The sequence below is a fragment of the Ostrea edulis genome, chromosome 7, assembly GCF_947568905.1.
Source record: "Ostrea edulis chromosome 7, xbOstEdul1.1, whole genome shotgun sequence".
NCBI classification, from domain to species: Eukaryota; Metazoa; Mollusca; class Bivalvia; order Ostreida; family Ostreidae; genus Ostrea; species Ostrea edulis.
In genome coordinates, this window is record NC_079170.1 from 40,271,061 (window position 1) to 40,415,239 (window position 144,179).

General features: G+C 36.3%; 7 protein-coding genes and 2 long non-coding RNA genes across 13 annotated transcripts; 4 read left to right on the forward strand and 5 right to left on the reverse strand.

Moving 5' to 3' along the window:
* Positions 1-13,121: 13,121 nt before the first annotated feature.
* Positions 13,122-17,647, reverse strand: LOC130048140 (uncharacterized). Its single transcript, XR_008796990.1, has 3 exons — positions 17,567-17,647; positions 15,593-15,657; positions 13,122-13,934 (listed from the first exon to the last, which is right to left on the reverse strand). It is a non-coding gene; the product is annotated as an uncharacterized LOC130048140 (long non-coding RNA).
* A 12,950-nt stretch (positions 17,648-30,597) lies between these two features.
* Positions 30,598-31,773, forward strand: LOC130048132 (solute carrier family 22 member 1-like). Its single transcript, XM_056144423.1, has 2 exons — positions 30,598-30,751; positions 31,017-31,773. Exons 1-2 carry the CDS (start codon positions 30,609-30,611, stop codon positions 31,276-31,278), a joined length of 405 nt encoding a protein of 134 aa, XP_056000398.1. The 5' UTR covers positions 30,598-30,608; the 3' UTR covers positions 31,279-31,773.
* A 3,236-nt stretch (positions 31,774-35,009) lies between these two features.
* Positions 35,010-41,158, reverse strand: LOC130048139 (uncharacterized). Its single transcript, XR_008796989.1, has 4 exons — positions 41,037-41,158; positions 40,613-40,753; positions 40,193-40,333; positions 35,010-35,076 (listed from the first exon to the last, which is right to left on the reverse strand). It is a non-coding gene; the product is annotated as an uncharacterized LOC130048139 (long non-coding RNA).
* Positions 41,159-49,809: 8,651 nt separating this feature from the next.
* LOC125654546 (solute carrier family 22 member 15-like) lies at positions 49,810-52,849 on the forward strand. The gene is made up of 5 exons (XM_056145686.1): positions 49,810-50,416; positions 50,553-50,724; positions 51,188-51,337; positions 51,567-51,644; positions 52,734-52,849. Exons 1-5 carry the CDS (start codon positions 50,203-50,205, stop codon positions 52,747-52,749), a joined length of 630 nt encoding a protein of 209 aa, XP_056001661.1. The 5' UTR covers positions 49,810-50,202; the 3' UTR covers positions 52,750-52,849.
* Positions 52,850-54,044: 1,195 nt separating this feature from the next.
* Positions 54,045-61,633, reverse strand: LOC125656531 (multiple epidermal growth factor-like domains protein 10). 5 transcript variants are annotated; one of them, XM_056144411.1, is made up of 7 exons: positions 61,444-61,633; positions 57,804-57,868; positions 57,523-57,663; positions 57,103-57,243; positions 56,686-56,826; positions 55,026-55,127; positions 54,045-54,406 (listed from the first exon to the last, which is right to left on the reverse strand). In XM_056144411.1, exons 1-7 carry the CDS (start codon positions 61,536-61,538, stop codon positions 54,387-54,389), a joined length of 705 nt encoding a protein of 234 aa, XP_056000386.1. In that variant the 5' UTR covers positions 61,539-61,633; the 3' UTR covers positions 54,045-54,386. The 5 variants fall into 5 exon arrangements, with proteins under 5 accessions (XP_056000386.1, XP_056000387.1, XP_056000388.1 ...); XM_056144412.1 differs by having other exon boundaries at positions 56,686-56,814; positions 61,444-61,627; XM_056144413.1 differs by having other exon boundaries at positions 55,044-55,127; positions 61,444-61,627.
* Positions 61,634-69,339: 7,706 nt separating this feature from the next.
* Positions 69,340-70,063, forward strand: LOC130048673 (E3 ubiquitin-protein ligase XIAP-like). The gene is made up of 2 exons (XM_056145687.1): positions 69,340-69,849; positions 69,944-70,063. The coding sequence occupies exons 1-2, from the start codon at positions 69,340-69,342 to the stop codon at positions 70,061-70,063; spliced, it is 630 nt and encodes a 209-aa protein (XP_056001662.1).
* A 6,359-nt stretch (positions 70,064-76,422) lies between these two features.
* On the forward strand, positions 76,423-77,826 carry LOC130048674 (uncharacterized protein F54H12.2-like). Its single transcript, XM_056145688.1, has 2 exons — positions 76,423-77,457; positions 77,587-77,826. Exons 1-2 carry the CDS (start codon positions 76,423-76,425, stop codon positions 77,824-77,826), a joined length of 1,275 nt encoding a protein of 424 aa, XP_056001663.1.
* A 2,218-nt stretch (positions 77,827-80,044) lies between these two features.
* Positions 80,045-80,830, reverse strand: LOC125656816 (uncharacterized). Its single transcript, XM_048887397.2, has one exon. It carries the CDS (start codon positions 80,828-80,830, stop codon positions 80,045-80,047), a length of 786 nt encoding a protein of 261 aa, XP_048743354.2.
* A 14,583-nt stretch (positions 80,831-95,413) lies between these two features.
* LOC125654529 (uncharacterized) lies at positions 95,414-102,382 on the reverse strand. The gene is made up of 5 exons (XM_048884511.2): positions 102,124-102,382; positions 101,236-101,355; positions 98,217-98,346; positions 97,306-97,451; positions 95,414-95,825 (listed from the first exon to the last, which is right to left on the reverse strand). The coding sequence occupies exons 1-5, from the start codon at positions 102,368-102,370 to the stop codon at positions 95,728-95,730; spliced, it is 741 nt and encodes a 246-aa protein (XP_048740468.2). The 5' UTR covers positions 102,371-102,382; the 3' UTR covers positions 95,414-95,727.
* Between the last annotated feature and the right edge of the window lie 41,797 nt (positions 102,383-144,179).

Genomic DNA, 144,179 nt, shown 5'->3' on the forward strand with positions numbered 1-144,179 from the left:
TCATACTCGGAATCGTAGGTCTTTTTTCTTTAAAAAGCAACAAATTAACTGTTTACCGAGGTAAAGCAAATTATCAAACTTTCATATTGGTGATATATTTCGTTTTTTAAGATTTCAAATGTTTGTTTTGTCAAAGATCTTTCAACGGCTTTTTGATTACAGATGTCCTCATAGAGAATTATGAATTTCAGAGATTAATATAACACTTTCTGTTAAGAATATAAAATCAATCGCAGTCATATTAATGAATGGAATGAACTGTCTTCGAGAATACAATATAGATTAGGGCTATTTCTTACTTGACTTGCATGTACTTGTTGTCAATAATCTTATCTTTATGCAAACATATACCGACGACGCTGGATTTAGGCACTGTAATCTATCGACGGCTACTTGTAGTTGTTGTTAAGAGAAATACCAAATACAGCACATACACTGCACTGCTTGTTTTCACATGCAAAACCGATAAATCCAACAATGTAAGAGTTTGCACAATGTACCTTGACGTTACACCGATACATCTGTTAGTATTTGTATGATATACCATAATTTCTAATCGATATATCTTCTTGGATTAATTCTTATATGATATTACCTAGCTTTTCAATCAGATATTCCGTAGTACAACACCCTGTATACGATATTATGAATTAGAGTTCACAGAGGTATCATGTAATATAAGAGCATCTATTTTTCATACAAAATAGATGCCTTTATTTTACGAGAAATACTTGCATTTAATTAGGGTGCAGGATATTGGGGCCCCAGTAAATAAGTATAAATATGCATCACATCGGGATCAGCCTCCTTTCTGATGCTGCCTTCAATCAGAACAGTTGAAGAAATAATTTTGTGATAGCTATTGTATTATGGCATCTGTTAAAAAAAATTAGTTCGATCGATATTATTTAAATAATTATCTATTAATCACATTCAGATTTGGGGTGATGTGCAAGTTTTATTTTGAAAATCTCCTTAAAGGCTATGAAGCCCATATTTTACGGATACACATAATGTGTCCACGTGTCCTAACAGCAGTGTGCTTCAATGCCTATGAAACCTCATGGTGAAACAGGGTGATGGAAGCATAGAATCATGCATTGTATGGAGTAAATTGTAAAGTCCATTAACTGTCCAAGTATACAGGGACAACTAGGGAAGGATTGTATTTTTGTGTGGTTTAGTCTTGTCTTTAATAGTGACCCAATTTTGGGGTATTGAAGTTTATCAATTATCAAATAAGAAAATATAAGGTTCCCATCAGCCACATACCTCAACAATCGCTCGACTATACGCTGATTAAATGTTCCGGCGGTGCGATATAAAGATGGAATGTTGATATAATTGATCAATAGATAGAATGGTAGCTGCATTCAAATCCACCTCATCAGGGGTCTATTTGAACTTTAAAATCATCACCAATTTCATTATTCAATGCTATTGAATTTAAGTGTATCCCCTACCTTTTCATTCCGCTTATATCAAACACTAGAGAGATCAGAGAAAAATGTATTTGTCTCTCTAGAAAATGTGTCAGCATGTCACACCCCGAAATTCCAGAGTTGTGTTTATTGACGAAAACAGGGAGGCATTCCATATTTTGTTATTAATAGCATCTGATTAAAGCGTGGCTTGGTTGTAGTTGTCAAGTTTGATTGATTTCATTATATCTATCATATTAACTCTCTTTAGAAGGTTTGTTTTGAATCTTTAAGTTAGAACATATTCAGCACTTGTATTCCTCATATTGCGTATGATTTCACCATTAATAAATCCCTTAAATCTGAAGGATTATATGTACGTTTGCGTTTCAAATATCATAATGTACACATTCGATGAATAGAGAAAACATGTACATCCCTAGATATGGCAGGGAATCTACTATTACTATTACATTACAAGATCACCGGAAGCTAGAACGACTTGTAGAAAACCACAAAAGAGCGCTGATGGGGTATAATGGAGATATTTAATGAAAATAGAGGGCACCCGATATCCAAACGAACTCTACAACTGCGCCTACAAAACACATATATTATAGGAGTTATGAGATTGATCATTATTCGTTATATTTATCTTTTCATTCGTGAAACGGGTTGCAAAGAAAATACACAAATGCTTAGAGAAGTGAACACGAAAATGCGGAAATGAATAAACCTAATTTTACATTATCTTGTGAATTGCATAGGTAAAGCCTCGTTTACATTTAGTCTATAGTGCTTCAACGGAGCATGTGGTCTTGTACCTACCTTTCGTACGATGACGGACGTTGGCTGTGAATTGTTCTTACGGAATTATGAGTTCCGTATCCTCTATGATTTTGTCCACTGGAAAGTTAAGCACATTTTCAACATAGAAAGTCGGCAACCCTTAGCTATGTCGCAGAATGCATTACACGATCTCCATCTGGTCATTTTGTGGAAGGTGTGCGCTGGATGTTTCCGCAGGGGAGGGGGGATTGGGGGTTAAAAGAATGTACAGCCTTTACACGGGAAAGTTGCCGGCTCCGCACGATGTCCGTGGGGGATTTGCGGAAATCCCACGGAGAATGATGAATACATGTAACTACAATTCATTCAACCATCTTCGCACAGCCACCCTTCGGATACGTCCGGACCTCTCACTGAGAGATTATGAGAAAAAAAAGCACCATGACCTTATTAATAGAAACATGAAATCAAACAGCACCTATGGATCTTGATGTCGCACGGAAAATTGCAAACAAGTTTATGCAAGGAAACATAAGTAGAATAAATAAATAAGGAACAAAATGAGGTATAGGTGGGACCAGAACTGTTAGTTCCTTAGACTTAAATTCATTAACAAAAGGATAGAAAGTGTCAACATAAGGGGACGTTCTTCGTCATAATAAGTTCCTTTTTCTGTAATTCATCATATTTTAAGTTCAAATCTGCAACTTGCATTGCCTACAAACATTTTTTTCTACTATTTTTCTACTATTGCATCCAAATATCTTAATTACAAACCAACATTACACATCTTTGATATAGACCATGTTATAAAAATGGACCCACGTGTTCTTGTTCTTTGTCTTTGAACTATAGTCCAGCTGGACATGTCATTACTGAATGAAGTCTTTTCTCTTCCGTGAGGGAATGTATTAGCTGCAAAATAAAAAAGGACCAATGATGAAATAGCAATACCAGATCCCAAACAAATAATGACATTAACAATAAATGAAAATAATGTTGGGTTTTTTTCTTTTTCGAATTATGACTCGTAATTGACGAATATTTGGTAGAAGTGTCCATCCAATAATTGTCACCTATCAGATGAAGGACTGGTAACATTGGAATACTTACAAGTGCTTTCATCTCCTAGCATCGATCTTGAAGGCTTTTCTGAAATAGATATACATACAATGTAACTGTAGTCTCCATACGATTATACACTTGGCGTTTAATACATAACATTTGCAATTGGAATTCTCCTCTATGTAATTTTAGTCGCCATTCACATACCAAATGCTATCAAACACGTGTATTCGTGCATTGAGAGAGGGTGTAGAATAGGATGACGCTATTCTGATATCTGTCCGTCTGCCTTTTTGCTTCTTGACTGTTATTTCAGAAAATTGTCCATTTACACTTTGAAATTTAGCAAAATATGACGAAATATATGGCACATATTATGTTTTTTTTTGTGTAGAAAATTTGTTTACAGCATGTTCAAACTCATGGTATTTTAGAAAATAGTTTTTAGCAGAATCCTTTGTTCGGACATTTCCATCATTCTTTAAGGTTAAGTCTTGGGGGGGGGGGGGGGGGGGGGGGTGCGGGATAGAATAGGCCCTCAGTATCCTTTGATTGTACTAAGAGGCGACTAAATTGAGTGGTCTTTTGGATGACACCGCATAATCCGAAACTCCGAATCACAGTAGGTGTGGCACATTAAAGATCCCAACCTGCTTAAAGGATGTAAGCGCTGAACATAGGCCTAAATTTTGCAGATCTATACCGCAAAGGTTACGTCTCCATATCTCGAGAAGGGCGTTAAACAATATACAATCAATCAATAAAAAATCTTTAAGGTTAAGTTTGCGTCTGATCAGTTACAGCACAATGTTACATGTACATGTGCTTTTTAGGAATTTATTATTATATTATCTGTGGTATGGCCTTCTGAATCACTATGTTACCGCTTATTTTCTGCAATAACATATTATGTAAGAAAGATACATGTACATGTATAACTCATGAAACATCAACAAATTGTCTAACTGAGTTATACGTACCCATCAAACATACCCACATGATGCATACCGAGTTTTTAGCCAGCGGAACTAAACAATTTTTGGATAGGATAATTCAATATTTGTACTATATCTATTTCATGTCATACTCCATGTAAGTTAACATATGAGAATTTCTAATATAGTTTAGAAATTGAAGTATACTCAAGGAAATTGATCTTCTGCTTTTTATTTTGAATATGATTACCTTTGCTGTCACGATTTGCTATTGATGATATGAATCAATTTTATCTGATATATTGCTGTCAAGCTTACAATGTAATGGAAACAACATCTTACTAGTAATTGAAGAAACAAAAGTTCAGGATATTTATTATATATTATTCTCGTCACTTGGTACTTTTACATGTACATAATGTCAGAAGTACTTAACATAAATTCGAAATGACATGATCAGCCATACCTGTATGAGCGCATTCCCTTGTCGAGCTGTCACAATTAGACCAACATTCTAATGGATATTTCGTTTGGCATTCCACTCCATACAGCCCAGGTAGACAGGTGTCACTGCAGTTTAGGCCAGTGCACCCTGCTGGACACACTGCATCAATAACAAGGATACCATTTATATTAACGCCAAGAAAAGTTATAAGAATTATAACAAAAAGTACATCAAATTCATTTTCACAGATAACAAGGGTTTGTAAAATAAATGCCATGAAACTATTTTTTCTTACTTTGACACTCCTGCACAGTCTGGTTAATGAATGATCCAGGGCAGCACTGATGACCTTGTCTCTCTGTGTGAATATAGAGTATGAAACGAGAGTCAACGTTTGAATGATAACCTTTTGATGTATTATTAATTATGAAATATGTGAGAATTTGATTTACCTTAATAACTGATATATCCACTATAACATTGAACATATATTCCAGTCTCCTGTACCATGGTTTTGGGACATTATTGGTGATGCTGAGCTATAAACAAAGCATACATATGTATACTCACCTATGATTACACGGTGTCTCTATCTCGGCTATAGCACACAAAGTACAAACTCCACATGTACTGTATACACATATTCAACGTTTGAATTTAAACTGGGTTCATAATTATTAAATACATTGAATGTACTTCCTGTAAAGTCCTTGAATTTAATAATCATAGTTTTACATACATGTAACAAGTGGAAGGGAATACCAATATGCTAATTAACAACTACGTATGATTTGATTTATTGGTTTAAATATAACGATAAACCTATAGGAAATAATTGTAAAAGTGCTATTAAATTTTGTCCTATCTATACCGTTAAAGGTAGCCAGATGTATTCACGAAATGTTTGTAGATAAAGAAGACATTTATCATATGTATCAAATCATAAGCCTAACATATACTTTTATAGTGAGATGAACGGCTTCCCAAAATACTTAATTTCTGTTCAATTTGCAATGTGAAAATCAGATATTTTACCAAACAGGTACGCAATGGTATCGAAAAGAATTGTTTGCAAAAAAAAACCCAAAACCAATCAAGGCTCGAATGATGGTCATTTAATGCATTCATAGGTAATAAAATATGTAAGAATTCCATTTACTTTAATAATTTATATACCGTGTTCGATATTGAAGATGTGTATCGGTATTCTGTGTCATCATGTTGGGATATCAATAGTATATTATTGAAAACTTTGCACAATGGAATCTCTTACAACTGTCCTTTATTGCGGTGTTTCCTGCTTATCGTGTTCGATATTGAAGATGTGTATCGGTATTCTGTGTCATGATATTGTGATGTCAATAGTATATTATTATGTAGAAAATTCGTAAATAGTTATACTTACCTAGGATCACATGGTAATTCCATTTCAACTATAACATACACAAAGCAAAAACTACATATGTATTGTATACACATGCTGTACGTTTGAATCTAAACTATGATTATGATTATAAAATATACTAGCGGAAAAAAGAAACTGTGCATTTTAAAATTTAGTATAATATTTCTATATTTATTGTTTATATTTATCAAATCTAAACAATCGATAAAGGATATATTTTTGAACAATATCGGATAGTACCCGACTGAGATGCACGGACTTTTTCATGATTAGTGAATACATGTTGTTTATTGAAGTGTTCGTGTGCACGAATTTTACTGGTCAATACTGTTTGTAGTAAGAAGTGTAAAAGGTTTGTTTGGATAATATTCGTTAAGGAAAACATTTTAGTTTTGACAAAATCTACCCTTTTGTCATAACACGACTAAACGAAAACCAACGTAAACGTGCTGTTGGGATGTTTCAAGCTGGAATATCACAACATATTGTAGCAAGACACTTTGGAGTTCATCGAAATACCACCAGTCATTATTGAGACTTTTCCAACAATCTGGTAACACTCGGGATAGACCACGTTCTGGACTTCCCCATGTGACGCCGCGTCGACAGGACAACAGCATTATACTTGTGCACCTGATAAATCGTTTCCAGACAGCAAGTTTGACTGCTCGTAGCATTCCTGGACTTTGACCAATCAGTCCAATAACTGTGCGTAATCGTCTGCGCGAGCACAACATCAGACCAAGACGTCCAGCGGTGCGCGAAATACTGCTTCACCGTCATCGTATCCCTAGACTAGCGTGGTGCAGAGGATATCTGCGATTCAAAATACGGGACTGGGCCAATATTCTGTTAATTGATAAATCCAGATTTTATTTGGATAGCAAAATGACTTTTCTTTCATGAGGCCATTGTAAAGTGTATTTTTGCGTTGGGGAGCGGTGCCAGGACGCCTGTGTTGTGCAACGTCGACAACTAGGTGGAAGAAGCGTTATGGTGTGGGGTGGAATAACAACACGTTTTAATTCGAGGTCGGTTACTTAAAAACAATTTGATGTTTCAGCAGTTTCAGCTATCTAGTTTAAACCCCGAACGGACGGACGGGCGTCCGTCCGTTCAGGGTTTCTCTAAAGACGGGCGTATAATAAATGAAAAATGAAAAACAAACATTTAACATATTTGTGATTAAATACATACAACTTAATGGAATCAGAGTGAATGTGAAGCAATAAACCCATCAAATCAGCATAAAATGTCGATTCAAGAATCACTGTCATCCTGTCAGTGATTCCTGGTCGTTATTTCCGATGTGCATTGACATCGAAGGTCACCAGTTCGGAAAAAAGTGAATGAGAGACACTGAGCACGTGTCAGATTTGTCAACATTTTAACGTGCCAATTCCAGAGAAATTTCACTATCAAGATTTCATTTGAGTTGCACATTTGCGAATTTATTATTGTTTTTACACTTATAATACTTCTGGTCGTTCATGAAACGATGTAATATTTTTAAAACTGAAACGTGTTGTTATTCAAGTCAGTTACATATACCACCTTTGAATATGACATCGGTCTCAGGAACCCGATTAAGTTCGACAATCATCGTTCCCATGTCCGTGTATACGACACAATGGCGATTTATACGAAACGCTCAATGTAGGTATGCTTTCATACAATATTCCCTTGTTTATTGTGCTGAATTTTTCTTCAGATCTTGGAGATTATATCAGTTATACCGATAGGAATTAAGTCATGCATAATTAGATAGTTGAAAAACTGCCGTCATTTACAGCTTGTATTGCTTTATTGATGGAGAAGCTGAAATCATCCAGTTTGTCATAATGTTGAGTTTTTAGTTTGCAGTTAACACAATTGTATCTACTTTCAATCAAAATATCTAAGTATGTCTTTTATTTTGATTTCACAGGGATATATCGAATTGACATATGAATGAAAATTATTATTATCAATAGATGAAACGTCGTTGATACGTCTAAATGTCGAAAACAGCAAGATGTTTTTTCGTCTCGGGTAGAAGTGTTTGACTAAATTCTAGTTGATAAGAAAATAAAAACAGGTCAGCTAACAAAGGAACATAATTCGTGCTCATGGGAACTTCAAAAGGTTGCTGGAAGTCCTGATCACCGAATACCACGAATATATTGTCAACGAGGAACTCCAGCATATTGTTTATTTCAACTTAGAATACTTGTGCGTAGAATCAGAGTGATGTTTAACACAGATATTTTTCGGATGGCTGATCACTAGATATGAATATTTGCGTAATCCATTTTTATTGAAGAAAAACTGTCTATGGTGTCTAAAATCTTGTTCTTAATTTATCGTGAGGAATGGTCGTGTATAGTGTTGAACAGTCATCTGCGTACTAAAGGTTCCTTGGATTTTTTTTTAAAATTCACATTATATTTATATGACTTCTGGGATATGTAGTCGCACGGTACATTTAAAGTTTCTCCGTCACAGCTGTTAATATGTTTGTGAGGAGAAAAAATAAGGGATTGGTAGGAAGACATAAACACCATATGTAGGTGATAATAGGATATTGCTATACGAATATGAGAAGTTGACTACGGAGAAGCTGAAAATATCACGTTTGTCACGAAGTTGAGTTGTTTGTATACCTTTTTCATCTGTGTTCAATAAAAATTCTCAGTACGAAGCAGATGTGGGAGAATATGTTGTCTCTTTTTAGTTCACTGGGATAGATGGAATCCCGTTTGCCATGAAGTTGAGTTTTTTGTTAGCCTTTGTAATTCTGATGATAATTATTCCTCTAGGAAGGTGTTATAATTAGATAATCAATAAACCTGTATTAGGGGGCGTAGAGAAGCAGGGAAACAGGGCATCATCAAACAGACTGTATACTCGTAGTCCACTTATTATATGGTGATATCAGGTCAATTCATCCTCCTTTCATTTGAATTGCACGATTGAGGAAAAACAAATATCATATTGATTTCTTTTATCTAATCCTAATTCAATGTTGTATTTTGTTCTTAAAATGCCTATTTGCCTATTTTCTGTATTATCATAATCCACTATTCTATTTTTTCTTAAGATATCCATATTTTCCCATTTTTAGGAGTTTGAGTTAGGGAATAAGTTTGGGGTGGGCGAGTATGTTGGGGGTTGGGTATGGAGGTTAAGGTAATCTTCGTCCATGGTGACAGGGAAATATATTTCTGTAAAATAATAGCGCCAAAATCAGCTTCAAATTAAAATCCGGTTCCAATAAAAGATTTTTTTTTTCAAAATCTGTAAATACATGTACATTAACGCTTTTTCAGAAAGATGTGTATTTCCACTGTTACCCACCCCGATCCTTGGAAAAAATATCAAAGAAAAACTACCTGATTCGGGCGTAATTCTTATTTTAGAATATCAAATTTACATCATTTAGTAAATGGTATATACAAAACTGTCTGGCAGTGTGATTTTGTACGTGTAACATTGTTGGTATTTTATAGGGTCGTTGGTGAAAACGCCACGAGAACGTATTTCTGAATGCAAACAAATACGTTGACTAGTATCCCAGTCTTATCATTCGCCCTAATATATTCCTCGGTGTGCTTATTTTGATCGTTGAATTATGAAGCTACAGAATCTTCACAAAATAGCATATTGTATATGTTATGATGCATGTAGGAGTTATGAGATTGATCACTGTTCGTTATCTTCACCTTGCGTTTTATTGCAGACAATATTCGCGTCCCTAACACTATTAAAAGTGAACAACAATAACTATATGCAATTGGAAAGAATCAATTGAAAAAATAAAAATACTGATGGTCTTAGCTTTGGAAATCTTATGAACTTTGATTGACACCGTTGCATATATACTAAACAAAGAATGATTCACGTGTTACCTGTACATACCTAAATAATGTCAACATATGTAAGGGATTTTTTAATACCGCAACACAACACACATTGTATTCGACTGCATCATGTGCAACACCGGCCATGATTCGCCCTACATGTCGATCTACGTTTTCAAGAACAAATGAAATACCCGTGACTTTCATTTGTAAGCATAATCGCTCGGTAGAGAAATGAAGTCCCTGTGTATCTTAACGAGGAAGGAAACATTAGATGAATATTGTATGAGTAATAAGTGCAGGATGTGTACAATGCTATATTGAAATTGAACACTTTCAAATGTATCGCACTAAGAAAAAAATGCAGCTTTAGTATAGAGTAATTAAGAAAAGCTACACTCGAACACACGAACTATATATCAGCAGTTGACACATGATCATACTGCGCTACACAGGTAGATGTATAAGGAATATGAATGTATTGCTGATATCTGTTTCTATTGAAGGTTCAAAAGAAAGTCGATTATCATAATGATGTATTATTCCCCTTTAAACTTCTCAGATTTGACGCGGCGCCTATTCAATTCAATTAATTTCGCATATAAGTACACAATATGATATAAACAAATAAATAATATACATAGTGTATGTAACTATTCATCAGAGAAATGTGACTTAGTTGAAAGAGCTATAAAGGACAGACATATTTACATATTCTGTATGAAGTCACATATTTTTGTTTATTCAATTTAGTTTACAGTTGACAACAATACGGACAATTTGTAAACATTACGATTGTCACATTTTTTTTGCAGATAGTTCTTTCTACAATGGACAAAAATGACACTTCACAACACTGTGATATTTATTAGCTAGTTGGCCTTTTACACAGATATGACAAGGCCTCTCATTTTTGTGATCGCGACTGGGATACGATGATTTGCAGTTTTCTATTTAAGAAATAATGGTTTAGTTTTGTGAGGAAGAGTTTCATACAAACGATTAGACCAATGCGAAAAACGTATATTTCAAGATGATGCTTTACCCACCAATCCTTTCCTCTACATTAAGCAGCTGTTAGACAGTAATTATGCATTTTAAATCAATGCGTTCCACCTGTCATGCTTAGGGGTTTCCATATCGAGGGTGCATTTGAAAATAAACCACAGGTGCAAATCATACTTAAATTGTCTTTTTGTGATGTGTTCAAACGTGACATTACACGTTATCCCACCTCTGGTATATCCAGGGGTCCGTGTTTACTCACTATTTTGTATTGCTTATAGGTGTTACGAGCTTGATTACTGTTCGTTATCTTTCATTTACATAAAATTACGAACAGTGTGGTTTTTCAGCAATATGAATAAGTGGTCAATGCAATGTAATGATTGACTACAAAGGGTATATCATAAATTTAACCTCACTATTTCATTTTGCTAGAAACAATCAAAGTTAATTCGAAAAAAAAACACGACTGTTTTAAATATACATATAAAGTGAGGAGGAAAACGTTCAAACTTGCCTAATATGAGCCTATGTAACACTGGAGAATTATACTTATCCATGCGGATACTGTAGAATAAAACAGGAAAACGGTATACTATCATACAATCCCTGTAAGGAAAATTTAGCAATATACATGCGGAAATATCAGTGGGTGGGTTTATTGAAAACTTAAAACTAGTAAGAAAATCTTAATACATAAATGTGATAAAAATCCCAATAATTTGTATTATTCATAGGAATTGTGAAATTAATAATTTTCGTTATATTAACTTGTTCATTGAAATAAACGTAAAAAAGTAATAACCAGACATACTGTTCAATACCAAACCCATTTTTAAAATCGAAAGTTTTTTAACATGGAGAGTATCAACAGATCTAAGATTTTATTCAAAATGAATTAAACTTTACGTTAAGCTCAATACGATTTGAAAACAAAATGCTTATATCAAGTACTTCAATGCATTTTCAAATCACACATTTATTTATTATGACAGTAATATTCTTTTCTCGGGTGATACTGGCTAAAAATGTCAATAGATGTGTTAATTCTAGATAAATACATCAAATCTAAAGTGATGGATTCCGTCCTTCCATCCATTTATTGTCATGGGAAATCATGTTATTTGATGGACAATTGTCTGAGTGTGAATTGACTTGTCCATGTTCTACTTCTGATGTACCTCAAAATTTGTATCAATTTTCTGTTGAACGGTTCACTCCGAAAACCAATTGTCATAGTTTATATTTATTATAGATGTTCTCACATGAACTGGAATTGACAATTAAATATTTCCGTAAAGTTTTATTTTCCTGTAAAGATAATCGATGTTACCCCCCCCCCCCCCCTCATTTACAGACACTAAATAGTTTAGCACATACCACATAGAGTTCTTTTGATTTTTATCAAGAGACAAAGCAGCTACAATATGTTGATTTTCAATTTAATATATTACGTTTCTTGCTGTAGTCTCCTTCTCGACATTCAGATATATATATATATATGTATATGAACGATAATTTATCTATTTACAATAATCATTATAATCCATTTGTTGATTCGATATATCCTCACTAACTCGAAATAAAAGGTATCACATATTCTTCCATATATCCCTTCTACATAGATATTATGTTGAACATTGGTGTTAACAACAAACTTACGACTCAATGAAAGGTGAAGAGAAAGACCAGTGATCAATCTGGTGAAAAACAGGATGACTTCAGCTTTTCCATTATCAACTTCCCATATTTGTTGAGTAATATCCCATTGTCACATGGATATTGTGTTGGTGTATCTTAATTGATTCGATATGCAAGCGTTTTTTTCTGGGGGGTATTAAACGTTTTTAAATCGATACAGGCTATATAGCTACTGACCAAAAAGTTTATGTTACAGGGTTTCAACAGTCTTGTTTAAAGTAAGGGATTCACAAACTATATACAATGAAATAGTTTATGAATGCAACCTGTCATTTGGTCAGATGGTGTCTGTCGTAGATCGGTTTTATATTCTTTGAAACAGTCCGCAATGAGCCTACTGCCCCACGGATATGTTTCAAAGTATCAACGGCTTGTATTTTAAACATGGAAAAAATAAATTAAAGGCTATACTCTACAAAGTTTAAAACCATTCTTTATTGATAATCTCATCTGACATTGGAATAAATTAACTTCATAAGAAAACATTTCATCGAAAAAAGGTAAAATAAAAACTAACCTGCCAAAAATGATACTCAAGTTAATCCAATATATTTACGTGCAGTCTTCCGAAGGTAACAATCATCAAATGTCAGAAACATGAAACATCATTAAACATCATTGAATTCGTACATTTCAGATGCATGAGAAGAGAAGATAACGAATAGCGATCAATCTCATAACGCCTTTAAGAAATGCAAAACACAAGAGGAAAGACGGACACCTAGATATACTAGGGGTTACAAGCATGTTAAATAACGCTTTTGTCTAAAATTCTTATAGGAAGATAGTTTGTATGTATCTTTGACAGTTAAAAAAGAGTAGGGATTGTAACGCTTCTTGCATAATGTCATTATATTCCATCAAGGGTAAAATCACTTTCATATAATGATATTTGAAGTTTGAGGGCATGAGTGTCAAGAACTACAGATATTTTTGATACGATAAGGCGGACAGATAGTATTCCATTAAAATAGCCTTTCAAATTTTTCCAGAAGGAGGACCAACATATGTACATGTCTATAGAATAAAGATATCCATACACTGTTAAAAACACATTTATTTTTATCAACCGCATTACTTATTCAGTCAGCATTGGTCTGATTCAACTGATCGCACTGAATGGAAGGTGCGATAAAATCTTCATTGATGGATTCATACAATGGATGCACGGAAGAAGGTAGGGTTTCCTCAGCTGAATCAGTCGAGGTGTTCTTCTAGTCATGCTCACCATTTACTTTACTTTTCGACAAAGATTCAAATAAAGTACTGGTGGACTTTGTATAACTAGAAGTATCTTCCTCTCCTAGCATTGATCTTAAAGGTTCTTTTCTGAAATAATAAACATTTAATTCGATTGTAGCTTCCATACTTCTATAAACTTGGCGTTTGATTCACAATATTTTAATGATTCCTCAATAACACTTCAATTATCACTCACATACTAAATACTATTCAACAATTAAACACGCGCGTATATACAATGTACTGTGCATATAAATACAGTGTATAGGATGTTATTTTCCTTTCCATCCTTCAGTCTGTTCACATGTAGATGATCATTTCGGTATAGTTTCCTTTAAGACTTTGATGTTTAGCTACATTGTGCTGATTATAGGAGACAGAAAATGTTGTGCAATATGATCAGATTTATTGGCGTTTGGGAATTGAATGTTTCACAAAGATTTGATCGGACATTTTCATTTTGACGTTTATCTTTCTTACTTCGTAAATTCCTTTATTATGATCAGATATCTCAGTCTTACATTAAAATGTACTTTGTAGGAGGTCATCCATATATTTTCTAAGTTATGGTCTCTTGAATAACTATAGTAGCGTTTATTTCCCCACAATGACACATCCTTTAAACAAGATTAAAAAGTAATTGATTTATAAGTACTCATCAATCATAACTACATGACACATAACATTACAGCCTGCACAACCAATCCATTTTATGATTTGGTATCTTATTTTCTGTATTGCATGAAAGGTAAAATAACGAACAGTGATTAAAACAATTAGTTGGACAAACACGGACCTCTGGACACACCAGAGGTAGGATCAGGTGCCTAAGAGGAGAAACATGAAAGGATTATTAAATTGATGTATACGTAATTATCAAACATAGCCACATGACACAAAAGTTTATAACCATCGGAAGCAATCCATCTGGTGATCAGGTATTTCACTTTTTACTGCCTGTCTTATAACTTATACTATGCTTTGGTATGAATGCTAATCTTTCATGTTTTACTGCCGTGAAATGACTGAAATATTCCCAAACCGACGTAGAACGATCAACAATAAATCATATATCATGATTCATTGAAATCAATATTTGATGAGTTACAAATTAGAATATACTCAAAGAAAACAAAGTTTAGATTGGGACGTATTTTGTATTGATTGAGTTACTCGCGTTTGACATGATTTGCTATTCATGTTTACGAATCATATCGGACATATTACTGTTTAGGTTACAACGTATTGAAAACGATATTTTAATAGTAATTCACGAAATGAAAGTCCAAGATATTCTAGTCTATACATTAACATAATTTTAGCGTTACATTATAACTATACATAATAATACGGTATATTGTTAATTATATGCACATATTTCCAATCAGAATGGTCATTTAGTCAGTCGGTGCCTTCAAAGAACATTATGGTTATTTCGGAACGTTTATGTTATTTTAAAGTAATCCATGCCTGTGGGATCAGAGCATTTCCCAATGGAAGGATCACAACTAAAGTTACACTCTAATGGACATCTTGTTTGACATTCCATTCCGTCCAACCCAGGGGAACAAGTTTCACTGTTGTTTACGACAATGTACCCCACTGGACAAACTGCTTCATTAAGATAATACAATTCATGATAACGATAATAAGGACAATGTAAATTGTGAAAATAACATCGAATTCAGCTTTAGAGATGAAAAACTCAAAATGTTAAATTAATGGTATTAAACTATTTCTCTTACTTTTACACTTCTGTGAAGTTCGGTTAAAGATGTACCCAGAACAGCACTGATGACCATGTCTCTCTCTGTTAATATACAAGTACTGTGTGAAAATCAGGCATTTCTCTGAACAAAGGTGTAAGGGGTATCAATACGGCAATTGTTGGCGATTGAAATATCAAAGCTCTAGCTCTTACTGTCCAAAGGTATTGACAAGGTTAAAGTTTATAAAAAGCAAGTTAAAATCCAAGGTCAAGGTCACAGTGTAAAAAATGTTGGTATCCACAAAAAAGTATTGTTACAAGAAATAGTCAAATGAGATATCAAAGCTCTAGCTCTTACTTTGCAAAAGGAATTGACAAGGTTAAAGTTTTTAAAAAGTAGGTCAAACTCCAAGAAAAGGTCTTGTCATAAGGAATACTCATGTGAAATATCACAGCTCTATCTCTTACTGTGCAAAAGGTATTAGCAAGGTTAAAGTTTTAGACAAAATTACAGAATAGCAGACAGAACAAAAACAATATGACCAATGATCTTCGATCTCGGGGTGATAGAAATTGTTTCTAATCTACTAGAACTGTAAATACATGTATGTACATGGAAATTGTAAACATGTTAACAAATTATTTACATAATTTCAATTTTTTGACACACATTAGGACCAGAAGTTTCCTATGCAATCAAAGATATATACATGTGATAGTCAATCATAAATATACAAGTTCAGAAGCCAGACATCTTTTTTTTTAAAATAATATAATGAGCTGTAAATTATGTAATTTCAAAATCTTTAGCATCAAAGATGTGTATGACCGGGTTGTAGTTTGGGAAATTATGCACGCTTGCATTCACGAAGAAAAACATGCACGTATTGTATATAGGTTATAAGTATGAAGCTCTGAATGGCCGCAATAAGTATTTAGTGTGATAATGACCTTGACCTTTAGATTTCAAAAGCAACATGAATCTTGAATGTCATCAGGATTTGAAGTCTGATAAACATGCACCAGCAAGTGCATGTATAAAAGTTAGAGACAAGCTCAAATCTATAGTATATAGTGAAAAAGAGACTTTAACCTTTTGACCTCAAATTAAATAAGAAAAACGTCCAAAAAATCTCGCCTGTACAGTTGGTAATATTGTTGGCTTGCATTAAAACTATTTTTTGCGTGCATAGAATGAATAACACGACAAACTCCGGATACATTCGCATAATCTCGGTTTCTTCCGTAAAAAAGACCGGATGTAAACAAAGTAAGAATATTAACTCATGGAAACAACAATAGTTTCTGTTTAAAAGATAATTCAAATTCATCTAGTAAATCAATGAAAAATTAAAAGATTGATATTTTTCAAAATATTGATGTTATATTTTTCAAATCTATGTACAAAATGATCAGCGCGATTTATGCACTCTTTTCTTCAGTTATCATGAGATGATTAAAGTCAATAAAGTTGGAAGAGGGCGGTAAAATCACCCCAAGTATATCGATTTTTCTGATCTCCTTGTACAAGTTGACATAATTTTGACGTTATAAACATTTCATTAGAAGATGACACTAATTTTAATTTGCCATTTTGAGGTATAACAAAACAACACGAGGCGGTTATACATTTCCGTATTTTAATGCAGTCAAACATTATTGTTTACTTTTAGTTGATTTCACATTTTTCCTCACGAATATATAACAACACAGCTATTTCTACTTAACATTGTTTATGGTATCTATCTCCCATCAACAAGTAAAATTAACAACTTTGCTTGATATATCGATCTCTGTAAAAAAAAGAAAAAAAAAGAATCACAATTAAAAAAAAAAATGGGGAAAAAAACCCACTGTACAATACACATGCAGATCCGAAAGTCAATATTTTAATATCGATTGACCGTGTCAGTCTTAACTTTTACGCGTTGTTTGTGTAAGGCGTGTAATGTATTTATTTCGATTGCCAACATTGCAGGGAAACAAAGCTTATAAATAGAAATATGCTTACTGGTATTTTTCATTTCCAGAGTAGTCCCATCAGCTGAAATCGTCCACGAACTGGTTACCACCTAATATTTTCGTATTGTATTTTTAATTCATGACTAACCGTTTAGTTATGTGCTTACCAAAAACGGATAGGCTCATCTTTGAACATTAAAAAAAGCTAACTCGTTATAACGAGTTAGTATATCGTTATAACGAGTTACTTAGCTCATTATAACGATTAGTTATCTCGTTATAACGACTTACTTATCTCGTTATAACGAGTTAGCATTTCGCCATAACGAGTTAATATCTCGTTAGCTGTTAGCTTGGTCAGTCCGTGTTTACATTTATTATATAAAAGAAATGAAGTATATTTAGTGATATTTTTCAGTGATTGTATACTTTATTGGTGGATTGACATTACAGGCTTGTAACCCTGTTTTTCAAAGTAAGGGAGAGGACAGTGGTATGAGAAGTTGACTTCACAATTGTTTATAATTCTTTACAAGCAAATAAAAATGAATAAATAAAAATCCATAAAAATGAAAAAAAAAAAATCTAAATAAACCCAACCTTCAAAATCCTGGAAGAGGGGGCGGGGGAGTCCACACGCACACACAAAGTAAACAACGATTTTTACTCAAAATTAAAACTTCACAATCTTAAATCGTAATGGGTCGGGGAAGAGGGGGGGGGGGGGGGCGCTAGCAAGTGTTCGTCCTCCTCTACCCGGGTTCAATTCATAGAGCCAGATGCTGTCTGACGAGTTACAGTGCATGCCAATTGTGAGGACGTTCTTTATATACTTTTCATTATACCTCTACTGATTTTTCACCATATAAACTTAGATGGTTAGATGTGGCTAATTCCATGAATATCGCCGTTGCGGGACTACTTCCCGTTTTGCCGTGCATTAGTCAATATTGATCTAATCCCTGCTTTCAAAGCTATTTCCTGGTTATCCAACATCCTCTAGAATTTACTTTGGAATATAGAAAAAGGTCCCAAATGTTCTCCATAGTTTTTCAGCCAATGAAATCACGTTGTTCTGCACGTGATTTCTAATTTTACAGATCATGGCGACGTCAACAAGGTTTTATGATTTAGACGAGAATGAATTGGAGAATCTACTTGGTTCTAGAGATAGTGAAAGCACAAAGAAACTCATTAGGGCACCATTGTCTGTATAAGAAAACTATGCAATCGAGAAAGGCGTGAATTTATCGGAAACGGAGCGACAACCAGCGTATCAAATGAACTTTTTTTTTGCGAAACTTCTATGCGGAGATGAAAAAAAGTTGATGGAGAGCGATGTGCGAAGAAATCTATGATTAGTCTGCGATATGGTTTACAGAAACATTTTTTGAAGGTGAGAAAAGAAGACATTATTAACGATGATATATTCAAAACTGCATGAATGTTTAAAGCCGTGCTTGTGAAACTGAAGAAGTCTAGTACTGGGAAACCTAAATCGAGGAACCTCTCACACAAGAAGACATGAATACACTCTACGAGACCGTTTTCAGCTTGGAAAGTCCAGAAAATCTTCAGAAAAAAGACAATGTTTGCATATATCTATTAATTCTGCAATCGCGGACGGGATACTCTGCGTGAACTTCAAAAGGACGATTTTACTATAGTCATGGATTCTACAGGAAGGGAAGTCAGAGAACGTCAAACGAAAAACCATAGGGGAGACGACCTAGAGGATATGACAAGTAAACAGGGCAGAATGTATGACAAACCCGGTAAGTGTAACATATGTCAAACTAGTATTTTCCAGTTCAATTTCAATAGATTTTAAAATTATTGAAAATGAAAAACATTTTTGTTTCATGATTAACTCTTTGTTTTGTTTATTCTAAAGGTGATCCTGGTTGTCCAGTAAATTCCTTTAAGAAGTATGTTGGAAAGCTTCATCCAGAAAACCCCAATTTCTGGCAACGTCCCAAGAAAAGGAAATACAACGAAAGTGAAACATGGTATGAAAATTCAGCTGTCGGAAAAACACACTATATTCTTTCATCGCAAATTTAAGTAAAGAGGCCAATTTAAGCAAAACATACACCAATCATTGCATCTGAGCCGCGAGTATAACAACCCTGGACCACAAGGGGGTGGAGGCAAGACACATAATGGGAATCAGTGGACATCGTAGTGAAACGTCTATCAAATATTACAGCTCAAAACTTAGTGAGGCGAAAAAGAGGAAAATGTCTGACATTTTGTGTAGAAATACATGTATATCTGCAACATTCGACATGTCTGAAACTGTGTCAAAATCGGATAGTGCAGCTCCACCTGAAAATACGTGTCCTGAAACCAATCTAATCAATGAACTGTTGAACAACAGAAAATGTCTAGAAAATGTCGAAAGTATTCCTTTTGGAAATGTGATGCAATCTCCTAACTTGTCATCTACAAGCAACAATTTATTTAGATTTGCAAACTGTCAAGTCACTTTTAATTTTTGCTAAATAGACATACTTGTATACAGTGAAAGTTGTCTCTGGAATTTATTTTTTGTGTTCAAGTTAAGGACATTTGAACTTGCTGATTTTCTCAAAATATTTGTTTTATGTTAATAAAATTCAACAAGAATATAAACATTTGTTATTTATATTTTCAATTTATATCGGAATAATAACACAGTTAAATTATGATCATTGAGGGAGTTAGCAAGATTTCAGTTCCCCTCAGCCAGGACTATTTCCCTCAACTAACGCATCGGGAAATAGTCCTGGCTTCAGGGAAATGGAATCTTGCTAACTCCCTCAATGATATACTTTAACTGTATAATATACCCCGATTGCCTGATCAAGTCAAGATATGGGCTTACCTCGGGGTGCGAATGTCAACGCACGTCACCTTCACTTGTTCAAGTTTACATCCTTAACAGTCGATACTACTTTGAAAAGAGGGGGTATAACCCAATATATTTTACTTTGAATTATAAAGATAGATTTTGAATGTAAAATTAACGGGAAATGTACGCTGTCAAACACGAGGTCAATGGGCCACATCGCTCACCTAGAAGCCATATTAACCCTGCCGTTGTTCAAGGTAATTAAGTCAAACAACAAAGTATAACAAGGCATACATACAAAATATGAAAGCCCTATCTAAAGTAGTTCAGGAGATATTAAATAGGTGAGAGTTTTTTTTTCAAACAAAGGTCAAACTCCAAGGTCAAAAGATCAAACACCGTTGTGTCACAAGGTCTTGCCAAAATATGAAAGCCCTACCTATATAGGTCTGGATTTACTTAATAGGTTATGATTTCTAAAAAGGTGGTCAAACTAAGAGTTCAATGTCACAAGATCATGCAAAGGACATGCTATGCAATGAAAGGTCTTGCCATAAGAAATGTATATAAGATATGAAAGATCAATCTTGAATAGTTCAGGACACATTGTAGAGGTCAGAATTTTATTAAAAGTAAGTCAGACTTCCATGTCAATGTCATAAGATCACACAACATGGAATCACATGAAAGGTCTTTCTTTTAAGAATGTATACACAAAGTGTAAAAAACCTAGCTTAAATACATCTAGTTCAGGAGAGTTGTAACGATTTTTCCTAAATATATCAGCTTACAAAACTTTGATCCCCCTATTGTGACCCCTATCCTAAACCCCGGGGACCATGGTTTGAGCAATCTTGATTCTATTGTGGCAAGGGAGTTTTCATGTAAATTACCACTTGTTTGAACCAGTGGTTGTTGAGAAGATTATTCAAAATTTTCTCTATACATCTAAATGTAACCTTTGATCCCCTACAGTGGCTCCACCCTAACCCCGGGGACCATGATTTGAACAAATTAGAATCTACTTTATATCAGGGAACGTTTTCAATTTTTCTGACGTAGTGGTTCTTGAAAAGAATATTTTAAAAGATTATCCCTATATATTCGCATGTAAAACCTTGATTCCATATTGTGACCCCCAACTTACCTCTGGGGGCCATGATTTTAGTAAACGTTAATATGTACTATGTTAAAAAGCTTTCATTTAGATTTGAATGTTCAGGCCAACTGGTTCTTGAGAGATTTTTAGATTCATTCAATTTTTATTATCGTGATTACGTCCCCTTTAAGGCACCTGTCCCTTCATCAAAACAAACTTGAAATCTCATTACCCAAGGATGTTTTGTGCCACGTTTGATTGAAATTGGCCTCGCAGTTCTGGAGAAGAAGTTGAAAATGTAAAAAAAAAGTTTACTGAAAGACAGACGGAAAGACGGACACCAGACAAAAAGTGATCAGAAAAACTCGCGTGAGCTTTCAGCTCAGCTGAGCTAAAAAGGGAGAAGCTCTCTTGTTCTACGTGTTTGCGTTAGTAGTATAAATATATCTATATTTTCAATAAAAATAATCTACATCTAGGCTGGCTGATTTGTTGCTCAAATATCGAGTTAGCTCGAACATGTTGTCAAACCATTGTAGTATATCAAAGCAATAAAATCTAAATTTATTCATGGCAATGACAAATAAATATTTTTGTTGAATAGAAGAAAATATATCGTCACCTATTCATTTGTTTGCAGTGGAAATAAACATTGTATTGTCATCTTCACGACGAATAAAATTGCTATATTGTACATGTAGTTATAAAATAATAAATTCAATTTTGCAGATTTTGTTCATTCATAATCGTTATGATTAAATTTTGGAAGGAACAGGCCCATGACATTTTCATAGGTACTAACTCGTTATAACGAAATAATCAACTTGTTATAACGAGTTAAAATATAAAAATGAGCCTAGCCGGTTTTCGTAGGTAGGAAATGCGACATGCTATGAATCAATCATTTGTCAGGCGCGTAACCAGAACGAAGATACAGTGTATGTAAAGTAAGGCCTGGTGGCCGCCTTGAGGTCCCAAAAGCTCCTAGGTTTTATGAATGAAATCACTTTTTGTCTCCGTTTTTTAAGTGCAGCTTGATAATTTGAAATTCAAAAAGGACAAATATTGATTGAATGGACATTATAATTTTTTTTTTTTTAATTAATTTATTTTTTTGGTCTCATACAATACATCAGACACTTGTACAAACATACCTTTTATACATGCATACATGCTTCAAACTTCCTGTGGTTTAGGTCACTTGCTGTACAATAGTGAAAGCAATAATAATAACAATAATACATGTACTGAAAATAATGACAAGTACATGTAGTAATACTTAATCAAGTCCAAAAATATTTTCCCACTTCATCTATATTTTATCAAAGTTATGTATTTTAAATGTTTAAATTGCAGCATATTTCTCTACATGATATTTAAACTTTTAGTGACATAGTAATCCAACAATATTTGGTTCTTTATTCTGTATTCAACAGATAAATATGTATTGTTTAGCATATAGAATTATAAAATTTATAATGTTGATTAAATTATAAATCGGAACTACAAAACGCATAGTTATTTTTAAAGCACATCTACTTTAACGACAAAGCTCTCTCTCTCTCTCTCTCTCTCTCTCTCTCTCTCTCTCTCTCGCCGACCAAACCTACTAAATGAGGACGTCTTCTCAATGTGTAGAAGAGAATACACACCTATATTATTCTAAAGGCAAAACAGTACTATGTTAGGTATAGCTATAGGGCTATCTATAAAAGTTTATCTAATATTCTCTTTTGAATTATGAAAAAAAGGTTTTTGAGAGAAAATATTAGTAAGGGCATGTCCTCACACCACTTGTCCTCACTAAGCTAATATTTTGTATCTACATCTTTCACATTCTGTAGGTCACATTTATGGGGACGTAATTGTGAGGACATTTATTTGTCCTCATAGTGCAATTCTTATCTTCACAACGTCTGTCCATTGGTTGAAATTTACTCGTTTTACTGCCCCCCACCCCCTGTCTTTGACTGAAAATGATGTAAATGTAACAGACATTTTTATGCCTCTGATGGGATTTGAACCCGGGTCTCTGACACTGAAGTCCAGCACTCTACGAATCGAGCTAAATGGTTAACCTACTAGCCAGAGGCAGTAGGAATGTCATATCACTCACACTACCACATGTACGCAATTGCGTACTTGCGTATATCGGCAGCTATGCGGCTGTTTGTCAACAATATCATTTATCAACTAGTTCTAATTGTAACGGGGACCGTTACAGATGTTCCCCAAACCTCCCCCAATTAAAAAGTGATGTCCTTGTGAATCTATAGCAAAAAATCATTTTATTTTAGCCTTTAATTACGTGTAGTACGTTCAATATGGTCATTTCAGTACAAAGAAATGAAAGAAAGCGTTGCACGTGCATACACGCGCACGCGTGTATGATTCCGATTTTTTGTTGATGTCGTTCAACAGGCATTTGTATCATATACCCACAGTATGAATTTCATAACGTTTCCACCAAATATAAGGAAGTTATAGCGATTTTAAAATCGTCCAATCAGAATTCAGCACACGTGCATGCACGTGCTGAGCAGCAATTCTAACCACAGCAATTTGTAAGGAGTACCAAGATACATCTAAACCCCTAATATGAATAGAATTTGATGAAAAACAAAAACGTTATCGTCCTTTAAAAATTGAACATTTAAAAAACGTTGCACGCGCATGCGCGTGTGCGTTGGCATTTTTTGTTACACCAACATATAGATACACATATTGTCTACATATGCTGTGAATATCATCTCATTCGCTTCATAAATAAGATAGTTACAAACGTTTTAGCATTATCCAATCAAAATGAAGCGCACGTGCATGCGCGTGCAAATTGGTAATTTTGACTATGTAAATCAGTTAAGGGTCTCAATATCTACCTATGATATGAATTTCAAGCCATTTCAATGAACAACAAAAAAGTTAGACTGATTCCAAAGTTAGCGTACAAATTTTGTAATGCGCGTGCACGCGCATGCGTGCGCGTGCTGGCAAAATAAATATTATTTTTCATATGTACAAATGATATACTATCATCCTATTTAGGTTTTATATCGCTTCCTTCAATATTCTGATTTTCCATTTTTTGTACCAAAATTGCAATGCACGTGCGCGCGCGTGCATGCACGTGCAAACAAAATGACTATCACTATGCACATCTACAAACGCTATACTATCATCCTGGAAAGTTTCACATCGATCCCTTTTGTAGTTTCTGAGAACACTACCGGACAAAAAAGTACCGGAGAAAAAGAATAATAATAATAATAATAATAATAACTAGTTCTAATTGTAACGGGGACCGTTACAGATGTTCCCCAAACCTCCCCCAATTAAAAAGTGATGTCCTTGTGAATCTATAGCAAAAAATCATTTTATTTTAGCCTTTAATTACATGTAGTACGTTCAATATGGTCATTTCAGTACCAAGAAATGAAAGAAAGCGTTGCACGTGCATACACGCGCACGCGTGTATGATTCCGAATTTTTGTTGATGTCGTTCAACAGGAATTTGTATCATATACCCACAGTATGAATTCCATAACGTTTCCACCAAATATAAGGAAGTTATAGCGATTTTAAAATCGTCCAATCAGAAATCAGCACACGTGCATGCACGTGCTGAGCAGCAATTCTAACCACAGCAATTTGTAAGGAGTACCAAGATACATCTAAACCCCTAATATGAATAGAATTTGATGAAAAACAAAAACGTTATCGTCCTTTAAAAATTGAACATTTAAAAAACGTTGCACGCGCATGCGCGTGTGCGTTGGCATTTTTTGTTACACCAACATATAGATACACATATTGTCTACATATGCTGTGAATGTCATCTCATTCGCTTCATAAATAAGATAGTTACAAACGTTTTAGCATTATCCAATCAAAATGAAGTGCACGTGCATGCGCGTGCAAATTGGTAATTTTGACCATGTAAATCAGTTAAGGGTCTCAATATCTACCTATGATATGAATTTCAAGCCATTTCAATGAACAACAAAAAAGTTAGACTGATTCCAAAGTTAGCGTACACATTTTGTAATGCGCGTGCACGCGCATGCGTGCGCATGCTGGCAAAATAACTATTATTTTTCATATGTACAAATGATATACTATCATCCTATTTTGGTTTTATATCGCTTCCTTCAATATTCTGATTTTCCATTTTTTGTACCAAAATTGCAATGTACGTGTGCGCGCGTGCATGCACGTGCAAACAAAATGACTATCACTATGCACATCTACAAACGCTATACTATCATCCTGGAAAGTTTCATATCGATCCCTTTTGTAGTTTCTGAGAACACTACCGGACAAAAAAGTACCGGAGAAAAAGAATAATAATAATAATAACAATAATAATAATAATAAGAAACAGAGTAAAAACAATATGTTCCCAAACTTTGTTTGGGGAACATAATAAGAAGAAGAAACAGAGTAAAAACAATATGTTCCCAAACTTTGTTTGGGGAACATAATTATACAGTCTCTTGATTGTAAATGTATTCATGAACGTATTGAATAACATATATGATTTACTGCAATACCACTTCCGTCTTCCCACAAAAATGGGATATAAATTAAAATTAGAGTAAATTTTATCTCTATCCCCACCCATGAAGCTATTCATTCCTAAATTCTCTGTGGGTGATATGACAAATATTCATTATATGTGTTTAGTTTTGAATAGAATCATTGATCAGTGAAGTGCTCTTTTTAGAAAATTCATTCTGCATTAGAGATAAATTTGATACAAACACCTCAGACCGTCTCCAAACACATATAAAATCCAAGTAAATCACGGTTTTCGTTTCCGGGATACGAAACTGTTGCTTTACGTCGCATCAAAACATATTTCACTCATTTAGAGCGGAAGTGACAGAAATGTTGATCCAATGGCTACTGTGACAAGGGTCATATATAATGAGTTAAACATTAAAGGCATAGGGTCTATCTTTTATCTAAAAAATGACATCACAATATTTTGCAAGAAGAGCTTCAAAAAAGAAATTTGTAGTATTAATCATGAGTTATCCGTTTACCTGATCAGGATATAGGGCTCACGGCGGGTGTGTCCGGTCAACCGGGGATGCTTACTCCTCCTAGGCACCTGATCCCACCTCTGGTATGTCCGGGGGTCCGTATTTGCCCAACCATCTATTTGCATTGCTTATAGGAGTTATGAGATTGATCACTGTTCGTTTTCTTCACCTTGCATCTATACCTGCAGCGTTTTGAAATTGAAGTAATTTTGACGTTTTAGCCCTTGATAAAAATTTTGTCTGGAGGAAACTTCTACGTGAGAAGAAAAAATATCTCGCTGCGACCTTCAATTCGACTTTTAGATATATCGATGACGTTTTGTCTATTAACAATGATAGCTTTCATTCATATGTAGATTTGATATATCCCTGGGAGCTCGAAATAAAGGACACCACAGAGTCGTCCACTTCTGCTTCATACCTAGATATTTTATTGAAAGTAGACATTAATGGCAAACTGACAACTCAACTGTATGACAAACGGGATGATTTCAGCTTCTCCATCGTCAACTTCCCACATTTATGTAGCAATATTCCATTATCACCTGCATATGGTGTTTATATTTCTCAACTGATTCGATATGCAAGAGCTTGTTCTGGGAATAGTCAGTTTTTAAATCGAGGTAAGCTACTGACAAACAAGTTGATGGTACAGGGATTTCAACAGTCTCGATTGAAGTCAGCATTTCGCAAATTCTATGGTCGTTATAACGATCTAGTTCGTCAATACAACCTCGCATTGGGTCAAATGTTGTCTGACGTGTTTCATACCGATTGTTAAGCCGTTCTTGGCACACTGATTTGTCTGCGGATAACTCCGTTTACCTGATCAGGATATGGGGCTCACGGCGGGTGTGACCGGTCAACAGGGGATGCTTACTCCTCCTAGGCACCTGATCCCACCTCTGGTGTGTCCAGGGGTCCGTGTTTGCCCAACTATCTATTTTGTATTGCTTGTAGGAGTTATGAGATTGATCACTGTTAGTTATATTCACCTTGCATTAAACTGGTACCCCGCTGATTGGTGGCTACAGATGCGAAGTCAACCGGTTACCAGTTTAGGCAAATGAGAACAGGGAATTATTTTGTAATTACTATCGTATCCAATTGTTTGTAACCATTCTGAGGAACATTTTGTGATTTTCTAATTATGATCTTAAATTTTGCCACCTTTTTGGAACATGCAAAATTTCACCAATACCTTAGACCCTATGCCTTTAAACGGCTTAGGTTTAACTCGGCACCGGAATCGAGAACCGAGTCCGGACCTTTCGGTTGGGAAATGAGCGGCTTTACCATTAGACCTTCAGTAAAACGCGTACGCATTGACACATTAACGTACACTCAGTACGGGGTGATTACAATTCAACACTTGTACATTATGACATGCTACCTCCCCTTAACTATCATGCGAATTTTCGTTAAAATTAAAAATTCCTTTCTATGTGAAATTTATACGTATATAGACATACATATGTACAGATCTATACCTTAACAAAGAAAATTTAACCCTAATTGTGTATTTCACCTTCGACGGTCGGGATTTATTTCCAGTCTACTTGATGCATGTATAAATCATAGATGAAAACGTCACCGCTTGAGATCGAGCTAATTTGGGGAGATAAATCGAATCCATGGCTTCGGAATTCATCTCACTCAAGATCAGAGCTATTTTTGAAAACACCCCGGTCTTCTTATCAGTACATCGCCTTTAATTCATAGTCGAAACGAAATCAAGTTCTTTAAGTCAAACGTCGTTGATAAATTGATTTTGAAAATAAGCTGAATATGTTAAGGTCATAGGATACGCAAGGTTTTGGATACAACACATAACTATCATCCAACGAAACAATAATCTAAATCAGTCATTGACACATGAAATTCACCCATAAAACCACGTTTTTGAAAGATTAAAATTTTGGGGAAATGTTTTTTAATTGAATTTTGAAGTAAAGAATAAGTGAATAATGCAAAATTAAATCTGATTTCATAGGTAAATTTTGTGTTAAATATGGGCTTTAGCAAAGTTAAAACACTTACAAAAGTTCAAAACAGATATATGTGTGGTTATCACTCGTATGTCCTTCACTCTACGTCATTTAATAAATCTAGTATATTCTTTAGATGTTGAAGACATTACTATTGTGTCACATTTCCTCTGTCCTTGATATGCTTACTCATAATGGAAAGAAATGGAATCAATAAAAGTTTACAAATATCTTAATTTTCAAAGAACAATAGCATATTTCGTAACATTAATTAAGATGCTCATCCTCAAGTTTTTTCTCAGACTCGACAATTGTATTCTATAACGGATCCAACTTATCTTCGTCCATTTAGACATTCAAAATAAATATAATAGAAACACGTTGACAACTAGCATAGTTTATTAGACTAGTAACTTAAAAAGTCTATTTGAGTGTTACTTGCCTCAGTACATGAATTTTGGATTTCTGGTAGCATACATTTGTTGACGGAGATCAAGTACAGAGGACTTTGAATGGTCCTATCGTTCCAAACTTGAAATTTGCGTACATCGTCTACATTTACTTTAACCAATCTCTTAAATTCAATTCTCCTTTAACATTCAAATCAGATTGGGAACGAACTCAAGAGACCCATGAATCATTCCACTCACCTCAGCACTACCAATTTCCAAATGAAAAATCCAGACCCTTATTTTGAACTGCGGGTAATATAATTTATGCTTTCTGTAAACAAAGTTAATGCGTTTCGTACATATCAAAATGCAACATTGGGGTTTTATCCAGCATTTAGATGTTACTACCCTCTGGTGTGTCCAGGGGTCCGTGTTTGCCCAACTATCTATTTTGTATTACTTGTAGGAGTTATGAGATTGATCACTGTTCGTTATCTTCACCTTATATTGAAGGGAATTTTTGAGAATGCATTTATGAGCTTGCAGGGGATGGGGGTGGGGGACAACCACGGAATATAATATCCACATAATTTATATTACAGCCATATAAATTAAAAATGACTTAGAATATATAAAAAAATGATTTTTGTTGAAAATTTTCATACAATTTTGTAAATTGTTCAACTAAAGGGGATTGTTTATCTGTGGAAGGGAAAATATCCATTTGTTGCCTAAGGGGAAAGGTACCTTTTACCTGTAGTAAAAAACAACCTCGATAAATCGCTGATAAAAATGCAACATACACATCCTTTCAAACACATGGTCATCGAAATTAAACCCACTATTTATATCTAAGCACTTAAATTCAATTTCTTCAATGACCAGAGATGCTGTTACATATATCTCCAACACGTGTTCACCTGACTGCCTTTTTTTTTGTATAGGTCAGCCTCCTGTATCAAATGTCGCACAACAATAGGATGATAGATAAAGCCAAATTGATGTTTATCTACAGCAGGATTAGGAATAAGTTCACTTGTACTAATACTGCTGGGCTATATTCATGCACAGTGTATATTCAATCAATGCATATAAAACATCAAACATAAAGGGAACTGTTTGTGATATAAGTATCTAAAGTAAATTGAAATAAGGAAAAAAAATACTGCAGAGTAACAAATTTAACAACATTTAAACTTTTTTATGTTGATGTCAGTTGAGAACTAAATAGGTAAAAATTTTCCAAAGTGTATGAAACGAAATAATAAAACAAATTAACTATGAAATGTTCTGCAATATTTCCCGTCGATGGTGCAGAGTTCTAAGGGTATATTCCAAATTACCGGTTTTGATTTTAATGGAGATTGTTTAATCCCCTATAACTTCGCATGACACGGATAGAATTACACATAATACAACGTAGACCATTTTATAACAGGTTATGTAAACTTGTCTTTTATAACAAATGACGCCTTATCAACCCTTGAGCATGTTTGTCCTCCGACATATCCTTCTAGAGACTGTTTTAGTTTCATCAACGAGGAAGACAACGGAAACACGAAGTCGTTATGGAACGAAATGAGTTTCACGGCTTTTCGTTTGGAAAATATTTTATTTGTAACGTTCAGAAACCAGGTTTCTTAAATGCACTCACAATATATTGATGTAAACCATTCTATTCAGCTTTCCGGAAGAAGATATCTGTGAAAGAGAAGGAGTGGAATCCTGGTAACCATGAAGTTTGACGATATCCTGGAGAGGGTGGGGGAGTTTGGGTTCTACCAGAAGCGGCTTTATAAAATAATGTGCATCTCGTCTACCACTGTGGGCTGTCTGATGATGATGTTTGTTTTCACCACGCACACACCGTCGCACAGGTATCCGGTTTTGAATTTTATATACTATACGTACTTATGACTGTCTTTTAAATCTCTCTCTCGCTCTCTCTCTCTCTCTCTCTCTCTCTCTCTCTCTCTCTCTCTCTCTCTCTTTTCATTCATCCACCACCTAACTACTTACCTATCTATCTATATTGTGAGACATTACAGAATCATAAATTGGTAATGTTTATTTCTTTACATTTTGAACTTTAACAATTTGATATATCATGATGGTTACAGACCTCGTTGCTTTTATTTTCAGATGTAAAATTCCTGGCTACGACAATGATACACATCTTGAGCAAAATGAGAACCACAGACAGTTGATAAACTGGTCTATTCCACTTCCTGAGGATACACACTCGGTTCTGAAATATGACAGGTGTCACGTGATACAACGCGATGAATCCAATGTAACTCGACTTTTCAAATGCAGCGAATGGGTGTACGATAGGTCTGTGTTCGAAGAAACATTTACGTCTAAGGTTAGCACTGATGATAATCGTGTAATCCTGACGTTTTAATTCACTATAAGTATTCTAGGTACATGCTTTTTTTTTACCTTCATAATGAATGATATGTTTGGTAGCGGGTGTGTTATAATTAAAATGGATGTAAGAGACAACTTTAATATTTCATTTACAATTCACCTTACGTTTCTGAACCTTCATATTATGGACACAGGCTTATCATGAAGAGTCTTATGGTATGCATATAAACCACGAGAATTGTCTTGTCACAAACTGGAAAATAGGCATAAACACTATTTGGTATATGACTTAATACATGATCTAAGGAATTGTGCTAATTTTCATTAACTTTCTTTGAAACAATATCTTGTAAACTTGGGTAATTTTTTTTCCGGAGGAAATCCAAAGGCAATAGAGTCATGATTTGAGTCGAGGCTTGTAGATTTCCTTTTCTGAACGTTTATTATGTATTTTCAACTGAAAAGGAACATGCTAAATGCAAACTCTCTTGTAAGATACTTACACATCCTGATGGATAACCGATAGCGTGCTCTTGTAAAATATGTGTGTTGTAGCCCGATCGGCTTGAAATTCAATCTTGACACACTGTTCATATCTGAAGCTTTTTTGGCATAAACATACTTATCGTATGGCATCTAAATTTTGTGTGGTGTACGTAGATCAATGAAGGCCAAAACTAATACACGGAAAGTGAAAATAACGAACAGTGATCAATTTCATAAATCCAATAAATAATAAAACATTAAAATTAGGGCAAACACGGAGCCCTTGACGCATTCCTTGTTCAACGGTACACTTGCCATGTGCCCTATATCTTGATCAGGTAAACGGAGTAATCCTTAATCAAAATCAGTTTGCAAAGAACGGTGTAATAATTGATATGAAACATGTCAGGCATCACTCATCCTCATGAGAGGTTGTATTTACAAATATAATCATTAGAACGACTATAAAAGTTTAAAATTGCTGATAAGAAGTTAAACTTAACTGTTGAAATTCCTGTGAAATTAATCATTTGTCAGTAGCCTGCCTAGATTTATAAATTAATCATACTCAGCACATGCTTTTCCATATTGAATGGGTAGGGAAACAAAACACCATATGCAGGTTATAATAGAACAATGTATCATAGATATGGACAGTTGATGGTGGAGATTATGAAGTCATCCCGTTTGCCATAAAGTTGAGTTATTGGTGTGTCGTTAACATCAATGGTCAATACAACATAAAAATATGAAACAAATATGGAAAAAAAGTTTTGGTATCTTTCCTTTCATTATTACAAGTTCACTGGGATATACAGGATAAACATATATGCATGAAAGAAAATGGACATTATCAGTAGATAAAACGTCATCGATAAATTTTGCTGTTGAGTTGAAGGCCACAGCAAGATGTTCTTCCTTTGCATGTAGAAGTTTTTGATTAAATTCTACCTTATCAGAATTGCTAATAAAGGAGCACAATTCGTGCCCATGAAGGTTCCAACATATTGTTGGAAGACTTGATCACCAAAGACAGCATATATTAGATATTGTCAACTTCAACATCTTTCTAATATCAACTTCATAGTACTTGTGCATGGAATCAGAGTGATGGTCAACCCATTAATTTTTTGAATTACCCAGCACAATATGAGTATTTCCGTGCCCCATGGATTTTATCAAACTGTCCAGTTGTCTTCAAAATCTAAAATGTTGTACACCTATGTTCTTAACAAGTTAATTTAGTTTGTGACGACGCTATGAAAACATCGCATGCACTGATGGTTTTCTATTTTGGAGTGTTGTCAGGAAATGTAGTGCTAGGATACCTGTCCGATATGTGCGTACCAATATCGCACTGATATTTTTGAATTAAATCTTTGAATCTGCGTTTTGTATTCCGGATATACTTAATTTGTGTATGCGTGTGTTTTCAGGGTCGGTAGCAAGAAGGTCCTAGTGATGTCGCCTTTTCTACAGGTTGTCTCAGCAACCAGCGTCGCCTTTGTGTCTGACTTTTACCTCTTTGTTGTCCTGAATTTCATCGTAGGAGTTGTGTGTCATGGAGTGTTCATGCCAGCCAGTGTATTAAGTAAGGGATAGTACATTAACTTGTGCAATATAATACAAGCATGTTACCAAATTATTCGCAACAGTAGCAATTTTGAAATCTAGTTTTAGCTATCAAAGGCTATTGTTTATACTATCCGGAATTGGTAACTGATTGTCCTTGAATGGGAAAGTTCATATGTTATGCCAATTGATTCGAGGAGTTAATGTCGAAATAAATGATCTTTTTTGGGATAGCAATTGTCGTTTTTTCCTTTGATGCTTTCCTGGTTTGCTATCAAAAGTTTTCAGAAGTACAGCTCAATGAGATGGTGAAACAATTTGATTGCTTTTGAGAGACGTTGAATTCACCGGACCATCTAAGAGGGTGATGACCGGTATTCCAATCCACATTTTTTTACTGTGGAATTGTTGTACCTGGTGGGAGTAGGTGCCTTGGTCCGTAATTGGCAGTATCTACAACTGGCCGTGGCTGTACCATGTGTAGTTTATGTCCTGTACTGGTGGTTAGTACAATGAATATATGGACATAGCTGTATAGGGGCTTAAAATTGCAAGAACATTTATAAGTGAATAGTAATCACTTGGATATATTTCATTAAGATTGTTTTAGGGTGATTCCAGAATCCCCCGCTGCCTGTTGACGCAGGGGCGATTAGAGGAGGCGGAAGAAATTGTACAAGGTATCGCCAAAGTAAACACAGTCAAAGTGAAAAGAAATCCCATTGTAGGAGAAAAAAATTGATATCCCTAAAGGGGAAAAAAATTGGCATGTGTTTGGATACCGTGTGTTGTTCATAAGTGCCCTGATTTTATTCTTCAATTGGTAAGATATATTCTACTTAATATACATGTAATTGAATTCAAACTGAATGTGAAAAGGTAAAGAAAACAAACAGTGATCAATCTCATAACTTGTATAAGGGATACAAAATAGAGTTTGGCAAACATGGACCCTTGGATGTACCAGAGTAGGGATCAGGTACCTAGGGGGAGTAAGCATCCCCTGTGTGATCCGATTGAATAATTTTGTGATGGTGTTAATGGTGTATTGTTCATATTTATATCTCACAACTGTAAACATGTCATATTGTTATCTCCAAAATCCAACTTCTGTTTGTGCCACACAACTTTGAAATTCATGTATATACCAATAAAGAAACGTTATTACATAAAAAGTAAACATTACTTGTCTGTAGATATTTATTTTTGTTAGGATTGTAATAGCCATGGATTACTACGGAGTGACTATGCATATTGGAAATCTAGGAGGAGACTTTTACCTGAATCAATTCATTCTAGCAATTGTAGAGTTTCCTGCCAAAATTTCTACCATGGTTTTACTAAACAGAATAGGACGTCAGAAGTTACACTTCTTGATTATGATCATAGGTGGCGCTGCATTATTGTGTACCATTATTCCTGTCCTTTATGGCAAAGAAGGCAATGCGTAGTAAAATAATTTGTCTTGCATAAATTCTGTTACTTCTATTCACTATCAATGTAATATTTCTGCTTTCGACGAGTTTTCATCTGTTCCGAATTTCCACAATTAATTATATTTATATCCTTGCTACAGAATTAAGCAGTCTGACATTAGTCCTGTCCATCATTGGTAAGATGGGGTCTGCAACGGCTTTTGGTGTCATCTACATATACACGGCAGAGTTATATCCTAGTGTGGTCCGGAACGGCGCCATGGAACTAGTTCCTGTGTCGCTCGCTTTGGCGGTATGGCTGCTCCATATATAGCATCAACGGTGTGTATACAGTGTACCTGAAGTAATATCTGCTTGCATAAAAATATGAATATAAAAGACGGTACATCGTATGGTAATAAATAAAATGTCGATTGCTTTCGTGAGTGTGCAGTGTGTACTACGTTTCAATAAACTGCAGAAATATCTCAGTGTACCTAAATGTTGATATTGGCATTGTAGATACATTGGACATATAATACATCACACCTAATATGGTATAAACATATTTTGAATTTTGGTATAAAAAATATTTAAGTTAAGGTGTAGGTACGTGGCCTCTTGTGTTAATATGCAGGCTTGCAAAAATATTACACCATTTTTTTGGTCGAAATAGATAAATGCTAGGAATTCGATATATTTAGATATAATGTTTATATTTAGATGACTGTTAATATACTGAACATAAGATAATGTTTTGTTGGTGAAATGTATTTATAGAGTGACTATGTCAGCGGAAAGTTTGGCCAGGCGTTGCCGTTAGTGATTTTTGGCGGTTCTTCGGTCATGGCTGGGATTCTAAATTTATTCCTACTGGAAACTCTACACCGGAAGCTACCAGAAACAATCCAAGATGGAATCGAATTCGGAAACTTAGTAAAACGTGTTTCGCTCAGTACAGTGAAATTAATCAGAATTCAAAATTTTGTAATTTTAATCAATTTATAACACTTTGTTAAACTGATGTGTCCTCTCAATCTTTGTTACAAGAACATGATTGTGTGGGAAAGCTTAGACCTGTTTTGTTCATTGTATTGTTCATTATTTTCAATGTGGATGGTTTGATTGTGATATAACTCCATATAAATTTTTGTTGGATAGAAAGAAGCATGACATATCCACATTTGACGTCACACTGGAAACATCTAAACCGTCCGGGGTTGATCACTCGTCTTATCAGTAAGTTCCACTGTTTTTCATTTCAAGACATATATGAAAGGGTGTTTAGTTACTGAAACTGAAGTAGTTCACATTACTGGTCTTAAAGACGTTTAAAGGAAATGATGTTGATTATAAACATGTATGTAGTGAAGTAATTGAGGAAATAGGTAAAGGTAATAAGATAGGGACTAACACATTCAAGTGGATAGAATTAATCTATCATGTACTTCCGCATTCTTTTAAACTTGTGATTTTTAATTGGTGCTGCATTTATAGTATGCTATACACTATCTAGGATATGCTTATGATGAGAATATCTCACATATTGAATTATCCACTGACTCTTCTAGTCAAGCACCTGTTATTACTGACGGCGTACAGTAATGTGCTTTAATTTGTAGTACATTGAGTTTTTGTGATACATTTATTACAAACACGTATTCTCATATTGATATCTAAGTAGTGTATATGTTCATAGTCTATGAAAGATATGATTGATTGTGTATTGTTTAACGTCCCTCTCGAAAATATTCCACTCGTATGGGGACGTCATCATTACCGACGAAGGGCTGCAACATTTAAGCCTATGCTCGGCGCTGACTTGCTTTGAACAGGGAGGGATCGTTATTGTGCCTCACCTGCTGTAACACGGACCTCGATTTTCGTGGTCTCATCAAAAGGACCGTCTTAGTTACTCTCCTTTTACGACAAGCAAGGGGGTATTGAAGACCAATATAACCCGGGTTTGCATGGGATTTTCAAACGATATGTAGATACCTCAATAAATATATGGATTTTACAACTTTTCAGAGGGTTTCTTTGGACAAGGTGGATATAATGACACTAAATTGCGCAAACAAGTGTTGGGGTGTACCAGCTCGTGGGTAAGCATTGTTACATGTAGGTAAGGGTAAAGGCGCATATACATGTTTTCAAAGAAATTATGATTTATTGTCATTCGAAGCAAGTCCATGGGTATATGTTTTGTTTTTGTGGTGATTGTCCAAAAGTACACATGTAAAACTAATCTTTGTCATTTTAGAAATCAATACGATAGTTTACCTTTTGTGATCAATGGATGGTTTTGTTTTTCTTTCAGAGTGGCTGAATTATGACGAGGTAGACAATAGTTATTGTGCATCATATGTGTCCACAGATTAGTACAGTTTATTGATGTCATCAGGGTACACATAAATTAAACTAATAGTATAACAATAATCACTTTGAGTTTATGTTCTTAAAATCGAAATATGACACAACGAACATAAAACATAGCCAGCACAAATTCTCAACTTTTTCGAAGCATTTTGAAGTGTAACGATATAAAATTTATCATGTGTCCCTTAATGACCAAGTACAAATCAAGTCCGGCTTTTGTCATGATGCATTAAATAATTACAGTGAATGAATGGTTAAAGCTTCGTGACCGAAAGATCTTTTGTTCGAGCCTTGTTCATGCCTTAGGTGTGCCAAAGATAAGGAGTAAAATTAGATTTTTCTGCTCCTTCGATAAACAATTATCATTAAAAAATGAGAAGTGAAAGGTGTTTTACATTGGCAAAAAGGAACCTTTAGTGCTACGACCCTGGGTGTCTTTGATATGTCATTGTGATATATGATTCAAGTGCCTGTTACGTGTTAGGTACTGACGATAAAATGTCAAATGACCAGCACTGCCAAGTAAACTCAACCAATTAAATATAATTTATAGACTGGCATGCTAGAGATGGGGAAATCTGAATCTTATATAAATGATCTTTTTCTTTCCGAATATGATGGCCCTTAACCTTTGATAGAGTGTGCGCGAGTAGAAAATGATCGATATGAGAGGACCAGGAAGGGAAGAAGCCACAAATTGAATTGCGTCAGTGTACTTTGCACATTAATCTACTTGATGATGAGCACTATCGGATATATTTCCCTGTTAATTATTGTTATTGTGCTAGATACATACAGCTGACATAATAATATGTGCGTATTACATACATTTGAATTTTCCAGTACGTGTTTCTCTTGCTTTATGTAAAACAAATCGCATTGATTGTAATATGTTTTATACATATACCAATTTATTCAAGAATTCTGTATTCTGATTCTCCTTAAATATTTGAACATGTTAGCGTTTTCAATAAATATCACTGTGGAATCGAGAACACTACACTGTATAAATATCACTGTATAATATACAATTCATCGACGTTTTCTGATTGATTCACAATAGTTAGTGAAACAAGCAATCTCTCAAAACATTCGCTTTTCATGGTGACTTCATTAACCACCAAGTTCTAGACACCAAGCTACGTGTCTTATTTGTCACAAAGAGTTTCTCATTTTCGGAAGAGTAGTTTCTCGCAAGGTTTGGTTTTCGTTGATTTGTTCATAAACAGGTAATTCTTTCTGAAAAGAACATTATCCATCATGACATCGCTTGTATTGCATGTATAGTTATCACAATGATGTACTGAGCAACTACAAAAATGTTTGCTACGACGAACAGGAAACCTCCGATTTCAACAATTACGACTATTAACGTGTTTTTGACAGATTTCTCGTTGTTTTGATGACGCCGACTTTCACCATGCCAAGTGTTTTACGAACAATTAAAACGAAGGAAGAGATGGGTGCCTATAAAATGAAAAGCGATATAAAACTTAAAGGTATCTATTAATAGCAAACCCCTAAAGCCAACCATTGAATTGTCCTCATCTTTATGATTATTTATTTCAATATTTGTACTGTATCAATCCTAAAATGAAAAAGTGAAGATCACGGACAGTGATCAAGCTCATAACTCCTAAATTATTGATATTGTAGAATTACATATTGCAATATTAGAGAACAACGATCGTTATCATTTACTTAATCCGCCAGCTTATTCTACAAAATGAACGCAACTCTAGACTCAATAGATCTGTTATCTTTACCAAGTGCGAGTCAAGAAGAAAGCACCCCAAAAAAAACAATCAAACAACAATACTCAACATCCAAAGTGAAAAATATATAATGGTAGATACGAAGTCAAATGAATAAGGTTATACAAAACACTAAAGTGACCAAGGACAAACAGAGTGAATTTGTCAAATTGTTGGAACGACCTGTCCCTTTCTCAGGACGACAGAATATTTACATAGAAAGGAAAACTAAATAGAAAAGTTAACTAACACTAAAATTAACCTACAAAAACTTATAACAAATAAAACGTCTACATAGTGAAACTATCGAATTTAATGTGAGAAAGGCCTGTTCTGATCGAACCTTACGACAGATCGTCCCGAGAATCTTACTTATATTTAAATGAGGGGGCAGATGCGGGCCTGTGATTTTGCATTATTTACAAAAACGTTTCGTAGACATGCATGTTTGTGTAAAACATGAAACTCCAGGTTTGATATATCAATGAAATTTCAAGATTTACAAGTAATTGTATGTACATGTATACATATTTGTAGTTCAAACTATGATATTTTTACATAAATGGGGATAAACGTGCAAGATTACGTGTTTACAAATGTGGTATACATATGTATTTACAATTACATGCACATGTAGGGGCTGCGCTTTGGGACCTATGAAATGCATACATGCACACAATATAATAATCTACTATATCGTGTGCTTAAAGTTATAGATGCTGTTAAAATAGCATTGTGAAATAATATGAAATATGAACTGGATAAAATTTTAATCCATGACATTTTCCACTTACCGAAGGAAAATAATCAAGTTGAATGCATCCACCAAGTTCCTCTTCTAAGACAAAAATATGTTTAGAGTCCCAGTGCCCACATAAACAGTATCTAAACTCGCAACACTAGGACATTATGATGCATGAACGACTTTGTTTACGCGAGGTGTTAGCGCAATTATGCATGGTGGTTTAATACATGAAGTTTGGTAAAAGGTACCACACGGACGAAACATTTGATCTTCCATTATCAAATATCGACGTATTATATTGTTATTTAACACTATGGCTATTTTTTCTCTATCTTCCCGTGATGCCACCCTTCTCAGTCGTGAAGTCAGTCACAGCCACATCAAAACAGTTCTGAAATTCTTTTTGATTTTCAACTACTCTACGGCGGTGTAAGGAATTCCAGAAAAAATAAATACACAATTTTACTAATCACGTGGCTGCTATCCGTCAATACCTTAAAGTACTAAGAAACACATTTCTTATTCATTAACGACAATGGCCATGCATCTTATTCATGTTGTATATGTAATTGAGAATGTCAAGGTTTAAAACTCTACCATTTTGGTCTGCTAGACATTGTCCAGTGATATAGTGACAATCCCGGCAGTCCTGTGGACATACTGATTGACATCGTCTTCCAAACACGCCGCGAGGACAGTGTTCAGAACAGTTGAGTCCTGAGAATCCTGGATCACACTCTAAAAGACGATGATTCAGAAAAGGAATTTTTTTAAAAAAAATACTTCAACGATTTCGAAATACCCAAAATAAGACAAGAAAGTTTTCATAATATATACGCGATCCACTTTACACACGATACATGTGTTATAAATATAACCTGCGAACACATTCCTTTTCCTAATCAACCCAAGCTTTAAATCAATTAGAAACAAATTTCATACTCACTAGCTACAATGATATTCTGTCTTGTTTATATTGTATATGTAATTGAGAATGTTAAAGTTTAGAACTCTCACCATTTTGATCTGTTAGGCATTGCCCAGTAATATGATGACAATCGTGACACTCCTGTGGACATGCTGATTGACATCGTATTCCAAAAATACCACGAGGACAGCGATCAGAACAGTTAGGTCCTGTGAATCCTGGATCACAGTCTAAAAGACGATGATTCAGAAAAGGATCTTTTTTTTAAAAAGACTTCAAATATTTCGAAATAACCAACATAAGGCATAACAGTTTTCATAGTATATACGCGATCCACTTTACACACGGTACATGTGTCATAGATACATGCATAACCTACGAACACATTCCTTTTTCTAATCATCCCAACATTTAAATCAACAAAAAACAAATTTCATACTCACTAACGACATTGATCACCTATCTTATTCATGTTGTATATGTAATGCAGGTTGTCAAAGTTTACAAACCTACCATTTTGTTCTGTTAGACATTCTCCAGTAATATGGTGACAATCCTCGCACTCCTGTGGACATGCTGATTGACATTCGCTCCCGAAGACGGCGTGAGGACAGTGTTCAGAACAGTTGAGTCCTCTAAATCCTGGATTACACACTAAAATATCAAAACTGGTACCGTATAAGTTTTACATTCGGACCGCTGGGTCGAGGCTTCTGCTGGTGGACTGTTCGTCCCCAATGGTCTCTACAGCCCAGTAGCTAAGTACTTCGTTACTAGTTTGAAAATACGGATGTATATTTAATTGCTGTGATAAAATGTAGAAATTCATTTCAAAATTAAGGATTATCTCCTTCATGCATAGCTCTTATCCTTAGACGAATTTGACTCCACTTTTTGGCATTCTGTTTTCTCTAAAATAGCTCTTAGGGCCTACAAGTTTACTGTTATTTGGGATTTTAAACATTTCGGTTGAGCATCACTGAAGAGACATTATTTGTCGAAATGTGCATCTGGTGCATCAAAATTGGTACCGTATAAGTTATACATTTTAAACAAATACTTCAACTATTCAACTAAATACCCAGAATAAGGCATCATTTTTTTATGTTATATTCGCACTTAACTTTATACACAAATAGACGTGTTGTATATATCACATACCAACACAATATTTTTCCTGATCATCCCAGGTCGTACCAGCACAACAGTTACTTAAACCAATAATCCTGAAAAAATGTATTTTCCTTTCAATTAAACTATTATATTGGTTTGATTTAAATATATAAAAGTATTAGTAAACACAGTTCAATCTATAAAAGACTTCTGTCTTGTACAACAAACCATTGAACCAATGAGTTGTCCTAAAGGAGATATAAGTAAAACTATTGTTGATAGGGGAAGGGGTACTCGTTTTAACATGACATTTGGAAGTAACTCCACTCTGACTTAAACAGAGTTCTGGTCCATGCAAGGTGAAGATAACGAACAGTGAACAATCTCATACCTCCTACAAGCAATACAAAATAAATAGTTGGGCAAACACGGACCCCTGGACACACCAGAGGTGGGATCAGGTACCTAAGAGGAATAAGCATCCCCTGTTGACCGGTTACACCCGCCGTGAGCCCTACATCCTGATCAGGTAAACAGAGTTATCCACAGTCAAAATCAGTGTGCCAAGAACGGCTTAACAGTCGGTATGGAACACGTCAGACAGCATTTTACCCAATGATAGGTTGTATTTACGAACTAGATCGTTATAACGACCATAGAATTTGCGAAATGCTGACTTCAATCGAGACTGTTGAAACCCATGTACCATCAACTTGTTTGTCAGTAGCTTACCTCGATTTAGAAACTGACAATGCACTTTGATTGGTCTACATGTATCTTTATAGTATAAAATTGACTTGATGAATTATTTTGTTCATGGAAGTAAACAATTTATAGAGCCAATGCTTACGAGCGTATGTAGTGACATTTAAAATTGAATTTCATTTTTTAGAATATAGGAGGGTAAGTGTATGGAATGCGATACTGCTATGTGCTGGTATACTTCATGTATCGCATTAGATATGTCTGCGTGAAGGGTTGTTTATATTTTCAAAAAGATGCAGATACCAAGTCCAGTTTTTAAATCTACATTTTCTTTTAATTTCTAACGGAAGGGCCTCCGTCGCCGAGTGGTTAGAGCATTGTGCTCAAAATCACACGGCTTCTCACCTCTGTCGGCGCGGGTTCGAATCCCGCTCGCGCCGGTAAGTGAGAAAGTTTCCCAGTTTACTTTCGGAAGGTCGGTGGTCTCTTCCCAGGTACATTGTATCTGGGTTCTCTCTTTCACCAATAAAAACTGGGCGCCACCATATAACTGAAAAATTCTTGAGTGTGGCAGAAAACATAAAAAAAATTCTAACGGAATCCTCAGCCATTGAAATAGACGTATTGTTTTTCTGTATTCATTTGCGCATTGTTTACAACATGAGGAAATGGATATCAGTACAATTTCTAGAGATACAAAAGGCAAAACACTGGAAACGTGGATATTTATTGTTGAATCCCCATAAGTGTAGATATGTGGGGACTTAATCCCTATTGCCTGAGATTGAAGTTACTTGTAACAGACAGGTGTTATTGAAACTACGGATATATAGAAATGTTCTTAACTGCATTTTAAAACATTCAGTCAATAGCACAATGTTTTTTTTCAGGGATGCTGGACTAATGCTTTTGTTTTTTTTTATTGATACACGTAACAAGAATGCAAACTGCGTTAATAATCAGGGCAATTTGATTTTTGTAAATACCTTTTTCGATTTTTGACACATACATGTACTTATATAAATACCTATACTACCCTCTCACACTGATTCATTCATTCTTTATTAGAATCGTTAAATCTGTGGTTACTCGTTGTACACCCCCACCCCCAAATGAAAAGTAGCTGGTAAAGAACAAATTTAAACTCGTAACACTCGTATATTACGATGAATGAACAACTTTCTATCTGCAACGCTTTAGCGCAGTTGTGAATGGTTGTTAAGTTTGGTAAAAAGAATCACACGGGTGAAACATTTGATCTACCTAATTTACAAATCTAATATTTTAACATTTGACATATATTGAACTTATTCTTGCAATGTATTGAAAATCTACTTGAAGATCAAAATGATCGAAAAAGAAAAACTGGCACTGGGGAATGCGAAAAACGATTTATCTAGAAATCCTGATACAGAAATGCACTTCGTATGCGGAAATGTACAATGGTACTTACACTGCTTTGCAGATGCTTGGTGTTGTAGTGATTTCTGAGGAAACTGATTCCTGTGACAATAATATAAGAATTATCACAAGTTGAAAAGTTGTCATTTCGTATCAACAAATAATAATTACCGAGTTTGATATTTGTTGCACATAACACACTTTCCTTCCGCTATATATTTTGAAAATCAGTCTAGACAGAGTTATTTCCGGTTTCAATATGTATCAATTTAAATACTGACTTTTAATTGTCGCATATGTAGTATCATGCTTGATGTCCGTGACGTTTAGAGACAATAACACTTCAGCGTTTAAGCACAAGTTTGCAGGATGCTACAGCGGTGTAAGAAGTGATCCTATACATATTTCATTGGTCCAAAATTCATTTATTACTGATAATCATTGAGTTGAATTTTCCATGACGTGATTCTGTATTTATTCTACATGACCAATGAAAGTATCACCATTTTTAATCTAGAAGTGGAATCTGAAATTATTGGAATGGAGAAAGATAAATTATATATGATATTTGAAATTCAAACATGTTTTGTTTGGCATTAAAGCTTATATCATTGACCAAACTAAAATGTATTCCAATACGCTCTCTTAAAGTGCACCCCTCATTCAGTTCGTTTCACTTCAACACACCCGATATCCTATCCTTTTCAGTCTAAATCCTATTTAGAGCGAATCCCGGGACATCTTTGACGGTCAGCGTTGTCCATCAATGCGGGAAGCCTTCGGGATATCCATTGGTTTATCGGTGGTTGCGTTCCTTTTTGTCGTAGTAAATCACTTCACGAAAACATTCCAATGGACGTGTAACAAAAATGATTTTTATTACATTTACCCGTTACTTATGATTGTGATTAACAATGTGCAAATATCTTTTGTTTTATGATTGATTGATGATACCACCGATTTTTGTTTGGTGCTATGCAAAAATAAGCAACCTACCTTCCTACCCGGACAGTGATTTGAATTTTCACTTATATAATCATACTTGGGAAACTTAAATACTTTACAACTTAACTTCTATTTTTCAAGATATATGGCAAAAGTTCGGATTTATTGCTCTGGTATTCTTGATATTTTGAAATAATTTTATTTAATATGAACTAAAATGTGTGACTGGTAGAAAGGAAGAGAGAATACTTAGTAGTTTTATATTTTGGTTCATCCTTCAGAACGAGGATTGGACTAGATAAACAGTATAAAACCTACACAAGCATCTGGTTTTTTTTTTATAATAGTAGACGGTTACACGTCTATACCTTGTAAAGTGAGAAGATTTAATCCATATAAGGATCAGTGGCGGATTTAAAAATTTTCAAATTTAAGGTAAATCGTAGCCTCTTATTTGGAAAAATATGACGATAAAAGAAACAATAATTTCTTCCACTTTCGGAGAAATGAAATCAATATTCCATCTTTTTGCTCTGGGTTTGTTTTGATGATTTTTTATTTGTTATCTTATAGCGTAGCATTATTTAAGTTATTTTGTCTTCTTTGGGGGAAATCAGACTTTGAGTAATTTAGCTTTGCAGGTACCTTAATGTAAAATGTATTAGCTGATTTCCCCCAGAATATTCTGTTGAAATGTTTTTTCGTCATTTGGTATTGTAATAAATGACAATTTTTCAATCTCAGTCACAGCAAAAATGAGCTACGATGAACAGAGAGTTTGGGTCATAGAGCCTAATAAACATAAATGACAAAATGTTTTGATTTATTGAATTAGTTTTATTGGTAGAACGTAGATTTTTCCAAAAACCTTAAAATTTGCTGCATTCTAGTAATTTCACCTGATCAAAAATGACAGAAAATAGTAAATATGGCTACGTAGTAGACATCTATTTCAAACCCTATAAAAGTTGTAAAATCTAGGAACTTCCGTGGCCTTCTCCTTCTGGCCCCCACCAGGACTTCACCCTGGACCCACTGGGAACCTAAAGGTGACCCCCAGACCCCCTGCCAGAAAAAGTTGCTCCCCCTAGCCGCGATTCCTGGATCTGCCTCTGAGTATGAAGTCAATTCGGAATTTCACTAGATTTAAGAAGAAAACTGCACGCATGCAGAAATATTCGAACAGGAAAATATTTCATATTGTTAAGGATGGATTAGCAAAGTATTTTGAACTCAGATTTAATCATGTTAGTACAAGGAAAGAATCAATATTAGTTTCCTTCAACTGTGCAGTCGTTCGGTCTTTGTAAGCCATCTGTGAATGCAAGGATATCTTCATGACGGGATTTATTTGTTTTATGGGTAATAAAAAGAAAAGGCAAAACATCGAACGTAGCTCCATTCCTGGGTCATCAAATCATGAAAATAACAAACTGATCAGTCTCACAATCCCTATAAGGAATGCATAATTAAAAGTTAATCAAACTCGAACCCCTGTGATCACATGCTTAGGAGGAGTAGGCATCTCCTGTCGACTGTTCACACTCGCCGTGATTCCTATATCTTCATAAAGTAAACAGAGTACGGATTAATCCGTAATCAAAATATATGTGTAAAGAACGGCCTAACAATTAGTATAAATCATGCCAGCAGTATTTCACCCCATGGCAGGTTGTATTGGTAAATTATCATGCTATAACGTCCATAGAATTTGCAAAATGCTTCCTATAAATAGGACTGTTGAAACTCCTGTAACTTTGACTTGTTTGTTAGTAGCCTGCCTCGATTTAAAAACTGATCATACGCGGAGCAAGCTCATGTGATTCAAATCAAGTTGTTTTACATGCTGTTCCTGGTTTAAAAAAAATGCAATATTAAGTGTTATCACTCTGTGACTCACTATAATTGGAAAATGTCAAATGAGTTATCATATATAGAATGCAACTAAGTGAACACATCAATACTTATCGGCTGTTTGTGTTAATTGTCGTGGTTACAATAATTCATACAAGTTAAAAATTGGTCAAATAGACGATACAACATTGCACATATTGTAAAGAACAATAATGAGTAACGTTATTCCGATAAATAATGTGCCTCATCATAAACATGTATGTAGCATACATAGCTAGCATATTCTTTGATAACTACTACGATGTATGTCCTAGTAGGCCGCCAATGTATTTTAGAATTGTCTATCAGGTTTCGCCTAACATTATTGTTCACCATTAAGGGTTTCTCTGGGAAAGGGTGATATTTGTTTTGGAAATCTACTCAAAATAACAAACTAGATATGGTGAAGAGGTTTAATTGCACAAGAAGAGATACCCACATTTTTGTCATTTTTTCTGATTACATTGCATAACTTTGGTATTTATCAAGGCATCTGTATATTCATTCCTCATCAATCATTTAAGATTAATGATGGAATAAACTACGACTGATGTACTAATACTCAGGTTGGCACACGATACTCCGGTGACAGTTAAGAAAGATATACATGTACCTCTTGTTCAAAGTCATTTTTGCTTTCAAATACGAACCATATTTTCATAAAAATCTTCACCTAAAAAGTCCATAGTCCACTGTAGAGTTTGAATATAAAATGTCTCTATCCAATATTCATCGTTACGAAAAAGAGTGCGCTACTGACGACTTCTGTCATAATCTTTCAACGTCCTAAAGATAATGTCGACCAGTAAATATAACAGATGTTCTACATTTTTTGATACATTTACGAAGATTCATAGAAAGCCATATTATTAATGTCTGTGTATTGAATCCTTTAGAAATGAAATAAATCGCGATCGTTATAGATTTATAAATATTTTAAATTGCCTGTTAAGAGTTAGAATGAGAACTAAATATAATTTAATTTATCGATTAGTTACGTGATTTATAAAGATACATCTATTCAACAACATGGTTGTACATGTATAAATAAATGTAGAGAACAAATCCAAGTAATGCTATTGAACCATAAACTAACAAATCATACAAAGACAAAACATGATGTTAATTGCGAATCAGTAAGGGGTAATACTTGCAAACTACGGAAGGTAACAGGTGTTAGTCAGAGTAAGTACATTTGAATTCATATTGCTTTCATCTGCTATATACATACATAGTAAAATACCTTGTGTTTATGTCATAACAGTAGATAAAAAGGTGAAAACATCGGACAGCGATCATTCTCATAACTTCTATACGGAATACAAAATAGAGAGTTGGACAAACACGGATCCCTGGATATACCAGAGATGGGATCAGATGCTAAGGGGATTAAATGTCAATAAAAAACGACACTAGCACAAACCATGTATTCAAATCAGGAATGTAAAGGATATCAAAATGTTTTCAGTTTTGGTACATATTTTATATGATATATCCTGTCGACATGGTAATGCAGGAAATGTCTGGTAAACTGGTAATCATAACATATTAGGATAAAAACTCACGTTGCTTTCTGGAGAAACGTTTTTGAAAATTTTCAGATGTTGTGTATTTTAACACTTTGTGCCTCATTGTTTAAAATTTTACCAAATGAAATCTACGTTTAACTTTCCTAGTTCAACGATAGTACCTAAAAATATATGCTTTGGCGTATCAGAGACACAGGGAAATTATACTTCTTCATTTCACTTGTCTAAGCCAAGTGTAAAGGTACACAATTTTACACGTATGCTGCAATCATACATGCTTTGGCGAACTTTTGGCCTATGTAAGACTTAGATATTGGAAAAACCATCGTATGTTACTAGCACTAAAAGAACAGTCGAGTTTGGAGAAAGTAAATATATTCCTATGTTTAGTACAATGATACGCCATCAATTCCGTAAGTTGATTTAAATCTCAGGGTTCTTGTACGATGATGGCATAGGTAGAATATCGTCAAATGTAAGCATAAAGCACAGAATAAACTTTATTCCAGACGTAGAGTGGTAACACGAGTGCACTGATAATTCAGAGTTGAATAGTTTATAAGATAGAGTCTGAGTAACGATGTTTTTAATTTTATTTAAGTGCCGAATCCCTAAAACTTGCAACAAGAAGTAATAGGAACATGTTTAAAACATATGCTAATCGTTTAGGTAATCTAAGGACTATGTACATAGAAAATCGCAAACTTCCCGTTCGGGTAATACCCCTTTTTCTCAAAGGCCTAGTATTTAAAAGTGAGAAATGAAAGTTGCAAGTCTTTCAGATAAGACATTGAAAACAAAACGTTGGCACGATAAAGAAGGTATATGCTATGAACTTAAAGGTGATGAATATGTCTAATGTCATTGTAATATGAAAGAAAATGGATATTATCAGTAGATGAAACGTCATCGATAAATCTTTCTGTTGAGTTGAAGGTTACAGCAAGAGATTATTTCTTCGTATGTAGAAAATTTTGATCAAATTCTGCCTCATCAGAATATATGAAAGGGTCTGCTAATAAAGGAGCACAATTCATGCCCATGGAGGTTCCAACAGACTGTTGGAAGACTTGATCACCAGAGATCACATAGATAATATAAATGAGAAACTCCAACATCTTTCTAATATCAGCTTCATAGTACTTGTGCATGGAATCAGAGTGGTGGTCAACAAATTGATTTTGTGAATTACCCATCAAACGATATGAGTATTGCCATCAAACTGCCCAGTAGTCTTCAAAATCTAAAATGTTGTACATGCAAGGTGAAGATAAGTAACAGTGATCAATCTCATAACTCCTACAAGCAATACAAAATAGATAGTTGGGCAAACACGGACCCCTGAACACACCAGAGGTGGGATCAGGTGCCTAGGAGGAGTAAGCATCCCCTGTTGACCGGTCACACCGGCCGTGAGCCCCATATCCTGATCAGGTAAACGAAGTTATCCGCAGTTAAAATCAGTGTGCCAAGAACGGCTTAACAATCGGTATGAAACACGTCAGACAGCATTTGACCCAATGTGAGATTGTATTGACGAACTCGATCGTTATAACGACTATAGAATTTGCGAAATGCTGGAGAAAAAATTGATATCTATAAAGGGGAGAAAATTTGGCATGTGTTTGGATACCGTGTGTTGTTCATACATGCGCTGATTTTATTCTTTAATTGGTAAGATATATTCTATTTATACATGCAATTGAGTTCAAACTGGATGTGAAAAGGTGAAGATAACGAACAGTGATCAATCTCATAACTTGTATAAGGGATACAAAATAGAGTTTGGCAAACATGGACCCTTGGATGTACCAGAGGTGGGATCAGGTGCCTAGGGGGAGTACGCATCCCCTGTGTGATCAGATTGAATACTTTTGTGATGGTGTTAATGGTGTATTGTTCATATTTATATCTCACAACCGTAAACATGTCATATTGCTATCTCCAAAATCCAACTTCTGTTTGTGCCACACAACTTTGAAATTCATGTATATACCAATAAAGAAACGAAATACAATATCAGTACGTTTATTACATAAAATGTAAACATTACTTGTATGTAGATATTTATTTTTGTTAGGATTGTAATAGCCATGGATTACTACGGAGTGACTATGCATATTGGAAATCTAGGAGGAGACTTTTACCTGAATCAATTCATTCTAGCAATTGTAGAGTTTCCTGCCAAAATTTCTACCATGGTTTTACTAAACAGAATAGGACGTCAGAAGTTACACTTCTTGATTATGATCATAGGTGGCGCTGCGTTATTGTGTACCATATTTCCTGTCCTTTATGGCAAAGAAGGCAAGGCTTAGTAAAATAATTTGTCTTGCATAAATTATGTTACTTCTATTCACTATCAATGTCATATTTCTGCTTTCAACGAGTTTTCATCTGTTCCGAATTTCCACAATTAATTATATTTATATCCTTGCTACAGAATTGAGCAGTCTGACATTAGTCCTGTCCATCATTGGTAAGATGGGGTCTGCAGCGGCTTTTGGTGTCATTTACATATACATGGCAGAGTTATATGCTACTGTGCTCCGGAACGACGCCATGGAACTAGTTCCTGTGTCGCTCGCTTTGGCGGTATGGCTGCTCCATATATAGCATCAACGATATGTATACATTGAACTTGAAGTGATATCTGCTTGCATAAAAATATGAGTATAAAACACGGGTGTGTTCACCGTATGGTGATAACTAAGATGTCGATTGCTTTCGTGAGTGTGCAGTATGTACTACGTTTCAATAAACTGCAGAAATATCTCAGTGTACCTAAATGTTGATATTGACATTGTAGCAGTTCGATACACTGGACATATAATACATCATACCTAATATGGTATAAACATGTTTTGAATTTTGGTGTAAATACAATATTTAAGTTAAGATGTGAGGTACGTGGTCTCTTGTGTTAATATGCAGGCTTGCAAAAATATTACACAATTTTTTTGTCAAAATAGATAAATGCTAGGAATTTGATATATTTAGAGATAATATTTAGATTTAGATGACTGTTAATATACTGAGCATAAGATAATGTTTTGTTGGTGAAATGTATTTATAGAGTGACTATGTCAGCGGAAAGTTTGGTCAGGCGTTGCCGTTAGTAATTTTTGGCGGTTCTTCGGTCATGGCTGGGATTCTAACTTTATTCCTACCGGAAACTCTACACCGGAAGCTACCAGAAACAATCCAAGATGGAATCGAATTCGGAAAGTTAGTAAAACGTGTTTCGCTCAGTACAGTGAAATTAATCAGAATTCAAAATTTTGTAATTTTAATCAATTTATAACACTTTGTTAAACTGATGTATCCTCTCAATCTTTGTTACAAGGACATGATTGTGTGGGAAAGTTTAGACCTGTTTTGTTCATTGTATTGTTCATTATTTTCAATGTGGATGGTTTGATTGTTATATAATTCCATATAAATTTTTGTTTGATAGAAAGAAGCATGACATATCCACATTTGACGTCACACTGGAAACATCTAAACCGTCCGGGGTAAATAACTCGTCTTGTGAGTAAGTTCCACTGTTTTTCATTTCAAGATATATATGAAAGGGTGTTTAGTTACTGAAACTGAAGTAGTTCACATTACTGGAACTAAAGACGTTTAAAGGAAATGATGTTGATTATAAACATGTATGTAGTGAAGTAATTGAGGAAGTAGGTAGCGGTAATAAGATAGGGAATCACAGATTCAAGTGGGTAGAATTTATCTACCATGTACATCCGCATTCTTTTAAACTTGTGACTTTTAATTGGTGCTGCATTTATAGTATGCTACACACTATCTAGGATATGCTTATGATGAGAATATCTCACATTTTGAATTATCCACTGACTCTTCTAGTCAAGCACCTGTTAGTACTGACGGCGTACAGTAATGTGCTTTAATTTGTAGTACATTGAGTTTTTGTGATACATTTATTACAAACACGTATTCTCATATTGATATCTAAGTATTGTATATGTTCATAGTCTATGAAAGATATGATTGATTGTATATTGTTTAACGTCCCTGTCGAAAAATTCACTCATATGGAGACGTCATCATTACCGACGAAGGGCTGCAAAATTTAAGCCTATGCTCTGCGCTTACGTGCTTTGAACAGGGAGGGATCGTTATTGTGCCACACCTGCTGTAACAGCGACCTCGATTTTCGTGGTCTCAACAAAAGGATCATCCTAGCTAGTCTCCTTTTACGACAAGCAAGGGGTATTGAGGACCTAATCTAACTCGGGTCCCCACGGGATTCAAAAGATATGAAGATACCCCAGTAAATATAGTAGTGTTCCAGTTAAAGTTATTTTACACAAATGCTAAATTAGTATGCAAGTATTATTGGTATGTAGTTTTATGATGAATATACTTTTTCTACAAATGGCTCGTGGGTAAGCATTGTTACATATAGGTAATGGTAAAGGTGCATATACATGTTTTCAAAAAAATTATGATTTATTGTCATTCGAAGCAAGTCCATGGGTATATGTTTTGTTTTTATGGTAATTTTCCAAAAGTACACATGTAAAACTAATCTTTGTCATTTTAGAAATCAATACGATAGTTTACCTTTTGTGATCAATAGATGGTTTTGTTTTTCTTTCAGAGCGGCTGAATTGTGACGAGGAAGACAATAGTTATTGTGCATTATATTTGTCCACAGATAAGTACAGTTTATTGATGTCACCAGGGTACACATAAATTAAACTAATAGTATAACAATAATCAGTTTGAGTTTTTTCTTAAAATCAAAATATGACACAACGAACGTAAAACATAGCCAACACAAATTCTCAACTTATTCAAAGCGTTTTGAAGTGTAAGGATATTTACCATGTGGACTCCTAATGACCAGGTACAAATCAGGTCCGGCTTTTGTCATGATGCATCAAACAATCGCGGTGAATGAATGGTTAAAGGTTCGTGACCGGAAAATCTTTGTTTCGAGCCCGGTTCATGCCTTGGGTGTGTCAAACATTAGGAGTAAAATTAGATTTGTCTGCTCCTTCGACAAACACTTATCATTCAAAAGTGAGAAGTGAGAGGTATTTCCCATTGGCAAGAATGAACCTTTAGTGCTACGACCCTGGGTGTCTTTCACATGTCATTGTGATATATGATTCAAGTGCCTATTACGTGTTAGGTACTGACGATAAAATGTCAAATGACCAGCACTGCCAAGCAGACTCAACCAATTCTAAATCAGAATCCGGGTCCGCATTTTATAGACTGCTAGAGATGGGGAAATCTGAATCCCAACACACACACACACACACACACACACACACACACACACACACACACACACACACACATATATATATATATATATATATATAAGCACTGAAAAGGCCACGACACTGTTGGTTATTTAAAACTCGAATTTTCTTTATCAAGAGACATATATTACATAAACAAATAACACGCAAAAACGACAAGTATCGATAAACTACATTGGTGACAAGAGTGATACATTGTTGTACTGAGTGATAAAAATGGTGGTGGTTTCGTTGTAAAGCGTCTTTACTGACTATGGTTTAGAGAGTTTGTACCATGGTCGGGTCGGGATATATATATATATATATATATATATATATATATATATATATATAAATGATCTTTCTCTTACCGAATATGATGGTCCTTAACCTTTGATAGAGTGTACACGTGTAGAAAATGATCGATATAAGATGACCAGGAAGGGAAGAAGCCATAAATTCAATTACGTACTTTGCACATTAATCTACTTGATGATGAGCACTATCGGATATATTTTCCTGTTAATCATTCTTATTGTGCTAGATACATGTTGTTTGCAAAATAATATGCGTGTATTACATACATTTGAATTTTCCAGTATGTGTTTCTCTTGCTTTATGTAAAAGAAAGCGCATTGGTTGTAATTGGTTGTGATACGTTTTATACATACAGCAATTTATTCAGGAATTCTGTATTCTGATTTTCCTTAAATATTTGAACATGTTAGTGTTTTCAATAAATATCACTGTGGAATCGAGAACACTATACTTGATCATAATATGTACACTGTATAAACATCACTGTATAATATACAATTCATTGAAGTTTTCTGATTGATTCACAATATTTAGTGAAACAAACAATGTCTCAAAACATTCAGTTTTTCATGGTGTCATCATTAACCACCAAGTTCTAGACACCAAGCTACGTGTCTTGTCACGAGGAGTTTCCCATTTTCGGAAGAGTAGTTTCTCGCAAGGTTTGGTTTTCGTTGATTTGTTCATAAACAGGCAATTCTTTCTGAAAAGAACATTATCCATCATGACATCGATTCTATTGCATGTTTAGTTATCATAATGATGTAATGAGCAACTACAAAAAGGTTTGCTACGACGAGCAGGAAACCTCCGCTTACAACAATTATGACTATTAATGGGTTTTGGACATATCACTCGGTTGTTTTGATGTCGCCGACTATCACCATGTCAAGAGTTTTACGAACAAATAAAACGAAGGAAGAGATGGATGCTTATAAAATGAAAAGCCATATAAAACTTAAAGGTAGCTATTAATAGCTAGCCCCTAAACCTAAGCATTGAATTGTCCTCATCTTTATGATTATTTATTTTAATATTTGTACTTTATCCTAAAATTAAAAAGTGAAGATCACGGACAGTGATCAAGCTCATAACTCCTATACGGAATTCAAAACTGATAGGTACCTACGAGGAGTAAGCATCCCCTGTCGACCGGTCACATGCGCCATGAGCTCTATATTTTCATCATGTAAACGGCGCCCCATGTTTTGATCAGGTAAACAGAGTGATATCTAGTCAAAATCAGTGTGGCAAGAACGGCCCAACAATATCAGAATTCTCTTTGAAACTGTTGTAAGGTATTAAAATGAAAACTAATTGACCTTTAAGAAATATTGAACCTTTTTGCAAATTTTCAATGCAATTGCTGTTGAACTTATTGACTCGAATCCATTTCCAACTTGCACTGGTCCTAGGAATGATGCCTAGAAAAAATCACCATAATTAATGTTTGAACCTTTGTTAACCATTGAATAATTATGCTGTTTCAGAGCATATGAATTCTAAAACTGTGTTTCAATGTATATTCATTGATATTTGAATTATTGGTATTCTAGAATTAAATATTGTATTACTAGAGGATAATAGATCCTTATCGTTTTCATAATCTGCCGTCTCATTCTACCAAATGAATGCAACTCTAGACTCAATAGATCTGTTATCTTTACCAAGTACGGGTCAAGAAGAAAGCACCAAAAACCAACAATACTCAACATCCAAAGTGTCAGATCTAATAGTAGATACGAAGTCAAATGAATAAGGATATACAAAACACTAAAGTGACCAAGGACAAAAACAGTGAATTTGTCAAATTGTTGGAACGACCTGTCCCTTCCTCAGGACAACAGAATATCTACATAGAAAAAGAAAACTAAATAGAAAAGTTAACTAACACTAAAACTAAACTACAAAAGCTTATAACAAACAAAACGTCTAAATAGTGAAACTATCGAATTTAATGTGGGACAAGTCTGTTCTGATCAAACGTTACGACAGATCGTCTCGAGAATCTTACTTATATTTAAATGAGGGGGCACATGCGGGCCTGTGATTTTGCATTATTTACAAAAACGTTTCGTAGACATGCATGTCTGTGTAAAACATGAAACTCTAGGTTTGATATATCTCTTATATTAATGAAATTTCAAGATTTACAAGCAATTGTATGTACATGTATACATATTTGTAGTTCAAACTATGATATTTTTACATAAAAGGAGATAAACTTGCAAGATTCAGTGTTTACAAATGTGGTATACATATGTATTTACAATTACATGCACATGTAGGGGCTGCGCTTTTGGACCTATGAAATACATACATGCACACAAAATAATAATCTACTATATCACGTGGTTAAAATTATGGATATTGTTAAAAGAATGTTGTGAAATAATAGGAAATGTGAACTGGATAAAATTTCAATTCATGGCATTTTCCACTTACCGAACGAAAGTGTTGAAGTTGAATGCATCCACCAAGTTCCTCCTCTCAGGAAAAAATATCTTAAGACTCCCAGTGCCCACATAAACATTATCTAAACTCGCAACACTGGGACACGGACAACTTTGTTTACGCGAGGTGTTAGCGCAGTTATGCATGGTGGTTTGCATAAAGTTTGTTAAAAAGTACCACACGGACGAAGTATTTGATCTTGCATTATTAAATATTGACGTATTATATTGTTATTTAACACTATGGCTAATTTTCTCTATCTTCCCGTGAAGGCATACTTGTCAGTCGTCAAGTCAATCACAGCCACATCATGACAGTTCCAGAATTCTTTTTTTGTTTTTTAACTACCCTACGACGGTGTAAGGAATTCCGAAAAACATTAAATACACAATTTTACTAATTACGTTGTTGCTTTCCGGCACTGCCTTAAAGTACTAAGAAACACATTTCCTACTCATTAGCGACAATGATCATGTGCATTGCTCATGTCATATATGTAATTGAGAATGTCAAAGTTTAGAACTATACCATTTTGGTCTGTTAGACATTCCCCAGTGATATGGTGACAATCCTGGCAGTCCTGTGGACATATCGATTGACATCGTCTTCCAAACACGCCGCGAGGACAACGAAAAGAACAGTTGTGTCCTACGAATCCTGGAACACAATCTAAACGACAAGTATTCAGAAAAAGATTTGTTTTGGAAAAATACTTGAAAGATTTCGAAATACCAAAAATAAGGCATAATGGTTTTCATAATATGTACGCGATCCACTTTACACACAATACATGTGTTATAAATTTAACCTACAAACACACTTTTTTCTAATCATCCCAAGCTTTAAATCAATAAGAAACACCTTTCTTACTTATTAACGACAATGACCATGTGCTTTATTCATGTTGTATATGTAATTAAGAATGTCAAAGTTTCGAACTCTCACTATTTTGGTCTGTTAGACATCCCCCTGTAATATGGTGACAATACTGGCACTCCTGTGGACATGCTGATTGACATCGTCTTCCAAACACGCCGCGAGGACAGAGTTCAGAACAGTTGAGTCCTCTAAATCCTGGATCACACTCTAAACGACAAATATTCAGAAAAGGATCTTTTTTTTGAAAAATATTTCAAAGATTTCGAAATACCCAGAATAAGGCATTCACTTTTTCATAGTATATACGCGATCCACTTTACACACGATACACGTGTCATAAATATAACCCATGAATACATTCCTTTTTCTAATTATTCCAGGCTTTAAATCAATAAGAAACACATTCCATACTCACTAGCGACAATGATCATCTCTCTTACTATATATTGTATACGTAAATCAGAATGTCAAAGTTTAGAGCTTTACCATTTTGTTCTGTTAGACATCCCCCAGTAATATGGTGACAATGCTGACACTCCTGTGGACATATTGATTGACATCGTCTTCCAAACACGCCGAGGGGACAATGTTCAGAACAGTTGAGTCCTCTGAATCCTGGATTACACTCTAAAAGACAATTTTTCAGAAAAAAAGAATTATTTGAAGGAGTTCAAGATATCCAAAATAAGGCATAATATTTTATTGATAATATACATGCGATCCACTTTACACACGATACATGTGTCATACATGTACATATCACCTACGAACACATTCCTTTTGGTGATCATCCCAGGTCGTGCCGGCACAACAGTTGCTTAAACCAATCAACCTGAAAAAAGATATTTTCATTCAGGTAAGCTTTTCATATGGGTATTATTTCATTATAAAGAATTATTAGTGATCTGAATAACATGTATGTCTTATACAAACAATACCAAACCGATGTGTTGCCCCACAGTAAATAGAAAACAAAAAAACATTGCTGGTATGAGCGAAAGTACTCGCTTTGGCGAGGGAAGTAAATCCACACCGATATGATTATATTGTCGGTCAACAAGTCATGACATTACACTTTAATTGGTCTGTTGATTGCTTTACGACCCGTTAATGATTTTCATTCATATTTAGACGTCACCAGCTGTAGTACAAGTACCACAAATTTAGACTTATAATTAGCGCTCAGAGCCGTAGCAGTGATGATACGTCAACGTCTGCCGCGACATGGGACCTTCGATTTGAAAGTCAAATCTGAAAGACCCATGATTATCACTTCTAGATGCCGGGCGTTTGGCGAAGGAGCAGTCACTACTTATATTATTGTCTTAGGCTTGGTACGAGCAGCCACGGTTGTAAGCGCTATAAATAATACAAACTTTGTAGGACTTCATCTAGAGCTGGTTAGGTAACATCATAAGATAAATTAAAACAGAATTGTATTGAAACCAACATAGAAAATGAAACCATCTAGTTATAGTTACATGGACTTACGAGTCAATGCTTAGCCTTCTTGCAACACCAAAAACTTTGAAATAAATGAAGAAACAAGCAGAAACATCATGCAGTCATTTAAAATTATGCAATTGCAAAGCTTAAGTATATTTCATGTGTAGTTGCAAGTATTTTGATGGGTTGTTTTAAACTGTGCATCTGTGATAATTTGTGTCATAAACAAAGATGTTGTGCAGATAGTTTTGGCATATCTAACCGCATCTGCAAAGGCTATTATATGAATATATTTACATTTTCCTATGTACTTCCTTATATGACAGTACTAATGAAATTGAGATTCAATTTCATGAAGTTGGTCACGTGATCAGTCTTTTCAATCACCGCTTCAAAAGTCAGTTTCTGTACTTTCACCTGGTTTCTTGCGTATGCAATGCAGTGGGGGATTTAAACACTTGACCCATCATATCCTCCATCAATTCTCTCAGATCATTTGAATTTCTGTTGAAATCTGTGTTCAACAATTGCGTTTTCAACTTTGTAGGCTAGACCAATGCCAGTTTCTTCATTGCTGATCGCGACCAAATCACATCGCGGATGTAGTTTACTCCGCTCTTCTTGTCTTCATTTTAGTAAATGTTACGCTCTAAATTACTTTTGTTTTACACTTGTGTAGTCCTTTTTAAACATTTTCAATTAAATATCTATATCTTATATTCTCTTTGATATTGTTCCTAATTTTGTATTCGATAAAAAATCTCTAACGAACTATATTTTGTGTTCTACGATCGTTATTTCGGTCATTTACTACATAATCATGGAAGCTCGGTAAGAACACATATCAAAATAGAAAATATAATATAAGAAATAAAATATCATTTTTGAGTGTTATTGGGATATGACATGAAGTTGGTATGTGATCAAATCTACTATAACGCCCTTCGAGCATGTCATATCCCAATAATATTTAAAAATGTTAAGAGACCGCCGCGGTGGCCGAGAGGGTAGAGCGTTCTCTCCGCATGCGGAAGGCCGGGGTTCGTATTCCGGCCGCGACAGACCTAAGTCGTTAAAACAGGTAGTGACAGTTCCATCGCCAAACTCTCGGCATCGGGTGTGAATGTCACGGGTCCTCGGAGATGACCTTAAAAACGGATGACCCGTGTCACAGTAGTTGTGGCACGCTAAAGAACCCTCACTGCTCAATGGCCGTAAATGCCGAGCATAGGCCTAAAGAAGCCCTTCACCGGTCTTGACTTCACCGGTCTTGGTGATGTATCCATATGAGTGAAAAATTCTCGAGCGAGACATTAAGCAAGATACAATCAATCGATCAAAAATGATACCTATTTCTTAACTAATAACATTTAAGAAATGAATTCAATTTTTGAAAATACAAAAGGTGTCTTCATAAAAGGTGTGTCGGCGTGAAGCTTTGTAGTACATACTTTCATACCTTTTTAAAAATGAAGTTTATTTCTGATATCTACGTTCTCAGTGGCGGATTTAAGGGGGGGGGGGGTGCAGCCGGCGCGTGCCTCCCCCTAAAATTTTCAAATTTAAGGTTAATCGTGGTATCTTGTTTAGAAAAATGTACTAAACGATAAAAGAAGCAATGATTTCTTCTACTCCCGGAGAAATAAATGACAACATCTTTTGATTTCTTGATTGAATAATGTTTTACGTCCCTCTCGGGAATATTTCACTCATATGGAGACGTCACCACTGCCGGTGAAGGGCTGCAAAATTTAGGCCTATGCTCGGCACTTATGACCTATCTTGAATTACTTCATTGGGATAACATAATTTTATTCAAAAACCGTGGCCGAGTGGTTAGACCATCGCACTCAAAATCACACGACCTCTCACCTATGTCGGCGCGGGTTCGAATCCCGCTCGCGCCGGTAAGTGAGAAAGCTTTCGGAAGGTCGGTGGTCTCTTCCCAGGTACATTCTATCTGAGTTCTCTCTTCCACCAATAAAAACTGGGCGCCACCAGATAACTGCAAAATTGTTGATTGTGGCGGAAAACATCAATCAATCAATCAATTAAAACCCTTAAAATTTGCGTCATTTTATTCATTTCAGCTTATTAGAAATGATAGAAAATAGTACAAATGACTAAATAGGAGACACATTTCAAGTCCTATAAAATCTGTAAAATTCAGGAGCTTCCGGGGGCTTCGCCGCCCCCTGTCCCCCCACCAGGGGTTCGCCCTGGACCCTCTGCCTCATAAAGTGGCGCCCCCGTAACCACAGTTCCTGGATCCGCCCCTGGTTCTTCTTTCATTTCAAAGATATTGGGAAATTAAATATTTAATGCTAAATCCTAATAAGTTGTAAAGTGTGGGATCTTGATCCCTATTACCTAATTGTGGGCTTAGCAGATAATTAAAAGGCAAGACTTTATTACGAGACAGGTACTATTGAACTAGCAAAATATCACAGAAATGTTCTTAACTATTACCTGCATTCTAGACATTTCAGTCAATAACACACGGGTGCTCGCTTAATTTTATTTCTTTATATCAATTGCAATCCAAACTGCTTTGGTATAATTTGTAACGTTTGGTGCTAATTGAACTTATTATTCTTTAAAATCAAAAACATATTTGGAGGTTAAAATAATCGAAAAATAGAGAGGCAGCAGTATTCAGGAATACATATACCAATCTAATTAAAATTAGACTTCTTAGATCCGCGCCGTACACTCTCCCTATTGTAGTGATTGTGAGCGTATTTTAGGATCTGGTTTTAATTAGATTGAGATATATACATAAATCCTGATACAGAAATGCACTTTGTATGGGGAAAAAGTGGAATGATAATAACAAAAAAACTTCAAGAAATCATTCTGGTGGCATGTAACCTATACTGTACGTTTGTTGTCGTTACACGCCCATGCAATTCTGTTTTTGCATAATATATACAGATACAATACATATGAAATGATACTTACACTTCTTGACAGATATTTGGTTTTTTAGTGCTTTCCGCGGAAATTAATTCCTGTGAAAATAATATCATAATTATCTCAAGCTGAAAAGTTGTCATTTTGTTTCGACAAAGAATAATCAAGGTTGATATCTGTTGCACATTAAACTATCTCCTTTCACTGTATCTATTGAAACTTAAGTCCAGACTGAGCTATTTCCAGTTTCAATATATATGAAGTAGACTTTTTATCGTCGCATATATAGTGCCATGTTAAATTTCCGGGAGTTTTAAGGATGGTAATTCCTCAGTTTTAGATCACAAATTCACAGGATGCTATAACTATGTAGAAGCTAGCCCAACACACATTGCATTGGTAGAAAAACTTTATGCAGTTATAACTTTGACCTATCCAGTGGAATATATTTTGAAAGGGTTTAGAAAGGACTATATTTTGTGGCGAAAGCATTGTTTAGATAAAAAGTTCATTTGCACGATTCTACAGTTCTGTTTTATCCGATATATCGTCAATGCTTATACACCAAGACGTATGTTTTTATTTTAAGGTAAATTGGAGATTGATTCGCTGTTCGTTATATTCATAGTTTTGTACTTCAAGTTGTAGAGACTTGGAATGAATTGAAATATTGTGTGCTCGTTAATTTGGCTGGTATAATCTCCCAAATATAAAACGAATTTATAACCTCCGTTCTTTTAATTCCATTTGCAATTTTAGCGCAAGGCTTTGGAACTTGTGTGCAATATTTCAAAACTGACAATACTCCTAATATCTTGTTTTAAACTCAAATGTTATACGATGAATTTTCCCTCCATTAAGTCCAAAACGGTGATTACATTTTCAAGCTATTAACATTAATTTTATATCTATATTTTAGAAGACATTGCTATGTATTCATTAATTGCGCTAATTGATCTGTGTGCTGCTGTTTATTTGTATACTGGTCAAATGCTGTCTGACTTGTTTCATATCAATTGCTAGACCATTCTTTAAACATTGATTTTGACTCATGATTACGCAATTTGCCTGATAAAGATATAGGGCTCACAGTGGGTGTGACCGGTCGAAAGAGGATGCTTACTCTTCCTAGACACCTGGTATCACCTCTAGTGTGTCCAGGGGTTGTTATACTGGTGAAACACACATTGTAAGGGGTGCTAATATCCCCTTGTACCTAGCGTTTAAGAGAGGTGTTGGTATCATCTGCAAAGGTACTCGGTTTCAGTAAGACTCTTTAAACCTGGTGAACATTAGGTGTCATTAAGATCCCGTGACTGGAGATATCTGTATATGTTATATATACTAAACAGGCCTGGTCCCATTATATAAGTCAGACAGACTGTCTGACCCCCTCCCCTTGCACGTTACAATAATTGTCCATCATTAAACTAGGGGTTTAATCCTCATATCTAATGATACCACCGGATAATCATCTAAGCTTAAAATCCTCACATTCATTATATCACCGAATCATCGTACATGGGTGTAACCCGCATATCCAATGATCCCTCCGGATTTTGATAAAATCGGATAATAGACTAGTAAAGGAAAGGATCTACATTAGTTTCCTTTGACTATGAAGTCGTTCTGTCTTTGTATAATTGTGTTAAGAGTTATCGTAATTTGTTGATATAGTGTTTTGATTTTGAATTATCGTCTTATCTACAAACCGGTTAGAGTTACCTGTCTTAATTCGAACACGTCTTTACTGTTTACCTGTGAGCGTGTTTCACGTATTCCAATCGCTCGTTTTGTCTATTTAGAGATAGCACACAGTGTAAGTAGTATTTTGCAATTTAACGGTTCTCTCAGTCTGTTGAATACGCATTTAGCCTATTTTGTTTGCCATTTTTGTATATTGATTATAAACATAACCAATTTCTGAATGAGCGTTGTTGGTGTCATATGATTAATTCAGAATATGTACGTGCTTAACAAATTTCTCTATGGAAGCATGTTTGGGACAAAATTGAATCCCAATTCAAAGTATTTTGCTTAAGTAACATTTCTGAAGTTTTTTCATACAATTTATCTATGTACTTTTAATTTAGTACTACAAAAATACATGTAAGTATTTGTATTACTTAATACTCACGCAATGAATCGTGAACCGCTCGCGATAGCTCAATGGTAGATACTTTGCTTTGAAACCGAAAGGTCGTAAGTTCGAGCTATGCTCGTGTCATGACCACGTCAAACTTAAAACGTTAACATAGGTAGTGATTGCTCCTTTTCCAAACGCTCGGCTTTTAAAGGTGATAGTAATGGGTCTTTCGGATATGTACTTAAAAACGGAGGTCCCGCATGACGGCAGGCGTTGGCACGCTAAATAACCCCCAATGCTACGGCCTTTAGAGCTAGGCATAGGTCAATGATTATGGTACTTGGAATACAATTCATGATGTCTCAATATGAGTGAAAAATTCTCAATGAGACGTAAAAGAAACAAACGACCGTCTTGCATAAACATTTCACCTTTTCAACTTCTTCAGAACCACAAGATCAATGTCACAAACATCTTGAGTGAATGAATTTCAAGTTGATTCAAATGAAAAACAATGTCTTATTCAAAAGGGAGATACATAATAATAAAAAAAGAATAAGGTGACGTCATCAAAAAATGAAGGTTGTTGTTTTGAACTCACACCAAAATATGTTGGTATCTTTCTTAAATTGTTAACTACTTGTGAATACGTTATAGGATTTTTGTGTTGAAATTCATTTAATGTACTATGTTAAAATGAAAGTTATCATAGACAAACAGATGGACGGGCAGACCAAAATGTATTTCTTATTCAATAAATATATCTATATATAAAATACGAGTGGTCTATGTTGAAAATTGTTCAACTTAAAATATCGCAGTGAAAGCATATCAGAGATACAGATTGAAGGACTGTTGTGGCTTTGACCCTTGGCCACGTGACTCCCGAAACCTGTAGATAATTAACTACCACTAATATTACAGTTTTATATTGAAAACTCTTCAATATATCTTGTCACAACGAAAGTGATAAAAGACGGGCAATGTGATTCCTTTAGTGCATACGTGTTATTCTCTTATGCTCACCTCGTATTATGAAAATCGAAAAGTGTTGCAATCAAAACTAATTGGGTTATCATGCCAAGATAGATATATAGGCCGACAGATAGACAAAGTGATGTGACCTCTATTGGTTCGCGTAGGTGTATGCCTCTTATTGGAACTACAATGTACATGTTTTTTTGTAAAATCTGAAAACATTGAGGTAGGTGAAACAATGTGTTGACGGACAGACGGACGGACTTTTAATGCGATTCCAATAAGGTTCCTGTTTTTCAAGCAGGGCCCTAATAAATGAACATACTTCTCCTTGGCACCTGATCTCAGTTCTGGTATGTCCACTGGTTTGGGGTATTTGTATATTGAAATTGAATTATATAAGATAGACTGCACATAAAATGAACAAAATGCATTAGTAGTATAACCCCTCCCGATAGGGAGGTCAACTGAGTGCACTTTTTATGCAAATGAGGTCAAGCAAGGGCGTTTTTGATTGGTCAAGCGGTGTCGGGGTCAACGGAGTGCACTAGGACGGGGTCAACCCCAGCAGGGGTTGTAGGCCGGTGAATAGGTTGGCCTATGGCCGCTGGTCTAATTTTAGCATGGGGTACTTTCGCTTTGAGTTCCTGGAAAAGGGTGAGTTCCTGGATATAAAATCGGTATAAAATCCAGTGAAATCCTGTGTATTAAATCCTGTGTATTAAATCTAAAAGAATAACACAAGGTTTTAAGTTGACATGTTTATTAAAGAACAATAGTACAATCCCCAGAGCTGGCACGGTCCCTAGTTTTACCCAGCGCTGTCTACAGGTAATATATATAAAGCGGCGCGCGGTGCATTGGGTGTCACTTTCGACATCATGTCAGACAAGTTACCTACTGGACTTCCACGGAGTTATATTGAACAGCGATTGAGATTTTTGAATGATCAGCTGAACAGACAACGGCAGCGTGAATTACAACTCCGCAGAGAGAATCAACGGCGACTACAGTATTTACAGCGGGGAGGGGGAAAAAAGAAACTCATTTCGGATTATTACAAAATTCAACTGGAACGAGGACGTCAATCACGGAAATTTAAAGTCAAGGAAAATGTCTACAATGTTGCCTTCAAACCTATTCCAGAGAAAGAAAATACAGCCTTCATTCGTCGGCTCTTCCGGGATATGTTAAAAAATGTGAAACAGGAAATGCAGTGCAATCCCAATGATTATCTACGTTTAAATATTCGGCACCCGTCTCTGGATTCAGCTATTTGGTACGAATTTACGCAGTCCAATCAGCTCAACGAGGACAAAATTCTGAACAAAATAGAATCCGTCCAGCAATCTAAAAAGGAATTCCTAATCACCGACGGGGCAGTGCAGATGGATTTTTTCCATGTCAAATATCCACAAGGCAGCGGGTGCACTAAGAAAAAACATCTACACGTGGATAAGGAGAAATTCAAAAACTCCAAGAGAGCGATCGTTCGCATTCAAAATCCTGAGGATTCTCTCTGCTTGTCCCGGGCTATTGTGGTAGCACGTCTACACAGCCAGAAATCAAACGACCCGGCATGGGAAACGAAATGGTTACGCATGAGAAAAGGGGATTTCAAAACTCTCGACCAGAAACGAGAAGCGATAGCCTTGATGGAACAAGCTGGGTGTGTTATGAACCAGCCGTGTGGGCCACGTGAATGGGAGCAATTACAACACGCGCTCGCCCCGCAGTATCGATTGAAAATATTTCAATTCAAAACGAACACAACTCGTTTACGACTGGAACCTATTTACAAAGGACCGGGAAACGGGACTTGTTTGAATATCCTGCTGGATAACGAGCATTACGATGCCATTGTGTCTATGCCTGGAGTGACGGAAAACAAATACTATTGCGATTATTGCGATGTTGGCTACAGTCACATTGAAGAACATCGGACCGTCTGTCCTCATCGATGCTCATTTTGTTTAGCCGATACCCCCTGTATCCCGGATGGGACTCAGACGAATTGCCCTCATTGTAAGGGATTTTTCAGAAATGCAGCTTGTTACCAGACCCACTTGAAACCTTACAGCAGTAATACAACGACCACGGTCTGCAGTTTAATGGGGCGGTGTAACCAGTGTCAGAAATGGATGTCCAAGCATTTATTAAAACGCCACGCGTGCGGGGGAAAAACCGAATGCCGCATCTGTCACAAAGTCGTCACCATGCCTCATCACTGCTTTGTACAGACGAAACCCAAACCTAAGAAAGAAAAAGAAGAAGAAGAGGAGTTGAAAATATACATTTATTACGATTTCGAATGCAGTCAGGAAAACGGTATTCACATACCTAATTTATGCGTGGCAGAACGTGTGTGTCAACATTGCGACAGTGTGGATATCGACAAGCCCTGTTCTCATTGTGAAGGATTCGGATCACAACGCCGCTTCCTATTTCAAGGACCCGACACGTTAAAACAGTTTATGGAATGGCTCTTACAGAGCGAGACCGATGAGCAAGGTTATGTGGAACTCAAACACGATGAAGTCACCATCATTGCCCACAATTTCAAAGGATACGATGGGCAGTTTATTTTGAATTACCTGGTGCACACGGCGTGTATCAAACCCACCGTCATCCTGAACGGCAGTAAAATCTTATCCATGCAAGTCTTGGGGTTGAGATTCATCGATTCTTACAACTTTTTACCCTTTGCTCTTGCCAAGATGCCCTCTGCTTTCGGATTAACGGAATTGAAAAAAGGATATTTCCCGCACTTTTTCAACACGACAGAGAACCAGCAGTATGTGGGTCCTTACCCGGCCGCTCATTTCTACAATCCTGACGATATGTCCACCGCCAATCGTGAAACCTTCTATACTTGGTACCATCAACAAGAGGGTAAAGTCTTTGATTTCCAGAAAGAATTCTTAGCTTACTGCATCTCGGACGTGGATATTTTACGCCGGTGTTGTGCCCATTTCAAGTCCACCCTGTTTGATCTGGTGGAAGTAGACCCCTTTCAAGAATCCATCACGTTTGCCAGCACGGCTAATTTAGCCTACCGACGAGGATTCATGGTTGAAAATACCATCGCCATCATTCCCAATATGGGCTACCGGCCAACACGACGATATTCAGCTAAAGCTTGTCGATGGCTCGCCTGGCTAGAACATCAACATCACTGCATACGACATGCTAGAAATGGGGGCGAAGTCACGCTTGGACCCTATACAGTAGATGGGTATGATGAGGAATCTCGTATCGTGTACGAATTCTATGGCTGTTACTGGCACGGCTGTCCCACCTGTTTCCCGAATCTGTTGACTGACATGCATCCTCATCGTGTTCAGCATACGTATCAAGACCTCTACCTGGACACCTTAAAACGAGCCAGTGCTTTAGAAGACCAAGACTATACAGTCGTGAGCATATGGGAACACGAGTTTGATCGTCAGACCCAGACCAATCCCGACTTACAGGAATTTTTACAAGGAGTCGATATACAAGATCCTTTGAATCCCCGTGACGCTTTGTACGGAGGCCGGACCAATGCTACACGACTGTATTGTGAGGAGGGTGACATGCGATACGTGGATGTCTGTTCCCTGTACCCGTACGTGTTGAAATACAAGCCATTTCCCGTCCAACATCCCCAAGTCATCACCAGCCATTTCACCGATGTCAGAGACTATTTCGGGCTCATTCGTTGTCGTGTCCTCCCACCCCGAGAGCTGTATCACCCCGTATTACCTTACAAGACCGGGGGTAAATTACTCTTTCCCTTATGCCGCACCTGTGCGGAACAGCGCAACTTAGGACCCGACGAGCGGTGCCAGCACACCGATTCTGAACGCAGTCTCACTGGCACCTGGGTGACCACCGAACTTCACAAAGCATTAGATCTAGGCTATCGTCTCGACCGCATTTACGAAGTTTGGCATTTTGAGAAAACCAGTGACCACTTATTTCGAGCGTATATCAACACCTTTTTGAAAATTAAACAAGAAGCTTCCGGATTCCCCGAGGATTGTCAAACAGCCCAACAGCAGCAACATTACATTGAGGAAATTCAGCAACGAGAAGGCATTGCCATGAACCCGGGAGACATCCAGAAAAATCCTGTCCGAAGAACCATTGCCAAACTCTTTTTAAATTGCTTGTGGGGAAAATTTGCTCAACGATTACAATTACCCAAATCCCTGTATCTCACGGAAGAAGAAGAATTACAACAGAAATTACAAGATGCCACTTTAGAAGTCAAAGGCATCGAACTCTTAGAAAATCGTGAACGCCCCGAATGTGATATGATGCTGATCAATTATCAGGAGAAAGAAGAATTTTTAGAAGACTGCCCCTTTGGAAACGTGGTGCTGGCGTGTTTTACAACAGCTCATGCTCGTTTACATTTGTACGAGACGTTACAGCCTTTGGGAGAGCGTGTCTTATACTTTGACACGGATAGTATCATCTATCAGCACGACGAGACCCAGTTCGATCCGACCATTATCAACAGTTTAGGCGGGTGGACCGATGAATTGGGTGGAGATCGTATCATCAAGTACATGTCGGGCGGGCCCAAAAATTATGCATACGAGACCCAGGGGGGAAAATCTGTCTGCAAAGTCAAAGGATTGACACTCAATTATCGTGCCTCTAGAGTCGTGTCTCTCGATACGTTGGAAAAAATGTTAAAAGGAGAAGAAGAAGAAGTCCATGTCCGCTATCCACACTTTATTCAACGAACCCGCCAACATGATGTGCGAACCATTCCTCTGGTGAAGAAATACCGCATGGTGTATGATAAACGTCAACGTATTCATGACTATGACACGCTGCCTTACGGGTATTAAAAAGGACATGCTAGAGAAAACCATCAGTCGGCAAAAATGACGGACTACGAATCACTACATAACCCGGGTACACCACGTTATGCTCTACTGTCAGATCGAGTAGCGTCGTTTGAAAATGCTCCCGAACACTTGCAGAAGCTATTACCTACCATTGCAGAAGCGGGATACTTTTACAAAGGGTACGGGGATAACACGTGCTGTTTTTATTGCAACTTTGGACTTCAACATTGGGGAGCTGTCGACAATCCTTGGATACAACATGCTTATTGGTATCCTCACTGTCCTTACCTGAAGTGTAATAAGGGCAAACAATGGGTACGCCAAATGTTCGACGCCGTTAGCCGAATGCGAGACACGGGGAAGGATTGGGGAGACTTGTCTGTAGACAGTGTGGAGAATCCGGCTACGACGACGGAGAAATGTCATCTGTGTTTAGAAAGAGACTTGAGAATAGCTTTTTTACCTTGTGGTCATTTATGTACTTGTGCTATATGTGCTACGGGACTGAAACAATGTCCTATTTGTAGACATAGTGTTGAGCAAGCTGTACGTATTTTTACTTGTTAATAAATATGTATGATCCCATGAACTTGTGTCATTTATCAAGATGTATACCTACGAGACACTTGAGCCTTTTCAGTTGAAACATGAATTTACCATGGTGGTGGCTGGACCCTCTAAATCGGGTAAAACGGAATTTGTCAAACAGCTGGTACAAAATACGCAGTGGATTGCACCGCCTCCCGAAAAGATAGTATAGTGTTATCGCGAATGGCAGTCCGCGTACGAATCCTTACAGGACAAGGTCACTTTTATCCGCAATATACCTCAAGACGATGAGCAGATAGTGGCGGATCTCAGTACGCGTCATCTACTCATTTTTGATGATATGATGGGAGGTAAAGCCATCGAATCGATTGTCGACTGGTTTACGCGCAAAGCGCATCATCGAAATACCAGTGTCATTTATATCACACAAAATCTGTTTGATCGAGCAGTACAACATCGTACCATCAGTCTGAATGCTCACTATCTTGTGCTGTTTAAAAATCCTCGAGATAAATCTCAGATTGGGGTGTTAAGTCGGCAATTACAAATGCCGCATTTACTTCCAGCCTATGAGGACGCCACCCGTGTACCTCACGGGTATTTACTAGTGGACTTGAGTCCTCAGACGTCGGACGATTTAAGATTAAGAAGTCAACTCTTTACCAACTTGGCTGTGCACATGCCCCCGAGAGTATAAATAATGTCACATCATGGGCAGGTGTATCATTCGAAAGACAGTCTTCACCATGGGTAGACCTTCCGCGAAGAGTAAATTAGTCAAAACGTTACGCCGTTTACAACGGGAACGGGATCCCGTTCAACGGAGCCATCTCATTGAATTAGGACGTAGAGCCTTACTCAACTGGTTTGCGATGGGCGCTCGAAATTTATTGCGAGGCGTCTTACCAGGCAATAAAATCACTCAGCGGTTCATTCAATCCCATCGCCAAGACTTGAGTGTCATTGCCGATAAGAAGTCCAATGAAGAAGAGCGTAAAAAAGCCATTTTGAAACGAGGAGGCGCCGGATTCTTAGGAGGGACCATTATCCGTCATTTATTCAAATGGGAAACAGGCCGTAAGCCCCGTGGGGGACAACCCAAGAAAACCAAGAAACCACGGGCTAAGAAAGCTAAAAAATCACCTCAGAGAATTCCTAAACTCATTATTCGCTTACCTAAGAAGACACCTAAGAAGTCCCCTGAGAAATCCCCTAAGAAGACACCTCTCAGGATGAAGAATCCGTTTCCCAATTGGGCTCCAAAGAAAACCCCTCTCATTGTGAAGATGCCGTTTCCCAAGGCCACACCCCCCAAGGCCACTAGAACGTTAGCCAATCTGAAAGCCGGATTAGCTCAAAAGAAAATGGAACGATCCATGCATGGGCCTATAGGAAGTTCCAGAACCAGTGATACTGCTCTACCGAGTTTTGCTCATACCTTTGGAAGCATGAAATTTCAACCCTTAACCACCTCAACACCGGTTCAGGTGCAAAAGAAATATAAATGTAAATTTTGCCCTCTGGTCTTCAATGCGAGAGAGAACCGCAATCGTCACGAAGAGACCGTCCATCACAAGCGTTTTGATCCTAAACATCCGAGTGCCGTTGTCCTGGACTAGGTATAAAAAGGAGGGGGAAGGTGCCCCACCCTTCATTACCATGGCTCATACGAAGAAGTGTGAATGTCGATTACGACCTCATTTACCGCTCTTGCAGACGTTAGCGGCTCCTCACTATTCCAGCAAATTAAAGACAGAGGTGTTGAAACATTGTTCCAATGACTGCATTTTAAAGATTTGTGAGATTGTGTACAATCTATTAAAAGGGGTGATTCCTCTCACCCCTACTCAGAAGCGACAACTGGGTCGAAAGAAACACATCTTAAGACGCTTAGTCCGGACTCAACCCGTGAAAAAACGACGAGGTATACTCATCCACCAAAAAGGATTGGGTTCGTTTGTGTGTGGCAAGATTTGTAAGAAATCATGAGTCGAAAAATGGTGTTGGTACCGGAAGCGATGCTCAACGAATTAAAAGGCAAATTACCTAAACCTCCCGAATTTACCTCGACTATTGGTTTACGCAGTGATTTGGACGAGATTGAACATCGAGATGATTTAACCGAGAAAGAAAAAGTGGGGTTGTACGGGCATCAACTTCATCGCTATCGTCAATATTTACAACAAGCTCGACATCCCACCCCAGCGACTCTACCCTCCCCAACCACTGCAGCCAGTGCTGCCTCACCACCCTCAGCCGCCTCAGCATCCGATGACTTGGAGGAACAGATTATCAAAAGCGTCAATAAACCGGGTCGAAAGAAAGCAGGTTTATTACTCGATCATCTCAAGAAATCCAAAGTGGTGACTTGGAATAAAGAAGGAGAAATCAGCTATAGAGGACGCAGGGTTCCCGATTCCAATATTGTGGATTTAATGACCGAAGCCCAGCGACAAAGACCCTTAAGACATCGTGATCCCCCCGCGGGATTAGAGGAATTTGCTCAAGCGTTAAAAGAGACTCATGCTCCCAAAGGATATGTGAACAATCGGGATGTTATAAAAGCCATGGACAAACCAGGGAAAATCAGTACGCCTAGACCTCTAGAGGAAGAGGAGAGCGGATTTCAAGAAATCTCTGGTTTTGACCAATCTTTCTATGAAACTCCCAGACGAATGATGACCCCTAAAAATATCTGGGAGGCCAGTAAAAAGACATCACGTGAAATTGGAAAATGGTTAAATCTACCATGAAAGCAGAACAGATCTTACAGCGACTGTATTACGATCCCAAGACAGGGTATGGGGGAGTCCAGGCGTTGTATCGTCAAGTGCGTCAATTAGGACACAAGATTACCCTGTCTCAAATTCGAGAATGGGTGAAAGCTCAAGATACCTATACCTTGCATAAACCGATACGGAGGAAATTCAAGCGACGACAAACACGAGTGACGGATATGGATGAACAATGGCAATTAGATTTAGCCGATGTCTCCAGCTTGAAACAAGACAATAATGGGTATACGTTTTTATTATGTGCCATTGACGTGCTGTCTAAATATGCCTGGGTCGTGCCTTTAAAACAGAAAACGGGGAAAGAAATGATACGAGGCTTACGACGGATTTTTCGAGAGGGACGTCGCCCCGTGCGCATTCAGTCCGATCAAGGAAAAGAATTTACCAATAAAGAATTTCGTCAAGCCTTCAAATCCATTCATTTCTTTACGACCCGTAATGCCGAAACCAAAGCCAGTATTGTGGAACGTTTTCAACGCACGCTGAAAGCACGCATGTGGCGGTATTTTACACGTCATAAAACACGACGGTATGTCGATGTCTTGGGGGATCTGGTGTATGGTTACAATCATACCTATCATCGCAGTATCCGGCGAGCTCCTGCTCAAGTCAATGCCAAGAATGTCTTGACCGTATGGAAAACCTTGTATGGAAAACAGAGTGCCGATACCACGAGTCGCTTGCAAGTGGGGGATCGTGTACGCATTAGTAAAGCCAAACGTACGTTTGAAAAAGGATATTTACCGAATTGGACCAAAGAACTGTTTACCATCTCTAGAAAAGTGCCAGGACGAAACGTCTATCGCATTCAAGATGATCACGGGGAAGAATTAGAAGGAACGTTTTACGAGAAGGAATTACAACAAGTGATTAAAGACGATGATGTCTACGAAGTGGAGGAAATCTTAGGGTATAAAAAGCGGCGTGTGGGAAAAAAAGTCATTTCAGAAGTCAAAGTGCGTTGGAAAGGATATCCTCCCAGTTTTGATTCATGGATTCCGCAAGCGGATCTCATTCGGCCATGACCGCCCAGTGGACTTTCTTGGGTGAAAAAGTCCCTCGAGCAGAAATTGTGTATTTTGCACAATTATTCCTGTGTTTAACCATCATTATCACCTCCGTCGTCATGTTAGCCTTAGGCGATCCCAATCGCGATTTTTGGATGGTGACCTTAAGTTCTCTCGTAGGCTACGTCATGCCTAGTCCACAAATGACGTTAGCGAGCCCGAATATAAAACAGGATCGACCTTCTTCAGATTCACCAGTTCACCATGGCTAACACACAGTACGCCTGGGAACAAGAGGGAAAGAAAACGGCATGGTTTGCGGATAAGCAGATGTGTTTGATGCATTGTAAACAACACAAAGTGTTAGATCAACCGGTGTACTTGTACAAACGTATACTGATACCTCACGGATGGTCAGCCTTTATCATGAAGACTAAATATCAAGAGTTTCGCTGGAAAGTCAAAGCCTTCTGGGGATTGATGGGACGACAAGACGAATCCGATTGGACCTTAAATGAGAGTCCTTGGTTTGACCATTCCGAGGACTGTCTCAGACATTTCAAAGACATGATCAATGAAGGTTATGATGTAGCCGATTGCTGGGGAACCCGACACTATCTGGTGATGCGACGACGCTTAGTCCCGAGACGAACCCTGACGTTACCAGACTCGGATGCGTTGATGTGGGGTGGTGGCCGCGATCAAGAAGAATGAATTGAATGTATTGTCATGTTGTATGTTGTTTCAAATAAAAATTGTGAAAAAACAAAACGGTGTTGTGTATAAATAGAGAAGGAAACAGAGACAGGGTCTCATTTAAGACATCATGGCTGGAGGAGAAGGGTTTTACATGACTCTGTTGAGTGATGGGTCGATGGAATCGTTTCCGACAAATACGACGGCTCAATTTAAAACGTTATTGCCACACACCATGGACTTAACGGATGGAGCATGGGAAGTCGGATTGACCGAAATGATGTACTCGGCCAACTTACAAAACGTATCGGATAGCGAGGCTTATGTGGACGTTCTCATTCCAGATCCGTATACGCAACATGTCCAAGATCCCAACACTTATAAATGGGAAAGATTTAAGACAGAGAATATGGGCAAAGTCACGATGGCCAGGTGTGAGGTGGTGGTCCCCTGGGCTCTGACGCCATGGTCCCATCTCTTTGCGGGAGGGGATAGTTTATTTCCCTTCGATATCATTCGCATTCACTTCCGACCCGGAACTTATACACAACCTTTGGCGTTAATCAATGAAATCAACGCAGCCTTAAGGAGAACCCTGTGGAAAGTATGGAGCGAGTTAGGGAATCCTAACGACGAGGGGAACAACCAGATCTTAGTGTATCACCCCGAGTACGATCGTGTCGAGTATCAGTTTAATGGGAAAGCACTGAGAACCACCCCCATGTGCATTCGTTTCCCTACGCCCTTAGCGTACAAGCTAGGTCTGGATAGTGACAAAATGATCCTGGGCGATGAAACCATGACGAAATGGATCAACGTGAATTACTTGGGGAACACGACCATGGATGTCTACGACAATCTGAAAGCCATGTATGTGTATTGTGACATTGTGGATCCTCAAGTGGTGGGCACCAACAAATTGAAATTATTGAGAGTCGTCCCCTGTACGGGTCAATACGACGATCGACAACAAGCCCGTTGGGAACCGATTCGAGCCGAATATTTGAAACTGAGTAAGAAATATTTCGATACCATTGAGGTACACATCATGAATTCTTTAGGGCGTCCTATGGGGTTTTTAAATGGGCGCTCCTTAGTCAAACTTCATTTCCGCAAAGTGTATTGAAAGATGAAGTACCATCGAGGAGTCAGACGCCAGAAAGGACACGGAATCTGGTTTCTCATTCCATGGATTGCCAATGCCATTGTGAGTCAAGCGGGCCAAGGAAAGAAGAGAAAGAGACGGCGTAAAAAGTATAAAAAGCGGGTGTAACCCCTAACGAAGTTCATTTACATCAAGATGCACTACCATAAAGGTTTAATACGGCAGCAGGGTCACGGGCTTGGAGCCCTGCTGGGAATAGCCAGCAAAGTGGCGGGTCCCCTGATCAGTGGATTATTAGGTGGAGCCCCCGCACAACAGCAACAACAACAACAGCGTCCTGTCTATCAAGAGAGATATTATGATTACGACCGCCCTTATCGCTCTTATCAGAGGAGACGACGTAGAAGCCATCCAACAGAAGAATATGATCCAGAATCTGAAAAGCAGAAGGGAAAAGGATTTTTCACCGATTTACTCAAATCGGGGGCTAAAAGTGCCTTAAAGGCTGCTGCTAAAACAGGGATGGATGTGTTAGATAATAAACGATCACTCAAAGACGCTCTCAAGACACACGGTGCCCAAGCCCTGAAAGAGACAGCAGGGTATGCCCGTAGGCGAAGATCTCGAAAAGCCCCATCCAAACGAGGAAGAAAAGCACGCACAGGAATACTCAGGAAGCCTGGAACCACGACCCTCAAAAGAAAACAGGTGGGAAAACAGGTGGGAATACAGGAAGGAAAAGGATTTGTTAAAAGAAAACAACGTATCTTAGCTCGGGGAGGGCCTCATAAGAGACCTAGGAAGCAACCTAGGAAGCGATCTAGGAAGGGAGGTAGGAAGCTAGTGAAAAGGGGTAAGCCAAAACGCTCTCTGGATATTTTCGACTGAGAACCCTATAAAAAGGGAGTGAGAAGGAGACCAGAACACATTTGATCCCAGTTCACGCTGAGTAACACATCGTTCCAATATGATGCACAGAGAATCTTGCGCTTGTGGCACCAGCAGTTTAGAACTGTTTAAAGTGCCCCCGACCAACGTCACTTTAGAAGATTCGAAATGGATGGAATATTACCCCATTTCCAGTACCCTCAACTCGGATACGGCTCCGATTGAATTTGAAATCAAAGGACAAGGAGATGAATATCTGGATTTATCCCAAACTTATCTCCAGATGGTCTGTAAATTCACGAAAGCCAATGGAACGAATCTCACAGGAGGCCATTCGACCTCCACCCCCGTGAATAACATTCTCCATTCCTTGTTCAGTGAAATCGATGTCAGTCTCAATGGAAAAGTCATTACCCCGGGGACGGATACTTATCCCTACAAAGCGTATCTGGAGAAATTGCTGTCTTATGCACCCAAGACTCTGGAAACCCAGATGAGAGCCTGTAGCTTGTGGGAAAAAGATACGGCAGGACATATGGATGAGGTCAAATTAAAAGCTCTGGCTCAAACTCCTGTGGAATTTGCAGTAGTGAATAACAAAGTCAACATCGCGGCCGTCATCCCGACTCCGGAGTATCCGGATGATTCCAAGAATGTAGGGTTGAGAAAACGTCACGAGAAGATTACAGACAGTAAGGAGATCGTGTTGATGGATCGATTACATCTGGATTTGTTTGAGCAAGAGAAATGTCTCCCTAATGGTTTGGATGTCCGTCTCAGATTCAATCGCGCTCGACCCCAGTTCTACATGATGACCGATGCCGGGAGTAGTGGGAAAGTGGTCATTCAAAGTATGATCTTGTGGGTGAGGAAAGTCAAACCTGTGCCGAGTATCATTAATCTCATCAATCAGCAACTGAGTACTCAAACGGCGAAATATCCATTGAGACGAGTGGAAGTGAAAACCTTCACCGTTCCTAGTGGCACCCAATCTAAAATCACCGATCATCTGTTTCAAGGACAGATGCCTAAACTGATCGTGTTGGGTTTTGTGGACAATGCGGCTTTTAATGGGGATAATACCAGAAACCCCTTTCATTTCCAAAATGAGAGAGTCAAGAAATTAGAAATCAGTATCAATGGAGAAATGATGGAAACCCGACCTTTGGAACCTAATTTCACCGACGATCAGTACCTGAGATCGTATTTGAGTCTGTACAAAGGCTTGGGAAAATTAGGCCAGGACTGGGCTCCGGACATTACCCTGGAAGAGTATAAAAACGGTTACACCCTCTGGTGTGTGGATTTCACGAAAGATCAAGAAGCCCAGACGGATAAATTTCATCTCATACAGACGGGGAACTTGAGAGTGGAAGTGCAATTTGCCGCCAACGTAGCCAGGACCTTAAACTGTGTGGTGTATGCCGTGTTCGACAATCTGCTAGAAATCAACAAACAACGAGAAGTCAGCATCGATTACTAAGAGAGAGATGGATACTCAGCAATTGAGAGATGTTTTACAACGAGATTTAGGACCGGCGTTTGCAGGTGTGTATCCTCGAGATGTCATACCTGAGCTGTTACCTCATCACAAAGCCATCGTGGTGAATACAGACCCTCACGATCGCCCTGGAGCGCATTGGGTCTGTTTGTATTTGAGTAGCCCTACCGTCGAATATTTTGATTCTTACGGATTACCTCCCAGCCATAAAGACATCCAAGACTTTATTCAACGCCACGGAGAGACTTGGATTCATAACACCCATTGTTATCAAGATTTGAATATGGATGTCTGTGGACAATACTGTGTGTATTTTTTACATCAACGCCATCGACACAGAAGCACCGTACAAGAATGGTTACTTCCCTGGAAAGGCACGGCCTTACAACGCGATCGTTTTGTGGCTGATTGGTTTAAAGAGACCTTCCGAAAACCGAGAACCCATCAAGGACAAACTTGTCAATGTCAAAGACTGAATGTATTGTAAACTATGTTATTGTTATTGTTCATAGTTGGAGTTTAATAAAACGTTGGAAAAAAAATTTTTTTTTTCTTGTCATTGTAATCAACCATGTCTTTTCAAAAAGAATGGGTAGCCCTGAAAAGGGCTGTTTTCTTTCTCTCTCTGTTCTTGGTCTTTTCTCTTCTTCTTCTTCTCTCTTCTCTTCTCCTTCTCTTCTCTGTCCCCCTCACTGTCTGTTCTTCTTCTTCTTTCTTCTCTTCTTTTTCTGCTCCTCCGGGGGTTGCTCGTGGTCAAACACAAAAACAGGCAACCACCCGTGTTTAAAAAACAATCTCCCCGGAGGCCGCTGCACCACTTCTAACTCTGCGTCCCAGTTTTCCTCAGGCGGGGGCAGATCCTGGCTCATGGGCGGTGGGGGAAGAGCCTCCCGTGAGGCCGGCGGGGCAATCTCTTGGTCCCAATCCTCCTCGCATTTGTAACAATAATCATTCACTGTAGGGTCTGGTCCTACTCTACGGCTCATGGTTCTGGTTCCTTAAAAAATCGGAATGCCCGATTTTTGACGTTGCGCTCGTTTAAAAAGGCGAGAGCGCGGACGTCCTTGAAAACATCCCCTACCTCAGATGGCTGACGTCATGTTGATGACTCATCAAAAAACACTGTATAAATAGGTCACTTGTTACCATTTTTCTCAATCATGTCGTTTGAACGGTACGTGCACGATGAGAAAGATGTACTAGTGTGTGGGTATTGCCGAGGACCTTGGAGAACTTGTGGTTGTTTTCATTATAAAAAAGAAAACATCCTGGCCAAACATAAGTGGATAAAGTATATGGCAGAGCTGAATTATTGTCCCTTTGTCTATAAATGTTGTGGTCACACTAGAGAACCCTGGCTACCGTGTAAGTGTCCGCAGCATTGTACCATCACCCCTGAAGAAGAAATAGCACATAAGGACTGTACCTGTGAGATCTGTCAGGAGTTTAGAGAGCGCTGGACTCAGAGAAAGTTTAAACCCCACCTGTTTCAACATTGTCCTTACAGTCAAGAACCCCGGTTAACGTGTACCTGTGAGACCTGTCAACCAGCATGACGGTGACGGATCTACGAGGAGATGTATTATCTCTACCTTGGGTGGATGCTATTGTACAACAATGTAACTGTTTAACGGTGAAACCTCATGGATTAAGTCAACGTATTGCCGACCGATTTCCTTGGGCTAATCTGTATGCGACCCGACAACCTTTAGGACGGAGAAATTTAGCTATAGCAGCGGATCGAGGAATACCGGGTACTGTGTGTATTATGCCTCGTTCTACTCATCCTGATGTGATCTGTTTGTTAGCGCAATGGGATTACGGGAGAGGCACTCAACGCTTACCCTTGTATGCCGATACCCCCGAACAACGTGAACTTTGGTTTCAACAATGTTTACAGGAATTAGGCACTTTGTCTTACCAGACTTTAGCGTTTCCTTATCGTATTGGATGTGGATTAGCCGGAGGCAATTGGGCTCATTATAGACAATGGATTTGTGACTTTGCTTATCAGTATCATAAACATGTTTACATTGTCAAGAAAATGTAACTTTATTATAGCTTTATTCTAGCTATTACTTGTGTTAATAAAACTTTTTTAAAACAAACTTGTGTGTTTCTTGATTTTTGCCATAAAAAGTGTCTTTTCAAAAAAGTTGGTGGCCCTGAAAAGGGCCGTTTGGTCCTAAGGACCGACTTTTCATTCCCTGCTTCCGGTAAACCGGCATAACGGGCACCGTCCCCGGGTGTGTCGCCGCTCCTGTAACTCTTCCACGCACGAGCAGCAAGCTGGGCGCTGCCCACATCCCCTACACGTAATTCCAGAGTGTACCCTGTCTTGCCAGCAGACAGGACACTTAAACCAGATAGGAACCGCCCTATCTGCCCAGCCAGGGACAGTCATAGGGTGGTTCCTCGGGGGATGAGTTGCCACCGGTGCGTGGGTTGGTCTCGGTGGCGGAGTCCTCCCTGCAAACCGGATGGTAGGTGGTGGGGGTCTTGCAGGGGCTGCTGGTCTCGGTGGTGATGCTGTGTCTGCCACCAACAGCGACGGACTCTGACGTGGGCTGGGAGGTGGTGCGGGGGACGGTGACCTCGGTGAATAGTCCACCGGTGACGCTGGTGAGTCGCTCATCGGCACCGGGCTGTATTCCACTGGTGCCGATGGGATCGCTGGTGGTGGTGTTGTAGGCGTCGCCGGGGAGTAAGGTGGTGGTGGTGAGGGTGGCTGTGGGGCCCGTCGGCGCGGTCTCGTACCCGTGGAGATTCGAGCGGTGCGGCGGCGTCCACTCCCTTCATACTCTGCCCGCACCCGACAGATGATCTCACGGACCCCACTCTGGTCGAAAGGGGAGAAGGTGCTCAGGTCGTTCTCAGAACGCACGACCCAATTCTCCCCTACCCGTTCCTCAGCCACCACTACCAGCCGGTACCGAAAGCCAGGCAAGGTCTGGAAATTGTAGAGCGGGTCTCTTCTTGCAGCCATTCTTCTTCTTCTTTCTTCTTAAATAATCTTCAAAAATCTTCTACAACTGTGCTGGATCACCAGTGAAGCGAACTGGCGAGTGCGCCGGTATATATCAGGAAAGCGCGGACCTCCTCGAAAACATCCCTCGCTTCGGAGACGAAGCCAAGATGGTGGCCGTCAAAATGGCGGATTTGTGCTTTCGAGTAGAGAGTTTTTTCTCATTTGTCTTTTTCTAGACATTCGATATCTGTGCAAGGTAGATTTAATCTGATAGATTCTGAGACGGCGAATGCGTTAAACTTATTTTTATTTTGCTACGTCGCATAGTTTTCAAAGAAACAGCGGTTAAAGAGGTCGAGTCGAGGTTCAATGTTTCTTCACCCCCTCTTTAAAAATTTATTTCTCGACCATGTACATCCCTAAAAACATCTCATAAGGTCTATTCGATAGAAAACACCTTATTTGATTCGATTTTCACTCTACCTTTAGGATTTTCTGGATTCCTCAACAAATAAACCCTTCTCTGAGAGACTCAACCAAACACAGCTTTCGTGTAAACAATTTTATTCATGTCACATATTTCAAATACATAACTCCCACACACAACACCAATGCACATGTCTTTTTAAAATAGGGTCCAACATTTTTTCCATTTCTCGAATCCTGCGTTGAAATCGATAGCGATCAGCGGCTACAGTCATCCAGATACTTGTCCGGTCTTCTTCGGGTAACAGATACACTTCATTATGATCCAGATTAAAAGTCACACGTTTAACTTGACGTACATCTCTCGAAGACATCGTAGTCTGATTTTCTCGATTTCTGCTCTGTCTGTGGGTCGAATTCGTTTCAATTCCTGGCCCATTAAATGAATCAGTACTAAGGCTTGCGGGGTGATCCGGTTCTCGATCAAATACTGACAGAGACATGGATAGTTCTTTAAGCTGATGGGAAATAATTCTTCTCGCATATAGTGTAACACAAATTCAATCTGCTCAGAATGAATGTCTGTGAGATAATCCAATACATAAACTATCGCTTTCTCTGTGATGTGGTCACTGCTGGCCATCCTCCGGGAATAAATGAAATGAATTAAGTTCTTCACACTTTATGTATACTTCTCGAAGCCAGTCCTTGGTGATACTTTCAATCTCGGCGGTTTTTTCAGGCATGCGTTTCTTGAATTCCTCCCCCAGGACATAAATTAACATCAATCCCGCATCGTTATAGAGATTGATGTATATCCGGTTCCGTAGATCTGTATATTCGTCCAGAGTCATTGGAAACACTCCCGCTATCAGAAATTTTTTAGCGAATTGAAACACCGTATCGTCTTGCATTTTCTCGACCCATTCTAATGCATGGTTATGCGCTTTTTCTGCGATGTTGTCACTTTCAGCCATGGTTTGTAAATGAAAAAATTCCAAAACGTTCTTGTTTTATAACAGGGCCGCCATTCCTTTCATACGAATCAGTTCCACGAATCCTTTTTGTAGACAATCGCGTAAGATCCGATCAATGTCACTCATCTGGTCTGGAAGATTCTGTTTCAATTCCTCAGCATACAAATAAATCATGAGTAAACGTCCCGTATTGGTATTCTCCGCTAATGAATCAGCAATCCGTTGAAAACTATGTACATTTCTGACCTCCGGTGACATCTGTTGTACAAATTGACGAGCATTTTGAATGTGAGGGTCATGTAAGGCCACGTTCATACATTGTAGTACATAACTATATCCATTTATTCTCGTAGTACCACTGCCGCCCATAGTAAATAACGAACGTTCAGAAAACACCTGTATTTATAGGTAAAGGTTATGCATCACGTGATCAAACACCTGCACCACGTGATCAAACACCTGTACGTCAGCTGGTTTTTCTACAGTCATTCTTGTCTGACCTTCAGTCATGGATACACGGAGAATTTTAAGAGCGAGACACCGCCGCCAGGGAATACAACCAGTGAAGAATTTAACCATAGTAGAAGATTATGTAGACGAGATGGAGATCTGGGACAATTTAGTACAGAGATGTCGCCATCGATTACGCTGGGGCCGATCTAAAAATTGGTGTTTTGACTATGTATTGCGGTCACATGAAACAGTGGAGGATATTTACCTGCGTTTAAGTGACATGTACCTGAAAAATTCCCCCCTCATACAGTACATGATTTACCAGTTTTACACGTTATTGAACGGCACTCAAAAAGTATCGGGATTTATTCGACTGGAGAAACCACGTTACCGGAGAAGTGTATGGGTATTGTTTTGGGATGCACACTGGATGTGGGAAACCGTCGAAGAGATACGTTTCCCCGGGAGAAGAGCTCGACAATTAGTACAACACATTATATCCGAAGATCATGACTTACACGTGTATATAGAAGAACCTGCGTATGAAGCCGGCCATTTTTAAAAATAAAAACTTCATGCACAGCCCTTTTTAGGGCTACTTTAAACACCAATATAAGTTCCATTCCACTAAAGTCAATGTGTACCAATGTGCACTAGCACGCGCTGGTCGCGAGAAACCGGCTTTTCAAGTTCAATTAGTGCACTAGCACGCGCTGGTCGCGCGATGTTCTAGCTGAAACCGGTTTTTCCAGAAAAAGATGATGCAACCACGTGCTCCCCACGTGCCCCTCACGAGACAATAGTCTAGACATTTTGCTGGCTATAAAAGCGGAGCCCCAGTGTCAGTCCTCAATCGATCTTCAATCACCTTCCAGAAGACATGGCTCAGAAACAACTAGAATTTGTGGACAAAGCTCAGAAGAAAATAGATCAGCTGGTACAGAAGGAGATGGGGCCACAGAAAGACTACATTGAACTGAAGAAAGCTAAGAGTGACGATCAGAAGACTGAACTGGGGAAGACCTCGAACTTCTTGCTCACGTCTTCAGACTACGTTGCTCAAAGAAGAAGAGAAGAGAAGAAGATGGCCCAGACCTCGAACCAGACCACGAGCTTCAATCTCACGCCTTCAGACCACGTTGCTCGACAAGAGAAGATGGCCCAGACCTCGGATTACCTCCCTACCCAGAATCCGACAGACCCCGGATTAGGCTTCTATTTTCCCGATTCACAGGATGCTACGGGACTGGAGATGGGCTTATACGATAAACTACCCTTCGGTGGAGAAGATTCCCCCATGAGCAGGACCGATTTCGCCATCATTACCACGACACTAGACGGAATCGTTAACCGCATTAATGTGCTGAGTAATGAGATTGGAAATCATACCACAATCCTACTGAAGAAGCTGGAAGAGCTGACTTCTAAAAAACCTAGGAAGGAATACACTCCAGATTACACTGCTAACCCGTGCTACACGTGTGGAGAAACAGGACATTGGTCGCCGGATTGCCCACAGAAAACAGATTATCCGCAGACCAGTAAGAAATCGTGGTCGGCAGATTCTCAACAGACTAGCAAGAAAACCAAACAAAAGGATCCTTGCTTCAAATGCGGAAAAATAGGACACTGGATTAGTGAGTGTCCAGAAGAACAAGCGGAGATAGATGCGATGATTGGACCCGTACCTGGCTCAAAAACCCCTGTGAAGAGAGAATACACACCGTTAGAGATGTGGAATCCACCCGCACCTACTGAAGAACGGCCAAAAAAGAAGAAGAAACTCAGCAGAAAGTAATGGACTGTGCTTGAACTGTTATGCTTATTGAACTGTTTTTATGCTTATTGAACTGTTTTGCATTGTTCTATGCTTGTACCATTGTTCTTTAATAAACATGTCAACTTAAAACCTTGTGTTATTCTTTTAGATTTAATACACAGGATTTAATACACAGGATTTCACTGGATTTTATACCGATTTTATATCCAGGAACTCACCCTTTTCCAGGAACTCAAAGCGAAAGTACCGCATGCTAAAATTAGACCAGCGGCCATAGGCCAACCTATTCACCGGCCTACAACCCCTGCTGGGGTTGACCCCGTCCTAGTGCACTCCGTTGACCCCGACACCGCTTGACCAATCAAAAACGCCCTTGCTTGACCTCATTTGCATAAAAAGTGCACTCAGTTGACCTCCCTATCGGGAGGGGTTATACTACTTGCATTGTTGATTCAACAAATTTGATGAGTACTGAAGGATCTTTTAAATTCGAGGGGATCATATTTCATGGATTGCTGAATTTTTACGGGTTCGTGGGGACATAATTTCGTGGATTTATATATTTGTAAGATTCTTGTATACTAGTTCTCTTTATTCATTGAGGATGTAAATTCGTGGGTGAGGGGTACCCACGAATTCCACGAAAATTAAACCACCACGAATTATAATGATTCCACAGTAAGTGGTTTCTTGAATTTTAGGAATAGAACTATAAAATGACACTTTGCAATAAAAGTAACTTTGATATTTAAGTGACTCTTGGAAACTGCAGAGGCTCGTTGTTCGACCTGAATAGCGAGGCATGAAATTGGTAAATAGATTTGTGCAGTTCTTATTTTTTGAGGCAGAAAAAAAAACAACAACAAAGATTCTTCTTCATTTTTGTTATATAAAACGGACTCCTTAGGTCCGCCTCTGTCACAGTCGTATTATGATGTACGTCAAAACGTAAACACGATGCCACACATCGTCTTATCCTGTTTTTTTTTTCAATATTGCACTTCCTAAGAATTTTAGGCCTAATGGTGCACTGTATCTTTGAGCTAGGAGACCACACGATTGGAATGATAATCTACGTAAGTTCTCAATCTTAGTCCAAGGTGTGACTTTGCGAGATTCCCGTAACAGAAGTTGCATTTTTTAAACTATCACGCTCTCAAAGTTTCAGTCGTGTACTTTAAACTATAGTCATTAGATATAAGTGTTCTTCGCTGACGTCAAAATGTTTCAGTTATTGAAAAGTTTGTATCGTGCTATTTATAGAAAACTTGTCGGAATTTCGCATGAAAATATGTAACAGCAGTCATATGAAGTAAGTTTTTACAATTATTGTCTGCTGTCATTAGATTTCATCAATAAAGTTCCGAAACATTGTTCATCTCTTACTTCGTTTACATAGTTTATTTTCATTTATTTATTTATTATTTATTTTTTGTTGTTGTATTTGTTACTTATTATTATCTTTTATAAATTATGCATGGTTAAAATAGAATCTCTCTGGGTACGAGTTAGCTTTACTATTTGTCAACATAATTGGGTTAACTCGTTCCACTTAAGATTAATTAAGTTTATTGTTTTTCTTTTCGGACATTTTGGATCAGCCCTTTGGACGAATAAGGCATGCCCTAATTCGCTCCACTTTTAACATTGATTGGCAAGCCTAAAGACCAAAAACATGTAGTCTGCGTTGTAAATACGTTTATAGATTAGTGTAGTTGTAGTGCTAGATGTATTTATATGTAGTTTTTGTTATTATGCTCTGTTGATATTGACCACATTATGTAATTGTTTTCGTTTGTCCTGAAGAAGGGACTGGTCGTCCCGAAAATTTGATAATCTCGTTGTTCGTGTCGTTGGTCATTTTAGTGCTTTATATATATATATATATATATATATATATATATATATATATATATATATATATTTGGACCGTGTTACCGAAAGATTAACACGACTGAAGAAGACCGGTAACACGGTCGAAATATTTCTACAAAATGTTTAGAGTTTTTTCTATATTTTACTTCCAAGAATGAGACCTTCTATATATCCTGTAGAAGATAGCGATATCTCGGAGCAGAATGAAAATAATGAAAATAGTTAATTATTATCATATCTAAAACAGGAAGGATTTGCTAGTTTTATTTAAATTTTCACACCATTCTCCTATATGAAATACATTTATTTCCAGGAAATCGAGGCTTGATGTTACATAATCGGCCATTGGTGAAACACAACGAACAGTTTTGTTTGGAAACTCTTTGAACGGAGCAGTTCTCAGCGAGAATGGAACGCTTCTTATCGGGAACGGAACGCTTTGAGACTTGGAACAAACGGTTCTCATCGATAACGGAACGCTGTTGTCCAAGACAGGAACGAGCGGTTTGGTCTTGATTTCAAATGTTAGATTTCGGAATCTTTCCTACATTGACATTACGGGAAAGAGAGGAATTACTTGCCGAAATAAAAGTTTGAATTTAATTAAAATTATGATTTTTTTTAAATAGGAGGAGTGGAAGTGAAAGTAAATCGATACATACCGTTATGTATATGCCTTAAATTCCACATGGGGATGTTTACATATATGTCATGTAATGACATGTAATAGAAAACAACGTCGCACTTCAAAAATCCTAAAAATCAATTACGTCATGTCAGGTCCGATTTCAATATTATATTTTCACCCTCAAATTCAAAATATTACTTTTTTTCTCGATAACTTAACGCACATGTAATTTGAAGAGAAATTCAGGTTTGCACATTTATTTTTTGAAAACTTTAATCAAGGGTCCATAGTCGTACATCTATATATTACAATGCATATAGCGTCTGAAACCGTTTGAAATTTTACTGATAATTTTGTGTTGTTTATAGGAGTTATGAGATTGATCGCTGTTCGTCATCGTCACCTTTCATGTAGGTGATAATGAAATATTGTTACAGAAACATGAAGAAGCTGAGGTCTTTTAAAAGCTGAGTTATTAGTTTTCCGTTAACATCGCTCTGTTTAATAAAACCTCTAAATATTAAACAGAGTTGGAAGACTGCAATGCATCTTACTTCGAGTTCACTGGGATATATCGAATCAACATACGAATGAAAATGATTATTGTTAATAGATAAAAAGTCGTCAATTATTTAAAAGTTGAAGGTCACAGCAAGATACGTTTTTCTTTTCGTGTAGAAGCTTTGAAATAAATTATGCCTCTTAAGAATATAAAAACAGATCAGCTGATAAAGGAACACAATGTGTGCATGGAAATTCCAATAGACTGTTGGAAGACCTGACGACTATAAACTACATATATATTGGCCCTTAGAAATCTCGGTATATTTTTCATATCAACTTCACAATAACTGTACGTAGAATATGAGTGATGTTTAACAAAGCAGTTTTGAATGACTGATCACCAGGTGTGAATATTTCATTTTTGTTGTTAAAGAAACATCAGTATATGGTGAAAGGTTAAGATAACGAATAGTTATCGATGTCATATCTTTCTGCGTGCAACATCGCGTGATCATGAATACGTAGAAATAAGGCGTTCACTATCCGACTCTGAGAATACATATTTAAATAGAAAATTAACTTGATTACTTTTTAATCGAATTGAGTGAAAATGCATAAAGTTTATAACTTATGAAAGGTTAAGTATCGCACTGTGATGTATCTTAGTTAGAATACATGTAATCTAACTGTGTCTCGGGATAGGCCCTCACCACTATTAGAATGCCTCCCATATACCTGTAATGTAACGGACAATTGCAGAATCGCTTCAAATCGATTTTAAAATCACCAAAGAATAAACTCATCAATTTAAAGCTAAAATTGAGTACAACTGATCTCATTGATAATTCTTAAGTCCTTAACACTGTACAAAACCGTAGAATGATATTGTAAACTTAACACTTTGAAATGTCACTTTTCTTTATTCAATTTGTTTTACCAGAAACTATCTTCGTATCACCCTGCTGTTTTCAAAAACAAATGCTTAATAAAGAACCGCCCACTACCATATATGGAAAGAATGAAATGTACCTTTCGCAAAGAGCTTGGAGACAAAAAGAGCACGATGTGAAGTTGACACAGAATAACCCTGTATAATTGAAAGACGAACAGGCAAAAATAATCTTTACAGTGCTAAAGGAAAAGACATGTTTGTCGTGCAATCTGGTTAATTTTCTTCATTCAGGCCTAATAGATTTGACACTGCAGTGTTGACTTAACTTATATTTCTTATTTTACAGCGTTTATTTGAAACTAAGTTAATTTTTCTGTAAAATAAAGGCGTAGTCAAGATCATAGTAACATTTTCCGTAAAAGATCAGATCCCCATATGTTGGAGCTGTTCACTTAAGTAATGACAAGTTCCGGTAAAATTAAAGCTGTCCATAATGGAATTTAAACTCGTACTCGTTCTCATTCTACGCTAATTAAAATGGAATTAATGACGAGTCAGTTGTGAGGGTAACTTCTTTTGGTTGTATTTCAATGATATGTGACATGATTTTACCGAAACATTTACTGAGTACAATTTTTATTTTACTGCATTGCTGGTATATGAGATATATTCTATCGTGAAACAGGTCCGTTACCAATAGAACATTCTATCTACAGGTATCTTATAACTTTTATAAGTAATACAAAATAAAGGGTTAAGAAAACACGGACCCTTGGATATACCAGAGTCGCGATCAGGCGCTTAAGAGGAGGACGCATCTCCTGTCGACTGGACACACTTGACGTGAACCCTATATTTTGATCAGTTAAGCGGAGTAATCCGTCGTCAAAATCGGTGTGCCAAGAAGGTCCTAACAAACGGTATGAAACGCGTTACACAGCATTTGACCCAATGACAGCTTATATCAGCAAACTAGATCGTTATGAAGCTTTAGGATCATTGAATTACCAATTCTGATTTTAGGAAGAAATACTCTGACATTGATATTACAAAGGCATCTGAGTTCGTCATTGACCATATATCCGTAGTCTTTAGTGACCAGGTCTTCCAACAGAATACCCATGGACACGAATTATTTTGCTTTATTAGCTGACCTGTTTCTATATCCTTACTAGGCATAATTCATTCAAAAGCTTCAACATGTACATGAGAATAAAAAAAACCAGCTTGCTGTTTCCGTCAACTCGACATATAGATATATCGACGGTGATTTATCCATTGAATGAATTCGATATATCCCAGTGAACTTGAAATAGAAGACACCAAAGTGTTTTCCACATCAGTTTCTCCACCATCAACTTCATATGGTGTTTATGTCTCTCAGCTGATTCGATACGCATGAGCTTGTTTTGTGCTTGATCAGTTTCTAAATTGAGACAAACTACTGCCAAATTAGTTGATATTACAAGGGTTTGAAGAGTCTCGTCCAAAGTTAGTATTTCATAAATTCTGTGGTCGTCATTACGACTTAGTTCACAAATATAACCTGTCATTATGTAAAATATGGTCTGACATGTTTCTTAATAATTGAGACCGTTTGTTGCACGCTAATTTTGACTCCGGATTACTCAGTTTGCCCGATCGATATATAGGTCTCACGGCTCTAAAGAATAAGACATTTAGAGCAAACACGGACCTCTGAAGGTGCAAGCATACCTTGTCGACTGTTTACACCTGCTGTGAGCTCTATATCTGCATTGTGTAAACGGAACAATCCGTAATTAAAATCAGTGTATAAAGAATAATCTAACAATTGGTAAGAAACAAGCAAGACCGCATTTAATCTAATGACAGTTTGTATTGTCGGATTTTAAAAGGAAATTTCTTCAATCCAAAAAAAAAAAACCAACCAAAAAAACAACAACACACAAGCATTGGATTTTTACCGAATTATATTTTGTACAGGGATGTTTCAATTCTTTCATATCTTTGCAACTACATTTCATTATGTTGAATAAAAGTGGTAAACGAATATATGTATGCCCACTGTAGACTATCAATGTCGAAGCATTTATTCTAACTTTTAGGTTTCTAAACGTTTAACAGTGTAATATTGTAACTTTTTGTAGTACCTAACCATATGTAAAATCCTGATTATGGCAGAAGCGACAGTTTCAGAGATTTTATCTGAAAGTCATTCAGTTATTTATGATAACTCTGAAGGTAATTTTGAAAGTACTCAGGCCAAGGAAGTTTCGCTCGGCACAATTCATGAACAGCTTTTGCGAATTGATATCAGACTTACAAATATAGAATCAAACTAATGCATCATTTGAAAAACGATTAAGTGTGATTGAAAACAAAATGTCTGGTTTAAACAAACTCACCGAAAACGTGACAAACTTAGAAACCAAAATGAATCGTTTTGATAGATAGATGCACCAAATGCAACAAACTGTGCAAGAAGTAGAAAACAGTGCCAAATCGATAAGCGAAATGGTTGATGATGTGTCGTCAAGTGCTAAGAAAGATTTGAAAAACTCAAAAGAGGAATCTCTGAAATTGGAAGAGAAATTCACTAAAAGTCTGGACGCCGTCATAAAGAAACATGAAGAAATTCAGAGCTCGGTGACTGACTTGAAAAGCTGATCCATGCGAGATAACTTAATCTTCAGTGGCATAGCAGAGGACAGAAACGAAGATTGTGAGAAGGTACCCAGAGACTTTCTGCAAAACAACTCCACGTTGATTATGACATATCATTCGAAAGAGTACACAGAATGGAAAAGTATAGAGAATACGCTTGGACTTCAAGATAGAGATAGATATATTTTACAGTAATTTCAAGGTATTGTAAATGTATCTTTTTTTATAGTATTACCGCATATTTGACTACCATAACTTACTACTTGTACTACCTACTTGAGTATAAAATATCGATAAATAAGTACGATACACATTTTCTTTGATTTCAACATACATTTCCTTCCTTGCGAAGCCAAGTGTATCTAAGAAATATCTCTGTGTAAAAGTGTATTAGTAAGGAATGTACATTGGTTGCCTACATTTACAGATCTAGTTTGCCAATGCAACCTATCAATGGGTCAAATCTCTGACTTGTTTCATACCCAATGTTAGACCGTTCTTGGCACACTGATTTTGACTATGGATAACTCCGTTTACCCGATCGGGATATGGGGCTCATGGTGGGTGTGACCAGTCGACAGGGGATGCTTACTCCTTCTATTCACCTGATCCCATCTCTGGTATATCCAGGGGTCTGTGTTTGCCATAATATCTATTTTGTATTGTTTATAGGAATTATGAGATTGATCACTGTTCGTTATCTTCATTTTTCATTTTCCTATACGCCTGTATAAAAATGCGGGCATATTATGCTATACCGCTGTCTTCCGTCTGTCCGTCAGACCGTCTGTCTTTTTAACTTTATCTTCGCAACTCCTCTTAAACCCTTTGGGGATTGACATGAAACTTGATACAAAGCAAGATTACAATGTGGATCTGTGCATATGGCAAGGGGAATGCTGTCCAATGTTTTTTAAAGGAGTTGCGGCTCTTGGACTTTGTCTTCGCAACTCCTCCTTAACCTTTAGGGGGATTGTAATGCAGCTTTGTACAAAGCAAGATCACAATGTGTAGATGTGGATATTAAAAGGGTAATGCTGCGCCACTATTTTTGAAGAAGTTTGGCCCTTGAACTGGATTTATTTTATGCATGTACCTTTTCTTCGCAACTCTTCTTAAACCCCTTGGAGACTTCAATGCAATTTAGTACAAAGGAATATCACAATGTGTAGATGTGCATATTACAAGGGGAATGCTGTCCCACTAGTTTTGAAGGAGTTACAGCTCTTGGATTTAGAATTATTTAATGCAAAATACATTGTTATTGCAACTCCGACGAAATCCCTTTATAGCTAATCCTTTAGTGAATTTCAATTTAACGGTACTGTTAAATAATGTTAAAAAGCGATAATGAAGCCCGTGGCCTCTGTTTATTCGTCAATTATCTTTTACTGTGGTGTCCGAAATTTCAATCGTTTTGACGATTGAATTAGAAGGATACTATTGTTTACCCAGTCTTGATGGTAATCGCAATAACCTCCAGTTGTGAATATAATTTTCATGGCACTGTTCATATAAGTTTTGGTCTCTCTGTTTATCTGTGGAAAAAATAAACCTTACCCATATGTATGAAGAGGTTATAGCCCTTGGGCTTAGATTTGTCTTTGCAAATTCCTTGATTTCGAAACTCATAGAACATTTTACATTGATCTAAATTATTATCCTAGGATATGGATTTACTTGTTCGAATTCTGGGTCAATAATGTATGCGGGCGTATCATGTACCGGTTTAGCAGTGCCCTATTTCTAATCATTAACATATGCAAAAAGTACCTCAATTACTTTTGTAAACCATCAGATGATTCAGAATCAGAAAAAAATACATGTCATCTGCATACCTCATTAAAACAACTGTAATTCAAAATCATTTTTAACAATTCAATATGATAAACAATTTCCAAAATCAGAAATAAAATACATGTATATGAAATAAGTAGATGAGACAATCCCGTATTGTGAATAACTCCTTGTTCTACACTAAAAAATCATTAATGCTGATTCTTATTCGCGTTCAGGGACTATATATTCATAAAGACCCCCCCCCCAAATCCCCAGTTTTACAGACTTTTAGCAAAGACAAATTCTGATATTAACATTGAATGTATGTATTGCGATAGTCTACAAAGCAGCAGGTGAATTTTTTTACTAATTTGTAAGATGTAAAATTTTGGCTATTGTACTAGCCCATGATCTGAATTCAAACTGCTTCGGTTAACAGTTTATTATTAAGTATATTTGTAAGTATTTCAAATATGTTTTTGCACATATCTTTAATATGTATCTGTAAATATCTTAAACATGCAGTTCAATGGATAATGCACATATTGTAATTCATTTTATCTCATCACCTTTTTAAAATAGGTACATTCTTCACACCGTGTGAGATGAATATTATCTGTAATAAAATCCCTATCACAAGTGGGCTTAAATCATTACGCATATCTTTAACATACTCATATATTGAATCACTTACTGATCTTCTACTTTCAAACCTTTCATGAAAAATACAAACTCCTCAACATCCACTTCGTTAAGTACAGTTTTCATATCATATACTGTATAAAAAGGCTATATTTATAGCATCACATGTTCAAAACAATCTTCTAGTCTGCAATTACAATTCGATGTATGGCCTGTTTGGAGTTGATGGTACTTGCATGTAAAAATTACGTATAGAAGGATATAAATAGAAATGTGACTTTTCTTCCTGAATTGAATATGAAGTATCTATATTGCCTATAATACATTTATCCAATGGTTTTATTTCTTTTTTCAGATTTTAATGATAACGATTTTCTCGTGAACCCGGTGCAGTTGTATACAATGTGGGTATGAGTAGGGAACTTCGTGATAAACATAATGCGTCTATTTTAACGGTTGAAAATTCCGACAAAAAGAAAGAAAATTAAATGTAAATAAATGAAACGAATTTCATCTTTGAAAATACATGATAATTCAGTTTACCTGATCAAGATATAGGGTTCACGGCGGGTGTGACCGGTTGACAGGAAATGCTTACTCCTCATAGGCATCCGATCCCACCTCTAGTATATCTAGGGGTCCGTGTTAGCTCAACTTTCTGTTTTCTATTGCTTATAGGAGTTATGAATTGAGGTAAAGCATCACTTTCAAGAAAAACGGTAAAGGGAAAAACCTATGCATGCACATCCACCAAAAAATTGCAAAACATGGGATTTATATGATTTTAAATTTAGCCCGTCAGACTATGAAGATATTTTATTTTATCATGAAAGGTGAAGATAACGAACAGTAACCAATCTCATAACTCCTATAAGCAATATAAAATAGATAACTGGGTACACACGGACCCCTGGACACACCAGAGGTGGGATTAAGTGCCTAGGAGGAGTAAGCATCCCCTGTCGACCGGTCACACCCACCGTGAGCTCTATACCCCGATAAGGTGAACGGAGTTATCCGTAGTCAAACTTCAGTGTGTCAAGAACGGCCTAACAATCGGTATGAAACACGTCAGACAGCATTTGACCAAATGATAGGTTGTATTGTCGAACGAAATCGTTAAAACGACCATAGAATTTGCGAAATGCTGACTTCAATCGAGACTGTTGAAACCCCTGTACCATCAACTTGTTTGTCAGTAGCGTGCCTCGATTTAAAAACTGACTATACACAGAACAAGCTCTTGCGTATCGAATCAGTTGCGAGATATAAACACCATATGCAGGTGATAATCATACAATCTGCACGGGTTCATAGGACATGGACTGTAAGGGTATGTAAAACTCCATCACTTTCCAATATTTTAAATTAAACTACCCATCGATGAAATTAACACAACTAATAGATGTGTTTCAGAACTCCATCTATGCTATTTTAGAAATTAAATAAATAGATGGAATTCAAATACAAAACATCCGATTTTTTAAAAGTCAAATGCTGGTGTGATGTAGTGTAAAACACATTAGTTTTAATATATCAATGTTAGCAGTTTTGTTAATTCAATTTGACCAAGAGCCATTTTATAAGAAATACATCATGTTTTTTTTATTTAAAAAAAGTGGAGGGGATAACACTATCAACGTTTTTGTTTATGCCCTGATAATCTCGTACTTGTTCGCGAGACTTGTTCTATTTCTTACCAATGCCATACACTAGTCATTAAAGTGCGATGACTATGACATACTAGTTGGTAATAAAAAGTATTCTTTCATATCTTTTATTTTTTATAATTACGTTTCAGTGTATTAAATAAAAATGTTAAACGACTAAGTCCACTGTAGACTATCAAGGTAGATAGTAAGAATAGCTGTCTCATTTATTCGAACTATCTACATAGTCTTAAGATACTCTAATTATACTTTGCTGTAGCATCACCACATATTTCACCAATATAACTAATTTACCCTACCTGCATAAGTATCAAATAAAGATAAACAAATAAGACGCATACTATCTTCATTAGTTTGATAATATAAAACATGCATCTCGTCCCTTGAAAACCGACGTGTATCAAAGATTTAAAAACCGATAGTGTAAAACCAAGGTAAGTAAATTGATTGCCACATAAAATATTTCATTTGCGGTATTCCGTGGTATATACCGAGGTATACAGAAAACTCTGCTGTTTACCATGGTACATATATATGGTCGTACCCAAACACACATGCACTCCTTGCTTTATTTTCTAAAAGTGTTTAATCAAAAACCGTCACATATGAAATTTAAAGCAAACATTGTATTGTTATCAAACACTTATATATATTCCTTGGATTGCGTTCTCTGGTTCTCATCTTGAAGTAATGCATCCTGCGTGGCGTTGTCAGACACACGTAAAGCTGTGTCTTCATTCCCTGTAGAAAAAGTGTTTTGTCTTAGTATAGTGGCAATGTAACACGGAATTCTCACTTCAGGGAAATCTGACACTAAACCAAGGAGGCTGTCATTTCAAAATATTGAACGTGACAGATTGATTAGGGATCATGATGAGACACGGCAATATATTACTTGTCTCTAGAATTTCAAGCTTTATGGACAAATATAATGTTCACATGTACATGTAATTGATACATCATCTTCAGCTGTTGTGTGTCATTTGCACACAACCACTACAAGTGTTCAAATTTCTCATGTACATTATTGCGGTACATTATTGCGCAAATTGTAAAAGAAACAGCCGGGTGAAAGAGAAGACATTTTGTTTGTGACAGGTCAGTGTGATATGAAATATATGATACCAAAGATTCTCGCATTGATGGGTGTTTATTTGATGACTAATGCTGTAAACTGTTTATCGTCCCCCCCCATATTTGTGGAATTCATATTACTTAAGATACATTTACAATTAAGAATTATGAATATGAAGAAAATGTTGTCTCGTGGCACAAGCTGTTAAATATTAAATATACCTAACAGCAAATATCATATTGTGTTTTTATTTCTTTTTCGCATGATTCAAAATCCTATTCTGATGGCATTGATTTGGTAAACCAAGAATAACAGCTGCAATTTCAAGTTACACTGTGGAATCATCATTGTTCGTTGGGGATTGGTGTTCGTGGATTTCGTGGGTCACTCTTACCCACGAATTTACGTGCCCTCAAACATTTTTTTCATACCAAGTAGAGTTATCTCTCCAAGTGAAAGGTAAAGATAACGAACAGTGATCAATCTCATAACTCCTACAAGCAATACCAAATAGATAGTTGGGCAAACACGGACTCCTGGGCACACCAGAGGTGGGATCAGGTGCCTAGGAGGAGTAAGCATCCCCTGTCGACTATTCAAGTGCATCGTATCGCTTGCCCACGAAATTACGTCCCCACGAAGCAGCAAAATGTTGCTTACCCACGAACATTGACCCTTACAAATTAAAATGATTCCAATGTAATTGAATGTTATTTTGAAATCTCTCCGCCTGGTATCAGGGTTGCTGTTCGTTATCTTCATCTTTCATGTTTCATAGCGATTGTTAAGACGTTCTTGGCACACTGATTTTGACTGCGGGTAACTCCGTTTACCTGATCAGGATATGGGGCTCACGGCGGGTGTGACCGGTCAACAGGGGATGATTACTCCTCCTAGGCACCTGATCCCACCTCTGGTGTGTTCAGGGGTCCGTGTTTGCCCAACTATCTATTTTGTATTGCTTGTAGGAGTTATGAGATTGATCACTGTTCGTTATCTTCACCTTGCATGGAAGAGGGCAGGAAAATAGAATTAGAAAATAAATTAAAACAGAGAAATTAGAGCAAGTCTACAATCTAAATACAATGTTTTGACATACATTTGCTGTTTAAAAGATAAATGAATTCATGCTAATATTCAACATACTTTTCATTTTTTGTTTCGACCGATTGCAGATAATCGCCTTCCATTTAAGATATATCATTATTATCATTACAACAACTGCAATCAAAACTCCGGCAATAGGTAAGACGATTATCAGAACATCTCCTTTAACATTGTTTTCTTTCCTCCTGTAAAACAGAGGTCAATATTTATAATATAATCCTTCTGTCTTCATTTACTCAGTTTTGGAATGTAAACAAAGATCACACTTCATCCATATATGCACGTACAAATAAATAAATGTCAGAAATATTTTCCTTAACGCACCTTTGTGTCTGGTACATATGTATATCATAATTCATCGTTTTCCGTTTGCTTACATTTCTTGGTTTATAAGTCCTCGCTTCCATGTTGCTTAGGTTTCCTTTTGAATTTTTATCCCCCGCTTTCCATTTACCATCGTGTCTGGTTTTAATTCCTAGCTTACCTTTGTTCCTTGTTTGTGATTCTTATCGTCCCTGTTTCCTACTCTTTTTCTGTTTTGTTTTCTCTCACTTACCATTGTTCTTGGTTTGATTCTCTTGTTCCTGTTGCTTAACTTTGTCTCTGGTTTGTAATTAATCACTTCCCTATTTTTTTTTTCAAAATATGTTTCTGGTTTGTAACCAATCACTTCTCTATTGTTTGCATATATGTTTCTGGTTTGTGATCCCTCGATTCCTTGTTGTTTACCTTTGTTCCTGGTTTGTACAATAATGAATCCCTATTGTTGACCTTTATTCTTGGTATCTAATTCATCGTCTCTCTTTGTTGTCCTTGGTCTAGCATCATTATCTTACCAGTTGTGTACTTTGTTTCTCGTTTACATATAATGTATGATATATCGCTTTCTACCCCCTATCTTTGTTTCTGGTTTACATATAATGTATAAGGTATCGCTTTCTATTCCTTACATTTGTTCTTGGTTTGTAATTACTTCCTTTCTGGTTGTCCTCTTTTGTTCCAGGTATTTAATCCCTCCGATTGTTGATAATTCACTACTCTGCTTTACCGTAGTACTGACAGTGTCGTAACACCCGGGATCTAATATATTAGATAAGTAAAACTATTAATAAAGATTATAATTTTGATTTCTTTTTCAAAATTGTTTTTAACAATGAATTTACCGTTTGGCAGATCAGAAAGCATAATTAAAACAATTTGGAAAGTAATAGATAAATATTACCATCCCATTAACATTTTAGAGACATCACCATATCAGATAAAAACAGAAGTCAATGCAGTTAAAAGGTGCCCCCGTATGAGTGAATTAAGTTTTACGAAGATAGTATAAAATATCTGCACCAGGTAATACAACATAGATACCTCTACTATTTCCTGTCTAGTCAACAACATTAAAATTAAGCCATAGAACAGCATCAACAAAATTGAAATAAAAATGTAAAACAACATCAACAAAAATATAATGAAAATATAGAAAAACAGCAATAACATTAAAAAGCAAAACATAAAACAACAGCAACAACATTAAAGTCAAAACATAATAACAGCAACAACAGAAGTAAAAATTCTTAACGTGGTAACAATAGCAGAATTAAAAATTAAAACACAGTAAAACATCAACAATATTAAGTTCAAAACATAGTATACACCTATTTACTGGCTATGAGGGCAATAGCAAGTTTATTGTCCCCCAAGACAGCAACTATTTCCTGAGGCGCAACTTTCTATTGTCCGAATAGTAATTCAATAGGTATTTTATTATACCAAAGTAGACTTTACTTGTATCAGATATATCAAAGTGAAGTAAACTAATATTCGGCATTAACCTAGATGGGATCGACCAAGGTGATGCGAGTGGTAAACTAATTAGAGCTATCAGACTTTGACGTCACAGAAAAGAAAACGCGGAAAAATATAGCATCCAGTGAATAGTTTCGAGACTATTTCCCTAGGGCAGATAGTTCAGATATTATTTCACGGCTAGTGTTATCCAGAATAAAATAACAAATTTATTCACCTAACATTTATGTAGCAAAAATATTCTGAAATACAATGACATTATTCATATATCGAGAGATCAGCATGTTTAAACATATATCGTGCATTACATTAAATATTTTATTTTTATTTATTCAACACAATATTTCAATATGTTTGCCTTTGCGAAGTGACGACTGATAAGAATAACATAGAGGGGTTTCTTTATGTTACAACAATCATTAACTGAATAGGATTCGGAGCATAATATTATACGAGGCAAATACGATCTAGCATTTCTTTTGTAATTTACACCACGATGTTCCAATTCAAAATATTAGTGAACGCTTTAAAACAAGTTTATCCCTCATAGCATGTCTTCTCCATTTAATAATTTGTTGTCATTAATATACACGAGTAGAGAAAACTCACAAAATGAAGTTATAATTAATCACACTCAATTCCTTACAACAAACATTCGTATCAATAAGAAGCATTATTCAATATACATATACGAGTGTGATATTGGTTTTGGCCTATTTGAAGTTAAAAACGCAATTCTTGAAAACGGATTTTTTTTTAAAAATTCAGAGGATCTGGGAGAATTGACGGAAGATATATGGATCGAGTTAACTTTAAGTTTTTGGTCAGGTTTTTGCAAGATTTTGAAGGGAACAATGGCATGTTTATTGCTAGGACTCGTGGTTGCGCATAGCATTGCATTAACATATTTAAACAACAAACTAACAGAGATGTCTATGTTTTACCTCCAGTGTGTATAAGAGGAGATAAACACAAAATGACATAGAGCTTTTGTTCACTAAAGATATTTTTGTTGTGGACTCGCAGCGTTGCTCTGATATAAACATAATTTTTCGAACCTCGAAACCAGCCTTGCTCATGACCGTGGTGGCAAGAGATTATCATCATCATCATCATAGAGTAGACCTATATCAAATTCATCGTATGAATTCGCCATATTGCAGAAGTTACAGTTTTAGTTGTAGACGATATTGAAGATAAAACAACTGAACGATAAATCTAATGCCTGATTAATTGATGATGTTCTTCTCATTTTACAAAATATACTGTAGAAATATTCTGATGCGTGCGTTTTATTTTGTTTTATCAAATACTTGGTAATGATTATGCAGATTTTGCACTGTGCGATACAAATGCCGTCAAAATACCTTACATCAACGACCAGTCCAGAAACCCATATTACATATCAGAACGGCGTGCAAAAATGCATATCGATCCGAAAATTCTGTATTCACTCGTAATAATCGGTATATCAAAGGTTTTACCATACTATATCAATGATAAGCTTAGTAAAACAACATATAAAAGTTTTTACCATAGTATCTACCAAATTCAGTTTTGACTTTTACCAGGCAGGTTTTTATAAAGATAGTAAACAAATGTATCAAAGCTATTACCATAGTAAATCAACGTACGTAATGTATCAAATATATGTTGATCTACCTTTAAAGTGCAATAAAATCACCCGCATTTGATAAAAAGAAGAATATTATCATGTAAAATAAGACACCCTCCCCCAATCCCACTATACGGTATGTATACAAGATTTATTGATTATTAAGGTATAAAAAAGTGCAGTATATGATAAATAAAAATGTTGATAAATAGAATACTGCATACTAAAATTTATATCATATGTCACATTAGCCACTGGGTTCCATTTCACCCCTTGGACCTTCGGGCCTCGAACTGATATGACATAATACATGGATTTTAGCATGTATTATTCTTTATATAATGTCCTTGTGTACACAATAAATCAGGTGAAGGTATCTGGTACAACTGGCCCAAATACTTTAAAGCAGGGATTGTCGTCACTTGGATACCCACACTTAACAAGTATCGTAAGATTATTTTCAGGTTTTAAACTGTAGTATCACTTCAAATATGAGACATTTCCATTTACAAAGCAATTTCAGGACGGAAGCCGACCACATAAAACTTCCTTACACATAAAAGTTTGTGTTGAATTATAAACCGGTGGACAGGGTTTACTGAACTGTTTGCAGTCCGTCAGATAGCTTTCTCGAATACATTGTAGTCCCTTGTTGAACTCTGTACATTTTCCAGCTGCAAAAATATATTATTAGAAGGTATGAATCTAGTTAAAATTAGACATAATCAAATATAAAAACACATATTCGAGCATCTTATATTTATAAATCTGAAATCAGTGTAACTATTTTCGCTACTTGTCTACGGAATTAAAAAAGATAGAAATAATGAGTATTTTTTTCATTATGAAATAATTACAATGCAACCAGTTCGTATCTTGACTAATTTTTATAAAATCACGCTTATTCCCGACAAATTGGATTCTATGAAACTTCCACATCACTTATAATTTTGAAGGTGATGTTACTGTGTCCCACTTAACAAATCTTTAAATGCTTTTTATCTATACGTCAAATAGCATGTTTAAGATAAGTTTGAGTAGTGCAGTACATGTCACCTAAGACGTGTTTTCGTTGTTAAGTGTTTCACGTTTTATAGATAAGTTTGAACAGTGTTATAATCTAACAAAGATATATTCTAGTGGTCATATCACGTAATCTTCGGGTTATACAGAAAAATCCCCCTTCCGTTCTTCATTGACTAAATCTATCTATTTCTTAACATATTTATGAAACTGTTACTTGTTTTCTCTTTGTTTTAGATACTGTGTATCCTATGTTAATTTTTTGTATACTATTTGTAATGATATGTACATGTAACTGGAAAACGTGGAATAATTCAATGCTGGCATAATATAGCTCACATACACAATGTATCCATTGATAAGTAGAAAGTGCATGTACATATAGAAAGTTACTATAATATGACCGGAAACATTCTTACACACTATCAATGTTGAGGGTGCACAAACTTCTACCAGACTCGTGGTCCATTCATTAAGAACACAGTGATATTCAAATGATCTACAGGTATGCTTATATGCTGAGCAGTTCTTTCTCCGGGCAGCTGCAATGTATTCTTTTTCATTTGAAGGACAAATCAAAGCCGACGTTGCAGTCCCCAGCGACGCTTTGCATGCATTGTCAGGTAATTCTACACAGTGGTGCATTTCAAGTATCACGAGAATCATCACAATTGTTTCCTGCAAGACAAAACATGATTATGCAATATATTACACTACAGTATTGGGTTTTCCAGATAATCGTATTTCCTTTTATAACGTTTGCAGCTGGTACATTGTATTTAAAATGAAGCCTTGTTAATCTTAAATCTTTATCGACGTTTTGTAGTTGGTAATTCTATAAGGCTCTGACAATTGTTTCATTTTGCCGTGGCATATTTTCAATGAATGAAATAAGCTACCCAGTAGCTTCAATAATCCGACGCCTTGTATCGCATTTATTACCCATAGTATATACTGTTCGCTATAATAACTCTGACCCCCCCCCCCTGTATTAGAATAACCTTCAACCCTTTCCCATTAGAAGCGGTTTTAGTTTTCAATATCATGCAGGCAAACGATATATTCAATAAATTATTGAAAACCTCAGACTGGTGTTTATTGACAGGTTTACATACCACAAGCAATGATGACATTAGGTTAAAATATGCATGGCTGTGTTAATAACATAACGGGGAGATGATTAAATTATTAACATAAAACAGCTGAAATATTATGTTTTTGAGTACGTTGAAAGTGAGCTATATTGAACTTAAAAAACTTTGCTAATTTTTATACCCAACTCGTCCCAGGTATCATCACATGAAAATGATTTAAAGATGCAGTTTCTATTGGGTTTACATGTAAAATTGACATGAACTTCAAGTGAACGACATTTGATGTGTGCACGAAACTCCCATTGCGAACAGTTTACTATCATTTGTAATCCTTTTTAGCTCACATGAGATAAAAGTCAAGTGAACTTTTCTGATCACCTTCTTTCTCTCGTTTGTCTGTTCGTTCGTCTGTTCGTAAACCTTTACCCATTTCCATCTTCTATAGAACCTCTAAGCCAATTTCAATTAAACTTGGTACAACTCACCCTTGGTTGAAGGGGATTCACATTTGTTCACGTAAAGGGTCATATATTCCCTTCAAAGGAGAGATTATCACGTAAAGACAAAAATAAGGTGGGAGCATTTAAAAATCATCCCGAAAACCTCCTGACGTATTGCAGTTCCAAGTTCGTTAAAATCATGGCTCCGGTGGTAGGGTGCGGCCGTAATATGCGATTGGAGTTTTACATGTCGATACTTATGACAAATCTTTTTCTGAAGAACCACTGGGCCGGAAAAGTTGAAATTTACATAGAAGCCATGATTCCTGAGGGAAGGGTGGGGCCACGGGTAACTATTTGTTTTTCTACGCGCATTGATGTTTTCTGTCCAATTTTTTGTTTGATACATGCATCAAAAAAAGAACTAGTTCTAATTGTAACGGGGACCGCTACATATGTGCAACAATAACCCAACTGTCCAGGTGAGCCATGAGACCCGCAGGCCTATTTATTAACATCGTTAGTTAACCCTTGCGAAACTGAACAACTTTTGTTCAACATGTCTAGTCAAAAGTTTCTCGAGGAAAAAGTTATTAGTTATTGTGATACAAATTCGACTGTTCAGACGAGCCATGACGCCCTGAGGCCTAGTTTTTGATATCATTAGATAGATCTTGCAAACCTGAACAACTTTTATTCTACATGTCTCATCAAAAGTTTCTTGAGAAAAAAGTTAATCATTGTAACAGAAACTCAATGGTTCAGGCGAGCCATGAGGCCTATGGGCCCATTTCTTGATATGACACGAAAGATCTCAATAAACTGTACAACTTTTGTTGTATATGTCTAAGCAAAATATTTACGAGTAAAAAGTTATGATTTAAAACGTGGAGGAAAATGAGACACTTTTTTAAACTCCATTTTCGACCCCTACCGAGCTTCCATACTAGGCACTTCCGGAAATTTTTAAAACCCAGGTGCACAACTACAACATGTCGTCTAACATCACTGAAAATTTCAGCACTCTAGCTTTTATCGTTTTTGAGTTTTTGTCTGGACAAAATGGTCATCTGAAAATCGATAAAAGGGGGATAACTTCCAACCGGAAGTGATTTTTCAAAAATTGAAACGGCGGTACAAACTTCAAATGGCAACGCATCAATCCTGAAAATTTGAAGCAAATCGATCCAGCCATCTCCGAGAAATCTTCTGCACAAAAATCGGTAAGGAGAAAAAAAAAGAATAATAATAATAACTAGTGATCCTAATTGTTCGCGAACAATTAGAGGGCTTTCCACCTACAATGATTTAAAGATAGATATTTAAGAATATTTAGGATGATGTACGAAACTCAAAACGACTTAGAAAATTTAATAATTTTCTCAATGATCTTGACCTTTGACCTTGACCTCATTTTGAAGGTCAAAGGTCATCGGTCTTAATCCAAGTGATTCCATGTCTCTATCTATATTAATGTAAAAGCTATAAGCTTAAAAAATGTTAATCAAGACATTCAGGGTCAATAATTTGTTTAGGGGTTTTCGGTTACTTTCGGAAACTTCTCAATGCTAAAAATACTTTGAAAGACCTTGAAAATGGAAAAAAATTAATTTTGATGATGACCTTGACCTTTGACCTTGACCTCATTTTGAAGGTCAAAGGTCATCGGTCTTAATGCAAGTGGTCCCATGTCTCTATCTCTATTAATACAAAAGTTATAGGCTTAGATAATGATATTGGAGACTTTCAGGGGCAATAACTATGCTTAAGGGTTTTCGTATCCCTTTGATTATTTTTTCTTTGCAAGAGGGTTTTACTGTGAATTCATTAGCGAAGGTTTCGTGTCTCTATGACTTTCCGTTAAGTAGGAGTAGCGATAACAAGGTTTTCGACGCGAGTCTCCGAAATTCACAGAAGGGTCAAAGTTCAAAGTTGTAATGCATACTATCAAAACCAATCAAGAAGTCAATACTTACCCATATAATATTTCAATGCTATCTTAAGCAGGAAAGAGAGTATAAAAAGTGCTATTTTTTCCTCTTTTCTGATGACCTTGACCTTTGACCTTGACCTAATTTTCAAGGTCAAAGGTCACCGATCCTATTCCAGTTGGTCCCATGTCTCTACGACAAACCGTTCTCAAGCTCGACATATTTTACGAATAAATCGCAAAACATAAAGAGGCATTAACTCCCCTTAGGGGACACCGAACCCCTTCATTTGAAATTCTTCGCTTCTACTAATTACCCTCTGTGTTTTAGAAAAGGTTTCATCCTCCTATCATTTACGGTTACAAAGTAGAAGTGCTAACAATGATTTCTGCAAAAGGTCCAATAACTCCGTAAGGGGTCAAAGTTCAATTACGCAGGGTGAACTGTATTCGTTTCTCAAGAAGTACTATATGATGGACTATAAAGTTTTTCGATAAGTCTTAAGACGAAGATTTTTTTTGACGGCAGGAAAATAATAATAAACAGAACAATAACAATAGGACTTTCCACAGAAAGGTGGAAAGCCCTAACTAGATGCGATCTCGTTGCGAGCAACGAGTGGGTCTTCCGTCCAATTTTAGATGAGATGAGATAAGATTTTGACTGAGATTTTCGTTCTGTCTAATCAAAAGATACTCGAGAGAAAAGTTAGGAATTGTGACACTAATCAAACTGTTAAGGTGAGCCATGAGACCCATTTGCATTTTTCATGATGTTGTCCGAAAGATCTTGCAAAAGTTGTTCAGGATGTCTTATTAAAAGTTTTTTGACAAAAATGTTTTAGATTGCAACAATAACCCAACTGTACAGATGAGCCATGAGTCCCGCAGGCCTATTTCTTAACATTGTTAGTTAACGCTTGCGAAAGTGAACAACTTTTGTTCTACATGTCTTATCAAAAGTTTCTCAAGAAAAAAGTTATTGATTGTGACACTAATCAAACTGTTCAGGCGAGCCATGAAGCCCGTTCGCCTTTTTCATGATGTTGTTTGAAAGATCTTGCAAAACTGATCAACTTTTGTTCTAGATGTCTTATTTAAAGTTTCTTGACAAAAATGTTATAGATTGTAACAATAACCCAACTGTTCAGGTAAGCCATAAGACCCACAGGCCTATTTCTTAACATCGTTAGTTAACGCGTGCGAAACTGACCAACTTTTGTTCTACATGTGTTATCAAAAGTTTCTCCAGAAAATAGTTATTGATTGTGACACTAATCAAACTGTTCAGGCGAGCCATGAGGCCCGTTGGCCTTTTTGATGATGTTGTTCGAAAGATCTTGCAAAACTGAACAACTTTTGTTCTAGATGTCTTATTAAAAGTTTCTTGACAAAAATGTTATAGATTGCAATAATAACCCAACTGTTCAGGTGAGGCATGAGACCCGCAGTCCTATTTCTTAACATCGTTAGTTAACGCTTGCGAAACTGAACAACTTTTGTTCTACATGTCTTGTCAAAAGTTTCTCGAGAAAAGAGTTATCAATGTTATTAATTGCGATACAAATTTTGCTGTTCAGGCGAGCTATGATGCCCGGGAGCCTTTTTTAAGATATCATTAAATAGATCTCGCAAAACTGAACAACTTTTATTCTACATGTCTTACCAAAAGTTTCGTGAGAAAAAAGTTAATCATTGTAACAGAAATTCAATGGTTCAGGCGAGCCATGAGGCCCATGGGCCTATTTCTTGATATGACACGAAAGATCTCAATAAACTGTACAACTTTTATTATATATATCTAATCAAAATATTTACGAGTAAAAAGTTATGATTTAAAACGTGGAAAAAAATTGGACACTTTTTTAAACTCCATTTTCGACCCCTACCGAGCTTCCATAATAGGCACTTCCGGAAATTTTGAAAACCCAGGTGCACAACTACAACATGTCGTCTAACATCACTGAAAATTTCAGCACTCTAGCTTTTATCGTTTTTGAGTTTTTGTCTGGACAAAATGGTCATCTGAAAATCGATAAAAGGGGGATAACTACCAACCGGAAGTGATTTTTCAAAAATTGAAACAGCGGTACAAACTTCAAATGGCAACGCATCAATCCTGAAAATTTCAAGCAAATCGATCCAGCCATCTCCGAGAAATCTTCTGCACAAAAATCGGTAAGGAGAAAAAAAAAGAATAATAATAATAATAATAAGAAAAGTGAAAAATCAACAATAGAATAATAGAAGGGTCTTCCGCTGAAGACGGAAGACCCTAATAATAAGAAAAGTGAAAAATCAACAATAGAATAATAGAAGGGTCTTCCGCTGAAGACGGAAGACCCTAATAACTAGATGCGATCTCGTTGCGAGTAACGAGTGGGTCTTCCGTCCAAATTTAGATGTGATTAGATAAGAATTTGACTGACATTTTCGTTCATAAATAATGATACAAATATATTGTCTAGACGTACAATTTAGCTTTGGTAATGTTTTACAAATATTCATCATTTAAATGTTATAAATTAAAGACTCTCTCTACCTCTCGTCAACTAATTAAAGGGGTCAGCTTTTTTTTGAGAAAAAAGTTAATAATCTTATTTACTGCGATACAGATTCGACTGATCAGGTGAGTCATGCCGCCTGGAGGCCTATTTTTTTTTTATATCATTCTAGATATATCTCGCAAAACTGAACAAATTTGTTTCTACATGTCCTATGGAAATTTTCTTAAGAAAAAAGTTATTGATTGCGACATTTATCAGACTGTTAAGGCGAGTCATAAGGCCCGTGGGCCTTTTTCTTGATATCGTTTGAAAGATCTTGCAAACCTGAACAACTTTTGGTCTACATGTTTTATCAAAAGTTTCTCCAGAAAAAAGCTATTGATTGTGACACTAATCAAACTCTTCAGGCGAGCCATGAGGCCTGTTCGCCTTTTTCATGATGTTGTTTGAAACATCTTGCAAAACTGAACAACTTTTGCTCTAGATGTCTCATTAAAAGTTTCTTGACTAAAATGTTATAGATTACAACAATAACCCAACTGTTCAGGTGAGCCATGAGACCCGCAGGCCTTATTCTTAACATCGTTAGTAACGCTTGCGAATCTGAACAACTTTTGTTCTACATGTCTTATCAAAAGTTTCTCGAGAAAAAAGTTATTAATGTTATTAATTGTGATACAAATTCGACTGTTCAGGCGAGCCATGACGCCTGCAGGCCTATTTTTTGATATCATTAGATAGATCTTGCAAAACTGAACAACTTTTATTCTACATGTTTTATCAGAGTTTCGTGAGGAAAAAGTTAATCATTGTAACAGAAACTCAATGGTTCAGGCAATCCATGAGGCCCATGGGCCCATTTCTTGATACGGCACGAAAGATCTCAATAAACTGTACAACTTTTGTTATATATGTTTAAACAAAATATTTACGAGTATAACGTTATGCGACATTTATCACTGTTAAGGCGAGTCATAAGGCCCGTGGGCCTTTTTCTTGGTATCGTTTGAAAGATCTTGCAAAACTGAACAACTTTTGTTCTACATGTCTTATCAAAAGATTCTCGAGAAAAAAGTTAGTAATTGTGACACTGATGAAACTGTTCAGACGAGCCATGAGGCCCGTTGGCCTTTTTCATGATGTTGTTCGAAAGATCTTGCAAAACTGAACAACTTTTGTTCAAGATGTCTTATTAAAAGTTTCTTGACAAAAATGTTATAGATTGCAACAATAACCCATTGAACTATTCAGGTGAGCCATGAGACCTGCAGGCCTATTTATTAACATCGTTAGTTAACCCTTGCAAAACTGAACAACTTTTGTTCAACATGTCTTGTCAAAAGTTTCTCGAGAAAAAAGTTATTAATGTTATTAATTGTGATACAAATTCGACTGTTCAGGCGAGCCATGACGCCCTGAGGCCTATTTTTTGATATCATTAGATAGATCTTGCAAACCTGAACAACTTTTATTCTACATGTCTTATCAAAAGTTTCTTGAGAAAAAAGTTAATCATTGTAACAGAAACTCAATGGTTCAGGCGACCTATGAGGCCTATGGGCCCATTTCTTGATATGACACGAAAGATCTCAATAAACTGTACAACTTTTGTTATATATGTCTAAGCAAAATATTTACGAGTAAAAAGTTATGATTTAAAACGTGGAGAAAAATGAGACACTTTTTTAAACTCCATTTTCGACCCCTACCGAGCTTCCATACTAGGCACTTCCGGAAATTTTGAAAACCCAGGTGCACAACTACAACATGTCGTCTAACATCACTGAAAATTTCAGCACTCTAGCTTTTATCGTTTTTGAGTTTTTGTCTGGACAAAATGGTCATCTGAAAATCGATAAAAGGGGGATAACTTCCAACCGGAAGTGATTTTTCAAAAATTGAAACGGCGGTACAAACTTCAAATGGCAACGCATTAATCCTGAAAATTTGAAGCAAATTGATCCATCCATCTCCGAGAAATCTTCTGCACAAAAATCGGTAAGGAGAAAAAAAAAGAATAATAATAATAACTAGATGCGATCTCGTTGCGAGCAACGAGTGGGTCTTCCGCCCAATTTTAGATGTGATGAGATAAGAATTTGACTGAGATTTTCGTTCATAAATAATGATACAAATATATTATCTAGACGTACAATTTAGCTTCCGTAATGTTTTACAAATATTGATCATTTAAGTGTTATAAATTAAAGACTCTCTGCCCCTCTCGGCCACTAATTAAAGGGGTCAACCTTTTTTCGAGAAAAAGTTAATAATGTTATTTGCTGCGATACAAAGTCATGTCGCCCGGAGGCCTATTTTTTGATATCATTCTAAATATATCTCGCAAAACTGAACAAATTTTGATCTACATGTCTTATCAAAATTTTCTTGAGAAAAAAATTATTGATTGCGACATTTATCAGACTGTAAAGGCAAGTCATAAGGCCCGAGGGCCTTTTTCTTGATATCGTTTGAAAGATCTTGCAAAACTGAACAACTTTTGTTTTACATGTCTTATCAAAAGTTTCTCGAGAAAAAAGCTATTGATTGTGACACTAATCAAACTCTTCAGGCGAGCCAAGAGGCCCTTTCGCCTTTTTCATGATGTTTTTCGAAAGATCTTGCAAAACTGAACAACTTTTGTTCTAGATGTCTTATTAAAAGTTTCTTGACAAAAATGTTATAGATTGCAAAAATAACCCAACTGTGCAGGTGAGCCATGAGATCCGCAGGCCTATTTCTTAACATCGTTAGTTAACGCTTGCGAAACTGAACAACTTTTGTTCTACATGTCTTGTCAAAAGTTTCTCGCGAAAAAAGTTGTTAATGTTATTAATTGTGATACAAATTCGACTGTTCAGGCGAGCCATGATGTCTGGGAGCCTATTTTTTGATATCCTTAGATAGATCTTGCAAAATTGAACCACTTTTATTCTACATGTTTTATCAAAAGTTTCGTGAGAAAAAAGTTAATCATTGTAACAGAAATTCAATGGTTCAGGCGAGCCATGAGGCCCATGGGCCCATTTCTTGATATGGCACGAACGATCTCAATAAACTGTACAACTTTTGTTATATATGTCTCAACAAAATATTTACGAGTAAAAAGTTATGATTTAAAACGTGGAAAAAAATTGGCCACTTTTCTAAACTCCATTTTCAACCCCTACCGAGCTTCCATACTAGGCACTTCCGGAAATTTTGAAAACCCAGGAGCACAACTACAACATGTCGTCTAACATCACTGAAAATTTCAGCACTCTAGCTTTTATCGTTTTTGAGTTTTTGTCTGGACAAAATGGTCATCTGAAAATCAATAAAAGGGGGATAACTTCCAACCGGAAGTGATTTTGCAAAAATTGAAACGTCGGTACAAACTTCAAATGGCAACGCATCAATCCTGAAAATTTGAAGCAAATCCATCCAGCCATCTCCGAGAAATCTTCTGCACAAAAATCGGTAAGGAGAAAAAAAAAGAATAATAATAATAATAATAAGAAAAGTGAAAAATCAACAATAGAATAATAGAAGGGTCTTCCGCTGAAGACGGAAGACCCTAATAATAAGAAAAGTGAAAAATCAACAATAGAATAATAGAAGGGTCTTCCGCTGAAGACGGAAGACCCTAATAACTAGATGCGATCTCGTTGCGAGCAACGAGTGGGTCTTCCGTCCAATTTTAGATGTGATGAGATAAGAATTTGACTGAGATTTTCATTCATAAATAATGATACAAATATATTGTCTAAACGTACAATTTAGCTTCAGTAATGTTTTATAAATATTAATCATTTAAGTGTTATAAATTAAAGACTCTCTGCCCCTCTCGGCCACTAATTAAAGAGGTCAGCCTTTTTTCGAGAAAAAAGTTAATGATGTTATTTACTGCGATACAAATTCGACTGATCAGGCGAGTCATGTCGCGCGGAGGCCTATTTTTTTTTTAATATATCATTCTAGATATATCTCGCAAAACTGAACAAATTTTGCTCTACATGTCCTATCAAAATTTTCTTGAGAAAAAAGTTATTGATTGCGACATTTATCAGATTGTTAAGGCGAGTCATAAGGCCAGTGGGCCTTTTTCTTGATGTTTCATTAAAAGTTTCTTGACTAAAATGTTATAGATTGCAACAATAACCCAACTGTTCAGGTGAGCCATGAGACCCGCAGGCCTATTTCTTAACATCGTTAGTTAACACTTGCGAAACTGAACAACTTTTGTTCTACATGTCTTGTCAAAAGTTTGTCGAGAAAAAAGTTATTAATGTTATTAATTGTGATACAAATTCCACTGTTCAGGCGAGCCATGACGCACGGAAGCCTTTTTTATATCATTAGATAGAACTTGCAAAACTGAACAACTTTTATTCTACATGTTTTATCAAAGTTTCGTGAGGAAAAAGTTAATCATTGTAACAGAAATTCAATGGTTCAGGCGAGCCATGAGGCCCATTGGCCCATTTCTGGATATGGCACGAAAGACCTCAATAAACTGTACAACTTTTGTTATATATCTCTAAACAAAATATTTACGAGTATAAAGTTATGCGACATTTATCAGACTGTTAAGGCGAGTCATAAGGCCCGTGGGCCTTTTTCTTGATATCGTTTGAAAGATCTTGCAAAACTGAACAACTTTTGTTCCACATGTCTTATCAAAAGATTCTCGAGAAAAAAGTTAGTAATTGTGACACTAACTAACTGTTCAGGCGAGCCATGAGGTCCGTTAGCCTTTTTCATGATGTTGTTGGAAAGATCTTGCAAAACTGAACAACTTTTGTTCTAGATGTCTTATTAAAAGTTTTTTGACAAAATTGTTATAGATTGCAACAATAACCCAACTTTTCAGGTGAGCCATGAGTCCCGCAGGCCTATTTCTTAACATCGTTAGTTAACGCTTGCGAAACTGAACAACTTTTGTTCTACATGTCTTATCAAAAGTTTCTCCAGAAAAAAGTTATTGATTGTGACACTAATCAAACTCTTCAGGCGAGCCTTGAGGCCCGTTGGCCTTTTTCATAATGTTGTTCGAAAGATCTTGCAAATCTGAACAACTTTTGTTCTTGATGTCTTATTAAAAGTTTCTTGACAAAAATGTTATAGATTGCAACAATAACCCATCTGTTCAGGTTAGCCATGAGACCCGCAGGCCTATTTCTTAACATCGTTAGTTAACGCTTGCGAAACTGAACAACTTTTGTTCTACATGTCTTGTCAAAAGTTTCTCGAGGAAAAAGTTATTAATGTTATTAATTGTGATACAAATTCCACTGTTCAGGCAAGCCATGACGCCCGGAGGCCTATTTTTAAATATCATTAGATAGAACTTGGAAAACTGAACAACTTTTATTCTACATGTCATATCAAAAGTTTCGTGAGAAAAAAGTTAATCATTTTAACAGAAATTCAATTGTTCAGGCGAGCCATGAGGCCGATGGGCCCATTTCTTGATATGGCACGAAAGATCTCAATAAACTGTACAACTTTTGTAATATATGTCTAAACAAAATATTTACGAGTAAAAAGTTATGATTCAAAACGTGGAAAAAAATTGGACACTTTTTAAAACTCCATTTTCGACCCCTACCGAGCTTCCATACTAGGCCCTTCCGGAAATTTTTAAAACCCAGGTGCACAACTACAACATGTCGTCTAACATCACTGAAAATTTCAGCACTCTAGCTTTTATCGTTTTTGAGTTTTTGTCTGGACAAAATGGTCATCTGAAAATCGATAAAAGGGGGATAACTTCCAACCGGAAGTGATTTTTCGAAAATTGAAACGGCGGTACAAACTTCAAATGGCAACGCATCAATCCTGAAAATTTGAGGCAAATCGATAAGGCATCTCCGAGAAATCTTCTGCACAAAAATCGGTAAGGAGAAAAAAAAAGAATAATAATAATAACTAGATGCGATCTCGTTGCGAGCAACGAGTGGGTCTTCCGTCCAAATTTAGATGTGATTAGATAAGAATTTGACTGACATTTTCGTTCATAAATAATGATACAAATATATTGTCTAGACGTACAATTTAGCTTTGGTAATGTTTTACAAATATTCATCATTTAAATGTTATAAATTAAAGACTCTCTCTACCTCTCGTCAACTAATTAAAGGGGTCAGCTTTTTTTTGAGAAAAAAGTTAATAATCTTATTTACTGCGATACAGATTCGACTGATCAGGTGAGTCATGCCGCCTGGAGGCCTATTTTTTTTTTTATATCATTCTAGATATATCTCGCAAAACTGAACAAATTTGTTTCTACATGTCCTATGGAAATTTTCTTAAGAAAAAAGTTATTGATTGCGACATTTATCAGACTGTTAAGGCGAGTCATAAGGCCCGTGGGCCTTTTTCTTGATATCGTTTGAAAGATCTTGCAAACCTGAACAACTTTTGGTCTACATGTTTTATCAAAAGTTTCTCCAGAAAAAAGCTATTGATTGTGACACTAATCAAACTCTTCAGGCGAGCCATGAGGCCTGTTCGCCTTTTTCATGATGTTGTTTGAAACATCTTGCAAAACTGAACAACTTTTGCTCTAGATGTCTCATTAAAAGTTTCTTGACTAAAATGTTATAGATTACAACAATAACCCAACTGTTCAGGTGAGCCATGAGACCCACAGGCCTTATTCTTAACATCGTTAGTAACGCTTGCGAATCTGAACAACTTTTGTTCTACATGTCTTATCAAAAGTTTCTCGAGAAAAAAGTTATTAATGTTATTAATTGTGATACAAATTCGACTGTTCAGGCGAGCCATGACGCCTGCAGGCCTATTTTTTGATATCATTAGATAGATCTTGCAAAACTGAACAACTTTTATTCTACATGTTTTATCAGAGTTTCGTGAGGAAAAAGTTAATCATTGTAACAGAAACTCAATGGTACAGGCAATCCATGAGGCCCATGGGCCCATTTCTTGATACGGCACGAAAGATCTCAATAAACTGTACAACTTTTGTTATATATGTTTAAACAAAATATTTACGAGTATAACGTTATGCGACATTTATCACTGTTAAGGCGAGTCATAAGGCCCGTGGGCCTTTTTCTTGGTATCGTTTGAAAGATCTTGCAAAACTGAACAACTTTTGTTCTACATGTCTTATCAAAAGATTCTCGAGAAAAAAGTTAGTAATTGTGACACTGATGAAACTGTTCAGGCGAGCCATGAGGCCCGTTGGCCTTTTTCATGATGTTGTTCGAAAGATCTTGCAAAACTGAACAACTTTTGTTCAAGATGTCTTATTAAAAGTTTCTTGACAAAAATGTTATAGATTGCAACAATAACCCATTGAACTGTTCAGGTGAGCCATGAGACCCGCAGGCCTATTTATTAACATCGTTAGTTAACCCTTGCAAAACTGAACAACTTTTGTTCAACATGTCTTGTCAAAAGTTTCTCGAGAAAAAAGTTATTAATGTTATTGTGATACAAATTCGACTGTTCAGGCGAGCCATGACGCCCTGAGGCCTATTTTTTGATATCATTAGATAGATCTTGCAAACCTGAACAACTTTTATTCTACATGTCTTATCAAAAGTTTCGTTAGAAAAAAGTTAATCATTGTAACAGAAACTCAATGGTTCAGGCAAGCCATGAGGCCCATGGGCCCATTTCTTGATACGGCACGAAAGATCTCAATAAACTGTACAACTTTTGTTATATATGTCTAAACAAAATATTTACGAGTATAACGTTATGCGACATTTATCACTGTTAAGGCGAGTCATAAGGCCCGTGGGCCTTTTTCTTGATATCGTTTGAAAGATCTTGCAAAACTGAACAACTTTTGTTCTACATGTCTTATCAAAAGATTCTCGAGAAAAAGGTTAGTAATTGTGACACTGATGAAACTGTTCAGGCGAGCCATGAGGCCCGTTGGCCTTTTTCATGATGTTGTTCGAAAGATCTTGCAAAACTGAACAACTTTTGCTCAAGATGTCTTATTAAAAGTTTCTTGACAAAAATGTTATAGATTGCAACAATAACCCATTGAACTGTTCAGGTGAGCCATGAGACCCGCAGGCCTATTTCTTAACATCGTTAGTTAACCCTTGCGAAACTGAACAACTTTTGTTCAACATGTCTTGTCAAAAGTTTCTCGAGAAAAAAGTTATTAATGTTATTAATTGTGATACAAATTCGACTGTTCAGGCGAGCCATGACGCCCTGAGGCCTATTTTTTGATATCATTAGATAGATCTTGCAAACCTGAACAACTTTTATTCTACATGTCTTATCAAAAGTTTCTTGAGAAAAAAGTTAATCATTGTAACAGAAACTCAATGGTTCAGGCGACCTATGAGGCCTATGGGCCCATTTCTTGATATGACACGAAAGATCTCAATAAACTGTACAACTTTTGTTATATATGTCTAAGCAAAATATTTACGAGTAAAAAGTTATGATTTAAAACGTGGAGAAAAATGAGACACTTTTTTAAACTCCATTTTCGACCCCTACCGAGCTTCCATACTAGGCACTTCCGGAAATTTTGAAAACCCAGGTGCACAACTACAACATGTCGTCTAACATCACTGAAAATTTCAGCACTCTAGCTTTTATCGTTTTTGAGTTTTTGTCTGGACAAAATGGTCATCTGAAAATCGATAAAAGGGGGATAACTTCCAACCGGAAGTGATTTTTCAAAAATTGAAACGGCGGTACAAACTTCAAATGGCAACGCATCAATCCTGAAAATTTGAAGCAAATTGATCCATCCATCTCCGAGAAATCTTCTGCACAAAAATCGGTAAGGAGAAAAAAAAAAAGAATAATAATAACTAGTGATCCTAATTGTTCGCGAACAATTAGAGGGCTTTCCACCTGCAATGATTTAAAAAAAGACATTTAAGAATATTTAAGATGATGTACGAAACTCAAAATGACCAAGAAAATTTATTTAATAATTTTCACGATGACCTTGACCTTTGACCTTCACCTCATTTTGAAGGTCAAAGGTCATCGGTCTTAATGCAAGTGATCCCATGTCTCTATCTATATTAATGTAAAAGCTATAAGCTTAAAAAAATGTTAATCAAGACATTCAGGGGCAATAATTTGTTTAGGGGTTTTCGGTTACTTTCGGTTAACTTATCAATGATAAAAATACTTTTAAAGACCTTGAAAATGGAAAAAAAATAATTTTGATGATGACCTTGACCTATGACATTGACCTCATTTTGAAGGTCAAAGGTCATCGGTCTTAATGCAAGTGGTCTCATGTCTCTATCTATATTAATATAAAAGTTATAGGCTTAGATAATGATATTGGAGACTTTCAGGGGCAATAACTATGCTTAAGGGTTTTCGTATCCCTTTGATTATTTGTTCTTTGCAAGAGGGTTTTACTGTGAGTTCATTAGCGAAGGTTTCGTGTTTCTATGACTTTCCGTTAAGTAGGAGTAGCGATAACAAGGTTTTCGACGCGAGTCTCCGAAATTCACAGAAGGGTCAAAGTTCAAAGTTGTAATGCATACTATCAAAACCAATCAAGAAGTCAATACTTACCCATATAATATTTCAACGCTATCTTAAGCAGGAAAGAGAGTATAAAAAGTGCTATTTTTTCCTCTTTTCTGATGACCTTGACCTTTGACCTTGACCTAATTTTCAAGGTCAAAGGTCACCGATCCTATTCCAGTTGGTCCCATGTCTCTACGACAAACCGTTCTCAAGCTCGACATATTTTACGAATAAATTGCAAAACATAAAGAGGCATTAACTCCCTTTAGGGGACACCGAATCCCTTCATTTTAAATTCTTCCCTTCTACTAATTACCCTCTATGTTTTAGAAAAGGTTTTATCCTTCTATCATTTATGGTTACAAAGTAGAAGTGCTAACAATGATTTCTGCGAAAGGTCCAATAACTCCGTAAGGGGTCAAAGTTCAATTACGCAGGGTGAACTGTATTCGTTTCTCAAGAAGTACTATATGATGGACTATAAAGTTTTTCGATAAGTCTTAAGACGAAGATTTTTTTTGACGGCAGGAAAATAATAATAAACAGAACAATAACAATAGGACTTTCCACAGAAAGGTGGAAAGCCCTAATAATAATAAGAAAAGTGAAAAATCAACAATAGAATAATAGAAGGGTCTTCCGCTGAAGACGGAAGACCCTAATAATAAGAAAAGTGAAAAATCAACAATAGAATAATAGAAGGGTCTTCCGCTGAAGACGGAAGACCCTAATAATAATAAGAAAAGTGAAAAATCAACAATAGAATAATAGAAGGGTCTTCCGCTGAAGACGGAAGACCCTAATAATAAGAAAAGTGAAAAATCAACAATAGAATAATAGAAGGGTCTTCCGCTGAAGACGGAAGACCCTAATAATAATAAGAAAAGTGAAAAATCAACAATAGAATAATAGGAGGGTCTTCCGCTGAAGACAGAAGACCCTAATAACTAGATGCGATCTCGTTGCGAGCAACGAGTGGGTCTTCTGTCCAATTTTAGATGTGATTAGATAAGAATTTGACTGACATTTTCGTTCATAAATAATGATACAAATATATTGTCTAGACGTACAATTTAGCTTCGGTAATGTTTTACAATTTTTGATCATTTAAATGTTATAAATTAAAGACTCTTTCTCCCTCTCGGCAACTAATTAAAGGGGTCAGCTTTTTTTCGAGAAAAAAGTTAATAATGTTATTTACTGCGATACAGATTCGACTGATCAGGCGAGTCATGTCGCCCTGAGGCCTATTTTTTGATATCATTCTAGATATACCTCGCAAAACTGAACAAATTTTGTTCTACATGTACTATGGAAATTTTCTTGAGAAAAAAGTTATTGATTGCATCATTTATGAGACTGTTAAGGCGAGCCATAAGGCCCGTGGACCTTTTTCTTGATATCGTTTGAAAGATCTTGCAAACCTGAACAACTTTTGTACTACTTGTCTTATCAAAAGATTCTCGAGAAAAGAGTTAGTAATTGTGACATTAATCAAACGTTTCAGGCAAGCCATGAGGCCAGTTTGCCTTTTTCATGATGTTGTTCGAAAGATCTTGCAAAACTGAACAACTTTTGTTCTAGATGTCTTATTAAAAGTTTCTTGACAAAAATGTTATAGATTGCAACAATAACCCAACTGTTCAGGTGAGCCATGAGACCCGTAGGCCTATTTCTTAACATCGTTAGTTAACGCTTGCGAAACTGAACAACTTTTGTTCTAAATGCCTTATCAAAAGTTTCTCGAGAAAAAAGTTAGTAATTGTGACAATAATCAAACTCTTCAGGCGAGCCATGAGGCCCGTTCGCCTTTTTCATGATGTTGTTCGAAAGATCTTGCAAAACTGAACAACTTTTGTTCTAGATGTCTTATTAAAAGTTTCTTGACAAAAATGTTATAGATTGCAACAATAACCAAATTGTTCAGGTGAGCCATGATACCCGTAGGCCTATTTCTTAACATTGTTAGTTAACACTTGCTAAACTGAACAACTTTTGTTCTAAATGTCTTGTCAAAAGTTTCTCGAGAAAAAAGTTATTAATGTTATTAATTGTGATATAAATTGGACTATTCAGGCGAACCATGACGCCCGGAGGCCTATTTTTTGATATCATTAGATAGATCTTGCAAAACTGAACAACTTTTATTCTACATGTCTTATCAAAAGTTTCGTGAGAAAAAAGTTAATCATTGTAACAGAAATTCAATGGTTCAGGCGAGCCATGGGGCCCATGGGTTCATTTCTTGATATGGCACGAAATATCTCAAAAAACAGTACAACTTTTGTTATATATGTCTAAACAAAATATTTACGAGTAAAAAGTTATGATTTAAAACGTGGGAAAAAATTGGGCACTTTTATAAACTCCATTTTCGAACCCTACCGAGCTTCCATACTAGGTACTTCCGGAAATTTTTAAAACCCAGGTGCACAACTACAACATGTCGTCTAACATCACTGAAAATTTCAGCACTCTAGCTTATGTCGTTTTTGAGTTTTTGTCTGGACAAAATGGTCATCTGAAAATCGATAAAAGGGGAATAACTTCCAACCGGAAGTGATTTTTCAAAAATTGAAATGGCGGTATAAACTTCAAATGGCAACGCATAAACCCTGAAAATTTGAAGCTAATCGATCCAGCCATCTCCGAGAAATCTTCTGCACAAAATCGGTAAGGAGAAAAAAAAGAATAATAATAATAACTAGACACGATCTCGTTGCGAGCAACGAGTAGGTCTTCCGTCCGGTTTGTTGATGAACTCGGAGTTAAAAAAAAAAAAAAAAGACAAATGAGTCCCAATTTAGTTTCCGATTTTAAGACACTTTAGATATAATCAATTTTTCATATCATAAGCTTCTGAAGCAAAGTTGCGGTGAAATTCGTTTGAAATTCGACTCTCCAGGCGAGCCATAAGGCCCGCGGGCCTATTTCTTGATGTCATTTGTTAGCCCTCTATAGACTCAACAACTTTAGTTCTATATGTCTTTACAAAATATTTACCTGTAAAAAGTTATTGAGATCGACCGATATCGACAAAAAATCGACTCTACAGGCGAGCCATTAGGACCATAGGCCTATTTCTTGATATCAATCGATAGATCTCGATAAACTGAACAACTTTTGTTCAATATGTCCTTACAAAATATTTACCAGTTACAAGTTTTTGAAATCGACTGATATCGACAAAAATCGACTCTACAGGCGAGCCATGAGGCCCACAGACCCATTTTTTGATATTGATCGATAGGTTATGACACATTGAACAACTTTTGTTCAATAATGCTTTTCAAAATATTTATCGTTTTAAAGATATGATGCGTCAATTATTTACGATTTTGGCCCTTAAAATCTCTAATTACGTAACATATGACCTACTTTTTGATTTGATAAGAACAAGCTCGTTGAGATGAACATTTCCGCTTCTACAACTTATTATAAAATATTAATAGTTTCTGAGATATTCTCAAAAACATTTGGACCCTTCTGAACCCCTAATTTAAAGGGCCAGCCCCTTTTGCTTGATATCGTAAGAAAGGCCTTGTCATTTGAAACATTTTTTGCTCAACAAGTATTTAGAAATTCTTTACCGTTCTCGAGTTATCTCTACAAGAAATATTTAGGGGCCAAACTGTAGCTCCCTAACGGGGCCACATAGGGAAAAAACGAAATGTACATATTGTTTAGATTATCATTCTGAACAACTTTTGTTCAATAATGCTTTTCAAAATAGTTGTCGTTTTCAAGATATGAGGCGTCAATTATTTATGATTTTGGCCCTTAAAATCCCTTATTACGTAACATATGACCTACTTTTTGATTTGATAAGAACAAGCTCGTTTAGATGAACATTTCCGCTTCAATGACTTATTACAAAATATTAATAGTTTCTGAGATATTCTCATAAACCTTTGGACCCTTCTGGGCCCCTAATTTAAAGGGTCAGCCCCTTTTGCTTGATATCGTAAGAAAGGTCATGACATTTCAAACATTTTTTGTTCAACAAGTATTTAGAAATTCTTTACCGTTCTCGAGTTATTTCTAGAAGTAATTTTTAGGGGCCAAACTGTAGCTCCCTAACGGGGCCACATAGGGTAAAAACGAAATATGCATATTGTTCAGATCATCATTCTGAACAACTTTTGTTCTTTATTGCTTTTCAAAATATTTGTCGTTTTCGAGATACAAGGGGTAACAAATTTATGGTTTTGGCCCTTCAAATCCCTTATTACGTAACATATGACCTAAATTTTTATATGAATAGATTTGGATTGTTGAGATGAACTTTTTTTGTTCTTTGACTTATACCAAAATATTAACGATTTTTGAGATATTTGATCTAGACTTTGAGCCCTTCTAGATCCCTAATTGAAGGGGCTAGCCCCTAAATCTTGATATTTTCGAAAAGATCTTGTAAATGTGCACAACTTTTGTTCTACATGTCTTAACAAAATATTTGCAAGAAAAAAGATATTGGAGATCAAAGGTCAAAAATCGCCGAAATCGGCGAAAAATGTTGGCATCCATTTTTTCAGGTCCAGGCGAGCGTTTAGGCAAATCGCCTTCGGTAAAATCGAATCCCCCACAAATCTTCTAAAATGTTTACTCTATCTTGTGTAGAAATTTCAAGACTCTAGCTTCAAAACTAACGGAGGAGATGTGTGGACAACAAGGCCCTTCAAAAAGTCACTAAAAGAGAGATAACTCCTGACCGGAAGTGACGTCAAGCACGAAATTTTGCAAGCAAAGTCTCGTCACCAAAAGACATCTTTCCTGAAAATTTCGTGAAAAGCGATCGAGAAATGGCTGAGAAAAACGCGTGTACTACCAAGGAAAATAATAATAATAATAATGAAGAAGAAGAACGCGAACAATAATAGTAAGGTCTTCCGCAGGACACGGAAGACCTTAATAATGAAGAAGAAGAACGCGAACAATAATAGTAAGGTCTTCCGCAGGAGACGGAAGACCTTAATAATAAAAAGAAAAGTGAAAAATGAGCAATAGAATAATAGAAGGGTCTTCCGCTGAAGACGGAAGACCCTAATAACGAGCTATAACTGTGTTGGGATGCCAACACAAATGTCTCCGAACACCTCCCCATGTCAGAAATGCTTTTTGATGCCAGATATGCACTCAGGGTCCTCCAAAAACCCTAGAAACTAAATTTGGTTGAAATCCGACGAACTTGATTTTTGGCCGCCATTTTGTTCAATGGCCGGCATTTTGAAACATTTGAAAATTGATTGGAAGGAAATACTGAAGCTAGAAATGAATTATTGACCCTCAATTTACCCCAGAACCCAAATGTTGTAGATATTTTAACACTTTCAAATATTTCGGTATATGGCGGCCATTTTGAAAATGGCGGCTCAAAAAAATTTTTGATGGTGGAAATGGACTCGGGGTCACAATATTACCCTAAAAATAGAATTTGGTTGAAATCCAACAACCTTGAGTTTTTGATGTTTTTTGGCCGCCATCTTGAAACGGCAGCCATTTTGAAAATTTTGTTTGAAGTGGATCGGTCGAAGCACTTTCATATAATCGAGCGGACAAATTTCTCACTAAAGAAGAGGGAAAATAAGAAGAAAATAATAAGAATAACGAGCTATAACTGTGTTGGGATGCCAACACAAATGTCTCCAAACACCTCCCCATGTCAGAAATGCTTTTTGATGTCAGATATGCACTCAGGATTCTCAAAAAACCCTAAAACCTGAATTTGGTTGAAATCCGATGGACTTGATTTTTGGCCGCCATTTTCTTCAATGGCGGCCATTTTGAAACATTTGAAAATAGATTGGAAGGAAATACTAATGCTAGTAATGAATTGTGAACCCTCAATTTACCACAGAGCCCAATTGTTGTAAAAATTTCAACTTTTTGAAACATTTCGGTATATGGCGGCCATTTTGAAAATGGCGGCTCAAAAAAATTTTTTTATGGTGGAAATGGACTTGGGGTCACTAAATTACCCTAGAAATGGAATTTGGTTAAAATCTGACAACCTTGAGTTTTTGACGTTTTTTGGCCGCCATCTTGAAACGACGGCCATTTTGAAAATTTGAAAAGTTGAATGCACCCCTCCTAGTGACCCTTTATCAGCTCACAAAGTTTGAAGTGGATCTGTCAAAGAACTTTCACAAAATCGGTCGGACAAATTTCTCACTAAAGAAGAGGAATAATAAGAATAAGAATAAAATAATAATAAGAAGAATAAATAGAAATGATCTCGTTGCGAGCAACGAATAGGTCTTCCGTCCAATTTCTGACGAGATAGGATCTTGACTGGGAGAATTCAATTATTGAGGAACGACTATACATGAATGGAATAAACACCTATTGTTTTTTTTAAAAACAGTTATAAACATATACATGTAAGACGTGATGTATGAATTACAAACAATTTCGGTTTTGTTTAATTCACTTTCGAGTATCTTGGGAGTCCATAAAACGATTGAAAATTTCACACTTACCGTGTAAGAACCCACACTAAATATTTCGGTGAAAAATGCAGAGTTTTGGGACAACTTCCTGTTTCGAACAACCAACTTCCGGTGGAAATGGTATGACATTACACTATATTAAATAATGTTATGAGCATTAGAATTTTTTAAAAAAAAAGAAAAATTACATATTTTTAAGGTACTTCCGGTGGATGACGGAAGTGAAGGCAGGAAAATTGAAACACGTATTTCACATCTACATGTCACCATTTAACTGTCCTGAAAGTTTCAAGACTCAATCTTTGATTATTCATTAGAAAACGCCTGAAGAAAAAAAAGCCCGACGGAAATCGTAGATATTAACGAACGGAAGTGACTTTAAAAAAAAAAAAACCCAAATAATTCACTAAACTCTGAAGATGGATAATGTCAATTGTATATGTGAAAATCATAACAAACACTTCATTTATAAGCGAGAGATATGATAGCAAAGAAAGAACACTTTTTCGAAGTTTTTCTCTAAAAACCGGAAGTTGTTGTTTAAACTTCCGGTAACTGTAACATTTTCTGAAACTCCAAAAGACACTTCATTATTTCAAGCACACATTTTGTTTGAGAAGTGTAAATTCATTTGACGTTTCTTTCGTTCACTTTCGGTGGCGGTCGGAAGTGACGGATGACAATTATAAATCTTTTTAGAAAGCTACAATTCACCACCAATCATATCCTGAAAGTTGAAAGACTCTATTAATAACCGTTTATGAAAAAACGGCCAACCAAAATGTCATTTGAAAAACGGAAATTCGGCCCTAACTCGCGACCGGAAGTGAATTTTGAAATAGTATTAAAAGGGTATCCCAGAGATGGATAATGTCAATAATATCTGTACACATCGTATTAAAAAGTTGATAGATAAGCGAGATATATGAGAACAAAGAAAGACCATTTTTTCGAAGGGTTCCTCTAAAAACCGGAAGTTGTAGGTTAAACTTCCGGTAAGTCTAACATTTTCTGAAACTCCGAAAGAGATCCAATGAACCTATGCAAGTTTTGTTTCAAAAGCATAACTCTGAAATTTGACGTTTCCTTTGTTCACTTTCGGTGACGGCCGGAAGTGACGGATAGCTATGATAAACCTTTATTACAGAGCTACAGGTCACTATCTATCATTCCTGAAAGTATAAAGACTCAATCGTTAATCGTTTAGGAGAAAACGCCCGAACGAACTGTTATTTAAAAAACGAAAATTCGGCCGTAACTTGTGACCGGAAGAGAATTTTGAAATAGTATTAAAGAGTTCTACAGAGATGGCTAATGTCAATAACAACTTGAAACATCATATTAAAATGTCGATAACTAAGCGAGATATACGAGGACAAAAAAAGACGAATTTTTTAAAGTTTTTCTCTAAAAACCGGAAGTTGCTGTTTAAACTTCGGGTAAGTCTAACATTTTCTGAAACGCCGAAGGAGACCTAATTAATCTATGCAAGTTTTGTTTCAAAAGCATTAGTTTCAAATTTGACGTTTCTTTTGTTCACTTCCGGTGACGGCCCGAAGTGACGGATGGCAATGATAATACCCTATTGCACAGCTACAAGTAATAATCTATCATCCCTAAAAGTGTGAAGACTCAATCGTTAACCGTTTATGAGTAAACGCCCGGACAATATATCATTTGAAAAACAGAAATTCGGCCGTAACTTTTGACCGGAAGTGAATTTTGAAATAGTGTTACAGGGTTCTCTTAAAATTGATAATGTCATAAAAGAAAGGCCATTTTTTCGAAGTTTTTCTCTAAAAACCGGAAGTTGCAGTTTAAACTTCCGGTAAGTCTAACATTTTCTGAAACGCCAAAAGATATCTAATTAATCTATGCAAGTTTTGTTTCAAAAGCATTAGTTTGAAATTTGACGTTTCTTTTGTTCACTTCCGGTGACGGCCGGAAGTGACGGATGGCAATGATAATACCCTATTGCACAGCTACAAGTCACCATCTATCATCCCGGAAAGTTTGAAGACCCAATTTTTAACCGTTTATGAGAAAACGCCCGGACAAAATGTCATTTGAAAAACGGAAATTCGGCCGTAACTTGCGACCGGAAGCGATTTCGAAAAAACTAAAGAAAACAGTTCTAGAAAATTCTATTTTACATTTTTCCTGAAAGTTTCATGGAAATCTATCAAGCCGTTTTTGAGAAATTGCGTGCACAAAATCGGTAAGAAAAAGAACAATAATAACTAGTTCTAATTGTAACGGGGACCGTTACATATGTTCCCCAAACCTCCCCCAAATAAAATGTGACGTCCTTGTGAATCTATAGCAAAAAATCATTTTATTTTAGCCTTTAATTACATGTAGTACGTTTAATATGGTCATTTCAGTACCAAGAAATGAAAGAAAGCATTGCACGTGCATACACGCGCATGCGTGTATGATTCCGAATTTTTGTTGATGTCGTTCAACAGGCATTTGTATCATATACCCACAGTATGAATTTCATAACGTTTCCACCAAATATAAGGAAGTTATAGCGATTTTAAAATCGTCCAATCAGAAATCAGCACACGTGCATGCACGTGCTGAGCAGTAATTCTAACCACAGCAATTTGTAAGGAGTACCAAGATACATCTAAACCCCTAATATGAATAGAATTTGATGAAAAACAAAAACGTTATCGTCCTTTAAAAATTGAACATTTAAAAAACGTTGCACGCGCATGCGCGTGTGCGTTGGCATTTTTTGTTACACCAACATATAGATACACATATTGTCTACATATGCTGTGAATATCATCTCATTCGCTTCATAAATAAGATAGTTACAAACGTTTTAGCATTATCCAATCAAAATGAAGCTCACGTGCATGCGCGTGCAAATTGGTAATTTTGACCATGTAAATCAGTTAAGGGTCTCAATATCTACCTATGATATGAATTTCAAGCCATTTCAATGAACAACAAAAAAGTTAGACTGATTCCAAAGGTAGCATACAAATTTTGTAATGCGCGTGCACGCGCATGCGTGCGCGTGCTGGCAAAATAACTATTATTTTTCATATGTACAAATGATATACTATCATCCTATTTAGGTTTCATATCGCTTCTTTCAATCTTCTGATTTTCCATTTTTTGTACCAAAATTGCAATGTACGTGCGCGCGCGTGCATGCACGTCCAAACAAAATGACTATCACTATGCACATCTACAAACTCTATACTATCATCCTGGAAAGTTTCATATCGATCCCTTTTGTAGTTTCTGAGAACACTACCGGACAAAAAAGTACCAGAGAAAAAGAATAATAATAATAATAACTAGATTCGATCTCGTTGCGAGCAACGAGTGGGTCTTTCGTCCAAATTTAGATGTGATTAGATAAGAATTTGACTGACATTTTCGTTCATAAATAATGATACAAATATATTGTCTAGACGTACAATTTAGCTTTGGTAATGTTTTACAAATATTGATCATTTAAATGTTATAAATTAAAGACTCTCTCTACCTCTCGGCAACTAATTAAAGGGGTCAGCTTTTTTTCGAGAAAAAAGTTAATAATCTTATTTACTGCGATACAGATTCGACTGATCAGGCGAGTCATGCCGCCCGGAGGCCTATTTTTTTTTTTTATATCATTCTAGATATATCTCGCAAAACTGAACAAATTTTTTTCTACATGTCCTATGGAAATTTTCTTAAGAAAAAAGTTATTGATTGCGACATTTATCAGACTGTTAAGGCGAGTCATAAGGCCCGTGGGCCTTCTTAATATCGTTTGAAAGATCTTGCAAACCTGAACAACTTTTGGTCTACATGTTTTATCAAAAGTTTCTCCAGAAAAAAGCTATTGATTGTGACACTAATCAAACTCTTCAGGCGAGCCATGAGGCCTGTTCGCCTTTTTCATGATGTTGTTTGAAACATCTTGCAAAACTGAACAACTTTTGCTCTAGATGTCTCATTAAAAGTTTCTTGACTAAAATGTTATAGATTGCAACAATAACCCAACTGTTCATGTGAGCCATGAGACCCGCAGGCCTTATTCCTAACATCGTTAGTTAACGCTTGCGAATCTGAACAACTTTTGTTCTACAAGTCTTATCAAAAGTTTCTCGAGAAAAAAGTTATTAATGTTATTAATTGTGATACAAATTCGACTGTTCAGGCGAGCCATGACGCCCGCAGGCCTATTTTTGATATCATTAGATATATCTTGCAAAACTGAACAACTTTTATTCTACATGTTTTATCAAAGTTTGGTGAGGAAAAAGTTAATCATTGTAACAGAAATTCAATGGTTCAGGCGAGCCATGAGGCCCATGAGCCCATTTCTTGATACGGCACGAAAGATCTCAATAAACTGTACAACTTTTGTTATATATGTCTAAACAAAATATTTACCAGTATAACGTTATGCGACATTTATCACTGTTAAGGCGAGTCATAAGGCCCGTGGGCCTTTTTCTTGATATCGTTTGAAAGATCTTGCAAAACTGAACAACTTTTGGTCTACATGTCTTATCAAAAGATTCTCGAGAAAAAAATTAGTAATTGTGACACTAATCAAACTGTTCAGGCGAGCCATGAGGCCCGTTGGCCTTTTTCATGATGTTGTTCGAAAGATCTTGCAAAACTGAACAACTTTTGTTCTAGATGTCTTATTAAAAATTTCTTGACAAAAATGTTATAGATTGCAACAATAACCCAACTGTTCATGTGAGCCATGAGACCCGCAGGCCTATTTCTTAACATCGTTAGTTAACGCTTGCGAAATTGAACAACTTTTGTTCTACATGTCTTGTCAAAAGTTTCTCGAGAAAAAAGTTATCAATGTTATTAATTGCGATACAAATTCGACTGTTCAGGCGAGCCATGACGCCCGGAAGCCTTTTTTAAGATATCATTAAATAGATCTTGCAAAACTGAACAACTTTTATTCTACATGTCTTACCAAAAGTTTCGTGAGAAAAAAATTAATCATTGTAACAGAAATTCAATGGTTCAGGCGAGCCATGAGGCCCATGGGCCTATTTCTTGATATGACACGAAAGATCTCAATAAACTGTACAACTTTTGTTATATATATCTAAACAAAATATTTACGAGTAAAAAGTTATGATTTAAAACGTGGAAAAAAATTGGACACTTTTTAAAACTCCATTTTCGACCCCTACCGAGCTTCCATACTAGACACTTCCGGAAATTTTGAAAATCCAGGTGCACAACTACAACATGTCGTCTAACATCACTGAAAATTTCAGCACTCTAGCTTTTATCGTTTTTGAGTTTTTGTCTGGACAAAATGGTCATCTGAAAATCGATAAAAGGGGGATAACTTCCAACCGGAAGTGATTTTTCAAAAATTGAAACGGCGGTACAAACTTCAAATCGCAACGCATCAATCCTGAAAATTTGAAGCAAATCGATCCTGCCATCTCCGAGAAATCTTCTGCACAAAAATCGGTAAGTAGAAAAAAAAAGAATAATAATAATAATAAGAAGAAAAGTGAAAAATCAACAATAGAATAATAGAAGGGTCTTCCACTGAAGACGGAAGACCCTAACTAGATTCGATCTCGTTGCGAGCAACGAGTGGGTCTTCCGTCCAAATTTAGATGTGATTAGATAAGAATTTGACTGACATTTTCGTTCATAAATAATGATACAAATATATTGTCTAGACGTACAATTTAGCTTTGGTAATGTTTTACAAATATTGATCATTTAAATGTTATAAATTAAAGACTCTCTCTACCTCTCGGCAACTAATTAAAGGGGTCAGCTTTTTTTCGAGAAAAAAGTTAATAATGTTATTTACTGTGATACAGATTCGACTGATCAGGCGAGTCATGTCGCCCGGAGGCGTATCTTTTTTTTTTATATCATTCTAGATATATCTCGCAAAACTGAACAAATTTTGTTCTACATGTCCTATGGAAATTTTCTTAAGAAAAAAGTTATTGATTTCGACATTTATCAGACTGTTAAGGCGAGTCATAAGGCCCGTGGGCCTTTTTCTTGATATCGTTTGAAAGATCTTGCAAACCTGAACAACTTTTGGTCTACATGTTTTATCAAAAGTTTCTCCAGAAAAAAGCTATTGCTTGTGACACTAATCAAACTCTTCAGGCGAGCCATGAGGCCTGTTCGCCTTTTTCATGATGTTGTTTGAAACATCTTGCAAAACTGAACAACTTTTGCTCTAGATGTCTCATTAAAAGTTTCTTGACTAAAATGTTATAGATTGCAACAATAACCCAACTGTTCATGTGAGCCATGAGACCCGCAGGCCTTATTCCTAACATCGTTAGTTAACGCTTGCGAATCTGAACAACTTTTGTTCTACAAGTCTTATCAAAAGTTTCTCGAGAAAAAAGTTATTAATGTTATTAATTGTGATACAAATTCGACTGTTCAGGCGAGCCATGACGCCCGCAGGCCTATTTTTGATATCATTAGATATATCTTGCAAAACTGAACAACTTTTATTCTACATGTTTTATCAAAGTTTGGTGAGGAAAAAGTTAATCATTGTAACAGAAATTCAATGGTTCAGGCGAGCCATGAGGCCCATGAGCCCATTTCTTGATACGGCACGAAAGATCTCAATAAACTGTACAACTTTTGTTATATATGTCTAAACAAAATATTTACCAGTATAACGTTATGCGACATTTATCACTGTTAAGGCGAGTCATAAGGCCCGTGGGCCTTTTTCTTGATATCGTTTGAAAGATCTTGCAAAACTGAACAACTTTTGGTCTACATGTCTTATCAAAAGATTCTCGAGAAAAAAATTAGTAATTGTGACACTAATCAAACTGTTCAGGCGAGCCATGAGGCCCGTTGGCCTTTTTCATGATGTTGTTCGAAAGATCTTGCAAAACTGAACAACTTTTGTTCTAGATGTCTTATTAAAAATTTCTTGACAAAAATGTTATAGATTGCAACAATAACCCAACTGTTCATGTGAGCCATGAGACCCGCAGGCCTATTTCTTAACATCGTTAGTTAACGCTTGCGAAATTGAACAACTTTTGTTCTACATGTCTTGTCAAAAGTTTCTCGAGAAAAAAGTTATCAATGTTATTAATTGCGATACAAATTCGACTGTTCAGGCGAGCCATGACGCCCGGAAGCCTTTTTTAAGATATCATTAAATAGATCTTGCAAAACTGAACAACTTTTATTCTACATGTCTTACCAAAAGTTTCGTGAGAAAAAAATTAATCATTGTAACAGAAATTCAATGGTTCAGGCGAGCCATGAGGCCCATGGGCCTATTTCTTGATATGACACGAAAGATCTCAATAAACTGTACAACTTTTGTTATATATATCTAAACAAAATATTTACGAGTAAAAAGTTATGATTTAAAACGTGGAAAAAAATTGGACACTTTTTAAAACTCCATTTTCGACCCCTACCGAGCTTCCATACTAGACACTTCCGGAAATTTTGAAAATCCAGGTGCACAACTACAACATGTCGTCTAACATCACTGAAAATTTCAGCACTCTAGCTTTTATCGTTTTTGAGTTTTTGTCTGGACAAAATGGTCATCTGAAAATCGATAAAAGGGGGATAACTTCCAACCGGAAGTGATTTTTCAAAAATTGAAACGGCGGTACAAACTTCAAATCGCAACGCATCAATCCTGAAAATTTGAAGCAAATCGATCCTGCCATCTCCGAGAAATCTTCTGCACAAAAATCGGTAAGTAGAAAAAAAAAGAATAATAATAATAATAAGAAGAAAAGTGAAAAATCAACAATAGAATAATAGAAGGGTCTTCCACTGAAGACGGAAGACCCTAACTAGATTCGATCTCGTTGCGAGCAACGAGTGGGTCTTCCGTCCAAATTTAGATGTGATTAGATAAGAATTTGACTGACATTTTCGTTCATAAATAATGATACAAATATATTGTCTAGACGTACAATTTAGCTTTGGTAATGTTTTACAAATATTGATCATTTAAATGTTATAAATTAAAGACTCTCTCTACCTCTCGGCAACTAATTAAAGGGGTCAGCTTTTTTTCGAGAAAAAAGTTAATAATGTTATTTACTGTGATACAGATTCGACTGATCAGGCGAGTCATGTCGCCCGGAGGCGTATCTTTTTTTTTTATATCATTCTAGATATATCTCGCAAAACTGAACAAATTTTGTTCTACATGTCCTATGGAAATTTTCTTAAGAAAAAAGTTATTGATTTCGACATTTATCAGACTGTTAAGGCGAGTCATAAGGCCCGTGGGCCTTTTTCTTGATATCGTTTGAAAGATCTTGCAAACCTGAACAACTTTTGGTCTACATGTTTTATCAAAAGTTTCTCCAGAAAAAAGCTATTGCTTGTGACACTAATCAAACTCTTCAGGCGAGCCATGAGGCCCGTTCGCCTTTTTCATGATGTTGTTCGAAAGATCTTGCAAAACTGAACAACTTTTGCTCTAGATGTCTCATTAAAAGTTTCTTGACTAAAATGTTATATATTACAACAATAACCCAACTGTTCAGGTAAGCCATGAGACCCGCAGGCCTTATTCTTAACATCGTTAGTAACGCTTGCGAATCTGAACAATTTTTGTTCTACATATCTTATCAAAAGTTTCTCGAGAAAAAAGTTATTAATGTTATTAATTGTGATACAAATTCGACTGTTCAGGCGAGCCATGACGCCCGTAGGCCTATTTTTTTATATCATTAGATAGATCTTGCAAAACTGAACAACTTTTATTCTACATGTTTTATCAAAGTTTCGTGAGGAAAAAGTTAATCATTGTAACAGAAATTCAATGGTTCAGGTGAGCCATGAGGCCCATGGGCCCATTTTTTGATGCGGCACGAAAGATCTCAATAAACTGTACAACTTTTGCTCTATATGTCTAAAAAAAATATTTACGAGTATAACGTTATGCGACATTTATCACTGTTAAGGCGAGTCATAAGGCCCGTGGGCCTTTTTCTTGATATCGTTTGAAAGATCTTGCAAAACTGAACAACTTTTGGTCTACATGTCTTATCAAAAGATTCTCGAGAAAAAAGTTAGTAATTGTGACACTGATCAAATTGTTCAGGCGAGCCATGAGGCCCGTTGGCCTTTTTCATGATGTTGTTCGAAAGATCTTGCAAAACTGAACAACTTTTGTTCAAGATGTCTTATTAAAAGTTTCTTGACAAAAATGTTATAGATTGCAACAATAACCCAACTGTTCAGGTGAGCCATGAGACCCGCAGGCCTATTTATTAACATCGTTAGTTAACCCTTGCGAAACTGAACAACTTTTGTTCTACATGTCTTGTCAAAAGTTTCTCGAGAAAAAAGTTATTAATGTTATTAATTGTGATACAAATTCGACTGTTCAGGCGAGCCATGACGCCCTGAGGCCTATTTTTTGATATCATTAGATAGATCTTGCAAACCTGAACAACTTTTATTCTACATGTCTTATCAAAAGTTTCGTGAGAAAAAAGTTAATCATTGTAACAGAAATTCAATGGTTCAGGCGAGCCATGAGGCCTATGAGCCCATTTCTTGATATGACACGAAAGATCTCAATAAACTGTACAACTTTTGTTGTATATGTCTAAGCAAAATATTTACGAGTAAATAGTTATGATTTAAAACGTGGAGAAAAATGAGACACTTTTTAAAACTCAATTTTCGACCCCTACCGAGCTTCCATACTAGGCGCTTCCGGAAATTTTGAAAACCCAGGTGCACAACTACAACATGTCGTCTAACATCACTGAAAAGTTCAGCACTCTAGCTTTTATCGTTTTTGAGTTTTTGTCTGGACAAAATGGTCATCTTAAAATCGATAAAAGGGGGATAACTTCCAACCGGAAGTGATTTTTCAAAAATTGAAACGGCGGTACAAACTTCAAATGGCAACGCATCAATCCTGAAAATTTGAAGCAAATTGATCCAGCCATCTCCGAGAAATCTTCTGCACAAAAATCGGTAAGGAGAAAAAAAAAGAATAATAACTAGATGCGATCTCGTTGCGAGCAACGAGTGGGTCTTCCGTCCAATTTTAGATGTGATGAGATAAGAATTTGACTGAGATTTTCATTCATAAATAATGATACAAATATATTGTCTAGACGTACAATTTAGCTTCGGTAATGTTTTACAAATATTGATCATTTAAGTGCTATAAATTAAAGAATCTCTGCCGCTCTCGGCCACTAATTAAAGGGGTCAGCCTTTTTTTCGACAAAAAAGTTAATAATGTTATTTACTGCGATACAAATTCGAGACTGATCAGGTGAGTCATGTCGCCCGGAAGCCTATTTTTTTTTTATATCATTCTAGATACATCTCGCAAAACTGAACAAATTTTGTTGTACATGTCCTATTAAAATTGTCTTGAGAAAAAAGTTATTGATTGCGACATATATCAGACTGTTAAGGCGAGTCATAAGGCCCGTGGGCCTTTTTCTTGATATCGTTTGAAAAATCTTGCAAAACTGAACAACTTTTGTTCTACATGTCTTATCAAAAGTTTTTCGAGAAAAAAGTTATTGATTGTGACACTAATCAAACTGTAGGCGAGCCAAGAGGCCCGTTTGCCTTTTTCATGATGTTGTTTGAAACATCTTGCAAAACTGAACAACTTTTGCTCTAGATGTCTCATTAAAAGTTTCTTGACTAAAATGTTATAGATTGCAACAATAACCCAACTGTTCAGGTGAGCCATGAGACTCACAGGCCTTATTCTTAACATCGTTAGTTAACGCTTGCGAATCTGAGCAACTTTTGTTCTACAAGTCTTATCAAAAGTTTCTCGAGAAAAAAGTTATTAATGTTATTAACTGTGATACAAATTCGACTGTTCAGGCGAGCAATGACGCCCGTAGGCCTATTTTTTTATATCATTAGATAGATCTTGCAAAACTGAACAACTTTTATTCTACATGTTTTATCAGAGTTTCGTGAGGAAAAAGTTAATCATTGTAACAGAAACTCAATGGTTCAGGCGATCCATGAGGCCCATGGGCCCATTTCTTGATACGGCACGAAAGATTTCAATAAACTGTACAACTTTTGTTATATATGTCTAAACAAAATATTTACGAGTATAACGTTATGCGACATTTATCACTGTTAAGGCGAGTCATAAGGCCCGTGGGCCTTTTTCTTGATATCGTTTGAAAGATCTTGCAAAACTGAACAACTTTTGTTCTACATGTCTTATCAAAAGATTCTCGAGAAAAAAGTTAGTAATTGTGACACTGATCAAACTGTTCAGGTGAGCCATGAGGCCCGTTGGCCTTTTTCATGATGTTGTTCGAAAGATCTTGCAAAACTGAAATACTTTTGTTCAAGATGTCTTATTAAAAGTTTCTTGACAAAAATGTTATAGATTGCAACAATAACCCAACTGTTCAGGTGAGCCATGAGACCCGCAGGCCTATTTATTAACATTGTTAGTTAACCCTTGCGAAACTGAACAACTTTTGTTTTACATGTCTTCTCAAAAGTTTCTCGAGAAAAAAGTTATTAATGTTATTAATTGTGATACAAATTCGACTGTTCAGGCGAGCCATGACGCCCTGAGGCCTATTTTTTGATATCATTAGATTGATCTTGCAAACTTGAACAACTTTTATTCTACATGTCTTATCAAAAGTTTCGTGAGAAAAAAGTTAATCATTGTAACAGAAACTCAATGGTTCAGGAGAGCCATGAGGCCTATGGGCCCATTTCTTGATATGACACGAAAGATCTCAATAAACTGTACAACTTTTGTTATATATGTCTAAGCAAAATATTTACGAGTAAAAAGTTATGATTTAAAACGTGGAGAAAAATGAGACACTTTTTAAAACTCCATTTTCGACCCCTACCGAGCTTCCATACTAGGCACTTCCTGAAATTTTTAAAACCCAGGTGCACAACTACAACATGTCGTCTAACATCACTGAAAATTTCAACACTCTAGCTTTTATCGTTTTTGAGTTTTTGTCTGGACAAAATGGTCATCTGAAAATCGATAAAAGGGGGATAACTTCCAACCGGAAGTGATTTTTCAAAAATTGAAACGGCGGTACAAACTTCAATTGGCAACTCATCAATCCTGAAAATTTGAAGCAAATTGATCCAGCCATCTCCGAGAAATCTTCTGCACAAAAATTGGTAAGGAGAAAAAAAAAAGAATAATAATAATAATAATAATAAGAAAAGTGAAAAATCAACAATAGAATAATAGAAGGGTCTTCCGCTGAAGACGGAAGACCCTAATAATAATAAGAAGAAAAGTGAAAAATCAACAATAGAATAATAAAAGGGTCTTCCGCTGAAGACGGAAGACCCTAATAACTAGTTCTAATTGTAACGGGGACCGTTACAGATGTTCCCCAAACCTCCCCCAATTAAAAAATGATGTCCTTGTGAATCTATAGCAAAAAATCATTTTATTTTAGCCTTTAATTACATGTAGTACGTTCAATATGGTCATTTCAGTACCAAGAAATGAAAGAAAGCGTTGCACGTGCATACACGTGCACGCGTGTATGATTCCGAATTTTTGTTGATGTCGTTCAAGAGGCATTTGTATCATATACCTACAGTATGAATTTCATAACATTTCTACTACATATAAGGAAGTTATAGCGATTTTAAAATCGTCCAATCAGAATTCAGCACACGTGCATGCACGTGCTGAGCAGCAATTCTAACCACAGCAATTTGTAAGGAGTACCAAGACACATCTAAACCCCTAATATCAATATAATTTGATGAAAAACAAAAACGTTATCGTCCTTTAAAAATTGAACATTTAAAAAACGTTGCACGCGCATGCGCGTGTGCGTTGGCATTTTTTGTTACACCAACATATAGATACACATATTGTCTACATATGCTGTGAATATCATCTCATTCGCTTCATAAATAAGATAGTTACAAACGTTTTAGCATTATCCAATCAAAATGAAGCGCACGTGCATGCGCGTGCAAATTGGTAATTTTGACTATGTAAATCAGTTAAGAGTCTCAATATCTACCTATGATATGAATTTCAAGCCATTTCAATGAACAACAAAAAAGTTAGACTGATTCCAAAGTTAGCGTACACATTTTGTAATGCGCGTGCACGCGCATGCGTGCGCGTGCTTGCAAAATAACTATTATTTTTCATATGTACAAATGATATACTATCATCCTATTTAGGTTTTATATCGCTTCCTTCAATATTCTGATTTTCCATTTTTTGTACCAAAATTGCAATGCACGTGCGCGCGCGTGCATGCACGTGCAAACAAAATGACTATCACTATGCACATCTACAAACGCTATACTATCATCCTGAAAAGTCTCATATCGATCCCTTTTGTAATTTCTGAGAACACTACCGGACAAAAAAGTACCGGAGAAAAAGAATAATAATAATAACTAGACACGATCTCGTTGCGAGCAACGAGTAGGTCTTCCGTCCGATTTGTTGATGCACTCGGAGTTAAAAAAAAGAAAAGAAAAGACAAATGAGTCCCAATTTAGTTTCCGAATTTAAGACACTTTAGATATAATCAATTTTTCATATCATAAGCTTCTGAAGCAAAGTTGCGGTGAAATTCGTTTGAAATTCGACTCTCCAGGCGAGCCATAAGGCCCGCGGGCCTATTTCTTGATGTCATTTGTTAGCCCTCTATAGACTCAACAACTTTAGTTCTATATGTCTTTACAAAATATTTACCTGTAAAAAGTTATTGAGATCGACCGATATCGACAAAAAATCGACTCTACAGGCGAACCATTAGGACCATAGGCCTATTTCTTGATATCAATCGATAGATCTCGATAAACTGAACAACTTTTGTTCAATATGTCCTTACAAAATATTTACCAGTTACAAGTTTTTGAAATCGACTGATATCGACAAAAATCGACTCTACAGGCGAGCCATGAGGCCCACAGACCCATTTTTTGATATTGATCGATAGGTTATGACACATTGAACAACTTTTGTTCAATAATGCTTTTCAAAAAATATGTCGTTTTAAAGATACGAGGCGTCAAATATTTACGATTTTGGCCCTTAAAATCTCTAATTACGTAACATATGACCTACTTTTTGATTTGATAAGATCAAGCTCGTTGAGATGAACATTTCCGCTTCTACAACTTATTATAAAATATTAATAGTTTCTGAGATATTCTCAAAAACATTTGGACCCTTCTGAACCCCTAATTTAAAGGGCCATCCCCTTTTGCTTGATATCGTAAGAAAGGCCTTGTCATTTTAAGCATTTTTTGCTCAACAAGTATTTAGAAATTCTTTACCGTTCTCGAGTTATCTCTACAAGAAATATTTAGGGGCCAAACTGTAGCTCCCTAACGGGGCCACATAGGGAAAAAACGAAATGTACATATTGTTTAGATTATCATTCTGAACAACTTTTGTTCAATAATGCTTTTCAAAATATTTGTCGTTTTCAAGATATGAGGCGTCAATTATTTATGATTTTGGCCCTTAAAATCCCTTATTACGTAACATATGACCTAGTTTTTGATTTGATAAGAACAAGCTCGTTTAGATGAACATTTCCGTTTCAATGACATTACAAAATATTAATAGTTTCAAGATATGAGGCGTCAATTATTTATGATTTTGGCCCTTAAAATCCCTTATTACGTAACATATGACCTACTTTTTGATTTGATAAGAACAAGCTCGTTTAGATGAACATTTCCGTTTCAATGACATTACAAAATATTAATAGTTTCTGAGATATTCTCATAAACCTTTGGACCCTTCTGAACCCCTAATTTAAAGGGTCAGCCCCTTTTGCTTGATATCGTAAGAAAGGTCATGACATTTCAAACATTTTTTGTTCAACAAGTATTTAGAAATTCTTTACCGTTCTCGAGTTATTTCTAGAAGTAATTTTTAGGGGCCAAACTGTAGCTCCCTAACGGGGCCACATAGGGTAAAAACGAAATATGCATATTGTTCAGATCATCATTCTGAACAACTTTTGTTCTTTATTGCTTTTCAAAATATTTGTCGTTTTCGAGATACAAGGGGTAAATTTTTTTATGGTTTTGGCCCTTAAAATCCCTTATTACGTAACATATGACCTAAATTTTTATATGAATAGATTTGGATTCTTGAGATGAACATTTTTTGTTCGTTGACTTATACCAAAATATTAACGATTTTTGAGATATTTGATCTAGACTTTGAGCCCTTCTAGATCCCTAATTGAAGGGGCTAGCCCCTAAATCTTGATATTTTCGAAAAGATCTCGTAAATGTGCACAACTTTTGTTCTACATGTCTTAACAAAATATTTGCAAGAAAAAAGATATTGGAGATCAAAGGTCAAAAATCGCCGAAATCGGCGAAAAATTTTGGCATCCATTTTTTTAGGTCCAGGCGAGCGTTTAGGCAAATCGCCTCCGGTAAAATCGAATCCCCCACAAATCTTCTAAAATGTTTAATCTATCTTGTGTAGAAATTTCAAGACTCTAGCTTCAAAACTAACGGAGGAGATGCGTGGACAACAAGGCCCTTCAAAAAGTCACTAAAAGAGAGATAACTCCTGACCGGAAGTGACGTCAAGCACGAAATTTTGCAAGCAAAGTCTCGTCACCAAAAGACATCTTTCCTGAAGATTTCGTGAAAATCGATCGAGAAATGGCTGAGAAGAACGCGTGTACTACCAAGGAAAATAATAATAATAATAATAATAATGAAGAAGAAGAACGCGAACAATAATAGTAAGGTCTTCCGCAGGAGACGGAAGACCTTAATAATGAAGAAGAAGAACGCGAACATTAATAGTAAGGTCTTCCGCAGGAGACGGAAGACCTTAATAAGAAACAGAGTAAAAACAATATGTTCCCAAACTTTGTTTGGGGAACATAACTAGACACTCATTACTAGTAATGAGTAGGTCTTCCGTTTGTTCACTTCCGGTAAAGAGTTTTCTGATCCTACGAAAACCATTCAAATATATCAGAGAATGTACTTGAATATTAAATGAGAAATGTATTATCGAATTTTTTACTCATTTCTCGTAACTTCCGGTGACGACCGGAAGTACTATTCAGATGCGTTTTCCTATAAATGACAGCCACTCTTTACTGTCTATATTCCATGACAATTTCACGTCTCTATCTGAAAGAGTTCTCAAAAAAAGAAGTAAATCTAAAAAAGAAAAAGTAGTAGGTTACTACCGACCGGAAGTCAATTTTGAAAAACAAAATTATCAAAACTTTAGAAGTTGATACTTTTATTAAGACATGTGAAAATCATATGAAAGACTTCAAATATAAGCGAGATTTATGGGGACAAAGAGACGAAAATTAAAAAGGTATTTTATCAAGAAACCGGAAGTAGTTGTTTTGACTACCGACAGAGTCAATATTCTTTTGACACTTTGAAAGAGACTTAATAAACTAGTATAGGTTTCAATTTAAAGGAAAAAGTTTTAAGTTTGCGATTCTTTCCATCACTTCCGGTGACGACAGGAAGTGACGGTCGACATGTTCAACCCACTACTGCACACCTACAAACGGAGATTGATCATCCCTGAATATTTGATGAACCTATATTTTACCTTTTCCAAGAAAAATGCTGGACAAAATTCCTTTTGAGAAACAGAAAATCGGCCATATTTTCCCACCGGAAGTGAATTTTGTAAAAAACAAAAATAATTATAGCAAGGTCATTTCATAAGAAATTATTCCTGAAAATTTCAGCCATCTCTAAGAAATCACTTGAAGAAATCGGAAAATCGACATTTTTTCAAATACTTCCGGTATAGACCGGAAGTGACGGACAAAACAATTGAATGTATGTGTACAATGGACTAATGTTAGTTGATCAGCTCTACAAGTTTCAAGCGTCTATCTATATTCATTATTGAGAAACTGAAAAAACAAGGTTTGAATATGTCCACCCCATATCTCACGACCGGAAGTGAATTTTTTCAAAAATATTTAAATTTACACTAGACATTTATAGTGTCTATAACATATGTAAAATTCAAATCATTAACTTGTTTTATGACCGAGATTTATGGCACTGAAAAATGAGAGAATGAATAGTCTTTCTTTGATATAACCGGAAGTTGGAGTTTCAACTTCCGGTGGGGTCAACATTTTTTTGAGAATCAGAACCAGACCTAGTAAACCGATATAGGTTTCGGTTTGAAAGAAAAAAGTTTGAAATATATGATTCATTTAATCACTTCCGGTGACGACCAGAAGTGACGGCCGACATTTTTAACCCCCTACTGCACGCCTACAGTGTGAGATCTATTAATTCTGAAAATTTGGTGACTCTATCTTTTACCATTTCTGAGAAAAACGATGGACAACGAAAACAGCTAATAAGCCGTATTTGCCGACCGGAAGTAAATTTTACAAAAATATTTGAAATTACTCTAGACATTTATAGTGACTATTATATATTTAAAACTCCACTCATTAACTAGTTTCATGACCGAGATTTATGGCACTGAAATATGAGAAAATGAATAGGCTTTCTTTGATATAACCGGAAGTTGAAGATTGAACTTCCGGTGGGGTCAACATTTTTTGAGAATTAGAACGAAATATAGTAAACCGAAATAGGTTTCAATGTGAAAGAAAAAAGTTTGAAATTCATGTTTCCTTTAATCACTTCCGGTGACGACCGGAAGTGACGGCCGACATTCTTAACCCCCTACTGCACGCCTACAAAGTGAGATCTATTATCTCTGAAAATTTGGTGACTTTATCTTTTACCGTTTCTGAGAAAAACGCTGGACAAAATATCTTGTAAAAAGACGAAAATTGGACATATCTTGCGACCGGAAGTGAATTTTGAAAAAATGAAAAAATTGCCTCGAGGTACCATCGTTCTCTATAACCTGTGAAAGTTTCAGGAAAATCCATCCAACGGTCTCGGAGACGAAAGGGAAAAAATAATAATAACTAGACACTCATTACTAGTAATGAGTAGGTCTTCCGTTAGACCACTTCCGGTAAAGAACTTTCTGTTCCTACAAAAACCATTTAAATATATCAGAAAATGTGCCTTAACAATGAATGAGAAATGTATTATCGAATTTTTTACTCATTTCTCGTAACTTCCGGTGACGACCGGAAGTACTATTCAGATGCGTTTTCCTATAAATGACAGCCACTCTTTACTGTCTATATTCCCTGACAATTTCACGTCTCTATCTGAAAGAGTTCTCAAAAAAAGAAGTAAACCTTAGAAAGAAAAAGTAGTAGGTTACTACCGACCGGAAGTCAATTTTGAAAAACAAAATTATCAAAACTTTGGAAGTTTATACTTTTATTAAGACATGTGAAAATCATATGAAAGACTTCAAATATAAGCGAGATTTATGGGGACAAAGAGACGAAAATTAAAAAGGTATTTTATCAAGAAACCGGAAGTAGTCGTTTTGACTACCGACAGAGTCAATATTCTTTTGACACTTTGAAAGAGACTTAATAAACTAGTATAGGTTTCAATTTAAAGGAAAAAGTTTGAAATTTGCGATTCTTTCCATCATTTCCGGTGACGACAGGAAGTGACGGTCGACATGTTCAACCCCCTACTGCACGCCTACAAACGGAGATTGATCATCCCTGAATGTTTGATGAACCTATATTTTATTTTTTCCAAGAAAAATGCTGGACAAAATTCCTTTTGAGAAACAGAAAATCGGCCATATTTTCCGACTGGAAGTGAATTTTATAAAAACAAAAAGAATTATAGCAAGGTCATTTCATAAGACATTATTCTTGAAAATTTCAGCCATCTCTGAGAAATCACTCGAAGAAATCGGAAAATCGACAATTTTTTCAAATACTTCCCGTATAGACCGGAAGTGACGGACAAAAAAATTGAATGTATGTGTACAATAAACTAATGTTAGTTGATCAACTCTACAAGTTTCAAGCGTCTATCTATATTCATTATTGAGAAACTGAAAAAACAAGGTTTGAATATGTCCACCCTATATCTCACGACCGGAAGTGAATTTTTTCAAAACTATTTAAATTTACTCTAGACATTTATAGTGTTTATAACATATGTAAATTTCAAATCATTAACTTGTTTTATGACCGAGATTTATGGCACTTAAAAATGAGAGAATGAATAGTCTTTCTTTGATATAACCGGAAGTTGGAGTTTCAACTTCCGGTGGGGTTAACATTTTTTTGAGAATTAGAACCAGACCTAGTAAACCGATATAGGTTTCAGTTTGAAAGAAAAAAGTTTGAAATATATGATTCATTTAATCACTTCCGGTGACGACCGGAAGTGACGGCCGACATTCTTAACCCCCTACTGCACGCCTACAAAGTGAGATCTATTAAGTCTGAAAATTTGGTGACTCTATCTTTTACCGTTTCTGAGAAAAACGCTGGACAACGAAAACAGCTAATAAGCCGTATTTGCCGACCGGAAGTAAATTTTACAAAAATATTTGACGTTACGCTAGACATTTATAGTGACTATAATATATTTAAAACTCAAGTCATTAACTAGTTTCATGACCGAGATTTATGGCACTGAAAAATGAGAGAATGAATAGTCTTTCTTTGATATAACCGGAAGTTGGAGATTCCACTTCCAGTGGGGTCAACATTTTTTGAGAATTAGAACGAGATATAGTAAACCGAAATAGGTTTCAATGTGTAAGAAAACAGTTTGAAATTCATGTTTCCTTTAATCACTTCCGGTGATGACCGGAAGTGACGGCCGACATTCTTAACCCCCTACTGCACGCCTACAAAGTGACATCTATTAACTCTGAAAATTTGGTGACTCTATCTTTTACCGTTTCTGAGAAAAACGCTGGACAAAATATCTTGTAAAAAGACGAAAATTGGAGATATCTTGCGACCGGAAGTGAATTTTGAAAAAATGAAAAAATTGCCTCGAGGTACCATCGTTCTCTATAACCTGTGAAAGTTTCAGGAAAATCCATCCAACGGTCTCGGAGACGAAAGGGAAAAAAATAATAATAATAAACAGTAGAATCACTAGAAGGTCTTCCGTTGGAAACGGAAGACCTTAATAATAATAATAATAATAATAAACAGTAGAATGACTAGAGGGTCTTCCGTTGAAAACGGAAGACCTTAATAATAATAATAAGAAACAGAGTAAAAACAATATGTTCCCAAACTTTGTTTGGGGAACATAATAATAATAGAGGAAAAGAAACATAAGAATCACTATAAGGTCTTCCGTTGAGACGGAAGACCTTAATAAGAAACGGAGCAAAAACAATATGTGTCCGACACTTTGTGTTCGGAAACATAATAATAAGAAACGGAGCAAAAACAATATGTCTCCGACACTTTGTGTTCGGAGACATAATAATAACTAGACACTCATTACTAGTAATGAGTAGGTCTTCCGTTAGATCACTTCCAGTAAAGAGCTTTCTATTCCTACGAAAACCATTTAAATGTATCAGAAAATGTGCCTTAACAATCAATGAGAAATGTATTGTCGAATTTTTTACTCCTTTCTCGTAACTTCCGGTGACGACCGGAAGTGCTATTCAGATGATTTCCTATAAATGACAGCGACTATTTACTGTCTA

Excerpts from the sequence above, each read along its gene's own strand:
- LOC130048132 (XM_056144423.1), top strand. The coding sequence starts at position 30,609 with ATGAAGTTTGACGATATCCTGGAGAGGGTGGGGGAGTTTGGGTTCTAC. Across the intron at positions 30,752-31,016 it reads ACGCACACACCGTCGCACAG|ATGTAAAATTCCTGGCTACG; the intron begins GTATCCGGTTTT and ends TTTTATTTTCAG.
- LOC125654546 (XM_056145686.1), top strand. The coding sequence starts at position 50,203 with ATGGATTACTACGGAGTGACTATGCATATTGGAAATCTAGGAGGAGAC. Across the intron at positions 50,417-50,552 it reads TGTCCTTTATGGCAAAGAAG|AATTGAGCAGTCTGACATTA; the intron begins GCAAGGCTTAGT and ends TCCTTGCTACAG. Across the intron at positions 50,725-51,187 it reads GTATGGCTGCTCCATATATA|TGACTATGTCAGCGGAAAGT; the intron begins GCATCAACGATA and ends GTATTTATAGAG.
- LOC125656531 (XM_056144411.1), bottom strand. The coding sequence starts at position 61,538 with ATGACAACTTTTCAGCTTGAGATAATTATGATATTATTTTCACAGGAA. Across the intron at positions 57,664-57,803 it reads TCACCAAAAGGAATGTGTTC|AGTGTAATCCAGGATTCAGA; the intron begins GTAGGTGATATG and ends ATTGTCTTTTAG. Across the intron at positions 56,827-57,102 it reads ATGTCTAACAGACCAAAATA|ATTGTGTTCCAGGATTCGTA; the intron begins GTGAGAGTTCGA and ends CTTGTCGTTTAG.
- LOC130048673 (XM_056145687.1), top strand. The coding sequence starts at position 69,340 with ATGACGGACTACGAATCACTACATAACCCGGGTACACCACGTTATGCT. Across the intron at positions 69,850-69,943 it reads GACATAGTGTTGAGCAAGCT|TTGAAACATGAATTTACCAT; the intron begins GTACGTATTTTT and ends GAGCCTTTTCAG.
- LOC130048674 (XM_056145688.1), top strand. The coding sequence starts at position 76,423 with ATGATGCACAGAGAATCTTGCGCTTGTGGCACCAGCAGTTTAGAACTG. Across the intron at positions 77,458-77,586 it reads TTCATTTCCAAAATGAGAGA|GACTGGGCTCCGGACATTAC; the intron begins GTCAAGAAATTA and ends AAATTAGGCCAG.
- LOC125656816 (XM_048887397.2), bottom strand. The coding sequence starts at position 80,830 with ATGGCTGCAAGAAGAGACCCGCTCTACAATTTCCAGACCTTGCCTGGC.
- LOC125654529 (XM_048884511.2), bottom strand. The coding sequence starts at position 102,370 with ATGATTCTCGTGATACTTGAAATGCACCACTGTGTAGAATTACCTGAC. Across the intron at positions 97,452-98,216 it reads ATTACAAACCAAGAACAAAT|GAGGAAAGAAAACAATGTTA; the intron begins GTAAGGAATAGA and ends TCTGTTTTACAG. Across the intron at positions 95,826-97,305 it reads GTCGAAACAAAAAATGAAAA|GGAATGAAGACACAGCTTTA; the intron begins GTATGTTGAATA and ends CTTTTTCTACAG.